Below are 144,179 nucleotides of genomic sequence, written 5' to 3'. Positions count from 1 at the left end.
AATCAAACAGTAAGTGAGCATTCAAATCTTAAAATGACATGCCTGAAATCGTACTCGGAAATATGATATTAAATAGAAGACGGTATACTGAGCGAGAAAAGGCTAATAGATTGTAAAGGTGACGTCACAGTCCTATAAATCAATCCAATTCATTGACACCCAGCACACTCCAAACGGCCGGATCCAAATGTCAAGAGGACCGAGATGTGTGTCACAGTGTGTGAATATCACACAAAATCAGGATGTGCTCTTTATCTCCAAACATCACAATGTTGTAAATAATATTCATATTATTTTTTTTTACATTAAAGGGATACTGCGAGATTTGGCAATTAAGCAGTATTATAGTAAAAAAAATGAAGCCATTTTCTAGTTAGCATTGGTTTGCGAATAGACCTCTTATTTCCTTCCTACAGCACGCATAGACATAAAAATGAGTTCATCCCAAATGCCAGAATATCCTTTGAAGAACTGTTTGTCTTAGACTTCATGCTCAACCCAATGTCTCACCCTACCTCATAGAAATACTATTGCCACCATTAAACATCATTTTGGTACATTTACATAGGAGGTCATCAAACGCCACCAGATGAAGTGACGAAGACCCCAAAGCAGTCTGGGAATATGCCTCCTCACGTCTAGTTTAATTCCGCTAACTAGAAATGTCTTTTGATAGATTTACTCTGACAGGCTAAATGTGTCTCTGAGTTTATAACACATACACACACACACACACACACGCATACACATACACTCACACGGTTTATTTTACACAACACCTAATGTAGAAATAGTCCCAAGCCAGTTACCATGGGGGCCCCTCGGTGAACGGCCCCCAGAATCGTAAATGAGACTAGTGACGTTTTCATATGGCCCTAAATCACTACGCCATATGTCAAGTTCATTGACCGGGACCTGTCTGCTGGTCGGTCTGCCGTGTTGACACGTAAACACAATAATCAGAGCCATTACAGACAGTGAAGGGGTCAGTTTTCTGGTTAATTATCTGCCATGTATATTTTGACCCTTGAGGTGTATTGTAACGGGCGAAATGAGGTGTTCCGAAAATGTACTTTTACTGTATTGTCAGATGTGACTGGATATATGTCTGAAGGTTTTAGATCCTCTACAGACAGGCTGAACAGAACCAGTACATACAAGTAGTTATTCCCTCTCGCTTCCATTTAGCTGATAATGCAACAGATGTTCCAGCCATTCCCCTGATGATTCAAGAGAACCTGGACCGGAGTTCAATAAACCTGTGGTCAGCTCCATTGACCTCCCCCACACATGACGGGGGCTTATGCTAGTGTCCCCGCTTGGTCAATGCCCGAACAACACCTCTCCTTCCTACCGGGAGCACAGATTCAACTCATACTCTGCGTGTGTGTTCAGTAACAGGGAGGTAAAGGAGCTTTTCTTTTAATAAACCAGACCAAAGATACAATCCTGAATCTCAGCGGGAAAGAAAGAAAGACAGGAAAGAAAGAAAAAAAAAACAGAAAAGAGAAAGATATAAGTGTTGACTCACCCGGTCTTTTTTCTAATTTTCGGCCTCGATTGCCACATAGTCGGACTTTTGAAATGAGTAATAATATCTGTTTCTGGCACAGGGACTTGTTGGCCTTGGGGCACGGCTTCCTCTTGTTGGCCACCTGCCGGTTGGCCTGGGGGTCCTTCACTTCCCGCCGCTGGCGGATCAACGAGCTGGCGAGAGCCGCCATCTTGCTGCCCGCGCCCGCTCTTCACCCGGTTGTGGTCGGGGGGAACCGTGGGCCGCCCCCCTGCCCTTTCACCCAGGGCGATGGAGCACCGCCCGGGGTGATTACCCAGAATCCTTTGAGCAAACTAGCCTAGATTGACATATAAATGTCAATATAATGTCAACAATATCTGGATAAATATAGTAGCAGAGTGGGGTCACTAGGGGATTCTCGCTGGACGATGAAGGGAGAAGGACACCACAGCAGGGAGAGAGGGGGATGGAGGGGTGGAGTCCTTGTCAAAGGCCCACCCAAAGTTATCTGGTGTTGGCTGATTGAGGTTTGGTTAGATGCAGTGCATTGTTGCTGTCACTGGTGGTTTACCTGTTGTTGTCTTTTAGATATGGCTGTTGCCTGTCCTTGCTGTTACCGCTGTTGTTGTTCAGGTGTTGCCCTGGTATGTCACTGTCCCTCCGTCAACATGGCAACAGGACAATAGAAAACTACTGTTGTCATGTTCCTGTACACAGAAAACAGTGGGTGAGAAGAACCACTATGCCAGTGTCCCTCTCTGCATGTGTCCTAATGCGGGTGCTCTGTCGTGGGCCCCAGGCCCTCCCCACGGCCCCCTCCTCTCCCTTGAGCTCCAGCTAACTTTGATACAGCTCCGTCAGGATAGGAAAGAATTTGCCTGACGACCGGATCATATCAAAACAGATGAGTCTCAAAGTCCTCATCGGCTCCAATCCTGCGTCTCACACACACTCTTCAATTCAGTCAGGAGGAGGACAAATGAGGGATCGTTGAAAAAACAACAAACAAAAAATGTATAAACGACATGACCTGGCAGACGTCCCGAATGCAGCTCCTCCTTTCTTCACCTGATCATTAACATCCCCACCATCAAAACAAGAGAATGACAAGAGAAAAGGAAGAATTCAAAATGGGACAGTCCGACCTGAGATACCGGCTCCGAAAAAAAGGGGGTTGAGGATGAAGAGGCGGACGGACAGATGGACGGACGGAGAGCTGGATCTTCCCTTCCTTTCAAGCTCTCCTGGCATAACCCCTTTTATCACCTACCCCCCCCCCCACCCCCAAGAGTGACAGAGAGAGAGAGAGGAAGAGGGAGAGAGAAAGAAACATTTGTAAATACCAGCAGTTCCCACAGACAGAGGTGACATTCATGAATGAGGGAGCGAGAGAGATGAAGAACGAGAGCAGAGAGAGAGGGGGAACACATTCAGTACGCCTGCTGCCTATCCTCCCCTCAGATCTCCAACTCTGCAAGACGCGCTAACTACAGAACCACTACAGCCGAGTGCCCTTCACACAGACACTGATGAGTTGAGGGGGAGAGAGGGATGGATGAAGGGATGGAGGTGACAGGTAGCTGTAGTCTCTTACGGTGCTGTGGCAGTGGCTGTGGCTCATCGGCTGGGGGCTGGTAGGTAGGTGACGGTCCGTTCAAGCTTAAGAGTCGTCTGTCCTCTGTACTGGCTAGTCCTCTCTCTTACTCTCACTGCTGCTTCAAAACGCAGCGGAGCCTGCCTTCACCACTCCCCCTGTGTGTGTGTGTGTGCATGTGTGAGAGAGTGAGAGTGTGTGCATGTGTCTCTCAATCTCCCAAGCAAGACACTTCTCAGTTTCTGTGTGTGTGCGTGCAAGAGACAGGGTGTGTGTGTGTGTGACTCCCTCTCTCCCTCTTCCTTTCTCGTCCTCTGCTCACAGTGCATTACAGAGCCAGCAGCAGCAACATGCTTCACACGCTCTCTCGCTCAATCACACGCTCTCTATTTCCCTAAGCCCTCCCCTTTGCTCTCATTCTCCCTCCTCTTTGATTCGAAATCCCTCCTCACTCCTTGTATCTCTCCCATCCTCTCCTCCCCTCTCTCCCCCCTTTCCTATTCTCTCTCTCTCGATCGCCCCCCCCCCCCACCCCCCCTCTGTGATGTTGGTGTAAAGAGACAAACAGAGAGTGGATGTCAGTGGCTGTAGTCCCTCTCCACACTGCTCTATATGACAAGGACATGGACAGTCAGACAGACAGACAGACACACTGAGTCAGGCAGGACAGCGTCATCGGTACAACGTCACTTATCGAACGTCTTAGACGGACGTATGAAGACACCCGCGCCAACTTATTTGCTCTTCTCCACCTGGAGAGAGAAAGGGATGAAACTTGCATGGCAAATGGTCCAAGACAATGCTCAAGAACCAGTTAGCCCTTCCCCCCTGTTTACTCCATGTGTAACTCTGTGTTGTCTGTTCACACTGCTATGCTTTATCTTGGCAAGGTCGCAGTTGCAAATGAGAACTTGTTCTCAACTAGCCTACCTGGTTAAATAAAGGTGAAATAAAAAATAAAATTAAAAAAGAGGACAAAATGCCTCGATAGAAATGTGTGTTAGAATAATGCTATTGTAGCCATGTTTGGTATTCGTCTGAAACTTGTCCTCTGGAGAATTATTTTCTGCCATCTATATTGATGTATGATCTCTGTGGTAACTTGAGATAAGGGTGAACTTGAAAGTACTGCATGCAAAAGGCTTTTATTCTGCATTGGCCTCATCCCCCACACAAGGCTTTGGATGCTGTGACATGCTGTGGAGATTGGGCCAGATTGATCAAGCTACCGTAGTTTGGTGGGTCTGATTGGTCAATGGTGAATGGTTATGGTTTGAAAAGTTAGACCTTCAAAAGGTATTGTGTTCGATCTCTTGCCCTACGGAAACGGTTGTATGTAAACGCTCTTCTCTAGACTGCTTGGCCTTTGGCCTGAGTAGGCATGTTTTGTTCACGCTTAAATCTTTAGGCATAGAATAAGGCCTGTTTTAATGCCAGTGATGCTTTGTAACTTGTGATTTTGCCTTATATTATGGAACTTGTACACGCTACTATGTTAATGAAATACTTGCTTTGTTCTTCGCCTCTCATTACCATTCCTTGATCTTAGTCAGCTAATCTCGACATACTCGATTGCATATTGTTTAAGTATTATCAATGTGCATTATTAAACAATATGCACTATATGGCCAAAAGTATGTGGACACCCCTTCAAATGTTTGGATTTTGTTATTTCAGCCACACCAGTTTCTGACAGGTGTATAACATCAAGCGCACAGCCATGCAATCACCATAGACAAACATTGGCAGTCTGCCCTGCTGGAGTTGCCCCGGTCAACTGTAAGTGCTATTATTGTGAAGTGGAAACGTTTAGGAGCAACAACAGCTCAGCCTCGATGTGGTAGGCCACACAAGCTCACAGAACGGCACCGCCGAGTGCTGAAGCGTGTAACAATCGTCTGTCCTCGGTTGCAACACTCACTACCGAGTTCCAAACTGTCTCTGGAAGCAAAATAACTGTTCATCGGGAGCTTCATGAATTGGGCTTCCATGGCTGAGTAGCCGCACACAAGCCTAAGATCACCATGCAGAATGCCAAGCGTCGGCTGGAGTGGTTTAAAGCTCGCCGCCATAGGACTCTGGAGCAGTGGAAGCGCGTTCTCTGGAGTGATAAATAACGCTAAACCATCTGGCAGTCTGACTGATTAATCTATGTTTGGCGGATGCCAGAAGAACCCTGCCCGAATGCACAGTTCCAACTGTAAAGATTGGTGGAGGAGGAATAATGGTCTGGGGATGTTTTTCATGTTTCGGCTAGGACCCTTAGTTCCAGTGAAGGAAAATCTTAACTCTACGGCATACAATGACATTCTAGATGATTTTTTGCTTCCAACTTTGTGGCAACAGAATGGGGAAGGCCTTTTCCTGTTTCAGCATGACAAGGCCTGTGCACAAAGTGAGGTCCATACATAAATGGTTTGACGAGATCTGTGTGGAAGAACTTGACTGTCCTGCACAGAGCCCTGACCTCAACCCCATCAAACACCTTTGGGATGAACGACTGCGAGCCAGGCCTAATCGCCCAACATCAGTGCCCGACCTCACAGATGCTCCTGTGGCTGAATGGAAGCAAGTCCCCGCAGCAATGTTCCAAAATCGTGTGGGAAGCAGTCTTCCCAGAAGAGTGGAGGCTGTTATAGCAGCAAAGGGGGGACCAACTCCATATTAATGCCCATAATTTTGGAATTAGATGTTCGACGAGCAGGTGCCCACCCTTCTAGGTGGATATGCCTGGCTGCCAAGTGGGTTGGTCTATGCCCTCCAAGGCCCACACAAGGCTGCACCCCTGCCCAGTCATGTGAAATCCATAGATTAGAGCTTAATGAATTCATTTAAATTGACTGATTTCCTTCTATAAACTGTAACTCAGTAAAATCTTCAAAATTGTTGCATGTTCCATTTAATATTTTTCTTCAGTATAGTAATAGCAGTTTAACAGTGCTTATATTATATGGATATAAGCCCTGGATTGGATTCTCACCTGCTGGGTTTTCTCTCCTTGTAAGATTCTCCCTCTCCTGGGAACTTACACACACATGTATTCCAGTTTTCTCTGCATATCCCTACTGCACCTCTCTCTCTCTCTCTCTCTCTCCCATCCTCTTACCCTCTTATTCTCTCTCTCTCTCTCTCTCTCTCTCTCTCTCTCTCTCTCTCTCTCTCTCTCTCTCTCTCTCTCTCTAGCTCTCCTCACACCACAGAACTCCAGCGGATCAGAAGGACCCCGTTTCTCACAGCTCCACATTGATCCCTTTAGACACTTAAAACTGGAAAGAGCCACAGACACAGGAGATTTGTGATGAAGACATCACTCAGTCCAAACAAGCCAAGACCTGCTAGAGAGTGCCAGGAGAAAGAGAGAAGAGGAGGGAGGGAGAGGAGAGATAACAGACAAAGGAGATTAAGAGAGAGAGAGAGAGAGAGAGAGAGAGAGAGAGAGAGAGAGAGAGAGAGAGAGAGAGAGAGAGAGAGAGAGAGAGAGAGAGAGAGAGAGAGAGAGAGAGAGAGAGAGAGAGAGAGAGATAATGAGAGGAGAGAGAGACATAATGAGAGAAAGGAGAGAGAGAGAGAGAGAGAGAGAGAGACATAATGAGAGAGAGAGAGAGAGAGAGAGAGAGAGAGAGTTTGAGAGAAGAGATGAGAGAGAGAGAGAGAGAGAGAGAGAGACATAATGAGAGAGGGAGAGAGAGAGAGAGAGAGAGAGAGAGATAAGAAGAGAGAGAGAGAGAGAGAGAGAGAGAGAGAGACATAATGAGAGAAGGGAGAGAGAGAGAGAGAGAGAGAGAGAGAGAGACATAATGAGAGAAGGGAGAGAGAGAGAGAGAGAGAGAGAGAGAGAGACATAATGAGAGAAGAGAGAGAGAGAGAGAGAGAGAGAGAGAGAGAGACATAATGAGAGAAGGGAGAGAGAAAAAGAGGAGGGGAGATGAGAATATAAGGAGTTAATGAGTCCATGTGTTTTGGTGTGTGTCGGTTTCAGTACTGTCAAAAACCTGAGCTTGACACAATCAGATAGCTCTGACCAGAGATCACACATCAGATTATCTCCTCTCCAGTGTCTCCAGTGTTTTAAATTAACACTTTGCCCAGTGTAAAGATCTATTTGCATATTTCCCAGTGTGCCTTGCCTTTTTTGAGTGAATCGTAGAGAGTTACTACCCATGACTGTATTTGTTAGTGATATGGTTGTTGGATTAATTTTCAGTCATGTGGCTTTCACCAAGTGAGATCCTAAGCAAATATGTTATCATTAAAATGTTATCATTTAAGAAAAAACAATACATATTTCATATTTCATAGTTTTACCCGAATGTAGTTGCCTGACACTCAGGCCTGTAAAGTCACATTAGGCTGGCTTGCTATCGGAATCCAGCCAGAGTGGGGATATCCAACATTTGAATTTTCTTTTTATCAACTGCAAACCCCCACAATCCAGTGTTAACTCTGTTACTGTTAGCCCAAATGGGAAGTTTCAATTTATGGATTAAATTGAAGCCATGGCGGGGAGGAAACTCCATCTGTAGCTCATTTATGAGCTGAATTGCACAGGTGCAGAGTGAAAACTGTGGTTGAAGCCTTAGCTGGGGAATTGTCGCATTTCCATTTCCATCCGTTTTCATTGTACTTGCGTTCAGCAACATCTATGAATCACATTATTATTATGAATAGTATTGACGTCAAACGGGAGAACCAAGGACACGGCGGTTCCCAATGTTGTGAGATTCTCACAAGTTTTTACAGAACAACTGGTTCTGAGAGATAAGGATCAGGACGTGCAATTGGAACAGTAAGCAACTAAGACAAAATGGATGACTGCAGTGTAGCCGTTATTATGATTATGAAAGTGTATTCTTATTTTAAATTGATATAATTCTGTACCTGTCTATTAATGTTATTTATTATGCCACCAGATGTGTACCAAACTCACTAAAAGTGGCAGTAATAAAGCCTCTCTTGAAAAAGTCAAACCGTGACCCAGAAAATCTAAAATACTAATCGGCCTATATCGAATCTCCCATTCCTCTCAAAAAGTTTAGAAAAAGCAACTCAGGGCCTTCCTGAAGACAAATAATGTATATGAAATTCTGTAGTCTTGTAGATTACATTTATTTATTTCCAAATCTACACAAATACCCCATAATGACAAAGCAAAAACATTTTGCAAACATTTCTCAAAATGTTTGCAATTTATTCAAAATAAAAAACTGAAGTACCTTATTTACTCAAAATTGAGCTCAGGTGTTTCCATTGATCATCCTTGAGATGTTTCTACAACTTGGAGTCCACCTGTGATAAAATCAATTGATTGGACATGATTTGGAAAGGCACACACCTGTCTATATATGGTCCCACATTTGACAGTGCATTTCAGAGCAAAAACCAAGCCATGAAGTTGAAGGAATTGTCCATAGAGCTCAGAGAAAGGATTGCGTCGCGGCACAGATCTGGGGAAGGGTATTATAAATGCCTGCAGCAATCTTTTTTTTTTTTTTTAGGAGTAGATAAGCTTTAATATTGCAGATACATTGTAGCTTCCATGAATCTAATTGTCTGCATCATTTTCAATCCCCCATATATTTTGTAAAGATACACACACACACACACACACACACACACACACACACACACACACACACACACACACACACACACACACACACACACACACACACACACACACACACACACACACACACACACACACACACACACACACAGTACATACATACCAACACACACATATATAAATATACATACATAAATACAGCGGAAACCCTTCATTCAAGACCGGTGTCTCACCCACAATAACATCTGCTAAACATGTGTATGTGACCAATAAAATGGTATTTGATTTGATTAGTAAGATTTTAGTAGCCCATGTGGCTCACCTGAATAATTTGCTCTATTTACCCCTCTTAATTTCACCTACTGTTCTGACTTGGTGGTGCAAAGTAGCCGATAACCTGTTTTAGAGAAATGTAATCATCAAATTTTGCAAAAGCTTTCATTGTCTGCTTATATGCCCCCTTTATTTATCCTACGGTTCGCACTTGGTGTACAGGGAGAACACTGTAAGAATTGCCCATGATCTGAATTCTGTCACTGTACATTTCAAATGTGCTACGCAAATAGTTACAGTTGAAGTCTGAGGTTCTGGCCCACTGGAATTGTGACACAGTGAATTATAAGTGAAATAATCTTTCTGTAAACAATTGTTGGAAAAATGACTTATGTCGTGCACAAAGTAGATGTTCTAACCGTCTTGCCAAAACTATAGTTTGTTGGCAAGAAATTTGTGGAATGGTTGAAAAACGAGATTTAATGACTCCAACCTAAGTGTATGTAAACTTCCCACTTCAGCTGTATATGGACTACGTCCATCCTAGCTCGCTCATTAATGTCTTAATCAAAATTACGGATTGCCTCTTATCCCCATGTCATCAACTTATGCCATAGTTTGTACATCTCAATTGTCATTAGAGACCACATCTGTTTAAGCAAGTCAGCCATATCAGCTATGTTTTTTTAAAGGCAGTAAATGAGGCAGAATTAACTGTTTTGCTGCCTGAAAAGGCTCCGCTGTTAGCCAGGTGTAGTGGTGGTGTCACGCCCTGACCGTAGAGATCTTTTTATTCTCTATGTTTGGTTGGTCAGTGTGTGACTCGGGTGGGAAACTCTATGTTCTTTATTTCTATGTTTTAGCCGGGTATGGTTCTCAATCAGGGACAGCTGTCTATCGTTGTCTCTGATTGGGAATCATACTTAGCTAGCCTGTTTTGCCACCTTAGCTTTTGTACAGCTCTGTGTAGCCTACCTAACATTACGTTCGTTTTCCTTTTGTTGTTTTTTAGGTGCTCATTTTTAATAAAGACAAAATGTACGCCTACCACGCTGCACCTTGGTCCGATCATTTCGACAAGCGTGACAGGTGGTAAGATGTTGGGACTGCTATTGGGACAGCATTATGTAGGCCCTAACCGTTTCTGGGCACTGTTTGAAACCGTTATAGTGCAATTAATGTGTTGTTTAGTGGTGTGTAGTGGGTTTGCTGGCATGCATCCCACTTGTTCTTCTTTTCCCTCACCAAGATGGACATGCTGAAATTGCCACTTCATACATACATGTGTATATACACAAAAACTATTTTTTCCTTTATTTTCCATTAACCCTACCACCCCTCCCCGAATTGGAGTAAACTAATGAACAGCAAAACTTAGGCTTCTACTTCCAGCTTAAATATACTACATACATTTTAAAGACAATCTATTTTACAATAGTTATATTTGGTTTGTTTTTAGTCCTGGCCTTCCTTATTTCTGACGTCCATCCAGTTTGATTTGTATTTGCCATATATTTTTAGCTGTGCTGTTTCACAAAAGTTCTGAACCAATGTACATTTTACGGACAATCTTGTTGTTATTAGTCCCACCCTTCAGCTCCATTCAACCACTGCCATCTATATCTTAATGCCATCCATCTTGGATTTCTATTTGTCATATATTTTTCAACTGTGCTGTGATGTTTCACAAAAGTTCTGAACCTTTCTATTTTCATTAAAGATATAACATTTTTGCAAAAAGTATTATATTATTGATTGATTGACTATGATTTTTCAAATCAAACAGTAGTGCTATCTGCAGAATTGGCTCCAGGTACGTGTTGCAATTCTTCTGCCAATCCTGGACTTGTGAACAAAAACAAGATACATATATACAGTACCAAAATAAATGATTGAATTACTCTGTCTCTTAGTGGCAAAATCTGCAGAGCTGAGAAGGTTGTGTCCCCCAAATACAGTTGAGGTCGGAAGTTTACATACACCTTAGCCAAATACATTTAAACGCAGTTTTTCACCAATCCTAGTGAAAATTCCCTGTCGTAGGTCAGTTAAGATCACCACTTTATTTTAAGAATGTGAAATGTCAGAATAATAGTAGAGAATGATTTATTTCAGCTTTTATTTTGTTCATCACATTCCCAGTGGGTCAGAGGTTTACATAAACTCAATTAGTATTTGGTAGCATTGCCTTTAAATTGTTTAACTTGGGTCAAATGTTTTTGGTAGCCTTCCACAAGATTCCCACAATAAGTTGGTTGAATTTTGGCCCCATTCCTCCTGACAGAGCTGGTGTAACTGAGTCAGGTTTGCAGGCATCCTTGCTCGCACACAATTTTTCAGTTCTGCCCAAAAATTATCTATAGGATTGAGGTCAGGCCACTCCAATAACTTGACGTTGTTGTCTTCAAGCCATTTTGCCACAAAATATGCTTGGGGTCATTGTCCATTTGGAAGACCCTTTTGCGATCAAGCTTTAACTTCCTGACTGATGTCTTGAGATGTTGCTTCAATATATCCACATTTTCCTCCCTCATGACGCCATCTATTTTATGGAGTGCACCAGTTCCTCCTGCAGCAAAGCACCACAACAACATGATGCTGCCACACCCGTGCTTCACGGTTGGGATGGTGTTCTTTGGCTTGCAAGCCTCCCCCTTTTTCCTCCAAACATAACGATGGTCATTATGGCCAAACAGTTCTATTTTTGTTTCATCAGACCAGAGGACATTTCTCCAAAAAGTTTGACATTAGTCTCCATGTGTAGTTGCAAACCGTAGTCTGGCTTTTTTATGGCGGTTTTGGAGCAGTGGCTTCTTCCTTGCTAAGATGCCTTTCAGGTTATGTCGATATAAGACTTGTTTTACTCTGGATATAGATACTTTTGTACCTGTTTCCTCCAGCATCTTTACAAGGTTCTTTGCTGCTGTTCTAAGATTGATCTGCACTTTTCGCACCAAAGTACATTCATCTCTAGGAGACAGAATGCGTCTCCTTGCTGAGCGGTATGATGGCTGCGTGGTCCCATGGTGTTTATACTTGCATGCTATTGTTTAATGCAGGGCCTACAGACATGTTCCTTACTTTTCTCCCTTCCCTTCCACTTGCCTCTTCCATTTTTGCAGTAATGTTGCAATTATTTGTTTGTAATTTTGGGTAGAGCAAACATTTTCATCTATTTTTGTTAGCTGCATGTGTGACATAACTCCACCAGTTCTATTTACGATATAATTTACAAAGATTATACCTTTTATAATTTAATTGTATTGAAAATAGTTTTTGTTATCAAATTCATATATTTGAGTTTAACCACTATTTGTTTTATTATTTGTTCTGTCTTTTGTGGATTAAACTGAAATTGCAACTAACCCATTGCTTGTTTTAAAAATAGCGATATTTTGTAGAATTTTCAAGAATTTTCAAGTAACTGAAAGTGAGAGGCTGTAATCTGAATAAAGGGATAAAGGCCATTCTTGAACATGGGGTGAGACATGCTTACTAATTTGCAAAATGTGGAAAAAGGTCAAGAGGTCTCAATACTTGTGTGCCTGGGAGGGCATAGATCCAGCCACTTGGGATCCATGCCCACTGACTGGGGAGCCAGGCCCAGCAAATCAGAATGAGTTTTTACCACAAAGGGGCTTTATTACAGACAGAAATACTCCTCAGTTTCGTCAGTTGTCCGGATGGCGGGTCTCAAACGATCCCGCTGGTTAAGAAGCCAGGTGTGAAGGTCCTGGGCTGGCGTGGTTACACGTGGTCTGCGGTTGTGAGGCCGGTTGGACGTATTGCCAAATTCTCTAAAGCGACGTTGGAGAAATTAACATTAAATTCACTGGCAACAGCTCTGGTGGACATTCCAGCAGTCAGCATGCTATTTGCACGTTCCCTCAACATGAGACATCTGTGCCATTATGTTGTGTGACAAAACTGCACATTTTAGAATGTCCTTTTATTGTCCCCAGCACAAGATGCAACTGTGTAGGTGGATGGATTATCTTGGTAAAGGAGAAATGCTCACTAACAGGGATGAAAATAAATGTATGCACAAAATTGGAGAGAAATAAGATTTTTGTGCGTATGGAACATTTCTGGGATCTTAAATTTCAGGTCGTAGTGTAGATTGAGACACCCCTGCCTCAGAACAATTTAAGAATATTCAACTGATTTCAAAGCCCACTCAGCTTGTCACACCCTGATTTCACCTGCCCTTGTGATTGTCTCCACCCCACTCCAGGTGTCACCCATCTTCCCCATTATACGCTTTGTATTTATACCTGTGTTGCCTGTTTGTCCATTGCTAGTTCGTCTTGTTTGTCAGGTTAACCAGCGTGTTTGTTCTCAGCGCCTGCTTTTCCCAGTCTCTCTTTTCTCGCCCTCCTGGTTTTGACCCTTGCCTGTCTGGACTCTGAACCCACCTGCCTGACCACTCTGCCTGACCCTGAGCCTGGCTGCCGACCTGTGCTTTGGCCCCACCTCTGGATTGTTGACCTCTGTCTACCCTGAGCCGCCCTGCCGTCTGGTACCGCTGCCCCACCTCTGGTTTACTGACCCCTGCCTGTCTTGACCTGTCTATTGCCTGTTCCCTGTTGGAATATTAAACCATTGTCAATTTGATGTGTCTGCATCTGGGTCTTACCTTGATTCCTGATACAGCTCAATGTGGAAAATCCTGCTAACTCCTCACTGATTGATTTCATTCTGACTAATAGCCCCCACAAGTATTTGTGGCAAATTATCTCAGCGATCACTGTCATATTGCATGTATTAGAGATACCAAACAGAAATACCGATCCTCATTTAATTATGAAGACATACTGTATCTAGTCTTTTTACTTTTCTCCTGGGATTCTTCATTTTTTTATTACTGAGCTTTCCTTTATCAGCTGTATACCTGACCATGAAATGTAGAACATTTGTTATCTATTTTTATCTCTCTTGCAGACAAACTTGCCCCCTTTAAACACCTTTGAGTAAAAAAACATGGCAAATCCTTAATTCTCTATAGAACTTTCAGATCTCATTATGAGGAGACTCTGCTGATGATCCGTCAACATTTTGGGAAATGGTTAATGCACCGAAGTGTGATAATGAATCTCTATCCTCGCCTAAGCAAGATGTCAGACTCTAGCATCATTACAGAGAAAAATGAGATAAATTATGCTTTTAAATCAGCATTTTATACCCGAGGGCTTTTTATTTTAAATAAATGGTGGTTTAATTGACCCTGGTCAGTCGACTGCTTTTCCCTCTCCTAGCCTCTAATTGACATGATGGAAGATCCATCAACTTCTAGTGAATCTTTGTTTTCATTTCAACAACTTTCTACTTGTGATGTGCTAGACACCTTGCTTAAGATTGATGTTTAAAAAATCCACTGGGCTGATTTTCTTGATCCTTTCTTGGTGCAGATTTCTGCTCCACTGATTGTGGAATCATTGACACATTTTTTTACTTTCTCAGTTGCTATCCCATTGGATGGCTGTCCATGTGCTCCTTCTCCACAAATGAGGTGACCCCACTGGCATGAATAATTAATCGCTTGATCTCTGAACTGTTTTGCCTCGTGAAAATCTTAGAATCTTTAATCAACAAGATGTATTCTCAGTGCTTATCAATCGGGTTTCAGGCCAGATCATAGCATATTACTGCTGCTTCATTTGTTATAAATGATCAAGTAAACTGTATGGACAGAAGGCAGCATTGTGCTGCCCTTTTCATTGACCTTTCGATAATGTTGACCACTCATTATTTCATAGGTTATCTGAAATTGGCCTGGATCAGGCGGCATGCATTTGGTTTGAAAATTATCTGACAGACAGGACACAATGTGTATCTTCTGATGGTGTTAAGTCAGGGTTCCTTAATATTACTAAAGCTGTCCCACAAAGGTCGATGTTGGGCCCTGTACTTTTTACTATCTATGTAAACAATATTGGTTTGTCTGTAAGTAATTGTAAACTCCACTTGTCTGTAGACGATACTGTTGTGTATACCGTTGCCCCTTCTGTTGACAAGGCTCTTTCGGAGCTACAATCTGCCTTTATTGCTTTGTAGAAACCTTTTGTTGAACTGAAATGGGTACTTAATGCAGGTAAAAACGAAGTACGTGTTATTTTCCAAAACTCTTAAAAATGTATCTGATTTATGCATGGATGGTGCTCAAATTGATCATGTCACACTTCTCTCCCCTCTGTTCCTACATTCGTCCTCTCCTCCATCTCTTCCCTCCTCTCCCTAGTGCTTAGAGCGTTGGGCCAGTAACCGAAAGGTTGCTGGATCGAATTCCCGAGCTGACAAAGTAAAAATCTGTCGTTCTGCCCCTGAGCAAGGCAGTTATTCCACTGTTACCCGGGCGCCGAAGACTTGGATTTCGATTAAGGCAGCCGCCCACACCTCTGATTCAGAGGGGTTGGGTTAAATGCGGGAGACACATTTCAGTTGAATGCATTCAGTTGTACAAATGACCTGGTATCCCCCTTTCCTTCTCTCACTCCCCCCATCTCCCCCTATCTCTGACTCAACAGAGGTGACTGGTCTCATTTTCTCTCTCTAATCCTCCACATCATTATGTAAGGATGGAGGGATAGAGGGATGGTGTGGCTTGGTTGTCATTTTTGGCTGACCTAATATGAACTCCGTAATTCCATATTTCCATCCCTCAATCCCTCATCCTTCCATCTTTCCATCAAAGTCACACTGAGGCATTCAGGAAGTCTCTAGTTATTACCTCTCGACTGCAAACATGTCACTGTCAGCCCAGTCCTCAATCATCAACCACATGCTATACTAGAGTTGGAACACTGTGTTTTCAGTTGCTCATTGGGATAGAGAGATGACGTCCCAACCTTGGTCAGATGATGTAACATCATCGTGCTGCTGTCCATGGCTCCGCTTATGAAGTCCACTTCCTCTTTTAATCTGTCAAGTACAAAATCCCAAACACATGTTTTATATGAGCACACAGATTAGCACTAAAACACACTCTTTAGTCCCTGAATATCACATCTCATCAGACTCTCTGATGAGGGGGGTTCAAGCAGACTGGATTGTGGGATTTGGAGTCCAGACACAGTGTCCGTGTGAGAGATTAGTAGTCTGAGGCCCCAGAGACCTCTCCAGAGGAAATCCCATTTAGACACACAGTGGGGAAACACATCATCATCGCCACAAACACACAAAGTGCTCGACACACATTTACACACACTCTCCCCATAAAGAATCATCTTCTCTCACACAGAAACATCCTCAGTTACATGTAACATCTAGTCTCTTACTTGGGCTGTGAAAGGAGGGAGCAGAGCAGTGGACTCGTTTTGATGTTTAATGTCCGAACCCTCCATTGGAGAGGGAAGGGGAGGGGACTGTTAAAGATTAGCATAGCACTAAGGGCTCTATTCAATCTGTAAAGCTGTACTGTTACAGATTCCGCAATAGAAATGTCAAGGTCATTTCCCATTGAGCCGACATATGCAACGTTTACCGTGAATGCAGTCCCCGCTAAAGCGGAACATTGCCTTTAAATGTCAATCACGCTGTAAAGCAGCTGAATTTCCACGATGCGGATTGAATAGAGCCCTTAATCTTTGCAGATCTGAAGGAACGAGTGCATTGCCTCCTCTCAGCCCTGTGTGTGTGTGAGAGTGAGTGAGCGAGAGAGAAACACAGAGGCCGAAACAGAGGCCGAAGGCTACCTCCACAACTTTCAATTATAGATGGAGAGAGGAGTGTAGAGGGAGGGAAACAGGAAAGGAAGGAGGGATCACAGAGAATGACTAGAGGGGAAAGGAAAGGAAGGAGAGAGTGGAGATGAAGTGGGCAATAGCCTGCATAATTCCAGCTTCCTCTGTAATCCTTAGGAAACAGTTCCTACCATGCCGACATAAACTGTGGTAACACGGCACCATATTCCCTATATAGTGCAGTCACTTTGACCAGTGCCAATCAAAACTAGTGCACTACACAGGGAATAGGGTGCCATTTGAGACGCAGACATGCATATAGACAAACACAGACACATTCGCATACAGATAGAATAACAATAGCCAGCTTTAGTTTATCAACTAAACACACTGGCACACATGCGTAGTACGCATAGTCCCTTATATAGATATATAAATATATACCACAATGTGTGGAGGCTACGTGTTTTCATTTTGTGTAGTCTGCAACACTGTGCTGAGACATGGGAGTCACAGATGAATATACCCAATGAAACTCAGATGTACACAACCACGGGGCTATAAAAACCACAAATGCAGAGATGTGATAGCAATATAGGCCTATGGTGTGTGTGTTTGTGTGCCTGCTTTGCGAAACCACGACGGCTACAATTGAAAGGACCCAACTACTATAAATCCACAGATACAGCCGTCGATAAGGCCTCTGGGTAAATTATAACCTTTCGCCAAGCAACGCAGTAATACACGAGTGCCTGTGTCAGTCAGTGGTTGTTAGCCTGGTGTCGCTCTGAGATGAATAACCCCTCAAAACAAGGATTGATATTGAAACGCGTCCTACAGGGAACGTTTAATAAATGTATCATCTCTCTCTCTCCACAGACACATAAACCTCAGGTGACAGAGTTCCTGCTCTGAGACGAGGGTTGTTAACGTCTTTGTTAGACTGTGATGCATTTGGCCATCAGCCTGCAGTTACCTCATATCCTGCCAACCGAGGTACTGATGAAACACACACATGTTATACCTTACTCTATACAGACACATCTTATAACAGGGTTTCCCAACTGGCGGCTTGTTCCAAAGTATTCCCACGCATAATAGTATTCCCACGCATAATAGTATTCCCTCGCATAATAATATTCCCACCCATAATAGTATTCCCACGCATAATAATATTCCTTTGCATAATAGTATTCCCACGCATAATAGCATTCCCACGCATAATAGCATTCCCACCCATAATAGTATTCCCACGCATAATAGCATTCCCACGCATAATAGTATTCCCACGCATAATAGTATTCCCACGCATAATAGTATTCCCACGCATAATAGTATTCCCACGCATAATAGTATTCCCACCCATAATAGTATTCCCACGCATAATAGTGTTCCCTCGCATAATAGCATTCCCACGCATAATAGCATTCCCACGCATAATAGTATTCCCACACATAATAGTATCCCCACGCATAATAGCATTCCTACGCATAGTATTCCCAAGCATAATAATATTCCCATTCCCTCGCACAATAGCATTCCCACGCATAATAGTATTCCCACGCATAATAGCATTCCCGCACATAATAGCATTTCCACGCATAATAGCATTCCCACGCATAATACTGTGTATGTGATCATATACAAATTTAACAAAGGTTTCAAATAATTATGTTTTTGTCAAATGTTATATTTATTTGGGCTTCTTGCAATCAATTTGCAGTCTACAAATGATTTGTATTTATGTTCCGGCCCCTTGACCATCCGCTGAAGAAAAGAAGTGCACTAATGGCAGTAATTGAAGTCCGCTGCACTACTCTCTGACAAAGATACCTGGCAAATGTATCTGCCTCTCAAAGTCACACAGGGAAAAAAGCGAGTGAGTGTGTAGCACGTTTGTGTGTACCATGGTTTCATACCCCTTGACTTTTTCCACATTTTGTTGTGTTACAGCCTGAATTCAAAATGGATTAAACAGATGTATTTTTCTCACCCATCTACACACCATTAAGAAAAAGTGAGAACATGTTTTAGAAATGTTTGCCAATGTATTGAAAATGTAATACAGATATATTGAATTTACATACATATTCACACCCCTGAGTCAATACTTTGTAGAAACACCTTTGGCAGCCATTACAGCTGTGGGTCTTTCTTGGTAAATCTCTAAGACGTGTGTCACGTTCTGACCTTAGTTCCTTTGTTTTTGTCTGTGTTTTAGTATGGTCAGGGCTTGAGTTGCGGTGGGCAGTCTGTTTGTTTTTCTACATTGGGTTTTGAGTTCAGCCTCGTATGGTTCTCAATTAGAGGCAGCTGTCAATTGTTGTCCCTGATTGAGAATCATACTTAGTGTCACGTTCTGACCTCTATTTCCTGTGTTTTGTATTTAGTTAGTATGGTCAGGGCGTGAGTTGGGTGGGCAGTCTGTTTGTTTTTCTATGATTTGGGTATTTCTATGTTTCGGCCTAGTATGGTTCTCAATCAGAGGCAGGTGTTATTAGTTGTCTCTGATTGAGAATCATACTTAGGTAGCCTGGGTTTCACTGTGTGTTTGTGGGTGATTGTTCCTGTCTCTGTCTCTGCACCAGATAGGACTGTTTTGAGTTTTCACATTTCTTGTTTTTTGTAGTCAGTTGTTCATGTGTACCTTAACGTATTAAAAAGAACCATGGACACTTACCACGCTGCGTATTGGTCCTCTGATCCGTTCCGCCTCTCCTCTTCGGAAGAAGAGGAGGAAATTCATTACACTTAGGTAGCCTGGGTTTCACTTTTGGTTTGTGGGTGTTTGTTTCCGAGTGTTTGGGCCACACGGTACTGTTTCGTTTTGTTCACATCGTTTATTGTTTTGTTCCAGTGTTAAGTTTGTTTCTTAAAAAGACATTAACACTTACCACGCTGCACCTTGGTCCTCCTCTCTATCTCCAGACGACATCCGTTACAACGTGTTGATCATTGCCATATATTTTCAAGTAGATTTAAGTCAAAACTGTAACTTGGTCACTCAGTAACATTCACTGTCTTCTTGGTAAGCAATTTCAGTGTAGATTTGGCCTTGTGTTTTCCATTCCGTTTCTTTTTTATCCTGAAAAACCACTCAGTCCTTAACAATTACAAGCACACCCATAACATGATGCAGCCAATATGCTTAAAAATATGAAGCGGGGTACTCAGTAATGTGTTGAATTGGATTTGCCCCAAACATAACACTTTATTTTCAGGACAAAAAGTTAATTGCTTTGCCACATTTTTCGCAATATTACTTTAGTGCCTTGTTGCAAACAGGATGCATGTTTTGGAATATTTGTATTTTGTACAGGCTTCCTTCTTTTCACTATCAATTAGGTTAGTATTGGGGAGTAACTACACTGTTGACGATCCATCCTCAGTTATCTCCTATCACAGCCATTAAACCCTGTAACTTGTTTTGGTCGCTTGGTGAAATCCCTGAGCAGTTTCCTTCCTCTCCGGCAACTTTGTAGTGACAGGGTGTATTGATACACCATCCAAAGTGTAATGAATAACTTCACCATGCTCAAAGGGATATTCAATGTCTGTTTTTTTTCCATCTACCAAAAGGTGCCCTTCTTTGCCAGCATTGGAAAAACTCCCTGGTCTTTGTGGTTGAATCTGTGTTTAAAATTCACTGCTCGACTAAGGGACCTTACAGATAATTAATTGTATGTGTGGGGTACAGAGATGAAGTGGTCATTCAAAAATAATTTTATACACTATTATTGCAGTTCATGCAACTTATTATGTGACTTGTAAAGCACATTTTCAACCCTGAACTTTAGGCTTGCCATAACATTCTTATTGACTCAATATTTTTCAGCTGTTCTTTTTGTATGAATTTGTTTGTTTTTAAATTCAACATAATTCAACTTTGACCTTAGGAGGTATTGTGTGAAGGCCAGTGACCAAAAATCAACATGTAATCAATTTTAAATTCAGGCTCTAACAAAACAAAATGTAGAATAAGTCTTAGAGGTATAAATACTTTCTGAAAGCACTGCAATTGATGATCCCTACCTTATACTTTACTTAACCCTAAAACCTAACATTAACCCTAAACATAACCCTAGCTACTGAACCCTAAAACTAATTCTAACCTTAACCCTAAACCCACTAGAAATAGCATTTGACCTTGTGGGGACTAACAAAATATCCCCAGTTGGTCAACTTTTTGTTAATTTACTACTCTTGTTGGGATTTCTGGTCCCCACAAGTATAGTTAAACATGCACACACACACACACACACACACCTGATACCCTACTCTACAAACACACATACCGTATACCCTATTCTACTCTACAGCGCTGATATTCACACACAAGCACACACAAACACACCATATAGGTTGCATACACTTGCAACATGTTTTTCTCTCACACAATGATTATCTGTGGATCATTTTTCTCTCACACTACAAGGCCTGCAACAAGGCCCAACCTACAGAACAGTACAGGAATGATTCAATACAACTAAACCATATTCTGTCCCAACAGCACCCAGAGCTGTATCTGCTACTGTAGTCTGGAACCAAAAGGACTGGGATTAAACCTGTCCAACTGCTGACAGAATATAATATAGAGGAGGAGAGGAATGGGGAAGGAGGAGGAGGAACCAGGGAGGAATAGGAAGGAGAACTAGATGGGAGGGAGACAGGGGAAGAGAAAAATAGTCTGAAAAAAACTCCTCACCGATCTTCAGTTGAGTGTGGTGTGCAGAGACATCGGAGACACCGCAAACAGTCGAACCACAGCCATGAATAGATCTGTGTGTGGTCTAAACCTCTCTAGAGATCTATATGTGGAATCAGTTCAACCACTCTCCAAAACTCTCCCTCTGTCAAACAAACCAGTCAACAACCAGAGCTGATGGATAGAAATATCATAGCCACTACGTCCCTTCCCTCAAGTTCCCAGTACAGACATGAAGGGCTTGAGTGCTGTTGGGATTTAGTGATGCATTACAAGAATTCTCCAAATGCCAGCCAGCCAAGCCAACCAAAGACAATAGGCAGCCTAACCTCCCTGCAACCCATCTCCACTTCTCTCTTCAGATAACTAGAGAACAGTACTTGTGAAAGAGAGGTTCTCTTGCAACACTGAAACAATGCACGGGTCATGGAGCAGCCCTTTCTTTGTGTGTCTAAGAGAGGCAGGCAATGGAGATGAGAGGGGAGGAGAGGAAACTAATGGAAAGGAGAGGAGAGGGGAGGAGAGGAGAGGAAGAGCGGGTTAAAATGACAAGATGATGAAGAGAGAAAAAGAACAAGAGAGCGGGAAAGAGACAATTAAATGTGAATATGAAGTAGAAATGATAAATGTGCTGATGAGAGGAGAGAAAGTGAGAGGAAGTGAGGAAGTGGACAGGTCGACAAGGGACGCAGCCTTAGCCCCACTCAAAACAGACTGAGGACAGGAGAGAGAAAAAGCTTGGCTGGTAGCTTTAAATACTTAAAGAGCCAGAGAGTGAGTCAGAGAGGGAGCCAGAGAGAGAGTCAGAGAGAGAGTCAGAGAGAGAGCCAGAGAGAGAGCCAGAGAGAGAGCCAGAGAGAGAGCCAGAGAGAGCCAGAGAGAGAGCCAGAGAGAGAGTCAGAGAGAGAGTCAGAGAGAGATTCAGAGAGAGAGCCAGAGAGTGAGTCAGAGAGAGAGCCAGAGAGTGAGTCAGAGAGAGAGAGAGCCAGAGAGAGAGCCAGAGAGAGAGTCAGAGAGAGAGTCAGAGAGAGAGCCAGAGAGAGAGTCAGAGAGAGAGCCAGAGAGTGAGTCAGAGAGAGAGTCAGAGAGAGAGCCAGAGAGAGAGTCAGAGAGAGAGTCAGAGAGTGAGTCAGAGAGAGAGTCAGAGAGAGAGCCAGAGAGAGAGTCAGAGAGAGAGCCAGAGAGAGAGTCAGAGAGAGAGACAGAGAGAGAGCCAGAGAGTGAGTCAGAGAGAGAGTCAGAGAGAGAGCCAGAGAGAGAGCCAGAGAGTGAGTCAGAGAGGGAGCCAGAGAGGGAGCCAGAGAGAGAGCCAGAGAGAGAGTCAGAGAGAGAGACAGAGAGAGAGCCAGAGAGTGAGTCAGAGAGGGAGCCAGAGAGATAGTCAGAGAGAGAGACAGAGAGAGAGCCAGAGAGTGAGTCAGAGAGGGAGCCAGAGAGTGAGTCAGAGAGGGAGCCAGAGAGAGAGTCAGAGAGAGAGCCAGAGAGAGAGCCAGAGAAGGAGAGAGACAGAAGGAGAAAAATACAAACCATGGGAGAGAGAGAGAAACAAAGAGAGAGAAATAGAGAGAGAAACGAGAGAGAGAGAGAGAGAGAGAGAGATGCAAACTGTGGCATTGTCTTTAAAACACAATCCTCTTTCCAGTCTCAGTAACATAACACACACACTCTCATCTCAGAGGAAGTATCAAAGTGTGTGTGTGTGTGTGTGTGTGTGTGTGTGTGTGTGTGTGTGTGTGTGTGTGTGTGTGTGTGTGTGTGTGTGTGTGTGTGTGTGTGTGTGTGTGTGTGTGTGTGTGTGTGTGTGTGTGTGTGTGTGTGTGTGTGTGTGTGTGTGTGTGTGTGTGTGTGTGTGTGTGTGTGTGTGTGTGTGGCGTAGAGTTCTCAAGAGTGTATGTACTGCTGCGTCTGACGTGTTGGTTTGTGAGTTGTTTCTCCATCAGAGTGGTTAAATGGGAGGTATATAGAGTGCATCGTTTGAGGAAGTTTGGATGGGAGTGTCTGTCTTCTGCTGCTAGAGTGACAGGAAACGCGACTACCCTGAGATAAAGCATTATGAATACTGTAGACTCCCTCTCTCTCCTCTCCTCCCCCTTTCCTCTCCTCTCTCTCCTCTCTTCCCCCTCTCCTCTCCTCTCCCTCCTCTCTTCCCCCTTTCCTCTCCTCTCTCTCTCTCCCTCCCTCCCTTTCTAATCATCCCGTGCCATCTTGTCATTTGTTTTGTTTTTCTAAAGCCGCCGATGCGAGTGCTGATCTGCTAAGTAGGAAAGCATTTTGAAATGAGCTTTATTTCTTTCTTTTTAATTAAAGCATTCTGAACAGGCGTTATGTAATGGTATTATGACATGTCTATGGGGTTTGGTGCGACAGGGCTTTTGGGGGAGGATTAACTGGGTGATGCTAAGTACACTGATGATATCACAGTAGGAATGTTTGTATAATCATGCAGACAGCTTGGGATAGATATTAAACACTGATTTTGAAATGACATGCAGGCAAACTGCAGGCAACGGGTGAGTTAGGTCACTGATTGAGTATTCAGATTGTGGTGTTGCAGATACACTCTCAGGTAAAAGAGTAAAACTGGGGTAATAACAACATGCAGCCGCGGGACAAGTTTTTTTTCTTGAGCGGATGGTCAGGGGGTCGGAGCATAATTACAAATAATATGTAGACTGCAAATTGACTAAAACATAATCATTTCAAACCTTACTTACATTTGTAAACGGACACATATACAGTTGAAGTGGGAAGTTTACATACATATAGGTTGGAGTCATTAAAACTCGTTTTTCAACCACTCCACAAATTTCTTGTTAACAAACTATAGTTTTGACAAGTTGGTTAGGACATCTACTTTGTGCATGACGCAAGTAATTCTTCCAGCAATTGTTTATAGACAGATTATTTCACTTATAATTCACTGTATCACAATTCCAGTGGGTCATAAGTTTACATACACTAAGTTGACTGTGCCTTTAAACAGCTTGGAAAATTCCAGAAAATTATGTCATGGTTTTAGAAGCTTCTGATAGGCTAATTGACATAATTTGAGTCAATTGGAGGTGTACCTTTGGATGCATTTCCATGCCGAGCTTCAACTCAGTGCCTCTTTGCTTGACATCATGGGAAAATCGAAAGAAATGAGCCAAGATTTCAGAAAAAAAATGTAGACCTCCACACATCTGGTTCATCCTTGGGAGCAATTTCCAAATGCCTGAAGGTACCACGTTCATCTGTAAAAACAATAGTACGCAAGTATAAACACCATGGGACCACGCAGCTGTCATATCGCTCAGGAAGGAGACGCAATCTGTCTTCTTGAGATGAACGTACGTTGGTGCGAAAAGTGCAGATCAATTCCAGAACAACAGCAAAGCATCCTGTGAAGATGCTGGAGAAAACAGGTACAAAAGTATCTATATCCACAGTAAAATGAGTCCTATAATCGACATAACCTGAAAGGCCCCTCAGCAAGGAAGATGCCACTACATCAAAACCGCCATAAAAAAAGCCAGACTACGGTTTGCAACTGCACATGGGGACAAAGAGTTATTTTTGGAGAAATGTCCTCTGGTATGATATAGAAAAATAGAACTGTTTGGCCATAATGACCATTGTTATGTTTGGAGGAAAAATGGGGAGGCTTGCAACCTGAAGAACACCATCCCATCCGTGAAGCACAGGGGTGGCAGCATCATGTTGTGGGGGTGCTTTTCTGCAGGATGGACTGGTGCACTTCACAAAATAGATGGCATCATGAGGGAGGAAAAGTTTGTGGATATATTGAAGCAACATCTCAAGACATCAGTCAGGAAGTTTTGCTTGGTCGCAAAAGGGTCTTCCAAATGGACAATGATCCCAAGCATACTTCCAAAGTTGTGGCAAAATGGCTTAAGGACAACAAAGTCAAGGTATTGGAGTGGCCATCACAAAGCATTGACCTCAATCCTATGGAACATTGTGGGCAGAATTGAAAAATCATGTGTGAGCAAGGAGGCCTACAAACCTGACTCAGTTACACCAGCTCTGTCAGGAGGAACGGGACAAAATTCACCCAACTTATTGTGGGAAGGTTGTTATAAGACTTCCTGAAACGTTTGACCCAAGTTAAACTTTTTAAAGGCAATGCTACCAAATACTAATTGAGTATATGTAAACTTCTGACCCACTGGGAATGTGATGAAAGAAATAAAAGCTGAAATAAATAATTTTCTCTAATATTATTCTGACATTTCACATTCTTAAAATAAAGTGGTAACTGACCTAAGACAGGAAATATTCACTAGGATTAAATGTCAGGAATTGTGAAGAACTGAGTTTAAATTTATTTGGCTAAGGTGTATGTAAACTTCCGACTTCAACTGTACCTCCCTACTATGTGTGGGGATACTTTGGAATAGATTTCCAAACTAAAATCACTCGGAGCTGATTTGCTGGCGTTTCATCCCAGTCCTCTTGGTTCCAGACTACAGTAGCAGACACAGCTCTGGGTGCTGTTGGGACAGAATATGGTTTAGTTGTATTGAATCATTCCTGTACCAACACTTTAAAAAAAATATATATGCAAATGTAATTGTTTTGTTGAGAAAACTTGGGGGGGCCAAATAAAATCACACTTGGGCCGCCAGTTGGGCAACCCTGCTATAAAGGTTATATAGACATAGTCATAATTGTGTACTCATCTTTGAAGAGGTGTAAAGACCAAGAACAAATGCTTTAACAGCAAAGTCCCTTCATGGTGATTAACTAACGATACAGTAGTTTGACTGGGTTGACATTTAACCAGCACTTACAAGAAATCTAAAAAGCGTGAAATAATAGAAGAGATTGTCGGTGTGTCGGTACTGGACAGAGCTGTGGATGGATGGGATGGATGGGGTCCTGGAAACCTCCTAAAGCAATTAGTTGGCATCAGGGCTGCAGCGACGCTGGGTTGTGCCCAAATCTTTGTGTGTGGGTGTATATGTGTTGGGTTGGCACGGGCTGGGACTGCACTGTGATCGGCTGCCCAATAGACTGGATGGAATTACATTGACAATAGAGCCGTTGTGATATCACACTGAAACAGATTGTGATTAGCCCTGAATGATCCAGACGTGGGGAAAAGAGAGCGGGGAGAGGGAGGGTGGGAGGAGAGAGGGAGAAAGAGAGAGAGTTGGAGGCTCGATCCAGAGGGGAAGATAGAGAGATGGGGAGAGGGAGGAGAGAGGGAGAAATAGAGAGAGTTGGAGGCTCGATCCAGAGGGGAAAATGGAGAGACGGAGAGAGGGAGGGTAGAAGGAGAAATAGAGAGAGTTGGAGGGTAAAGCTTTGATGCTTTGGGGGGTTTCTCTAGTAGAGGCATCAGAGAGAAATGGATGGATGGTGTCAGTCCTGAGGGAGGAGAGGAGAGAGAAGAGGCTGTTTCTCTCCCAGTCTCCCATGCCCCTCGCCTATTTAATTTACCCTTCCTTTTCTTCCGTGTCATTTTCCATCTCCTTCCTTCTTTGCCTCAGGCTTTCCCTGCATCCACTGACCCCCACACTACCTGAACATGAGGAGCCACTTCACCAAAGCTGCTTAGAAATACATTACAAACCGTTGGTGCGTTCCTCTAACCAATTATCTGCTTCCCGTCTTTCTTTCCTGTCAATTATGACATCTCCTGATGTGAAACCTTTCTTCCTCCGTTTCTCCACTCCTTCCTTGTCGCTTAGCTTCTATTTCTACGGGAAGCACACGCATGACAGACAGCTGATTGGTTAATTAGCTTCATAACTAACACGTGATTGGTGAAGTGTTCCCATGATGACACAACTGAGAGTAATTGTCCCAGAAGAGTCCCTTGCCAAAATAATGGCTCTCGGTGTGAAAGAAGAGAAGGGAACGAGAGAGCAAATAAATTAAAGGGATGAAATTAACAAAGAGCAGGTAACAAGGGAGTGAATAAAGGGTTAAGATGGCGGATGAATCTGACCTTGTCAATCCAGCAGGCTGTTAAATATGGATGATTAGCGAGAGGGTCACGGGAGGTCCTTAGTCAACACTAACTGAACGCTGTCACATTAACGCTGTCGTAACGGCGTCGGATGTGTTGAACGGGTATGTGTGTGTGTACTCTGGAGTCAGGCATGGTTAAGCGGGGCAGGATGGTTAAACGGGGCAGGCATGGTTAAACGGGGCAGGCATGGTTAAACGGGGCAGGCATGGTTAAACGGGGCAGGCATGGTTAAACGAGTCAGGCATGGTTAAACGGGGCAGGCATGGGCGTTTTAGAGAACAGATAGAGAGGGGAGTCTTAAATCATTCAGCTCTGGGTTGTCATCACCATTGCTCTACCCAGGTGTGTGTGTGTGTGTGTGTGTGTGTGTGTGTGTGTGTGTGTGTGTGTGTGTGTGTGTGTGTGTGTGTGTGTGTGTGTGTGTGTGTGTGTGTGTGTGTGTGTGTGTGTGTGTGTGTGTGTGTGTGTGTGTGTGTGTGTGTGTGTGTGTGTGTGTGTGTGTGTGTGTGTGTGTGTGTGCTCTTTCACCTGGTAGGAATAAATACTGTGGTCCTGTCGAGAGGAGAGCGAGAGAGAGAGAGAGAGAGAGAGAGAGAGAAGAAAGAGGACCTTGTGAGGTGTTTTCCATGTGGCTATTACCTCTCATTGGTACAACCAGCACTACTCAGTCAAGTCATTGACCTGACACACTCCTAAACGTACACACTCTCCTATAAAGGCATACACACACTTCCCCTTTGGGCCCTTGCATCCCAACAAGTCTCAGGTAATTACAGATGGACCAAAATAGGGTCTATGTCACCTCAGAAGAAGGTCAACCTTTTGACTTCTCTAGTCATATTACTGGTTATCAGTGGATGGACTGGAAAAGCAGTAGGACACGAGTCCTTTCTCTGCACCTACCTGTGAAAGTCCTTCTGATCCAAATGAAAGGTGACTGAGCTGGCATTGATGGATGACGCATCACTTAACGCCATCACACAATACTGAACAACTCTTAGATGCTGAGAATATGTCTCCTCTTGTTATGAACAGGGAACAATTCAGATAGAAACCGGAATATCTATCAGCTTATAACAGAGATATTAGAGTAAGAACGAGAAGGGAGAGATACAACTTGAGTGTCTTGAGCTTTAGCCCAGATGAAATGTTCATTGGACTTTTGCTAGTGTTTCGCCATACTAGATGTCTTCAGAGGGGCTGTGGAAGGAGAGGAAACCCGACTGAAAAAACGCTGTTGTTCTCACCTTTCAACTAGCTCCTGGATCTCCTTCACCCTACACACACACACACACACACACACACACACACACACACACACACACACACACACACACACACACACACACACACACACACACACACACACACACACACACACACACACACACACACACACACACACACACACACACACACACACACACACACACACACACACACACACACACACAAGTATCAAATACCCTTCAGTGATCAGCTTTATAAATATTCATATAATCCCATGATTGCAGGAATGTAAATAAGTCAACAGACGTGAAATTAACAGCATCTGGTCATTAGGGGACGTGTGTGTTTGTAGAGAGAGAGAAAGCACTAACCCTGAAAATTGCTTAGATCATGTTTTCCTCATCTCCACGGTGGCTCTTGCTAGACTACAATTCCCCAGTGATTGTTGCGTAATAAACGTTCCTAAACTAAATCATCACCTCTTTTTCCCCCTTTCGGTAAAAAAAGGGAACGTCTTTGAAAGATGGAAAACATCAGTCTCTGGACACCAACTGATCACACTACACTTTGGCAGCTTCATTAAATAGTACCCAGTCTCAACGTCAACAGTGAAGAGGTGACTCCGGGATGCTGGCCTTCTAGGCAGAGTTGCAAAGAAAAAGCCATATCTCTGACTGGCCAATAAAAATAAAAGATTAAAAATATGGGCAAAAGAACACAAACACTGGACAGAGGAACTACCTAGAAGGCCAGCATCCCAGAGTCGCCTCTTCACTGTTGACGTTGAGCCTGGTACTATTTAATGAAGCTGCCAGTTGAGAACTTGTGAGGTGTCTGTTTCTCAAATTAGACACTAATGAACTTGTCCTCTTGCTCAGTTGTGCACCGGGGCCTCCCACTCCTCTTTCTATTCTGGTTAGGGCCACTTTGCGCTGTTCTGTGAAGGGAGTAGTACACAGCATTGTACGAGATCTTCAGTTTCTTATCAATTTCTCGCATGGAATAGCCTTCATTTCTCAGAACAAGAATAGACTGACAAGTTTCAGAAGAGACTTTTGTTTCTGGCCATTTTGAGCCTGTAATCCAACCCACAAATGCTGATGCTCCAGATACTCAACTAGTCTAAAGAAGGCCAGTTTTATTGCTTATTTAATCAGCACTACAGTTTTCAGGTGTGCTAACATAATTGCAAAAGGGTTTCTAATGATCAATTAGCCTTTTAAAATGATAAATTTGGATTAGTTAACACAATGGTTGCTGATAATGGAACTCTGTACGCCTATGTAGATATGCCATGAAATAATCTGTTGTTTACAGCTACAGTAGACATTTACAACTTTAACAATGTCTACACTGTATTTTTGATGTTATTTTAATGGACAAACAAACAAGGACATTTCTAAATTACCCCAAACTTTTGAATGGTAGTGTGTGTATGTGTATATATATTTATATACATATATATATATATATATATATATATATATATATATATATATATATATATATATATATATATATTTTTTGTTGCAAAAAATGTGTAAAATCCTGTTTTAACTTGGGAGGACACCACGGAAGAAGCCACTGAAGTCCCCAAAAAACATTGCTGCACGTCTGAAGTTTGCAAAAGTGCACCCGGATGTTCCACAGCGCTACTGGCAAAATATTCTGTGTACAGATGAAACTACAGTTGAGTTGTTTGCAAAGAACACACAACACTATGTGTGGAGAAAAAAACGCACAGCACACCAACATCAAAACCTCATCCCAACTGTAAAGTATGGTGGAGGGAGCATCACGGTTTGGGGCTGCTTTGCTGCCTCAGGGCCTGGACAACTTGCTATCATCAACGGAAAAATGAATTCCCAAGTTTATCAAGACATTTTGCGGGAGAATGTTAGGCTGTCCGCCAATTGAAGTTCAAGAGAAGTTGGGTGATGCAACAGGACAACTACCCAAAACACAGAAGTAAATCAACAACAGAATGACTTCAACAGAAGAAAATATGCCTTCTGTAGTGGCCAAGACAGAGTCCTGACCTCAACCTGATTGAGATGCTGTGGCATGACCTCAAGAGAGCAGATCACACCAGACATCACAAGAATATTGCTGAACTGAAAGAGTTTTGTAAAGAGGAATCGTCCAAAATTCCTCCTGACCGTTGTGCAGGTCTGATCCACAACTACAGAAAACGTTTGGTTGAGGTTATTGCTGCCAAAGGAGGGTCAACCAGTTATTCAATCCAAGGGTTCACATACTTTTCCCACCCTGCACTGTGGAAGTTTATACGGTCTGTTCAAAAAAAGACATGAAAACGTATAATTGTTTGTGTGTTATTAGTTTAAGCAGACTGTGTTTGTCTGTTGTTGTGACCTAGATGAAGATCAGATCCAATTTTATGACCAATTTATGCAGAAATCCAGGTATTTCCAAAGGGTTCACATACAGTGGCAAGACAAAGTATGTTCACACGGGCCCAGCATCGTCCAGGTTAGGGGAGGGTTTGACAAGCCGTGATTTCGTTGTCCCTTCACGCTCTAGTGACTCCTTGTGGTGGGCCAGGCGCCTGCAAGCTGACCTCGGTCGCCAGCTGGATAGTGTTTCCTCCAACACATTGGTGCGGCTGGCTTCCAGGTTAAGCGAGCAGTGTGTCAAGAAGCAGTGCTCTTGGCAGGGTCGTGTTTCGGAGGATGCATGACTCTCGACTTTCGCCTCTCCCGAGTCCATCAGGGAGTCGCAGCGATGGGACAAGACTTTAACTAGCAATTGTATATCACGAAAGTAAAATTAACACGTATATGTTCGCACACGCACTTTCAAATACACACACACACACGCACTTATCCATGGAGTCCCCCCTCTTTCTCTTGTGAAGAGTACTAATGACTTATATCTCCAGATTACAAAAAAAAAAACTTCTCCCTGTGATGTAATTCTTACCCAATCATACTAATATAGTCCTTGCACTTCCCTTGAGTGTTTGGCTCTATGATAGACACATTCACATAAATAACGCTTCCAATACCGTCAACACACAGAAACACACACACATACGTATATACCCGCACATCCGACAGCCGTCCCCAAGGTCACCCTGGCTGTATGATAGAAGATAACTTCATAAGTTGTGAGTGTGACATCTGCCACCGCAGTGTGAGCATCCATTACACCAGTGAGCACGTTTCTCTCTCTCTCTCTCTCTCTCTCTCTCTCTCTCTCTCTCTCTCTCTCTCTCTCTCTCTCTCTCTCTCTCTCTCTCTCTCTCTCTCTCTCTCTCTCTCCCTCTCTCTCTCTCTCACTCTCACACACACACACACACACACACACACACACACACACACACACACACACACACACACACACACACACACACACACACACACACACACACACACACACACACACACACACACACACACACACACACACACCTGGGTAGAGCTCCTAAATCTCCATCAGTACTACCAGCCCACCTGAGGATCTGAACAGAAAAAAAAACTGATAAATGACTCAATTATGTCTGTGTATTTGCGTGTGGACACAGAACACCGCCCACAATCAGCTACAGAGCCACTAGGAGTAGTATAGTGGTGCCAGCTCCTGAGGGCGTAGAGGATTCACCAAGATTAGATTACCAGGCCAACAGTGATTAGAGAGACCAGGGGTCACATAATACATTGGCCCCTAAGGGACCAAACTACTACAACAGTTGTCATTACACCAAAGCTACTCAATACTACAGTACAGTTGTCCCTGTTCTGTTCTGTTTTGTTTCATCTTTCGTCTTTGTCTCTCTGAGCAGATGCTGTTATTGATGTTCGGCTATAGGCTAAATCCATTTGAATTCAATAACTTTTAATAGACACCTTTTCATGTGAATGAAGCCTTCCATATGTATTTACCCATTGTAGAAGTGCTTAGATATTTTGGGGATCTGAATGCCAAAATATTCAATAGTTAAAAGTGGACCCCTTTTGCATACCCCACCATACCACGAGGCATACCCCACCATACCACGAGGCATACCCCACCATACCACGAGGCATGCCCTACCATACCACGAGGCATACCCCACCATACCACGAGGCATCCATGTCTTCACCACTGTAAAAGATAAATGGTTGAGATGTATATAATCTTTAAACTTACTACAAACAGGGTTGTCAAACTGTTTTCATACAAATTAAGTCATTTTTTAGCTTTAAAGTCAATTGTCAGAAAACACTCATAAACGTTGCAGGTTAGACACAATTTTGTATATTTTTTGTGTTGTGCCTGCCATAGGTTGACACAACATTCTTTTGAATGCAGGGTGGGTGTCATGTTTTGGCTGATAAATGTACTATGGGAATAAAATACAAATTTCGACTTTCAAATGGTACCACAAAGATGTTTGGAGGTCTACACATCAGAGAAGGTTGAGCTTGAATGGGAATATCTGCTGTTTTAAATTAAACTGTTAATCCTCCATAGAAACCTGTGGAAATCCTAGAAAATACAGATAATAGAATGGACATGACCATTTAAGACGGTGGGTGGACCGGCGGCCATCTTTCTGGTAGTAATTATACATTTCCATTTCAATTCAATTTACATTTCAATGGTGTGTCAGCCAAATTTCAGTGGTCTGAAGGGATAGGTCCAATCTATGAATTATATTTCTATGACTGAAATGATACCCACCCTGTATCCCAGGAAATGTTGTGTCTCAACTGATGGCGGTCGCAACACAAGAACCTCAGATGGTGTAAAGTCGGGTCTAAGCTACAACATATGCAAATATGAAAAAAAAGTTCAATTTTGGTGAAGAGACTGGGACGGAGATTTGTCTTCCAACAAGACAATGATCCAAAACATAAAGCAAAATCTACAATGGAATGGTTCAAAAATAAACATATCCAGGTGTTAGAATGGCCAAGTCAAAGTCCAAACCTGAATCCAATCGAGAATCTGTGGAAAGAACTGAAAACTGCTGTTCACAAATGCTCTCCATCCAACCTCACTGAGCTCGAGCTGTTTTGCAAGGAATGGGAAAAAATTTCAGTCTCTCGATGTGCAAAACTGATAGAGACATACCCCAAGCGACTTACAGCTGTAATCACAGCAAAAGGTGGCGCTACATAGTATTAACTTAAGGGGGCTGAATAATTTTGCACGGCCAATTTTTCAGTTATTGATTTGTTAAAAAAGTTTAAAATATCCAATAAATGTCGTTCCACTTCATGATTGTGTCCCACTTGTTGTTGATTCTTCACAAAAAAATACAGTTTTATATCTTTATGTTTGAAGCCTGAAATGTGGCAAAAGGTCGCAAAGTTCAAGGGGGCCGAATACTTTCGCAAGGCACTGTAGTTTAACAGCCCTGTTTGTAAGTTTTTAAATGATATCAAACTAAACCGTTAATCTTCACCAGTGATGAAGATATGGATGTCTAACTGTATGGTGGGGTATGCAAAATTGGTCAACTTTGAGCACATTTATCTCTGGAATGTTTTGCCGTTCAGGTCCAAAAGGTCACTTTCTGACCCCTTCTTCCATGGTCAAACATGTACGGAAAGTGTTGTTTCAATCCAAATGGATGCTGTCAAAAAGTCTTTGAACTCATCTGGATTTACCCTGTAACAATGTGTCACGAATCAATAGTAATGTTGTTTTTTTACACAAAGTGTCCGTTATGACACAGGTGCTGAAGGACTATAGACTGTGACAATTGACTTTGGGATTAATTGATGGACTGATTGACTAGTTAATTGACCTCTGTCATACACGTGTGTTACACACCAAGTCCAAATCCTCGACTTTGGACCTGGAACTCTAATGCTCTAGTGAATGGAGGTTATTGGAGATGTGACCTTTTATTTGGCCAGACGATACGAGATATGGGCCAACAATCTGTCCCTATTCAAACTGTCTGAACATGAGTGATTCCCTCCTCCCCTTGTTCTGTTAACCTGGATTATTTTACCAGGTTAGTTGACTGACAACACATTGTCATTTACAGTAACTGGATCTACAACAATATAGTGTAACGAGTGAAGTTATATTTAAAGACGAGCTTCTCAATACGCTACAGTAGTCCTCAGCCTGTGATCTGAAAGCAAAAGGCCAGCTCCCGGGGGGATAGTGGAACAGTGTGTGTGTGTGTGTGTGTGTGTGTGTGTGTGTGTGTGTGTGTGTGTGTGTGTGTGTGTGTGTGTGTGTGTGTGTGTGTGTGTGTGTGTGTGTGTGTGTGTGTGTGTGTGTGTGTGTGTGTGTGTGTGTGTGTGTGTGTGTGGAGGGGGATGGGGGAGAGAGGGGGAGATGTATGTCTGAGGGAATGGCGAGTGACAGGCACCATTCACCTCCTGCCCCCCTACTGGCTCGGACAGTCTTCCAGCTACGCCTCCACTGTCACATGGAGTATAGAGATGGAAGGATGGAGGAGACATAACAAAGGTCTACCATTACAACAGAGACATGACAGGACTGGTTTCATAGACTGTGTCATGTGTTCTCTCTCTCACTCAGTCACACAAATACATGCCCACATTACAGCTTGTCTCTGTAACTCAGTCTGTGTTGTAATAGGTGACCTCATATTATATTTGAGAGCTATAGTCTGTTACAGTAGAGTGGAATACTCTCTTTCATTCTACCTCTTGATTCTCCCTGGTCACCCCCCCCCCCTTCCTGCAGGTGTCTCCATCTCCTTGTGTCAGTACATCCATACTGCATGTCAGTGTTCATCAGTCTCTATTGAAAAAGGAGATGTGTGGCTCAGAGCACCACGGACAGACAGAGGGATGGATAGTGAGGGCTGGAATGAAGACTGGAGAAGGACACAGGGAGAGAGAGAGGGTTGAGATGACTCATCCTGCCGTGTGAAAGAGAAGAAACACCAGCCGGCCGCTCTGCCCGGCACCCCGCCCTCCATTCTGCCATCCCTCCCTCGCTCCACCCCTCCCAAGACACATCAGCCCGGGGCTCTGCCCGGCACCCCGCCCTCCATTCTGCCATGCCATCCCTCCCTCGCTACACCCCTCCCAAGACACACCAGCCGGCCGCTCTGCCCGGCACCCCGCCCTCCATTCTGCCATCCCTCCCTCGCTCCACCCCTCCCAAGACACACCAGCCAGGGGCTCTGCCCGGCGGCACCACTCTCTCTCTCCCTGTGTCCTTCCCCAGTCTTCATTCCAGCCCTCGCTATCCATCCCTCTGTCTATCCGTGGTGCTCTGAGCCACACATCTCCTTTTCCAATAGAGACTGGAATATGGAGGTACATCTGGTGTCAGAAACATTCACCGACACAGCATGTAGCCATGAATATGATTCCTTGCAGTATGTGAACAATATGCATGGTTCCTGGTTACGGGTATGTGTGTGTTTGACTGTGTTTGCGTGGTGCAGGGTTATACTCCTGTGGAGAGTTCATACTAACGTGTGTGTGTGTGTGTGTGTGTGTGTGTGTGTGTGTGTGTGTGTGTGTGTGTGTGTGTGTGTGTGTGTGTGTGTGTGTGTGTGTGTGTGTGTGTGTGTGTGTGTGTGTGTGTGTGTGTGTGTGTGTGTGTGTGTGTGTGTGTGTGTGTGTGTGTGTGTGTGTGTGTGTGTGTGTGTGTGTGTGTGTGTGTGTGTGTGTGTGAGAGAGAGAGACAGAGAGAGTGTGTATGTGCACACAAGGACTCAAGGGTGGCTTAAGTGCAGAACCATGTTCTCACAAGGGTTCTATGTGTGTGTATGTACTCCGAACATACAGAACCCTTGTGAGTACAATATTCTGCACTTAAGCCACCCTTGAGTCCTTGCATGTCCAGTCTTCTCTCTGTATTTATTTCATGTATTCCCACGATAAGCTTGTTCTTCTCTTCCGGCAAACACATGCAAGAGGCATGAAGACCAACACACACAAACACACCTATTTCTGGGTTGCTGTTGTACTAGTATATCCACACCAGTTCCCTGACACAACAGCAATATCAGAAACATAGCGTGCCCACATGCTTCTACATCTCCCGTTCCCCTGTTCCGCCCCAATCCACTGTCTGTTCTACCTTTCCTGCAATCCACTGTCTGTTCTACCTTTCCTGCACTCCACTGTCTGTTCTACCTTTCCTGCACTCCACTGTCTGTTCTACCTTTCCTCCAATCCACTGTCTGTTCTACCTTTCCTCCAATCCACTGTCTGTTCTACCTTTCCTCCAATCCACTGTCTGTTCTACCTTTCCTCCAATCCACTGTCTGTTCTACCTTTCCTCCAATCCACTGTCTGTTCTACCTTTCCTCCAATCCACTGTCTGTTCTACCTTTCATCCAATCCCAGAAGAAAACAGGTGTGCACAATTGGATTACACTTTTTCCCCAAGATTTATTTCCATGAGCTTTTCAGTCACTTATTGTTATGGGTCGAAAAGCAGCCAGGATAATAGATGATAGTGTTGGAGGTATGTGTCGTGTGAGTCAAGTGGACGTGTGTGTGTGTGCGCGTTAATTACTGTATATTACTGACAATTTTACCACCCTTCCAGTCGAATGTGGGGCCAGTGGAAATCTCTCCTCTCCAGTGTTCAGATATCTACATATTCTACACAGAATATACAGGCGGATTGGACGTCCCATTAGGAATTCCATTTTCCATCGACACGCACCTCATTTGAATTTCCCTCAGCAGTGTGTGCGTAAGCTCTATGTTCCTACGTGTGTATGCGTCCATGCATTTGTGCGCACGTGTGTGTGTGTGCTTACGTAGGCAGGTCGTGGTTTGCATTTGTATCGCTTTCAATGAGTTGGCATTCTTAGAATCAATTATTCTAGTCGACTGGGAGAGTGCTTTCGGTGGGCGAACGAGGGATGGAGGAGGGGATAAGTGATATCCCATCATCTCCCAACTGTGGCCGTCTGGCGACTGAAGCTCCACACACACACACACGCACGCACGAACACACACACACACACACACACAGTCTTCACTCCCTTTATAAAGCTGATCCTATTAAACTAAGTGCTATAATAAATACAGGTCTGCTTCCGAATTATTCAACATTACCCAGACTGGACCTACTCATCAGGAGGAAGAGAGGGATGAAGGGGAGAGAAAGAAAGAGAGAGAGAGAGAGAGAGAGAGAGAGAGAGAGAGAGAGAGAGAGAGAGAGAGAGAGAGAGAGAGAGAGAGAGAGAGAGAGAGAGAGAGAGAGAGAGAGAGAGAGAGAGAGAGAGAGAGAGAGAAAGATAAGGGGTGGAAAATCTGTTCAGCATACATTTTTTTCTACGTGTATCTGAATGCATGCATGTGTCTGCGTGTGGAGAGTTCAAGTTCAAAGCCAATTGGGCCCCCTCTTGTAGAATTGCTGCTCCTCTAACAGGAGAATCGATGTAAGCATCTGCTGTAATGGCCACGGTAATAACAGGTAAATAAACACCATAACAGAGGGATCAATAACAGGTCGTAGGGTAATCACTGCCCTCTAAGAGGCTAATATCCGAGGCGTAACAATAACCCATAAATTATACTGCATGTTATTTCCCCAGTCATACTGTATTGATGTGTATTCCTGCCAGACCTGGGTTCACATACGATTTGAAGTATTTCAAATAGCCTAAACTCTAGCCTGCCTGAATTGCAAGATGGATGGGTTTTCCCATTTTGGGACTGTTCTATTGGTCAATTAAGCAGGCAAGCTCAAGTATATACAGTACATTCGGAAGGTATTCAACCTTTTTGTTACGTTACAGCCTTGTTCACCAGCAGCATACCACCCTGCATACCACTGCTGGCTTGCTTCTGAAGCTAAGCAGGGTCGGTCCTGGTCAGTTCCTGGATGGGACACCAGATGCTGCTGGAAGTGGTGTTGTTGGGCCAGTAGGAAGCACTCTTTCCTCTGGTCTAAAAAAATATCCCAATGCCCCAGGGCAGTGATTGGGGACACTGCCCTGTGTAGGGTACCGTCTTTCGGATGGGATGTTAAATGGGTATCCTGACTCTCTGAGGTCATTAAAGATCCCATGGCACTTATTGTAAGAGTAGGGGTGTTAACCCTGGTGTCCTGGCTCACCTAATAATCCCCAGTTTACAATTGGCTCATTCATCCCCCTCCTCTCCCCTGTAACTATTCCCCAGGTTATTGCTGCAAATGAGAATGTGTTCTCAGTCACTTTTGGCAGTGATTACGGCCTCGAGTCTTCTTGGGTGTGATGCTACAAGCTTTGCCCACCTGTATTTGGGGAGTTACGGACAATTCCTTCGACATCATGGCTTGTTTTTTACCCTGACATGCACTGTCAACTGTGGGACCTTATATAGACAGGTGTGTGCCTTTCCAAATCATGTCCAATAAATGTAATTTACCCCAGGTGGACTCAATCATCTCTAGCATGATCAATGGAAACAGGATGCACCAAAGGTCAATTTTGAGTCTCATAGCAAAAGGTCTGAATACTTATGTAAATAAGGTATTTCAGTTTTTTATTTTTTATTCATTTGCAAACATTTATAAAAACTTGTTTTCGCTTTGTCATTGTGAGGTATTGTGTGTAAAAACCTGAATATTTTACGAATGCACTGTGGAGTACATTAAGTCTTAACACATTATCTTCATAGTTTCATCATTTCATTTATTCCAGTGATTTATTTCAGTGAAAAACTGAGTTTAAATGTATTTGGCTAATGTGTATGTAAACTTCCGATTTCAACTGTATATATAGTTATCATTATTTTAGTTTATCATTATTTTAGAGCGCCTAGTCCCACATGCCTCAGATAGGTTCTTTGTCCCACTTCCCACACGTGGTGACCTCACCAAGCATAACTAGTACGTTCAGAGATGCAACCTCTCTTATCGCATCGCAGACATGTTACAAAGTGATATTTATAGTTAGATCAGTTCAGCACCTTTCACAGCAGTCCAGGTGGATGACATCACAGACCTATCCTGCAAATGTCAGTTGACAATCATAGCACGCTATGTCAATGATAAGGGTGTTATGTGGAAGAGATTCCTGTTAGTTTTTTTTTTTAGCTTGGCTGGGATAAAGATTAAATTGCCCAGAGCAATGCTCTGAAACAGAAACTGAAGGAGTTCATGTCCATTTTTTTACTTGATGTTTTAAAGGCCATTTTTGCTCACAGAACTAACTGTTTCAGGCCCTGGAAGGGATGCAAAGTTTCAAGGGATATATGAGAACTCTGTCCGGATGGTTGGAATGGAAGGTGAAAGACGCAAAAGATGCTGTCGTGGCTTGCATCAATGTGAGCAGGGAGTCAACCACTGGGACGACTCTGACAATGACCCAAGCTCCCTGGACAGACACTGATGAATGCACTTTCAAATTCTCAATGGAATTAACCTACACATGACCCAGAGGTTTGTTGACATGAAGAGCCTCGACTCCTTCCTTGTACTTGATCATGGGTCATTTCCTGAGTACTCAAAGGAAGAGGGGTTTCCTGAGAGTACTCACACAACCGTTCCAGAAGTAGCCTTTCTTTGACAACCAGAGGTTGAGAAAATGAGCTGCATCTAATCTATGCTGATGCCTCCTTCCACAAACCACCAGGTGAGGCTGCTGCAATCACTCGTGAAAAATGACCTGACCACCAATTTACCCGAGGTATGCAAGCTCCTGAAACTGATGCTCACCATCCCGGTTACAAGTATATGAGCTGAAAGGTCATTTTCCTGTCTGAAAAGGATTCAAACCGACCTACGCAACGGCTGTGGACAAGAGAGACTAGTTTTCATTTATCATTGAAAACACAACTGATTGTTTCATTGTCCGTTTTTATTACAATTTGATTGATTGAAATGTCTTACTGATGGTGTGAGTGTCGATTGTCATCATTCAGTACTGCAGGGTAGGACTTGAGTCATACGGGGACACCAGCTGTTATTGTTTATTTACGTCTGTGTTTCTTCACCTTAGGGTCAACGTTCCTTTAATTTCTCCTTTCCCTAATCTATCCATCCTTCATCCTTGTCCCCATTTCCCCTCCAAATCCAACCCCCTTCCTCCTTGCTCTCTCTATTTCCCTCAGCATTGCACCTATGCAATAAACAAGCGTTAAGGCGAAGGCGAAGGCTGGAAAATGCCTGTACGTGAGTTTTTACATGATGAAATTGAGCCAACTTAGCGCCAGCTGAAAATAAAGCCCAATGTCTCATAATTTCTTGTGTTTCTTATCAAATTAAACGAAATAGGGGGAAAACAAATGTTTTTTTAATGTTTCTAAATACGAGATTCACCGGCACATCTCTCCTTCCATGGGCACTGTGCGTCACGTCTGGGCTGGGCTTCCTCTGTCAAAAGCATGCCATTATCATCAACTGTTACCTTTAAGACCTGCTTTTTGTGGGTCTTAAAACTTCCCATTAGCACTGCATGAAATTGTGACTTTTTTAAGGACACACCTCAAATATTGCCATGCTATTGTTTGAGGTGAGTGCACCATTTTGAACATGAAAATGTATTAATAAACAAATTAGGCACATTTGGGCAGTCTTGATCCAAAACTTTGAACAGAAATTAAATGGTTCATTGGATCAGTGTAAAACTCTGCACATACACGGATGCCATCTAGTGGGCAAGATCTAAATTGCACCTGGGCTGGAATAATATATTTTAACATGGGGGGAGGTCTGGCCTTTTTTGCATGTTATTTTGTTATTAATACGTGTCACATATCAGTTTGCAAACAATGTAAAAAAATATATATCATTGAGTTAATAAAGCTGCATACAAACATGCTCTTTTTTGTTTTCTTGAGTAAGGCAGTTCCAAAATGCAGGTGTTTCAGCCCAGCTCAGTGCTTTCTGTGGTGGTGGGGCAAGCCAGCAGAAAATATGGAGCGTTGCGCCGTGATTGGCTCAGTGTTCTGTCACTCATGGGGACACTACGTCACCGCCAAGTGTAAGGGTAGAGCTTGAAAATTCTGGCCCCTTGGGTGCTGCCATAGAGTTACATTAGAAGTGCCCATCCAAGAAGGCTCAAGGTCATTGGACACAGATAAAATGATGTCAAATCACGTTATATGTACAGTAGCTTTGATTGGACTGATCATGGTCCTTCTGTAGCTCAGTTGGTAGAGCATGGCGCTTGTAACGCCAGGGTAGTGGGTTCGATTCCCGGGACCACCCATACGCAGAATGTATGCACACATGACTGTAAGTCGCTTTGGATAAAAGCGTCTGCTAAATGGCATATATTATTATTATTATATATTATCATGTCAACATAATTTCAAATTCTTAGCTTGCAGTCATCATCATGAATCAAGTCGACAATCTACTGGCAAATCCACTTTAATCCTTGTTGTATGAAGAGAAATAATGAAGAGAAATTATAGATAAAATGTATCGGTGCTCATCGGCCATTGGACATAAACATTACACTACAAGTTGGAAATCGCACATTCAACAATGAGTGGTTTGGAAGGAATCAGCGACAGTGGCTAACTGCAAGCATTGCAAAGAAATCACTAGCCTGCTATTCATTGGAGTGGCTGTGTGGTACCAAATCTAGGATTTTCAAGTTTAAAATGATAAACATTCAATATTGGCCATGCTGTCAATGAAGCATGATTTGTGCAGTGCTCAAAATAACTGTTAACTCGGAACTACAAAAACTTGACCTTAGTGAGTTCAAGACAACTGGGAAGTCGGGAATAAACAAGCTCCGACTAGGAAAATACGTTTTGAACGATCATCCAACTCAGAATTGTAAATCCAGCCTCTTTCTAGAGCTACGACCTGAAGATCAATGATGTCATCATGATCTGACCTTGTTTTTGTCCGAGTTCCCAGTTGTCTTGAAGCACCATATATCCAGAGAATACCAGACTTTGATGACAAAATTTGCCTACGAAGGACCACCACACAACCTTCCTGTTCAAATGAGCACAGCACAACAAGGTAAGTCCTAAAATGTATTGTATGATGCTGCATGATGTAATATGCCAGGGAGATATGTATACTATAGCTAAGAAAGTAGTACTAAGTGTATGCTTTTTAGTAAGACGTTAGTAGCTGATGTGCATCACCCTAATAATTTGGTCTATTTACTCCTCTTAATTTTGCCTACTGTTCTGACTTGGTGGTGTACATGTAGCCTATATTAGCTGTTTTAAAGAAATGTAATCCTTGAATACTGTAAGAGCTTTCATTGTCTGCTTATATGCCCCCTGTATTTATCCTACGGTTCGGACTTGGTGTACAGGGAGAACACTAAGAATTGCCCATGTTCTGAATTCTGTCTCTGTACATTTCAAAAGTGCTAAACAAAGTGTTATATTGACTACATCTGTCCTAGCTCGTTCATTAATGTCTTTATCGAAATTACAGATGACCTCTTATCAGCTTGTTGTCCCCTTATGCCATAGTTTGTACATCTCAATTGTCAGTAGAGACCACATCTGTTTAAGCAAGTCAGGCATATCAGCTGTTTTTTTAAAGGAAGTAAATGAGGCTGAATGAACTGTTTTGCTGCCAGCCAAGGCTCCGCTGATAGCCAGGTGTAGCAGTGGTAAGGTGTTGGGACAGCTTTATGTAGGCCGTGTGTGGGCACCGTTTGTCACCATTATAGTGCAATTAATTTAGTGTTGTGTAGTGTTGCCACACCAAGATATGTTTGTTTTTTCTATGTATTATCATCTTTTACCAGATCTATTGTGTTATATTCTACTACATTTCATTCACATTTCCATAAACTTCAAAGTGTTTCCTTTCAAATGGTACCAAGAATATGCAGATCCTTGCTTCAGGGCCTGAGCTACAGGAAGTTAGATTTGGGTATGTCATTTTAGGCGAAAATTGAAAAAAAGGGGCTAATCCTTACATAGTTACATAGGGCTCTGAGCTTATGTTTGGCACAGATTTATAATTTTAGGTTTATTTCACAGCACAACTGTTTCATTTTGTGTTTTTGATTGAATGAAATGTATTACCAATGGTGTTTTGAGTGTGTATTTTGTCTGTGTTGAGATTGTCACCACTCAGTACTGCAGGGTAGTTCTAGAGTCATACGGGGACACCAGCACTTCCATAATCGCTCTGTTTTTGTTATTTATTGTTGTTTATTTACATCGGCTTCTTCACCTGAGGGTGAACACTCCTTTCATTTCTCCTTTCCCTAATTGTATCCATGCTTCTCCTTCAAATATCCCCCTCCCTCCTTTCTCTCTCCCTCCCTCCATCGTTCAGTGAGAACCTGTTCCTTTGCCAGTATACATTCATCTCCATTATAGGATCCTATGTATTAAGAGATTCTGGGGCGAGACAGAGCAGATTGCTGCTACTGCTGCGACATTCCATAGGCACGCCTCACATCAGAGCTGGGTTAGCCTGGTCCCAGATCCGTTTGGGCTGTCTTGCCATGGCAACGACTGGGAAGGAGTTGGAAATACAGTACAAACAGATCTGGCACCAAGCTAGGCTTGGGTGTCTTCCCACCTTTGGTCTTATTTATTTCCCCCTCGGTTTCCTCTGGTCTGACCTCATAATACTGGAGGTGACCTCAGGGTCCTATTCCTTAGTGCACACCGTAGCGGAACGTTTTTGCAACAGGAAGTGAAAACCAACATCTCTTAGTGGACTATTTCAGGAAGTCCCTCCCTGTTTGTGTTTTCTTCTGTTTGGTGTCTAATGAATATGACTCTGTGCCTGTTTGACACCAGCACCTTTTCCACTGTTTGGTATGTTTTTTTTCACAGCTTCTTTCAATATTAAGTATCAACCTCTACCTTATTATATGGCTTGACATTTAAATGTTGACTATGCTGCTGCTCAGTATGGAGTATCTCAGCCACTGTTGTACTGTCCCACCTGACATTGGAACCACCTGCAAGCAATTTCTCTGTCCACTTCCCTAACCAATGAACATCCCCTTCCATCCCCCTTCCCTCATTACTCCGTTCCTCAGTGATGAATTATCCCTAAATTGTGTTATTCCCTGGAGGGGGGCGGGCGGGCGTGCTGACGCAGATTGAAAAGTTGTCTTCTGCCTTCTCCCTCCTGTTTCCACAGAGAGAGAGAGAGAGAGATACAGAGAGATTGATAATACAGTGGTAAGTTGAAGCCCGTTTGATCACAAACAACTTCTCTTCTTCCTCTCTATTCCTCCCTTTCTGTTACAGCATCTCTGAAAACAGGGACAGATCAAAGATTCCATCTCCCCGTCCAAGCTCCGGCGAGCTCCATGCTCGCCCCATATGAATTAAATCTCCCAGTAATTACAGACTTTCGTGAGGGGAATCGGAGAGTCGAGCAGGAATATGGTCATGCCTTCAAATATTCCGAAGTGTAATTGTTTCTTTAACATTTCCTTCCTAAAGAAGAGCTACTAAAGTGCAGTACACACAAACAGTGGGTGGTAGTAGTCTACATCATGACTGATTAGGGATGTCTATGCCTGTGTTCATTCCATATCCCCTCTCCTGGCTTTAGGTAGTGTTGTACAGTAGGCCTGTGTCCATTCCCTATAGTGTATGTTTGAAATAGTAATGGTGAGCTTCACATGCTCACTAGGCAGAACAGAGACCATTTACCATCAGATCCGGTTTGACCTCGAGACCATTTACCATCAGATCCGGTTTGACCTCGAGACCATTTACCATCAGATCCGGTTTGACCTCGAGACCATTTACCATCAGATCCGGTTTGACCTCTAGAGACCATTTACCATCAGATCCGGTTTGACCTCGAGACCATTTACCACCAGATCCGGTTTGACCTCGAGACCATTTACCACCAGATCCGGTTTGACCTCGAGACCATTTACCACCAGATCCGGTTTGACCTCGAGACCATTTACCACCAGATCCGGTTTGACCTCGAGACCATTTACCACCAGATCCGGTTTGACCTCGAGACCATTTACCACCAGATCCGGTTTGACCTCGAGACCATTTACCACCAGATCCGGTTTGACCTCGAGACCATTTACCACCAGATCCGGTTTGACCTCGAGACCATTTACCACCAGATCCTGTTTGACCTCGAGACCATTTACCACCAGATCCGGTTTGACCTCGAGACCATTTACCACCAGATCCTGTTTGACCTCGAGACCATTTACCACCAGATCCGGTTTGACCTCGAGACCATTTACCACCAGATCCTGTTTGACCTCGAGACCATTTACCACCAGATCCGGTTTGACCTCGAGACCATTTACCATCAGATCCGGTTTGTCCTCGAGACCATTTACCATCAGATCCGGTTTGACCTCGAGACCATTTACCATCAGATCCGGTTTGACCTCGAGACCATTTACCATCAGATCCGGTTTGACCTCGAGACCATTTACCATCAGATCCGGTTTGACCTCTAGAGACTGTTACATCTCACACTAGGACTATGACCAATGTTTATTGAGTGATCAAGTGTCCTACTGTCCAGATCTACTTTACATGTCTGTCTGGATGTCTGTCTTAGATAGGGTTCCCACCTGGCCTCATTCACTAGCATCCTAACCGTGAGGTTTCAATGGAGACTAGACTAGTGACACCATTCAAGGACAAACATGCAAATAGATACAGCAAGTTTGTGCACATTAACCAAACAACTTAAAATATAAGTCTATATCAAATTATAGAACAGATACAAGTTAAAACACATTACAGCAGCATTTCCCAAACTAGGGGTCTGAAAGTGGGGTCGCGAGAGAAACTGTAAATCGCGCTTGGTTCATAGTACTGGGTTACGTCAGTAACATCTAGTAGCCACTAGATGCGGTTGTAGTAAATAGAGCAGTTTCAGTTTTCTTCCCACAAATGTGACTATCTTAAGAATGGTTTAAAAGACAAAATATTATGTCCCCATCACTGAAGGATAATACTCTCAGGAACACGTACACTGAGTGTACAAAATATCAGGAAAACCTGCTTTTTCCATGACAGACTGACCAGGTGAATCCGGGTGAACACTGATCCCTTATTGATATTAACTTTAATCAGTGTAGATGAAAGGGAGGAAACAGGTTCAAGAAGGATTTTTAAGCCTTAAGACAACAGACATGGATTGTGTGTGTGCCATTCAGAGGGTAAATGGCAAGAATAAAGATGTGAAGTGCCTTTGAACGGGGTATGGTAGTAGGTGCCAGGCGCACTGAGTTTGTGTCAAGAACTGCAACGCTGTATCAAGAATGGTCCACCGCCCAAATGACATCCAGCCAACTTGACACAACTGTGGGAAGCATTGGAGTCAACATGGGCCAGCATCCCTGTGCAATGCTTTCGACACCTTGCCCGACGAATTGAGGCTGTTGAGGGCAAAAGCGGGTGCAACTCTAAACATTGGCCACTGATTTCATCATTACATTTTTTTTTTAACATGGTGGGATCTGGGAAAAGTTTTGAAATCAAAATTGGTCACAGGCCAAAAAAGTTTGTGAATCCCTGCAGTGCAGTCTCTGCAGATATACTGGTAGCTGTGTTCTGCTAATGAAGATAATTATACCCAGACTGGGGTGGATATCCTGAGCGTTCAGTCACTAGTCGGTCTTATACGGCAGCAGCCCAGCACACTGACAGAGGGGGAACGGAAAAGAGCGCTCTCTCTCCCTCTACCACTATACACCTAAAGGATCTAGGATTGCCTGCATCCACTACATCCTTCCCTCATCTCCTCTGTGCTTCAGTGACCCAGGAAGACCCCTGCTGTCTCCTCCTCAGCCATGGACCAGCCAATCTGGCAACAGCCAGGCCTCGAGGGCTGATCTAGGGTGATATAACTGGTAGTGAGGTCATTGCCGTGCCAGGCCAGTCACACAATCCTGAAAGACCCTGGCCTTGTAATCTTCTTAATAGACCAGCAGATTGCTACTGTGGTCGTCAGGGTGTGTGTGTGTGTGTGTGTGTGTGTGTGTGTGTGTGTGTGTGTGTGTGTGTGTGTGTGTGTGTGTGTGTGTGTGTGTGTGTGTGTGTGTGTGTGTGTGTGTGTGTGTGTGTGTGTGTGTGTGTGTAAGCAACTCTGAGAGTGTATGTTTCGGAGTCACTTTTGACCAGGGCAAATTGTCCAGATTAGTGTGGGTTTGCGAGTGTGTACCGGGGCCACAGACACATGCCTTTTCTCCCCCCTCTGGAATCTCTCCTGATGTTCTTATCCCAGTGTGACTATCAGAGAGGAGCAGAGCTGCACAGACAGTACATGGTGCTATATTTAGGCAGAAGTGCTGTCTCCTAGCACCCTCTGTTGGAACTGCACTGTATTGCTCCCCAGACCGGAAGGAAGGAAACTCAATTCCAAACTGATAGGATTTTTACTTAATGTCCTAATGCGATAAACGGAGCAGATTATTTCATCCAAAGTTACTTCAAATTAATGCATTATTATACAGCAAATTGTTGAGTCCCGGGGGGAAAAAAAACATGGTTGGCAAAAAATGTTGACTTGAATTTATCTTCAGATCTGCAGCCATGGATTAATGGACGTTCACAAGGCATTTTGAATGACTTAGTTGTATTACAGTACTACTAGTCATAAAACACTCACCCCCCTCCATGTTGAGTACTTTCAGTTGATACCAGATTTTCCCCCAGCACACCAACGATATGTAGCCCATGTAGCCCATGTAGGGAACAAACAACAAACCCCAAGCCTGGTCCCAGATCTGTTCATGCCAACCTTAAGCACGTACGGATAACTGCAAATGTGAAGTGTGTCTGAAAGTGGGCGTGGCGAAATAAGTGGGTGGATCATCAGCGATGGGTGGAAGTAACATCAGCGCTGTTTCATTTGTTGGAAAGTTTTGATTTGAGTTGTGTTTTGTTTCTTAACAGATTTTCATTGGTCAGTTCCTCTGTGGTATTACTGATGCTTTGTTTACTTAGCAGGTTAGGATAATTAAAGTAGCAGGTTAGGATAAATAAAGTAGCAGGTTAGGATAAATAAAGTAGAAGATTAGGATAAATAAAGTAGAAGATTAGGATAATTAAAGTAGCAGGTTAGGATAATTAAAGTAGCAGGTTAGGATAATTAAAGTAGCAGGTTAGGATAAATAGAGTAGCAGGTTAGGATAAATAGAGTAGCAGGTTAGGATAAATAGAGTAGCAGGTTAGGATAAATAGAGTAGCAGGTTAGGATAAATAGAGTAGCAGGTTAGGATAAATAGAGTAGCAGGTTAGGATAAATAGAGTAGCAGGTTAGGATAAATAGAGTAGCAGGTTAGGATAAATAAAGTAGCAGGTTAGGATAAATAAAGTAGCAGGTTAGGATAAATAAAGTAGCAGGTTAGGATAAATAAAGTAGAGGTTAGGGTAATTAAAGTAGAAGGTTAGGATAATTAAAGTAGCAGGTTAGGATAATTAAAGTAGAGTTTAGGATAATTAAAGTAGCAGGTTAGGATAATTAAAGTAGCAGGTTAGGATAATTAAAGTAGCAGGTTATGATAATTAAAGTAGAGGTTAGGATAATTAAAGTAGAGGTTAGGATAATTAAAGTAGAGGTTAGGATAATTAAAGTAGAGGTTAGAAGAATGAGGTTACGGTCAGGAAAAGGGTTAGCTAAATGCTCAGAGATGCAGCCATACAAAACAGACTTAAGCGGCAACAAATCTGCCCAGTTCGCTTTCCATCCATCCACTTGTGTTGATAAGGCCGTTTATGTTGACACCCCAGTGTTTTAACACCGGCAGCCACGTTGAGGTAGTTACCCATGACTCCCCTTAGGAGTTGGCTGTTACAGCACAACTAGATCTGGGGCCAGGCTAACATTATTCCACAAATAAGTTATACAGTCAAAATGTTAGGACTGAGATGTCGAGATGTATTTCATGCTCCGGCAGAGTACCATTCAAGATCATCATTCAAAGCATCCCAAATGAAATAACACCACAGTAACAGTCACATGATAACAGAACATCAACTTCATTTGCACTTTATGGAGGAAGAGGAACGTTTTAAAAGTGCAAATACTTCCAGACATGGAGTGGAGTCGTTGATACTGCAGCTCTTGTATTCCGTAATTAGGCCGGATATCTTTGATGAACTATATTTTGAATTGATTGAGTGATTCCAGTGGGATAAATGTGTTACAATCATGGTTTATTTTCAATCAAAAACAATTAGCAGTAGTTTAAGCACCAAATAATATAACGTTTAGTAGTTTAAGCAGTACAGTGACCTCACATTGCCTCGACGTTATCAATGCATGACCTAGTTGCCTCCGACACTTACGTGATATCAGATTTCAAACAGCAAAGCAAATGGGAGAAGGATGTCTGAATGGTTGATAATGTCATATCATCGAACACACATTTCGTATTCAATAGGTATAGAAACCCTGGGCAGAACTAATTGATTTCTACGTAGACTTTTAAACTTCACAATAAACATGATCATCCCTGTAGATGAAAAGGGCACAACAGCTCAATCTACGGCAGACAGTCCAAGTGAGATTGGCTCCAGAATTGCATAGAACTGCTGCCATTAACTTTTTATATTGATATTCTGCACCAGGATCAAAGTGTGTTTACATTTTTCACAGAAAGAGGCTAAATATTGATTCAAGCTTCATACTACTTTCTATGCCCACAAACCAGGCAGATTAAGGTATAACGTGAGAGATACTCTTGACAGTGCATGTTTCAAACTTCAAACAGCACTGGATTTAAAACTTTAGAGAGGAACCGTCAAACAGCTTCACCACGTTCAAACAACCTCACCACAACGTTGGGACTGTTGGTGTGTTTTAAAACGTAGGAGAGCATTTCAGGAAGGAGAAAAAAAACTCTAAAGGACGCCTCAAAAACGTCCTGACAACGTTGATAGGTTTGCTTGCAACGTTCACGAACATTCTTACAACATCGGGCTGTGGTGTGTCGAAGACCCCCCCCCCCCCACAATGAAAGTGCTAGGACCACACACACCTGATACTTGGCGGTTTACATACCCACACTTAACTATCGTCTGGGTCTACATTCTTCTGTATAGTAACCGTCACTACATGCTTTGGTTTGTCAAGGTGTCCATATTCACACTCACCTGTACCAAGGCTATACGGAACAGAAGTGACAACACAATTCACTAGTAGCTCCTAAATCGCTCCACTGATGCTGTTCAAATACCAATACCAATGTATACAAGTAGTACCAATACCAATGTATACAAGTAGTACCAATACCAATGTATACAAGTAGTACCAATACCAACGTATACAAGTAGTACCAATACCAACGTATACAAGTAGTACCAATACCAACGTATACAAGTAGTACCAATACCAATGTATACAAGTAGTACCAATACCAATGTATACAAGTAGTACCAATACCAATGTATACAAGTAGTACCAATACCAATGTATACAAGTAGTACCAATACCAATGTATACAAGTAGTACCAATACCAATGTATACAAGTAGTACCAATACCAATGTATACAAGTAGTACCAATACAGGAGTACGGTGATTCTACCACATTCTAGAGAACGTAGAATTCTAGAGAATCCTAAATAACAGTTCTCTTTGACCTCCAGTGTTCTGATATTGTGTGAATGAACATTCATGTCCACCATGATATTTCATTAACGGTATTCAACCAGCGGGGGAGAGAAACATATACATTATATAGAGAGATAGGAGCAGTACGGAGAGCGGAGAGGGGGATGAAGAGAGAGAGGAAAACATATACATTATATAGAGAGATAGGAGCAGTACGGAGAGCAGAGAGGGGGATGAAGAGAGAGAGAGAGAAACATATACATTATAGAGAGATAGGAGCAGTACGGAGAGCGGGATGAAGAGAGAGAGAAATATATACATTATATAGAGATAGGAGCAGTACGGAGAGCGGAGAGGGGGATGAAGAGAGAGAGAAACATATACATTATATAGAGAGATAGGAGCAGTACGGAGAGCGGAATGAAGAGAGAGAGAGAGAAACATATACATTATATAGAGAGATAGGAGCAGTACGGAGAGCAGAGAGGGGGATGAAGAGAGAGAAACATATACATTATATAGAGAGATAGGAGCAGTACGGAGAGCAGAGAGGGGGATGAAGGTGAGAGGGAGAGAAACATATACATTATATAGAGAGATAGGAGCAGTACGGAGAGCAGAGAGGGGGATGAAGAGAGAGAGAGAGAAACATATACATTATATAGAGAGATAGGAGCAGTACGGAGAGCGGAGAGGGGGATGAAGAGAGAGAGGAAAACATACATTATATAGAGAGATAGGAGCAGTACGGAGAGCAGAGAGGGGGATGAAGAGAGAGAGAGAGAAACATATACATTATAGAGAGATAGAGAGCAGAGATGGGGATACGGAGAGCAGAGAGTACGGAGGGGATGAAGAGAGAGAGAGAAACATATACATTATATAGAGAGATAGGAGCAGTACGGAGAGCAGAGAGGGGGATGAAGAGAGAGAAACATATACATTATATAGAGAGATAGGAGCAGTACGGAGAGCAGAGAGGGGGATGAAGGTGAGAGGGAGAGAAACATATACATTATATAGAGAGATAGGAGCAGTACGGAGAGCAGAGAGGGGGATGAAGAGAGAGAGAGAGAAACATATACATTATATAGAGAGATAGGAGCAGTACGGAGAGCAGAGATGGGGATGAAGAGAGAGAGAGAGAAACATATACATTATATAGAGAGATAGGAGCAGTACAGAGAGCGGAGAGAGGGATGAAGAGAGAGAGAGAAACATGTACATTATATAGAGAGATAGGAGCAGTACGGAGAGCAGAGAGGGGGATGAAGAGAGAGAGAGAAACATATACATTATATAGAGAGATAGGAGCAGTACGGAGAGGAGAGAGAGAGAGAGAGAGAGAGAGAGAGAGAGAGAGAGAGAGAGAGAGAGAGAGAGAGAGAGAGAGAGAGAAGCAGCTGTCCCAGGTCCCAGGGGCACCTTCCTTTAGGGCTCATCTCTACAAAGGGCCAGGGGCTGGCCTGTCTCCCCATCCATCCCCCTGCTTACAGCACACATCTGGGTGGACAAGATAGGGCCCCCAAGACCCCCACACACAGAAAGAGATGAAGGTAGATGGGTAGCTGGCACATTTGCGTGCTTGAGTCCTGCTGCGCATTTGTTCCCGTTCCATCCCTCATTATATCAGCACATTTAAAGACCTCGATCAGTCGTCCAATGATCACACACACACCTTATTAAAACAGGCCTGCTCGGCAGGAGGAGGGACCATCACAAAAACCAGTCAAGTCTCTCACAATTATAAATCTGAGAACACAATACAAAATACTTTTTTGGGGGGTTTCAAACAAAAACCTTAACCTCCCCATCTTAACACACACACACACACACACACACACACACACACACACACACACACACACACACACACACACACACACACACACACACACACACACACACACACACACACACAGACAGAATAAATAAAAAAGTAGAACAAAGCAAATAGCCCTTACACCAGCCTCAGGGGGATTACATGGTGTAGCTAGCCATGCCATGGCTGTACTGTAATGCTGTAACGTAGAGATTAGAATACAATCAAGCATTGGGCCAACCGTGTTAGCGGCTAACCCTGCCTCACACCTCTCCTCCCCAACCGGTCTCCTTATAGGTAGTCGGTCTATGTCATACAACCTTTAAATGACCACATCTCACCGTTTAAGATACTTTCAAAGGGGACTGTAATAAAAAGGAACTGAATTAAGCTAATAGCCCCTATGATATGACCCTTATCTGATGAAACTTCTTCAAGCGTTCAGGGGATAAAAGGCTAATTGATAAGGTGATCTCTCATCTGCATGTTGGTCAGGATTGTAAAGGTGGGGAATATGAGTGTTAACAGTACAGACTGACTCTGGGTCAGTGAATACAGATACATTTTGTTATGGGGTGGAGCCAAAGGCTCCTCGAAAAACACCCCTCCAGCGTGGCTCTTTGGTGCCTTCCGCCACATAGTGAGAGTTGAAATGGAAGGACCGCCCTGGGTTATACCATTCAGGTAGATATGGGGGACCGTAACCCTACCAGAGGGAGTCTGGAGTCACATAGAAAACAAACATTCAAAATACCTGAGAGATAGCGAACGAGCGAGATAGGGAGTTAAAGAGAGTGGGGCAGAGGGTCGAGAGAACGAGGGATAAAAAGAAATATAGAAAGAGGGAAGAAAGAAAACACTCTGTTCAAAGACATTTCCCCACACCAAATTACATTCAGTTACATCATAGTTCCTTGGTACCCCTTTTCTTATTCAGCTATCATCCACTCTGATTGGGCAGAAAAGGGGGGGAATACAGTATTCTCAGCAGTGTGCAGAGACGAGAAGAGCATAAACCCTTAAGAGAATGAAACGGTGTACCCTTTTGTAAGCAGCAGCTCCTTTCTTTATTCTAAAACGATTCTCTTTTCTTTGTAGCACCAGCTAAAAAAAACATCTCGTTAGGGCAAGCTTCATAAAGAGCAGTGGTCTCCGTGGTGACCACTTGACAAGCCTTTTTCTGTCACGGTGTCTCTAAATCGATAGAAGTGTGTTGGTTTCTCTAGAGCTAGCATCTTCTTGGGAGCGTGCAGTATGGATTTTTTTGGTACAGTGTCTTATAGTTACAACAGAGTCAGAGTTAACGCTTATTAGATAGCGTCGTTATCATTCGCCGCCAAGAGGGGGCAGTATAGGGAGCAGCGATCGGCAGTGTTTCGCGCCTCGAGCCATCCTGGTTGACTCGCCAACATTTGGCCCGCTATTTAACTTGTGTGTGTGTGTGTGTGGCTACCACAACACTAGAGTCTCAGGTCAATAGAATTTGTCATCGATGCGGAAGTGTGGCCTCGTGACATCATCTGGGTTGAGAAACACAGAAATCGACTTCCCTGGGTTCTCTGTCACCAGCTGCTGCAGCCTGGCAGCCAGCTTGTCGTCCGAGGGTGAGATGATGCCACTGGCCGGGTACCTGTGGCCAGGTGACCCGCCATGCCCGTTGGTGGCGCCCGCCGCCTTCCTCTTGAGCTGGCCTGCCTGCTGTGCCTGGTCCAGGGCCACCCGGAGGTGCTCGGTGGGGTCTGAGCGGACGTGAGCCAGCTTCCGGGCCACCAGCAGGGCTTGGCTGTCCGACAGGTGCTCCAGCATGTTGCACTGGGGCAGGAAGTAGTTGGGACAGTTCTTACCCAAGATGCAGTGGGCCAGGTCATCCAGGAGGCCCAGGAGGAGACGGGCGGGAGTGTCGGAGTCAGGGGAAGACAGGTAGGAGGGGGGCAGGCGGTCACAGGCCCAGAAGAGGATGGTGCGGAGGTGGTAGGGGCTGAGGCCAGTGCGGGGGCGAGCCAGGAGGCGGGAGAGGACAGCCTTGGCTGCCTGGAAGGCCTGGGCCATGGGGAACGGGATGCACTTCTTCAGCTGAACCTGGAGACAGACAATGATATGGCAGCCAGTGGTTCAGATTGAATTGAATTCAAATAAACTTTATTAAACCAACAAGGGGAAATTGGATGTCACCTAATGGATGTTATACTGAAGCTAAATGTTACAGTTTATTCATTTTCAACTGTATTTAGAGTTCAACCTGAACATATTTAACAGATTTAAAGTTGAACTTGTACTTCCACTATATATACACACACACATTCTGCTATTTCAGTCCCACCCGTTGCTGACAGGTGTATAATATAGAACAGACAGCCATGCAATCTCCATAGACAAACATTGGCAGTCGAATGGCCCGTACTGTAGAACTCAGTGACTTTCAACATGACACCTTTTCAACAAGCCAGTTTGTCAAATTTCTGCCCTGCTAGTGCTGTTATTGTGAAGTGGAAACATCTAAGAGCAACAACGGCAAAGCTGCAAAGTGGTAGGCCACACAAGCTCACAGAACGGGAGTGAAGTGTGTAAAAAAAAATGTTCTAAAGAAGTTGAAATTCCTGTCCTCAGTTGCAACACTCAGTACCGAGTTCCAAAATCACCCTGGAAGCAACGTCAGCACAAGAACTGTTCGTGAAGAGCTTCATGAAATGGGTTTCCATGGCCGAGCAGCCGCCCACAAGCATAAGATTGTCGGCTGGAGTGGTGTAAAGCCACCCGCCATTGGACTCTGGAGCAGTGGACGCGCGTTCTTTGGAGTGATAAATCACAATTCACCGTCTGGTTTTGGCAGATGCCAGGAGAACGACACCTGCCAGAATGCATAGTGCCAACTGTAAAGATTATTGGAGGAATAATGGTCTGGGGCTGTTTTTCATGGTTTGGGCTTTTCCCCTTAGTTCCAGTGAAGGGAAATCTTAACGCTACAGCATATGACATTCTAGACGATTCTGTGCTACATTTTGGGGAAGGCCTTTTCCTGTTTCAGCATGACAATGCCCCCGTGCACAAAGCGAGGTCCATAAAGAAATGGTTTTGTCGGTGTGAAAGAACGTGACTGGCCTGCACAGAGCCCTGACCTCAACCCCATCGAACACCTTTGAGGATGAATTGGAACGCCGACTGCGAGCCAGGCCTAATCGCCCAACATCAGTGCCTGACCTCACTAATGCTCGTGTCTGAATGGAAGAAAGTCCATGCAGCAATGTTCCAACATCTATTGGAAAGACTTCCCAGAAGAGTGGAGGCTGTTGTAGCAGCAAAGATGGATCCAACTCCATATTAATGCCCATGATTTTGGAATGAGATGTTTGACAGCCAGGTGTCCACAGACTTTTGATCGTGTCATGCGCTTTAGCTTCAGCTAACATTTACAAGGTAGAATTGGCAATGCACAAAATAAATAGTAGGGCAATTCCACAGCAACAGAATGACGTTGAGACTTTAAAATGCATGCATGTCAAACAAAAACTAATGATTGCAAAGTCAAACCATACAACTCTATGCACAAGGACAACTTTTAACGATTTCCACTGAACATTTTGACAAAAAAAGATTTACTTGAAAAACAGTGCAGGTGCAAAGTTTGGTAACAGAATGACAGCACAAACAGCAACCCGTAATTGCGTTACCGTGGAATTGCCCAGCAGTATCGGGCAGACTTCCGAAACAACTAAGAGTATGAAGTAGAAGGCTAACCTTCTCTGCTGTTTTGGTCCCGCAGCGATCACGTTGCAGCAGCATGAAGAGTACCCGTGCACATGGCCATATACTCTGTGTGAGTGCATCGTCTTGCCTAACGCTCATCTGCAATATCTGCGGTTCATCCTGCTGCTTGTGACAATGTCATATCACTGAGTCGCAATTGAACACATCTAGCTAGATAACCATTCTGGCCAAGTAAGGGAGGAAGGAGGCCCAATCTATTGAACTCGCTAATTACTCAAAAAGAAGAGCTAACTTAACCAACTACCCACCTCGCTGCGTGAGAAGGCCAGCCTCCACTCCCGGTCAGGCCTCCCCCCCAGCGGGGCCGGGCAGGGCAGCAGGTAGAACCCAGAGATGGCCTCCTCCTCCGTGATCTTCCCGTCCCAGAAGTGGTTGGCCGTCAGCCAGCTCTGGGCCACGGCGGGCCAGCCCCGGAAGGACACCACGGGCAGGAGGTCATAGAGCACTCGGCTGGACCCCGCCTGGAGGTAGGAACGATTTATTGTGAAACACAACTATTTAAAAGAGATGTCCTGAATTACTTATCCGGTTAAACAAAGGCTTCGTAAATACATTTGTTCAACACAAGTTCTTCCAGAATAGCTGAGATGGTTGCTAGTGCCAATTAATCAGATTCTGGAATTGATACAGATGCCAACTACGGCCTCCTATTCCCTATATAGACACTACTATTAGCACTATAGAGGGGGACATTTGGGACGTACACCAACTCCCTACCTGAAGAATGAGGGTGGTCAGGGGCCCGTTGCGCTCCAGCCTCTCCGGGATGGGGATGCCTCTCTGTGGTGAACGTCTCAGCTCGTCCACCGCCTCCCCCACCACCCCCCAGAACCAGTCAGCCACCAGCGCGGGAGAGAAGTAGCACCCGTCCAGAGACTGGTGGGGGGACTGGGATCAAATCATGACCCAACTTTAGTTCAAGTGCAATTAAAGGGTAACTTTGGCATTAGCTTAGTGCAAAGACTTCCAATCTTTGCGCTAAGATAGTTAGCATTGGCTCGCAGAACTACCTCGTACTGGACACAAAGACATAAAAATGGTATCCACAAGTTCATCTGACTCCAAGGAAGTACATAAAACCCCTTCCTTGCCAATACCTGAACTATCCCTTTAAAATTATTTCAACACACTTTACAGTAAAACACAATAAAAAGACTAAGCTAAAAGCAACACACATTTGATTAACTTTCAAAAAACTAAAAGCAAAAAAAAGAATAATAATAAGATAAGTTAGAAAACGCATTTACATGGAGGGAGGGGGGAACAGCACCAGAGACTTGGTGACCCATTCCCCTGTCCTCTTCATCCTCCTCCTCATCGGGGGGTAATCCGTTCTCCTCCTGGCAGCAGATGCTCCACCTGGCCAGAGTGGTGGGGTCACACAGACGCAGGGACAGCCAGGAGTGGCAGGGGGCCGACTGCCGCATGTCTAGGGTGACGGGCTGGTTGACATGAGATGACGCTGCATTAAGCTATACTTGTTTTCCTGAGGCAACACTCGTGATTAGCCTGGCATCAAAATCACCACGTCAGAAAGTATACAGTAAAAACATCCCATAAGACACATCACAGCTTCTCATCAATAAACGTGGACACATTCAAGCAGTACGTTTCACATCCCCGTGCCTGCTGCACCAACCTGGTTGCGGTCGTGGAGCTTGAGCGCCGGCACCAGGAGGGTGAAGTCCAGGTCGAAGTCGGCCCCCTTGGCGTAGTCCCCCAGCTCCTCTGGGTTGAGGTCCAGGACCCCCTCCCTGGCCCCCCCGGACAGGAGCAGGTACTCATTGGCCACTGGGAGACGCTGGTCCACCTTCTGTACTAGACCTAGAGGAAGAACACACACACACACACAAAGGATGAGTGTAATATGACATTAAAAACAAATACAATACTTGAGCCGTTCCACTTCTTCTGAAGGCAAAGCATACATTCATGAAATACAGCAGTAGCGATATTGACATAAAAATATATGAGGTCTACACAGCTCCCTCGGTGAGCGCAGTGCGTGGTTTTATGTTATTCTCCACGCTAGCTGCTCGTCCTCAACCAACCCTGGCTTTATCCTCCTAGGGGGAGTCTTTACTGAACACAGCCAAAATGACTGGGCAAACTGCAATAACTCCGACAGAGGGGGGAGAGAGTGGGAGAGGAGGAAGGGATAGCGTGAGAGGGAATGAGTAAGAGAGGGAGAGGAAGGAAAAGAGAATGTGAGAGTGCGTGAGAGAAAAAAAATAAAGAAAAGTCTAAACTAACAGCTTTCGAATAGTCATAACATCCTATCAATCTAGCTTCTGGCAAACAACTTCCCCACCCAGCCCAAACCAAAACTCTCCTCTTTGCCAAAGAGTTGATGAAAAATACTGAACCCAATCAAATCCCTTTATTGTGCTCTCAACTATGGTGTTCCAGTCAAGCAAGATTAGAGCCGGACAGGCTTAAAAGGTCACTCTCAACACATGATACCATGCATCTTCACCGTGCGCACACACACACACACTCAAGTGTGCATGTACGCACGCACACACACACAGGGCTAAGACCCAGTGATGCCTTCCAGGCTGTCAACTTTGACCTGAAGAACACCCATATACCCATCCCCTCAGGGAGGCTCTGAGGTCGATATGAAGGCAGTGGTGGGGGGGGGGTGCAACTGCCAACTGCAGACACTGAGACTGCAGCCTGGAGCCTAAAGCTCCTAACGCGATTTCTCTCATCCAATTACAGGCCCTGTGTCGATGTGTGTGTGTGAGAGAGAGAGCTATTTCAAAGACAGTGTCGATCTAGTGTGTGTTATACTGACAGTAAAAGGAAAGCAGAGAAATAATCAGATATAGAAATCAAAATCTGTCAGTTCTTCCCAAGCATTGAGAGAAGCTGAGAAGAGCTGAGGGAGAGAAAATATCTTCCAGGCAGACAGACAAAGGGCAGAGTCGGCAAGCAGAAACATCCTCTGATTTGTTTTGGGTCTCTAGAGTTGATCAATTGGGTCAAATGGGAAGCAGGAGAACATACTATAGCATGCAGAGGAACATGAGAGAGAGAGGGGGGGGGGTACAAAACCCACACCAGGTCGTGACTAGACGCAAAGTCTAGACACAAAGGCCGTGGACACCAGCTTAGCGTAGGTGAGGCTCCAATAAAGCCTTGAAGCTGGGCTGAGAAAAACTAAAGTGCATGGACTTGAACGTTTTCAAACCAGGACTTAACTCACTGTGTTTGAGTACTATAATTAATTCATCTGTTTCCCATTCAAAACAGCCACAGTGTTATGCATCCACCAGTAGGTCTCTGGGAGGTCAAGCATAGCAGATCTCATTTCCATTGAGCCACTCCGGGAATCGTAACACACAAACGTATAAGAGGAATGCTTGTGGTGTGGATGCCAGTACTACACAAAGAGATAATTAAAAATAATAATGATATCTTTTTCCCCCTTTCTGTGCCTGTGATGTGGTTGTCCAACCTAGCTATATTAAGATTAAAAGCACTAACACTAAGTCGCTCTGGATAAATGACTCAAATGTAAATACAGGCGCCAAAAATAGTGAAAAGATGAGAGAAGGGATGTACCGTAAGAGAGAGACAGGGTAAGAGTAGCTGTGTAAACACGTCGACTCACAATGGGAAAGGTTGGGATGTCAGACAGGAGGCCTTCTCTATAACAAAGACGTAGGGTCAAACTATCCAATGAATCGTAACACAGGTCCTTCCAGCAGAGACCGTTTTAGCCATTCAATTGCCATTGAACACTCTCGCTCGGCTTCAAACCCGGAGTCTTTTCAAACGTAAACGATTAGCCTCTAAATCGAGCCCTTGCTCCTTTTAAAATACAGAGCTTTCATACTCTGAGACTCAAGAGAGACGGATTAACACACACAAAAGAGTCAGTGTGTCCTGCTACCCCCCCCCCCCCCCCCGACGGTGTTTATGCGTTCACATCAAGCCCGGAGATTAGCCTAGCTTTCATTTCCAGATCTTAAAAATAGGCCTCGCTCATTCTCAAAAATTAAACAGAGGGAGACTTTGTTCTCATCTAATCCAATTTGGTGTCGATGCGAGAAACCTTCTTTTGAAGCTGAAGAGGGTCAGGGGCTATCTATCAAACACCAGGCCGCAAAACGAAGGTGATCGAAACATTAAAATGTGTTTGTGTTCAAATGCTGTAGTACAGAGTTTAATGGAGCGATGGACTGTGTTCGGGGATCGATGTATGCTTAAAAATAAAGAAATAAAACACATTGTGTTATGACTATGATACATCCGTTTGGGTTTTCACATGAAGTAAATGTCAAATTGCTTTTTTATGTACATTAAAAGTGATTCAGTAAATGGAGGGAGAGAGAGCGAGCGACACAGAGCCCAAAGAGAGAGAGAGAGAGATCTCTTCCCTGTAGTAGTTCATACAACAGCACTCGCCTGGTTAATTATCAGTCTGAGTTGTAATGTTCCTGCTGCCTGTTAAGAAACCATCTCCTCCTACACTAGAGGGGGGAGCGTACAGACTCTGGGGGCACAGCAAACACACGCAGAGCTGTTCGTCGCCGTGAGACTTGGTGTGTGTTATCGAACGTCGGAGGAGACTATAAAAATATAGGACGTTGTTTATAAGGTTTTATACAATCAGTATGTGTATATATACACAGTACCAGTCAAAAGTTGACACACCTACTCATTCAACAGTTTTCTATATTTTTACTCTTTTCTACATTGTAGAATAGTGAATACAAACTATGAAATAACACATATGGAATCATGTAGTAACCAAAAAACACAAAAACATAGTTAGCCACCTTTTCAAAGTAGCCACCTTTTGCCTTGATGACAGCTTTGCACACTTTTGGCATTCTCTCAACTAGCTTCACCTGGAATGATTTTCCAACAATCTTGAGAGTTCCCACATATGCTGAGCACTTGTTGGCTGCTTTTCCTTCACTCTGCAGTCAAAATCATCCCAAACAAACTCAAATCGGGTTGAGGTCAGGTGATTGTGGAGGCAAGATCCTCTGCTGCAGCACTCCATCACTCTCCTTTTTGGTCAAATAGCCCTTAGAGCCTGGAGGTGTGTTGGGTCATTGTCCGGTTGAAAAACAAATGATAGTGGGACTAAGCACAAACCAGATGGGATGACGTTTTGCTGCAGAATGCTGTGGTAGTCATGCTGGTTAAGTGTGCCTTGATTTCTAAATAAATCACAGACAGTGTCACCAGGAAAGCACCCCTACACCACCTACTCCATGTTTCACGGTGGGAACCACACATGCAGAGATCATCAGTTCACCTACTCTCACCTACTAACCAAAAATCTCACATTTGGACTCAGAACAAAGGACAAATTTCCACCAGTCTAATGTCCATTGCTCGTGTTTCTTGGCCCAAGCAAGTCTCTTCTTCTTAATGGTGTCCTTTAGTACTGGTTTCTTTGCAGCAATTTGACTGTGAAGGCCTGATTCACGCAGTCTCCTCTGAACAGTTGATGTTGAGATGTGTCTGTTACTTGAACTCCGTGAAGCATTTATTTGGGCTGCAATCTGAGGCGCAGTTAATTGCCGATTTCTGAGGCTGGTAACTCAAACTTATCTTCTGCAGGAGAGGTAACTCTGGGTCATCCTTTCCTGTGGCGGTCCTCATGAGAGCCAGTTTCATCATAGCGCTTGATGGTTTTTGCGACGGCACTTGAAGAAACTTTCATAGTTCTTGAAATTTTCCGGATTGACTGACCTAAAGTGGCCTTAACCGACATCATCGGTGCCTGGGGAACAGTGGGATAACTGCCTTGCGCAGGGGCAGAAGACCGATTTTGACCATGTCAGCTCAGGGATTCGATCCAGCAACCTTTCGTACTGGACTGTCAGTTGACAAACTATAGCACATCTGTTGCTATGTACAATTTGTGTTAGCCTTCTTATGCTCTTTAATCAATTAACCATTTTCGAGTACTGGCCTGTCGTTGGCTGGATGTCCTTTGGGTGGTGGTCCATTCTTGATACACATAGGAAACAGTTAAGCGTGAAAAACCCACAAGCATTGTAGTTCTTGACACACTCAAACTGGTGCGCCTGGCACCTACTAGCATACCCTGTTCAAAAGACACGGTCTTGCCCATTCTCCCTCTGAATGGCACACACAATCATAGCTTTCACCTGGATTCACCTGGTCAGTCTGTCATGGAAAGAGCAGGTGTTCCTAATGTTTTGTACACTGTGTATATGAGCGAGAGAGAGAGAGAGAGAGGAAGAGAGAAAACTGCTGCCTGAGAGCTAAAGTGGACCGTAGGTGGCATTAATCAAAAAGTGTGTGTGTGACGCACTGAGGACATGAGCCCAACGGGAGAGTTGAACGCGGTCAACAACCATTGCACAACCGATCATTACCTGAACACAGGCGGAACAACTTAGCTGCTACAGCCCAGCCACACAATCAAACAACGGGCAATTTACATTCAGATTCAGTCGTGTTGACGTGGCTGCCAAAATACACACACATAGACTTTCAATTAATCTAGCTTGATCTCAGTGAAGGCTAAGGGAGGTACATAGAATACAAAAACAGTATTCAATATGTCCTTAAAATAGGCGATGACCTTGAAAACCAAAACGTTTTGCATATCTGTCACTTTTGAGTAAGATAATCGTAAGTGGATTTTGATCCTGTAGGACAGTGTAGGTGAAGGTTAACACAGAGATATTTTCCCACCTACGGAAGCCCAACATGTGGGCCCATCTGTCCAGAAGAGTTCCCTTCCGAATACGCTTTTCTCTGATTGGTCGTTGCATACAGGGGGGTGATCCCACTGTGGGGGGGGGGGGGGGCAAGCCGACACACAGACAACAACAAACAAGCACGGCGAGAAGAGACAAAACAACAGCTGGTTTGGGTTGTTTTGTCTTTACGTCTCAACTCGAGGCGACCTCCTGACTTTGCACGCCTGGACGTGTTCCAGACAATGCCTGACTTGTGCCTCATTCTTTTGTTATTGTGCCTCGGTGAGTCGGCCGAATCTGAAATGGAGCTCCCCCTTCTTTCTCCCCGCTCTCCTCTCTAGCCTTCTTTGTGTTTGAATTAATACGGCTATAGAGCGGTATAAAACAAATACTTTTTTAATGAGATCTGTGGGGGGGAAGGGGGTCACCAGTAGTCTGGTGTTCAAAGGCACATGAAAAAGGGTGTGTTTGTAAAACAAAAAAACTAGCCTAAGAAGTGGGGGCTGAAGATGGGGAGAGAACCCATGGCGATAACAGGATTCTGTTTTTAGTTTGATAGGAGTGGGCGTCATTCCTCTCCTTTTTTATCTCCAAGTCAATTTTTCTGTCTTTGAAGGGAAGTGAAAAATGAAACATGGAGGATTACTCGGTGTATACAGAGCAGAAAGCACTAGAATCGAGTTGTTGTTTACTTACTGGTTCAGCAAAGACTTGTAGCATTTTATCTGACAGACTTGAACCTACAACCTTACAAGACGATATCTCACTTCTTACTGTAAATAAGAACAATCACTTGTTACAGTGCATTCGGAAAGTAGTCAGCCCACTTGACTCTTTCCACTTTGTTACAGCCTTATTCTAAAATGGATGAAATAGTCCCCCCCCCTCATCAATCCACACAATACCCCATAATGACAAAGCAAAAACAGGTTTAGATTTTTGCAATGTACTAAAAATAAACTGAAATATCACATTTACATAAGTACTCAGACCTTTTACTCAGAACTTTGTTGAAGCACCTTTGGCAGCGATTACAGCCTCAAGTCTTCTTGGGTGTGATGCTACAAAGCTTGGCACACCTGAATTTGGGGAGCTTCTCCCATTCTTCTCTGCAGATCCTCTTAAGCTCTGTCAGGTTGGATGGGGAGCGTCACTGCACAGCTATTTTCTCCGTTCATCTTTCCCTCGATCCTGACTAGTCTCCCAGTCCCTGCCGCTGAAGAACATTCCCACAGCATGATGCTGCCACCACCATGCTTCACCTTAGAGATGGTGCCAGGTTTCCTCCAGATGTGACGCTTGGCATTCAGGCCAAAGAGTTCAATCTGGGTTTCATCAGACCAGAGAATCTTGTTTCTCATGGTCTGAGAGTCTTTGGGTGACTTTTAACAAACTCCAAGCAGGCTGTCATGTGCTTTTTACTGAGGAGTGGCGTCCATCTGGTCACTATACCATAAAGGCCTGATTGGTGGAGTGCTGAAGAGATGGTTGTCCTTCTAGAGCTCGGTCAGAGTGACTATCGGGTTCCCTTCTCCCCCGATTGCTCAGTTCGGCCAGGCGGCCAGCTCTAGGAAGAGTCTTGGTGGTTCCAAACTTCTTCTATTTAAGAATGATGGAGGCCACTTGTGTTCTCTGGGAGCTTAAATACTGCAGAATTGTTTTGGTAGCCTTCCCCAGATCTGTGCCGACGCAATCCTGTCTCGGAGTTATAAGGACAATTCCTTCGATGGTTTGGTTTTTGTTCTGACATGAACTGTCAACTGTGGGACCTTATATAGACAGGTGTATGCCTTTCCAAATCATGTCCAATCAATTGAATTGTAGGACCATCTGAAGGATGTTCAACGAAAACAAGATGAACCTGAATACTTATGTAAATGGTGGGGGTTTTTCTCCATTTTTAATACATTTGCAAAAGAATATAAAAACCTGTTATCGCTTTGTCATTATGGGGTATTGTGTACACAAAATACATCATATATTTGATAATAAGGCTGTAACGTAACAAAATGTGGAAAAAAGGCAGGGGTCTGAATATATCCCGAATGAACTGTTTGTCATTATTCTACATTTCTGCATTCCCACCAACCCATATAGTCCTGTGGGAGTACTGGAGGCATTTTCTTTCCAAAGGCATGCTACAGGCTAGCCTAAAACAGTTAACTAAGGAGCTACTGGGCAAAGAAAGTGTTTTTTCCTTCCTTGGATCTGTGCAGCTGCTTCCCTGTGTGGTGCAATCTCTCTACTCTCCCTCTCCATCTCTGTCAGCTCTTAATGGCCAGTGGGGAGCCACCTGCTGCTTAAACTAGGCTAGAGAAATCTTTATAAAACAGACCCAACTAGAAAGGATGTCAAACACATTATATGCACAGACACACACACTACTGTTGCCACCTAACTGAGGATCTCAATTTAACCTTGCGCAATAACCTAGATGCAGTTGCACCCCTAAAAACTAAAAAAATGTCTCATAAGAAACTAGCTCCTGGTACACAGAAAATACCCGAGCTCTGAAGCAAGCTTCCAGAAAATTGGAACGGAAATGGCGCCACACCAAACTGGAAGTCTTCCGACTAGCTTGGAAGGATGGTACCGTGCAGTACCGAAGAGCCCTTACTGCTGCTCGATCGTCCTATTTTTCTAACTTAATTGAGGAAAATAAGAACAATCCGAAATTCCTTTTTGATACTGTGGCAAAGCTAACTAAAAAGCAGCATTCCCCAAGAGAGGATGACTTGCACTTTAGCAGTGATAAATTCATGAACTTCTTTGAGGAAAAGATTATGATTATTAGAAAGCAAATTACGGACTCCTCTTTAAACCTGCGTATTCCTCCAAACCTCAGTTGTCCTGAGTCTGCACAACTCTGCCAGGACCTAGGATCAAGAGAGACGCTCAAGTGTTTTAGTACTATATCTCTTGACACAATGATGAAAATAATCATGGCCTCTAAACCTTCAAGCTGTATACTGGACCCTATTCCAACTAAACTACTGAAAGAGCTGCTTCCTGTGCTTGGCCCTCCTATGTTGAACATAATAAACGGCTCTCTATCCACTGGATGTGTACCAAACTCACTAAAAGTGGCAGTAATAAAGCCTCTCTTGAAAAAGCCAAACCTTGACCCAGAAAATATAAAAAACTATCGGCCTATATCGAATCTTCCATTCCTCTCAAAGATTTTAGAGAAGGCTGTTGCGCAGCAACTCACTGCCTTCCTGAAGACAAACAATGTATACGAAATGCTTCAGTCTGGTTTTAGACCCCATCATAGCACTGAGACGGCACTTGTGAAGGTGGTAAATGACATTTTGATGGCATCGGACCGAGGCTCTGCATCTGTCCTCGTGCTCCTAGACCTTAGTGCTGCTTTTGATACCATCGATCACCACATTCTTTTGGAGAGATTGGAAACCCAAATTGGTCTACACGGACATGTTCTGGCCTGGTTTAGGTCTTATCTGTCGGAAAGATATCAGTTTGTCTCTGTGAATGGTTTGTCCTCTGACAAATCAACTGTACATTTCGGTGTTCCTCAAGGTTCTGTTTTAGGACCACTATTGTTTTCACTATATATTTTACCTCTTGGGGATGTTATTCGAAAACATAATGTAAACTTTCACTGCTATGCGGATGACACACAGCTGTACATTTCAATGAAACATGGTGAAGCACCAAAATTGCCCTCGCTAGAAGCATGTGTTTCAGACATAAGGAAGTGGATGGCTGCAAACTTTCTACTATTAAACTCGGACAAAACAGAGATGCTTGTTCTAGGTCCCAAGAAACAAAGAGATCTTCTGTTGAATCTGACAATTAATCTTAATGGTTGTACAGTCGTCTCAAATAAAACTGTGAAGGACCTCGGCGTTACTCTGGACCCTGATCTCTCTTTTGAAGAACATATCAAGACCATTTCGAGGACAGCTTTTTTCCATCTACGTAACATTGCAAAAATCAGAAACTTTCTGTCCAAAAATAATGCAGAAAAATTAATCCATGCTTTTGTCACTTCTAGGTTAGACTACTGCAATGCTCTATTTTCCGGCTACCCGGATAAAGCACTAAATAAACTTCAGTTAGTGCTAAATACGGCTGCTAGAATCCTGACTAGAACCAAAAAATTTGATCATATTACTCCAGTGCTAGCCTCTCTACACTGGCTTCCTGTCAAAGCAAGGGCTGATTTCAAGGTTTTACTGCTAACCTACAAAGCATTACATGGGCTTGCTCCTACCTACCTCTCTGATTTGGTCCTGCCGTACATACCTATACGTACGCTACGGTCACAAGACGCAGGCCTCCTAATTGTCCCTAGAATTTCTAAGCAAACAGCTGGAGGCAGGGCTTTCTCCTATAGAGCTCCATTTTTATGGAACGGTCTGCCTACCCATGTCAGAGACGCAAACTCGGTCTCAACCTTTAAGTCTTTACTGAAGACTCATCTCTTCAGTGGGTCATATGATTGAGTGTAGTCTGGCCCAGGAGTGGGAAGGTGAACGGAAAGGCTCTGGAGCAACGAACCGCCCTTGCTGTCTCTGCCTGGCCGGTTCCCCTTTTCCACTGGGATTCTCTGCCTCTAACCCTGTTACGGGGCTGAGTCACTGGCTTGCTGGGGCTCTCTCGTGCCGTCCCTGGGGGGGTGCGTCACCTGGGTGGGTTGATTCACTGTTGTGGTCGGCCTGTCTGGGTTCCCCCCTTGGGTTGTACCGTGTCGGAGATCTTTGTGGGCTATACTCGGCCTTGTCTCAGGATGGTAAGTTGGTGGTTGAAGATTTCCCTCTAGTGGTGTGGGGGCTGTGCTTTGGCAAAGTGGGTGGGGTTATATCCTTCCTGTTTGGCCCTGTCTGGGGTGTCCTCGGATGGGGCCACAGTGTCTCCTGACCCCTCCTGTCTCAGCCTCCAGTATTTATGCTGCAGTAGTTTATGTGTCGGGGGGCTAGGGTCAGTTTGTTTATCTGGAGTACTTCTCCTGTCCTATTCGGTGTCCTGTGTAAATCTAAGTGTGCGTTCTCTAATTCTCTCCTTCTCTCTTTCTTTCTCTCTCTCGGAGGACCTGAGCCCTAGAACCATGCCCCAGGACTACCTGACATGATGACTCCTTGCTGTCCCCAGTCCACCTGGCCATGCTGCTGCTCCAGTTTCAACTGGCCTGGGCCCTAGGACCATGTCCCAGGACTACCTGACATGAGGACTCCTTGCTGTCCCCAGTCCACCTGGCCATGCTCCTGCTCCAGTTTCAACTGTTCTGCCTTACTATTATTCAACCATGCTGGTCATTTATGAACATTTGAACATCTTGGCCACGTTCTGTTATAATCTCCACCCGGCACAGCCAGAAGAGGACTGGCCACCCCACATATGCTCTCTCTAATTCTCTCTTTCTTTCTCTCTCTCGGAGGACCTGAGCCCTAGGACCATCTGACATGATGGCTCCTTGCTGTCCCCAGTCCACCTGACTGTGCTGCTGCTCCAGTTTCAACTGTTCTGCCTTATTATTATTTGACCATGCTGGTCATTTATGAACATTTGAACATCTTGGTCATGTTCTGTTATAATCTCTACCCGGCACAGCCAGAAGAGGACTGGCCACCCCACATAGCCCGGTTCCTCTCTAGGTTTCTTCCTAGGTTTTGGCCTTTCTAGGGAGTTTTTCCTAGCCACCGTGCTTTTACACCTGCATTGTTTGCTGTTTGGGGTTTTAGGCTGGGTTTCTGTACAGCACTTTGAGATATCAGCTGATGTACGAAGGGCTATATAAATAAATTTGATTTGATTTGATTTGTTGCACGGTGTTTCGGAAACTCTAGTATTTCCAATACTAGAACATGAGAAACGGTTCGGTACTAGAATTTTTCTAACTTTCGGTACTTCTGTCAAATGTGTCTCACCTCAAATATGGATTGAGAGGACCAAGTCTCTCTAGTAATTTGTCTAAATCTTCAAGGGGGCAGTAGCTATCCAGGCTGCCCGTGCAGCTGACACAGTGCAAAACACTTTAGAGAGACAATATCGACAGCGTGACTTCTTGAAACCAAAACATCGCATCTCTTCGCCTGCAGCTTGTTGACAAAACTGGCTGCAGAAGCAAACTATGGGAATACTTTGATTACAGAGCAGAAGAGGGCAGATGAGCAATTAAGCAAAACATGATACAAAGCAGTGCAATGGAAGGGAGGTTCAGTTCCAAGCTAAACTAAATAAAGCAAACTATTTTATACAACATTTGCATTTACGTTGTTATTGCAGTTACGTTATTCTAGTAAATTGGAATTATTTTGGAGTGACAATGACATGAACATATATTCAGCATGACATTCATTTGGGTATTATAATGGGATTCATTTGGGTATTATTAATGGGATTCATTTGGGTATTATAATGGGATTCATTTGGGTATTATAATGGGATTCATTTGGGTATTATAATGGGATTCATTTGGGTATTATAATGGGATTCATTTGGGTATTATAATGGGATTCATTTGGGTATTATAATGGGATTCATTTGGGTATTATAATGGGATTCATTTGGGTATTATAATGGGATTCATTTGGGTATTATAATGGGATTCATTTGGGTATTATAATGGGATTCATTTGGGTATTATAATGGGATTCATTTGGGTATTATAATGGGATTCATTTGGGTATTATAATGGGATTCATTTGGGTATTATTAATGGGATTCATTTGGGGTTAAAATAATAATATATGCCATTTAGCAGACGCTTTTATCCAAAGCGACTTACAGTCATGTGTGCATACATTCTACGTATGGGTTGATCAATGTGAAATGCACTCATAACTTGACAATATATTTTGACTACTTAGCATTTGTCTAGGCTTACAAGCAGTAGCCACGAGCCAGCCAGCAGCCCTGGGCGGAGCATTGCACCCTGGGACTCGTAGTATGCTGGGTAAATTCAATTGTATTTCTATGGCGTCTAGACTATTTCAACATAAAAGTTTCAGAAATGAGCATCAGTGGGGTTTTTTTATGTTGTTTTGGAACTAAACTATTCATTTAATACATTCAATTATTTAGCTGTAATGAAACAATTGCAGGTCTAATGAATGTAATTTGACCCAATATTATGGCCATAGATGAGAAAATCAACCCTGATATGTATCAAATGACTTTTTAAAACATATGGTTTTGCATAAGGGAAAATTGAGGTAATTCTTCTGTTATTTAACATGGTGTTTTATTTTGGGAAGACATTTAATATAGTAGATATTCTGTTCTACCAGTTATCAACATTGTTCAGCGTTTTTTGCCACGGTATCGTTTCGGTATCGAGTATTGCTTCGGTATCCTAAACCTGGTATCGAAGTCAGAAATTGGGTATCGTGACAACACTTATACACATAGAGATGCACAAACACACAGATGCACAAACACACAGAGACACACACACTCCAAGTGTTCCATATAAAGGGCCCATTTCAACATTCTTAGTAGCTGGGCAGATATTCCCTTTTAACTGCCTAGGCTCCATCCTCTTCAGGGTCCTTAAAAATAATACAAGTGGCAGTGCTACTACCGTAGCTAATGAACACAGTGCATTAACACAATCACACAACCGACACTCACATTATCTCTGTTCTCTAGCTGAAACAGCAGAGAGATAGAGAGATAGAGAGAGAGAGGGGGGTGATGGGAGAAATAGATTGCATCCTTTGGCTGCCATACAAGGAGCTAGACTGTAGGAAAACCCCCCACTGCGAAGTGTTTAAGAGCAGCTTTTAGCTGTCAGTCTGACTGTCAATGGAGACAGCGAGTGGGAGAAGAAGAAGAAAAGGAACCAGGAAATGAAGCAAAAAAATGTGGCGGTGTGAGAACACATGAGGCAAGAAAGAATGTGGAGCAGTGGTAGGAAAAGATTTGGTTACACAGTGAGGGCAGGGAGAGTCACTAAATTGGGGTAGAGGGTCAAGTGTTTGTGAGAGAGAGAGAGAGAGAGAGAGAGAGAGAGAGAGAGAGAGAGAGAGAGAGAGAGAGAGAGAGAGAGAGAGAGAGAGAGAGGGCAAGAAAGAGATTGAGAAAGAGAGCAAGAGACAAAGAGACAAAAAGAGAGAGAGAGAGAGAGAAAGAGAGTGAGAGGAGAAAAGAGGATGCTAGACTAGCAAGCACAGAACCAAAGTAGGAGGAGCAGAGACCTTATCCAATATCTGACTTGATTAGCAGAAGATACAGAGAGTCACAGGAGGAGGGTTGGCTGTCAGCTATGATATTTTTGGGCAAACAATACACCCATGCCAATAGTGGCTCCTATTCACAGCTATTGTTACATGGGGATGAACAGGGAGAGTGGATTTAGAGATGGACGGGGAGAGTGGATTTAGAGATGGATGGGGAAAGTGAACTTACAGCCAGTTAGACTGTTTGCATTGTGCTTCACTCTCAAGCTGCACATGATCCACAAACAAGCCACGAGAGAGAGAAGGAAAGAAAGAGCAAAGTGAGGGACATGCAGGGAGGGATACAGGCCAAAGAGGCTTGGTTCCAGTTGCACTGGGACCGGCAGGGAGAGAGGAGAAAAAAAGGAGAGAGCTTAGGGGCGGGCAGTAGCAGTGAAGAGAGGGAAGAGTGCCACCTATTGGACAAACAACCACACTTCACCTGGCTGAAAAGTACTGTAGATCAGGGGTATGACACACAACATAAACACAGCCAACACCTTTCTTCGATCTGTCCTTCTCATGAATAGGCTATACACCAGTGGAGGCTGCTGATGGGAGGACAGGTAATAATAATGGCTGAAATGGAGTGTAATGGCTGGAATCAAACATCATTCCTTTGATACCATTCGGCCCTTATGAGACTTCCTCCCCTCAGAAGCCTCCACTGCTACACACTACAATCACATAACTTAAAAGTGTTCACCAAACACACAATATATAAAATAAATGTGAATCATAAATGTATACCATACATATTTTACCATCTAATGGTTTCAGAATGTTAACCTCAGTGTGTCACAACACATTCTCTGTTACTATGAGCTTTACCCAGCATGTTGAAGATAAAGTCTTTGGCCGTGTGGACCTCCAGGGCCAGTTGGTCCCCGAAGTCCCCCTGCTCCAGGGTGACCAGCTCAGACACCTGAGACGACAGCTGCTCCAGCATGGCCCCCGACCGGAAATCCACCTCCGAGGCTTTCTTCACCGGCGCTGGGGACCGAGGGGCCACCGCACTTATCAAGGTCTCCATGGTTATTCACACCCTATGGTTGGGTATACAGGTCTTGTCAATCATTTTTATAAAGGGGAGAAGACTCATTGCATGCTAGTTTGTATACCTTGTGTGTTATTGGCAATCAAAGTGAATTGCAAACTTTGCTATTGTACTCTCAGTCCTAGCACTGACTATGAATTTCGTATCAAATAGGGCGTGATACCAGGGATTTGTAGGATTATAAATCACACGCATTAAATGGCATATCCCCCAACTAGCTATGTTCATGTTTTGAATTGTTAATCCACAGTAAACGCAGATACAGATATACTCAAATGAATAACAAAATTCACATTAAACTGAAAGCCACCTGGTGTTTTTGAAATGCAAGCTACTTAGTCAGTGACAGCATGGGTGCTGTCCTCAAAACTAGATCAATTACCTAGCTATCGAGCAGGCTAATTAACGTTAGCTGGCTAATTTGAGTCTCGCCAGTTAGCCAACTGTTAGCAAATTTGCTTGCTACAACAGAACAAGCAGTCATTGTTATATCCATAAAAATGTAGACTTGCTATCTAGCTCGGATTATTTGGTGAAGACACTAGAATCGATTTTCGATTAACTAACTAGTTAGTTTGTTAGCCAGCTGCTAGTCGGAGAGGTGGGGATAAGTGCACCAACACAACTGAGTTAGCTAGCAAGCTGGACAGCGAATCTTTCACACACCGCAACGATGCATTGTTTGAATGCATGAATATACATTTGAACGAGCACACACCCTTAGCACGCAGGTCTGGTGACGTTTCTTTGCTATATTCCAGGCGTAACTGTTTTGCTCTTTATATTGAAATCGGATTTCTTCTCCCGTCATTTCCAACAGGTCCCCAGCACCACCTTCCCTTCCCCCTAGCAACACAGACCTCGGAAATCACGCCCTCCACTGAGGATCTTGGGATTAGTAGTGTGTACCGGTAATATAGCTCTCCTAAAAACTACAAAGCAGATTTGTTCTCTATGATTACATTTGTGACCCACTGTAGCCTGCTATAAGTACATCAGTTGAGATAAGGACAGTGGGGCCCAGCCCTGGTCAGAGATTGGATAGGTTGCTATGATTTTTACATCGAATCGATCACAGCAGTTAGGCCAGGGATGGGCAACTTTGATGGAGATGGGGGCCACAAAAAATCATGAGGGTCCCCAGCTGCTCACGGGTCTTCATACCCTCATCCAGGGTAATTTTGCACGCCTAATTTTTCAGTTTTTGATTTGTTAAAAAAGTTTGAAATATCCAATAAATGTCGTTCCACTTCATGATTGTGTCCCACTTGTTGTTGATTCTTCACAAAAAAATACAGTTTTATATCTTTATGTTTGAAGCCTGAGATGTGGCAAAAGGTCGCAAAGTTCAAGGGGGCCGAATACTTTCGCAAAGCACTGTATATATATATACACACACACTACCGTTCAAAGGTTTGGGGTCACTTAGAAATGTCCTTGTTTTGAAAGAAAAGCACATTTTTTTATCCATTAAAATAACATCAAATTAATCAGAAATACAGTGTAGACATTGTTAATGTTGTAAATTGTAGCTGGAAATGGCAGATTTTTTATGAAATATCTACATAGGCGTACAGAGACCCATTATCAGCAACCATCACTCCTGTGTTCCAATGGCACATTGTGTTAGCCTATCCAAGTTTATCATTTTAAAAGGCTAATTGATCATTAGAATGTTAGCACAGCTGAAAAATGTTGATGAAAGAAGCAATAAAACTGGCCTTTTTTCGACTAGTTTAGTACCTGGAGCATCAGCATTTGTGGGTTTGATTACAGGCTCAAAATGGCCAGAAACAAAGAACTCTCTTCTGAGAGTGCGAGAAATTGCCAAGATATTGAAGATCTCATACAACGCTGTGTACTACTCCCTTCACAGAACAGCACAAAGTGGTTCTAACCAGAATAGAAAGAGGAGTGGGAGGCCCCGGTGCACAACTGAGCAAGTGGACAAGTACATTGGAGCGTCTAGTTTGAGAAACAGACACCTCACAAGTCCTCAACTGGCAGCTTCATGAAATAGAAACCACAAAACACCCGTCTCAACGTCAACAGTGAAGAGGCGACTCCAGGATGCTGACCTTCTTGGCAGAATTGTAAAGAAAAAGCCATATCTCTGTCCAGTGTCTGTTTACATAAACAAAGCATGTCTAACTTTTGTTAATAACCTCTACGGGATCGGTGCCCCCCCCCCCCGCGAGACGGTTGAGCTAACGTGATTAGCATGATGTAAGTAACAAGAACATTTCCCAGGACTTAGACATGTCTTATATGGGCAGAAAGCTTCAATTCTAACTGCGCTGTCCAATTTACAGTAGCTATTACAGTGAACAATACCATGCTATTGTTTGAGGAGAGTGGACAACAATAAAACACTTGTATCACTGCAACTGGTTTGATACGTTCACCTCTGAAGGTAAATAATGTACTTACATTCAGTAATCTCGCTCTGATTTGTGACGCATGTTTGTTTCTTTTGTATTATCTTTTACCAGATGTAGTGTGTCATATTCTTCTACATGTATTTCACATTTACACAACCTTCAAAGTGTTTCCTTTCAAATGGTATCAAGAATATGCATATCCTTGTTTCAGGTCCTGAGCTACAGGCATTTAGATTTGGGTATGTCATTTTAGGGGGAAATTTGAAAGAAAGGTCCAATCCTTTTAATAGGAAGGAAATTGTCCAGACCCCTTTTATGTCTATTTTAGATTATGGGGGTATAATCTATATATAATCTATATGAATGTAGCAGCATCTACACTTTGCCTTTGGGTTTCATACTGGTGATGGTTATAGCAACCAGCAATGTGTTTTGTATCAAAAAGTGGGTTGAGCCTCTTTGTATATAACTCTACAAAGCAGTCATGCAGAAACGTCCTATGTATCTATCATCATTCATTCAATTTACACTTACAAATTACCAAACGATTCTTTTTTTGGTGCCTTTTATGAGGAACAACCTACAGAGCTCTCTGAAATTAGATGTTCTGGTCCCCCTTGGTTAGTTCAGAGTAATGATCGGAGACCTCCATGTTGATAAACTTGTCTGTTTTTCTTAATATGTTTTGAATTGTGTATATTTATGCAGGGCTTATCTGTAAAGATAACCTAGTCTCAGTATGACTTCCCTGTCAACATAAAGGTTCAGTAAACAAAGTTTTAGAGTTAATTTCCTGAAAGTCTACACATTTTGCCATGGGGTGTAGAGAAAATACTGCAGTTTTAAAGCAAGTTTTCTGCGATTCTACACATATTGCCATTTAGCAATTTTAGAAGAGATTTCATGACATTCTACTAATTTTTCTATGGCACAGAGAGGAAAATTAGCTGTTAAATAGCTGATTTACTGCAATTTTACACATTTTGCCATAGGGTGGAGAGAAATGTTTGCAGTGTTTAATATGATAATTGAGTGAAACTGACTAACAAAATCAATGGGGTCCCCCAGCCAGTAATTTGACCATGATAACAAACTTAGATAGCTGGCCACTAAACGAACTTAGCAGTCTAAAGGTTTTTAGCTGACATAGGCTAATTGATTGACTATCAGTGACTGACGTAACAAGAGGAAAACTGCTGATGCACAACCACATTTCGAAATTGCACCCCATGTATTCCACTATTCTGAACTCGCAACAGTAAGTTGAGACTCCGATCCGAAGGCCTTCAAAAGGAAGTTTCCAGTTGTCCATCCCTGAATTAGGCCTACTATTAGCCTACAATTTAATGTTTTTTTCCCAATAGAACATTGGGACAATCATGATTGTGAAGCTTTTGCTTGCATCCTCTAAACTCCTCTGCAGAACAAGGGGGCGAGATGGAGCCTGAGCCAGCCCTCTGCTTTTAGTAGACAAAGTGCAACACAGGCTCCTCTGCAGAACAAGGTGGCGAGATGGAGCCTGAGCCAGCCCTCTGCTTTTAGTAGACAAAGTGACAACACAGGCTCCTCTGCAGAACAAGGGGGCGAGATGGAGCCTGAGCCAGCCCTCTGCTTTTAGTAGACAAAGTGACAACACAGGCTCCTCTGCAGAACAAGGGGGCGAGATGGAGCCTGAGCCAGCCCTCTGCTTTTGGTAGACAAAGTGACAACACAGGCTCCTCTGCAGAACGAGAGGGAGCCTGAGCCAGCCCTCTGCTTTTAGTAGACAAAGTGACAACACATGGAGCCTGAGCCAGCCCTCTGCTTTTAGTAGACAAAGTGACAACACAGGCTCCTCTGCAGAATGAGCTGCTCTGTCTCTGACACCTCTATCCTTTCCTCCCCTGCCCTTTTTCTTCAGGATGGGAGCAATCCGCGACGTGATCAAAAGATCTTCATACCATTTCCAGCCCACCATATCAGCCCCTCTTCACTGGTGTCACCTTGAAATACCTCCCCCTTTGAAGCCATATCAGAGATGAGCTGACAGTGCAGGTAATTGGCCCGGTGGAGGTAATGATAGGGAGACCCGAGAGAGAGGACCTAGTACAGAGAGCCAGCCAGGAGTTGGAATCTGTTGAACCACTTCTTCAATTCTTCTATCCATCAGCAAATTTATCAAAGACAAAGTGAGATAAGTGGTGGAAGGAGGTAGAGAGAGAGAGAGAGAGATACAGAGAGATACCGAGAGAGAGATACAGAGAGAGAGAGAGAGTGAGAGATACAGAGAGATACAGAGAGAGAGAGAGAGAGAGAGAGAGAGATACAGAGAGATACAGAGAGAGAGAGAGAGAGAGAGAGAGCGAGAGATACAGAGAGATACAGAGAGATAGAGAGCGAGAGATACAGAGAGATAGAGAGAGAGAGATAGAGAGCGAGAGATACAGAGAGAGAGAGAGCGAGAGAGAGAGAGCGAGAGATAGAGAGCGAGAGATACAGAGAGAGATACAGAGAAAGATACAGAGAGAGATACAGAGAGAGAGAGAGAAGAGCAAGAAGACACTTATAGGTATTAAAGCACACAGTTTATGTATATGACACATTTCTGTGTGAATGTGGCCTATTTTTTTGTGTCAACATTACTCTCCAACCTCAATGATTCCCTCAGAGGTAGCAATTACTGGGTGGTTGCTGGGTAACTTTTCATATGGATTTTTATATCCTAACCTTGGCCTGACTAATGCATGCACCAAAGCCCCATTTGCAGTGAAACAGAGGGAAATAGAGGAAGGGGTAGTAAACTGCGTCCCAAATGGCATGCTATACCCCATCAAGTGAATTACCATAGGGCTCTGGACAACATTAGTGCACTGTGTTAACAGCGGAGGCTCCACTGCCCATGGAAGTGACGGGATGATGATCTACCTGAAGTGGGATAGTGCTGACCATCCTATAAGGGTCGAATGTCAGGAGGGAGCAGGCGGTGTGAGAGCTCTGGAAAATACATTACATTTAATTCCGCTTCAATGTGTGGGCGGCTGGTCTGCTGATTGATGCTTCAGAGAGAGGATTTGTTGCTGCTGTGCTCTCTCAATAGTATAAGAGAGAGAGCTGGTGTGTGAGTGTGTGTTCAATGTATTAGAGAGAGACAGAGAGAGAGAGAGAGAGAGAGAGAGAGAGAGAGAGAGAGAGAGAGAGAGAGAGAGAGAGAGACAGAGAGGCTTTGGGTAATCATGTCAGGTTTCATAGGCGTGGAGATTTATTTCATGCTTTTATTCCGAGGAAAATATTATGAGAAGCACATCCTCCCACCCAGTCAGTCAGCTAGTCCTCTCTCCTCCCAGTCCTGCCACCATCCAGACTCCGAGACAGACTGTATTTGTGTGAGTGATTGTCTTTCACCAGCCAAGCTTCACACTCATCCTGACCACAACCAAGAAATCAATTGGCTGCAGAGCGCTCCCAAAACAAGCTTGGCTTCCATCCCAAATGTCACCCTATTCCCTAAATAGTGCACTACTTTTGACCAGAGCCATTTGTGACCTGATGGAAAGTAACGCACTATGTTAAGGAATATGGTGCAATTTGGGACACAGCCTCGTACTGCGGTAATTATCTAACCAACCAGTCTGGTGGTGAGAGAGAGGAGGAAGGAAAGGAATTTCTTACAGTCCAAAAAAATACACAGAATGAAAAAAATAAGACATGTAGAGACTTGTGAGGCAAAACTCTCTTGAGATAACCTGCTTTACAGTCTGCACCTGGGACGCACACAACTTAGGATAATACAACCCGAAGCAAGGACACACAGAAATAATGGCAGACAAACTCAATGCTGAGGGGTTGTAAGCTCACAAAGTGAATCGTCATTATCCATGTATTATTTTGGCCTGCAAAAAACAAAGATGGGGGATAGAGAAAGAGATGAGATAACACGAGTGAAGAACAGCCCCTGAGAGAGAAAGAGATGAGATAACACGAGTGAAGAACAGCCCCTGAGAGAGAAAGAGATGAGATAACACGAGTGAAGAACAGCCCCTGAGAGAGAAAGAGATGAGATAACACGAGTGAAGAACAGCCCCTGAGAGAGAAAGAGATGAGATAACACGAGTGAAGAACAGCCCCTGAGAGAGAAAGAGATGAGATAACACGAGTGAAGAACAAAGAGATGAGATAAGAACAGCCCCTGAGAGAGAAAGAGATGAAGAAGAACAGCCCCTGAGAGAGAAAGAGATGAGATAACACGAGTGAAGAACAGCCCCTGAGAGAGAAAGAGATGAGATAACACGAGTGAAGAACAGTGAAGAATGAGATAACACGAGTGAAGAACCCCTGAGAGAGAAAGAGATGAGATAACACGAGTGAAGAACAGCCCTGAGAGAAAGAAAGAGATGAGATAACACGAGTGAAGAACAGCCCCTGAGAGAGAAAGAGATGAGGGAACAGTCAGAGAAAGAGATGAGAAGTGAAGAACAGCCCCTGAGAGAGAATGAGAGAGAGACGAGTGAAGAACAGCCCCTTTTAAACGAGTGAAGAACAGCCCCTGAGAGAGAAAGGTGGAGCAGAATGTTGATGAGATCAGGTGAAGAACAGCCCCTGAGAGAGAAAGAGATGAGATGGATTGAGAGAGAAAGAGAGGGACAGTCAGAGAGAGAACGAGAGAGAGATACTTTTAACACAGCCTGGTGGAGCAGAATGTTGTGATCAGGTCTATGGATTCTAAACGAGGGTATGCTGCGCTACTTTCACTAATGACTGACTGTCTGGGAGGAGAGTCCCAGCGTGTGGTTATGTGTGCGTGTCGGGGAGGGGAGTCCCAACACTGCACGCCGTTGGGTGGGGTGTCTAACAACTGAATACATCATGAATCTGCAGATTTCTCTCTTCTGTCAGCATATTTCACTTCAATTTCACTTCAATTTGCAGCAGGATGGTGCTTTTATGTGCCTCAAGTCTTTCTCCCACACCAAAACACCACGTATATTTCCTCACTCCTCTCCTTATATAGTCTCGGGAGCCCAAATTCAGCAACTCATGTAGCCGCCAAGTTTCCATTCCAGAGATTACAAATCACAGTCTGATAGCCTGACCCCGACTTGCCCATTGCCCATTAATAGGCCTTCTAATGAGTGTTTTATGAGTTGTGATCAGAGTTAATTGGGACATGCTTTAGTCGATAAGATTCCTGCTGATTTCAATGCAGTCAGAGTCAGTCGGCTGGTTTACATGCTCGAGCCGCCCCTGCAAATTGACTTGGAGATTGTAAGCAAATTTCAAAGGTCCCTGCGCAGACGGCCTAGACACACAAACACACACAAACCCTAGCCTACAGTCAGGACAACGGAAGGCATTAGCACTTTCACTTTCACTTTGAATACAGATGGAGTGCATTTGGAAAAAATATTCAGACCTCTTGAATTTTTCCACATTTTGTTACGTTACAACCTTATTCTAAGATTGAGGAGTAAAAAAATACAATTGAATCAATTGACACAAAATACCCCGTAATGACAAAGATTAAACAAGCTGAGATTTTTTGGGGGCAAATTTTAATATTACATTTACATAAGTACTCAGACTTTTTACTCAGAACTTTGTTGAAGCACCTTTGGCAGCGATTACAGCCTTAAGTCTTCTTGGGTATGACGTTACAAGGTTGGGACAGCTGTATTTGGGGAGTTTCTCCCATTCTTCTCTGCAGATCCTCTCAAGCTCTGTCAGGTTGGATGGGGAGCGTCGCTGCACAGCTATTTTCAGGTCTCTCCAGAGATGTTTGATCGGGCTCTGACTGGGCCATTCATGGACATTCAGAGACCTGTCCCAAAGCCAGTCCTGTGTTGTCTTGGCTGTGTGCTTAGGGTTGTTGTCCTGTTGGAAGGTGAACCTTCACCCCAGTCTGAGATCCTGAGCACTCTGGAGCAGGTTTTCATCAAGAATCTCTGTGCTTTGATCCTTTAATCTTTCCCTCAATCCTGACTAGTCTCCCACGCCCTGCCGCTGAAAAACATCCCCACAGCAGGATGCTGCCACCACCATAATTCACCGTAGGGATGCTTGGCATTCAGGCCAAAGAGTTCAATCTTGGTTTCATCACACCAAATAATCTTGTTTCTCATGGTCTGGGAGTCCTTTACGTGCCTTTTGGCAAACTCTAAGCGGGCTGTTATGTGCCTTTTACTGAAGAGTGACTTCCGTCTGGCCACTGTGTTCTTGGGGACCTTCAATGCTGCAGAAAATGTTTTGATTCCCTTCCCCAGATCTGTGCCTCGACACAATCCTGACTTAGAGCTCTATGGACAATTACATCGTCCTCATGGCTCGTTTTTTGCTCTGACACGCACTGTCAACTGTGGGACCTTATATGGAAAGATGTGTGCCTTTCCAAATCATGTCCAATCAATTGAATTTACCCCAGGTGGACTCCAATCAAGTTGTAGAAATATCTCAAGGATGATCAATGGAAACAGGATGCACCTGCGCTCAATTTCGCGTCTCACAGCAAAGGGTCTGAATGCTTATGTAAATAAGGAATTTCTGTTTTTTATTTTTAATAATTGTGCAAAATTTTCTAAAAACCTGTTTTCACTTTGTCATTATGGGGTATTGTGTGTAGATTGATGATTTTATTTAATCCATTTTTATTTTGCTCCTTTGCACCCCATTATTTATATTTCTACTTTGCACATTCTTCCACTGCAAATCTACCATTCCAGTGTTTTACTTGCTATATTGTATTTACTTTGCCACCATGGCCTTTTTTTGCCTTTACCTCCCTTATCTCACCTCATTTGCTCACATCGTATATAGACTTGTTTCTACTGTATTATTGACTGTATGTTTTGTTTTACTCCATGTGTAACTCTGTGTTGTTGTATGTGTCGAACTGCTTTGCTTTGTCTTGGCCAAGTCGTAGTTGTAAATGAGAACTTGTTCTCAACTTGCCTACCTGGTTAAATAAAGGTGAAATAAAATAAATAAATACATTTTTAGAACAAGCCTGTTTACGTAACAAAATGTGCAAAAGGGGAAGGGGTCTGAATACTTCCCAGAATGCTCTGTTGGTTGGAACGAACATAGCCCCAGCTAAAGCGAGAGAGAGCAAGAGAGAGAAAGACTTGTATGTACTTTTATGATGTCAAAGCAAGCTATGACACATTGACTCTGCTGTGTATGTATTAATGTATTGCATGCTTTTGAGGTCAAAGATGTTGGGAATTGTCGGAACACCAAGTCTATTTTGCGTGAAGTGTATGTAACCCCCAGGTTACTTTTAGCTCATTCTTGCACAGAATAATTTAGTTACATTGTTGCATCCCCGGCCACCATTTGGACGGTGTTGGATTTGCTTCTGGTTCAACTGGCATAAGAAGTTCCTCTGCTTTTTTCTGTCATCAGTGCTATCTGGGATCCTTGGGAAGTTCCTAGCCTAAACCTAAACCTGAACCCTTAACCATTTTACATTTCAACTTCAATGGGGCAAGGGAGGTCCGAAGGATCCAATGATAGCACAGACCTTTTTCTCTCCTCCCACTCTGAGACTCGACCGTTGGAGATGCTGCGAGAGCCTGAGCTCTGGGTCAGGTGTTTTCAAACTTTTCTTGCCCAGGGACCCCTGTCCAGGCAAGCCGGCGACTATATATTAGCAAAACATCTAAGTCATGTCTTGTCTTATCAGGTGAATGATAATGGCAAGAATGAAGTAATCAACATTTTAAAATGAATAGATTTGGTAGACATTGTTTTGACCTCCCCTTACTTCATTGGAAGAGGAAGTGTAAACTCTAACATAGTCTATTTGCTAGCTTGAAGGTAGCTAAAGTCATCTTAGCAGTGTAAGGAAAACGTTGCTGTTGTAAAGCGCATTTTCTGCAATTCTACAAATTCTTTCATTGAGCTGAAAGACAATTTTGCAGTTTTAAAGCAAATTTACTGGCTAGCTCTGTGATCCTCTGCTCAAACATTATACCAAAATCAATGGGCATGTGTTCTGAATACCCAGTTCTGGGAATTTTATATTAGAGATGGGCTGTTCTGCTTTTTTTACTGACTGATCTTTTCAACTCGTTCAGTAAAATGAACAAATCTTTCGACTAGTGTGATTCAGATTTGATTAGATTTGACTCTAGATTTGATTCAGTAATGCCCAGGGAACGCAGGACCCCCTAACAGCGAACAATGAACTGAATTCTCCACCCGGCTCCTCCGCACACTGGATTCCAGTCAAAGATCGCATTCACTACAAGACCATGATATTTGCCTACAGAGCAGCAAGAGGAACTGCTACTCCCTACCTTCAGGCTATGCTCAAACCCTACACCCCAACACAAGTACCTAGTTCTGCCACCTCTGGTCTATTGGCCCTCCCACCCCTACAGGAGGGCAGCTCCCGCTCAGCCCAGTCAAAGCTCTTCTCTATCCTGGCACCCTAATGGTGGAACCAGATTTCTCCTGATGCTAAGACAGCAGAGTCCCTGCCCATCTTCCAAAAACATCTGAAACCCTACATCTTCAAAGAGTATCTTAAATAATCCCACAGCACCCCACCCCCAAAAAACAAACACTCACTCAACTCCCCCCTACCAGCACTGACTTTGCTGATAGCTACTTCACTGAAGAAAAATGTATTACTTAAGTAAAATGTGATCTCAGGTTTTTTTTTAAATACATTTGCAAAAAATTCAAAAAACCTGTTTTTGCTCTGTCATTATGGCGTATTGTGTGTAGATTGAACGATTTTTAATACATTTTAGAATATAGCGTAACAAAATGTGGAAAAGGTAAAGGGGTCTGAATACTTTCCCGAATGTACTGTACACTGTATTCAACTGACCGGATGTATATGCCTCTAGAGGTTACTTAAGTATGTATGTTTCACAGTGGTGTATGTACGACCTGATGAAGATCAAACTTCGGATCGAAACGTTGTGTTCATTGTGCGTCTGATTAAATCACCATGGGAGCATTTCAGAGTTGTGTACATTCCATTTCTCTTTGATACATTCTTCTGTCCTGCACCTGACATGGTGAATGTGCGTATTTTTCCATTTTTTTTCTATAGACCCACACATACATTTTCACATGCTGGCTGCTTACAGACCACATAGTTTATTATTGCCACACACCTCTTACTAGGCCCAACTTGATAGGAACTCAGGTCCCTCAGAAGAGAGGACTGCAATTTGGTAATTGCAATTTGGTAACTTCAAACTTCAATGTTACCAATTGATAAATAGACATATCAATGTAGCACCACACCTTGTCAAAATCAAAGAAATCAAACAAAGGAAGACATTAACAATGTACAGACTCAGTGACTACAGACCAAGACTATGTAAGCACTGTGGGTCCGGTGAACTAAAGAATGAGCAGCAATTCCTACCCCACTGTGAGTGAGTGAGTGGTTTCAGAAAGCTTCAGAAGGGAGGGATGAAAAAGTGGTCATCAACTCTTTTCAACATGTTTATTTGTGATAAAGGATAAATGTACATTCGTATTTTGGATCGACACAAACTCAAGCACACAAAACACACACACACAAATTTAAGTCACAGGGTACGTGGTAGCCTGTGATGACGGAAGATTAAAAACTGTTCCCTCACAACCTTATCTTCCCTTTAACACCCACAGAAAAAGAGGAGGGTTTAGACAGGTGACATTTTACCAACGCCCCTTCCCTCCATCCACCTATCATGACATTTCCACTTCTCTGTCCTCTGAACTTAACAGTCAGTTTGTGTCCCATAGCAAGGTCATCCTGCACCTGTAGGGGTCAAAGGTTCAAGGGCCCGAGGTTAATGGTCAGGTCAGATAGCTATCGCCAGCCAGCCAGCGATCAGGAACATGCCCCCATAAGGAGCCAATTTCCTCAGCACGGGGTCCTCCGTCAGGGCCTGGTGGTACAAGGACCCACAGAACGCCCCTGTGCCCAATACCAGGAGGGTGCCCGCCTGCAGAGAGAAGACAGGGGAAAAGAGTGTGTGCTTATCTGCTTATTGTCAAGACCAATATGTACAGTTTTTGGCACAAACAGCATTCAAAGTGTCATACAGCATCTGTAAAGACATGTACTTGGTCCACAAATCGCGAATACAAAACAAAACAGAGAATACGTGCAGACGGAGGTGTATTTTCTATTACAACAATATAGTGTTCCATTGAATTATATTATTATAATGATGGGAGGGAAGCATACAGTACATACCACAGCAGGTTTCCTACAGCGAGAGGCACCCAGCAGAGCTATGCTGTGGTAGAAGTGGTACTTGTTGGCCGTCTCATAAAGCTGGGGAGGACAGTTTAACCAGGCAAGTCAGTTAAGAACAAATTCTTACTTACAATGACAGCCTACCAGAAGGCAGAAAGGCCTCCTGCGGGGACGGGGGCTGGGATTAAAGTAAAAAATGAAAGAAAAATATAGGGCAAAAGACACATCACGACCAGAGAGAGACACCACAACACTACATAAAGAGATACCCAAGACAACATCATAGCATGGCAGCAACACATGCCAACACAGCATGGTAGCATCACCACATGGCAGCAGCACAAAACATGGTCCAAACATGATTGGGAACAGACAACAGCACAAAGGGCAAGAAGGCAGAGATAACAATACATCACGCGAATCAGGATAGAGAGAAACATGTTACATTAGAAATCAGCATTGTTAGTGAAGATAGCACCCTGGAGAAGAAGGCTGACGTTTTACGTGTCCCTAACCGATTGTGTTTTTCTGTGCGTATCTTTGTGTTGTTTGGAAATAATTGTTTTACTTATTTTGTAAATAATGTTTCTGCTACCGTATCTTGTGACCGAAAATATTTTCTGGACATCAGAACTGCGATTACTCAGCACAAACTGACAGAATCCTTGTTTACCTTTAACGAGACTAACGAGCCCGACGTGAATGACATATTGCTTTCTTGGGGCCCAGATCCCCGTCATATGTGTGAAGAGAAAGCAGAGAAAAAGGGGCCAGAGGGCGGGCTGCCTTCTGAGAATTCGTAGGCGATTGAATAAACTCCCACTGTCTTCCATTCTGCCTGCAAACGTGCAATCTTTGTCAAATAAAATCGATGACCTACGTGGAAGATTAAAACAACCAACGGGACATTCAAAACTGCTTCACGGAGTCGTGGCTGAACGACGACATTATCAACATACAGCTGGCTGGTTATAGGCTGCATCGGCAGGACAGAACAGTGGCGTCTGGGAAGACAAGGGGCGGTGGACTACGTATTTTTGTAAATAACAGCTGGTGCACGATATCTAAGGAAGTCTCAAGGTTTTGCTCGCTGAGGTAGAGTATCTCATGATAATCTGTAAACCACACAAACTACCTTTTTTTTACCTTTATTTAACTAGGTAAGTCAGTTAAGAACAAATTCTTATTTAACAATTGACGGCCTACCCCGGCAAAACCAGGACGTGTACTGCGAGCATGCGCTGACCAACTGGTAAGTGTCTTCACTGACATTTTCAACCTCTCCTGTCCGAGTCTGTAATACCGACGGGTTTTAAGCAGACCACCATAGTCCCTGTGCCCAAGAACACTAAGATAACCTGCCTAAATGATTACCGACCTGAAACACTCATGTCTGAAGTCATGAAGTGCTTTGAAAGGCTGGTCATGGCTCACATCAACACCATTATCCCAGAAACCCTAGACCCACTCCAAAACCACCCTAACAGATTCACAGATGATGCAATCTCTATTGCACTCCACACTGCCCTTTCCCACCTGGACAAAAGGAACATCTAAGTGAGAATGCTGTTCATTGACTACAGCTCAGCGTTCAACACCATAGTGCCCTCAAAGCTCATCCAGCTTTGGACCCTGGGACTAAACACCTCCCTCTGCAACTGGATCCTGGACTTCCTGACAGACCGCCCCACAGGTGGTAAGGGTAGGTAACAACACATCCGCTGATCCTCAAGACAGAGGTCCCTCAGGGGTGCGTGCTCAGTCCCCAGGCACGACTGCATGGCCACGGCACGACTCCGACACCATCATTAAGTTTACAGATGACACAATATTGGTTGTCCTGATCACCGACAAGACAGCCTATAAGGAGGATGTCACAGGCCTGGCCGTGTTGTGCCAAGACAACAACCTCTCCCTCAACGTGATCAAGAGAACGGAGATGATTGTGGACTACAGGAAAAAGAGGACCGAGCATGCTCCCATTCTCATCGAAGGAGCTGTAGTGGAGCAGGTTGAGAGCTTCAAGTTCCTTGGTGTCCACATCACCAACAAACTAACATGGTCCAAGCACACCAAGACAGTTGTGAAGAGGGCACGACAAAACCTATTCCCCCTCAGGAGACTGAAAAGATTTGGCATGGGTCCTCAGATCCTCAAAAGGTTCAACTGCTGCACCATTGAGAGCATCCTGACTGGTTGCATCACTGCCTGGTATGGCAACTACTCGGCCACTGATCGCAAGGCACTGCAGAGGGTAGTACGTATGGCCAGGTACATCACTGGGGCCAAGCTTCCTGCCATCCAGGACCTCTATACCAGGCGGTGTCAGAGGAAGGCCATAAAAATTGTCAAAGACTCCAGCCACCCTAGTCATAGACTGTTCTCTCTGCTACTGCACGGCAAGCGGTACCGGAGGGCCAAGTCTAGGTCCAAGAGGCATCTAAACAGTTTATACCCCCAAAGCCATAAGACTGCTGAACAACTAAATTAATCAAATGGGCATCCGGACTGCTGCTGCTCTTTAATTACTTGTTACTCTTTATCTCTTATTCTTTTTCATATTTAAAAAAAAACTGCATTGTTGGTTAGGGGCTCGTAAAGTAAGCATTTCACCTGTCATATATGGCTCATGTGACTAATAAAGTTGTATTTGATTTGATTTTGAAGTTGACAAGGAGGAAGGAGGTGGTATAACAGTCCCATATATTAATTAAACAGTATCAAAACAGTGTATTAGTGTATTGGTAGTGGGCGCAATTTATAATATAAATAATGCACTTATTAACAAATTAAATACCAGCCCACTCTCCAACTTTGGGCTAAATACTCTAGCCATACCATACGAAAACAATAACACTTACCACTCTCGAGTAGTCTTCTGGATCTTTGTTTTTGAAACCTGAATAAAACAAATAGGAGGTAGTGTAAAGGGTCATGGCAGCTGAACAGTAAGGGTAGGGCCACATAAAATACAGTGTGTTGTATCCTATGTGTGTGTCACTTGATCATAAAGTGTTTAGCCTACAGCCTACATATCCTTCAGAGCGCAGTTTTTATTAGGCTCGGTTTCATTTACAGTAGTAAATTACAGCCGGAAAGCACAGATACATTGTTATTATGCATTTCTACACCATGCTGTCTGGACAGAACTATCCCATCCCCATGGCCAAATGAGTGACGTGAGCAGCGATAGCCTATCCTGCAGCGTTTACAAAACAGCAGACTGCTTTTAACGTTAACAATACAATTATGCAATCTGTTTGTCATGCAGCGCGCAATGATAAAATGTGGATTCTTACCATGCGCCCCGTATGCCCCCGCTGCGACAGCGAGCGCCCCCGACACTCCTGCTAACCTCTGCACAACCAAAGTGGCCATTGCTGTGTATCACAAGCCGTCGAATGACGTGAAAGATGAAGGAAACTGCGTGCGGTAGGGACTCGTTAGTGAGAGCACATCCTCCTGCAGAGTTGTTTCCTGAGCCAAAATGGCGCCCGCTGTGTTACAGTTTCAGTGTCTGGGATAGATTTCATAACTCTGAATTGCAACCAAATGTTAAAAGTTTTCCCTTTCATCTGTGTAATGCAGTGGCAACCCGTCGTTTTGATCCCACCATGTTTTTGTTGGCTGTTTTGAATGTTATTTTGGCATTAATACATATCCGTGTTCAAACAATGTACAAAAATAAAATCATGGCGTTAATAAAGTCGTATTTTTTGCTTTCTTGAGTAAGGCAGCTCCAACATGCAGGTTTTTCAGCCTAACTCAGTGCTTTCTGTGGTAGTGGGGCAGCCAGCGGAAAATATGTAGCGTAGAGCTTCCTAATGATCTCTAGTTGCGCTGTGATTAGCTTAGTGTTGTGTCACTTATGGGGACACAACGTCACCAAAGAATCTACGGGGAGAGATGGGGAATTGTAGCCTCCTCGATGGGGAATTGTAGCCTCCTCGATGGGGAATTGTAGCCTCCTCGATGGGGAATTGTAGCCTCCTCGATGGGGAATTGTAGCCTGCATGCTTGTCCCAACCAAGCACCCAAGCTAACTGACTAAAGTTAGCTTGCTTGCAAGCTAGTTATTTCCAGACACAAATAAGAGAATACCTCACTCTGTTCATTTTGAACATTGAGTCAAATATAATTTGTTATATAAAGTAGATTTTGTAGCATAAACTGGGAATTTGATATTTTTGACTGATATTATGATTGTCTGTTTGTTTCATATCTGCAAAGTAGTTAAAACGCTGTAAGTTCCACTTTAAACTTTAGGTCACCGTTTACTTTGTGTGCTAAATGTGAAAAGAAATTGCAATGGGAAGTAATTTCTCTATTGTACTACATCATTGATAAGTCGTATACCTCCACTACACTACTTTGATATGCATCAGTAGGGATCAGTGGCAAATTTAGCATGTAAATGTTGGTGGGGCAACCCCCCCCCCCCACAAATGTTAGATGCATGGCAACAAAGCCACTACACAACACAACACAATTCATTAATTGCACTGTAATGGTGACAAACGGTGCCCACAAACTGTTAGGGCCTACATAACAGCCTTCTTTTCAGCACCATGGAGTGAATCCTTACCACCGCTACACCTGGGTATCAGCGGAGCCTTGTCTGGCAGCGAAACAATTCATTCAGCCTCATTTACTGCCTTAAAAAAACCATAGCTGGTATGGCTGACCTCCTTAAACAAATGTGGTTTCCACTGACAATTGAGATGTACAAACTATGGCATAAGGGGACCACATGCGGACAAGAGGCCAATGTACAGGGACAGTTTCCAGTTGTTTTGAATGCGGCAGAAGTCATGCTGGATTGACAGCGGTCTAAGGCACTGAATCTCTGTGCTAGAGGCGTCACCTCGGACACCCTGGTTCGAATCCAGGCTGTATCACAACCGCCATGTTTGGGAGTCCCATGGGGCGGTGCACAATTGGCCCAGCGTCGTCCGGGTTTGGGTTACATTAAATGTAAAAAAATATATATATATTAAGACACTTAAACCCAGACTTGGACCACACACCCACTCCACTGAATAGTGATTGCTTTGCAATGCTTGCAGTTAGCCATGGATTCCTTCCAAACCAGTCATTGTTGAATTTGCGATTTCCAGCTTGTTGTGTAATGTTTATGTCCGATGAACAACAATATGTTTTATCCATAATTACGTCATAATTTCTCTTCTTTATGACAAGGATTGAAAAGCTTTTGCCAGTAGATTATCGACGTGATTCATGATGATGACTGCTAGCATGCTAGCTAAGATTGTGAAAGTATGATGTTGACATGATCAGTCCAATCAAAACTACAGTAGATATAACGTGATTTAACATCATTTTATCTGTGGCCAATGACCTTGAGCCTTCTTGGATGGGCACTTCTAATGTAACTCTATGGCAGCACCCAGGGGGCTTGAATTTTTGAGCTCTCCCTGTTGATTTTTCGGTGACGTAGTGTCCCCATGAGTGACAGAACACTGAGCCAATCACGGCGCAACTTGAGAACATTTGCAAGCCCTACATTCTGTATTTTCCACTGGCTGACCCACCACCACAGAAAGCACTGAGCTTGGCTGAAACACCTGCATTTTGGAATTGCCTTACTCAAGAAAGAAAAAAAAAGACTGTTTGTATGTGGCTTTATTAACACATTTTGTTTTGTTTGTTTACATTGTTTGCAAACTGATATGTGACATATTAATGCCAAAATATACATATATATATATTTTTTTTTTAGCTAAACAGGTGGGGCTCAAAACAGGTGGGGCTTTGCCACTGTGCAAACATGTCTATAATAGATAAAGCTGTTAAGATATTCATGTTTCAAGAAAGGAGTGTATATATTTACCTGGCAAATCGGTTTCATGCACTGACTGAATGGAAGCTGATAATTATTCATTTTTTACTCCACTGGTCTTTGCTGGTCTGGGGAAGAAATTAGGAGTCCTCACTAGGTGTCACGTTCTGACCTTTATTTCCTTTGTTTTGTCGTTATTTAGTATGGTCAGGGCATGAGTTGGGGTGGGCAGTCTATGTTTGTTTTTCTATGATTTGGGGATATCTATGTTTCGGCCTAGTATGGTTCTCAATCAGAGGCAGGTGTCGTTAGTTGTCTCTGATTGAGAATCATACTTAGGTAGCCTGGGTTTCACTGTTGGTTTGTGGGTGTTTGTTTCCGTGTCTGTGTTTTTCACCATACGGTACTGTTTCGATTTTGTCATTTCACGTATTCGTTTATTGTTTTTGTATTTCATAGTGTTCAGTGCTCTTGCTATTAAAAACGATATGGACACTTACCACGCTGCCTTTTGGTCCGATCCCTTCAGATGAAGAGGAAATCAGCCGTTACACTAGGGCTGTTGCTGTGACTGTGTTATCACCACACCAGCGGTCACGGGTCATGAAGGCAGTCAAATTCCATATGACCGTTTTGTCAGGTAATTAGGCTTCTCCAACATCTGATGCTGCTGCTGGTCATTATTAGCCTACCAAACTTGCTAACTGCCTGGTACTCAGCACTCTATCATCTCTCTAATCACTCTGACTTCAATGCAAATGTTTTCGAAAATATAATCAAACACTTCATGAGAGCCCATGAGCTCATGTTGCGCAACAAAATTTGCTATGCAATTGCGAGAGAAAAGTGTTTCGATTCAGGGGCATGAATCAAAACAAATGTAGTATATGTAAAGACAAGATTAAATCAAGAATAGTCTGATGGGTGACAGTGTTAGCCTATCACTTGGGAATTATATATTATAATTTGTGAATGATGCCCATTTGAAGAAATGTATATATTATAATTTGTTCAAATCATAGATGCCCATTTGAAGCCCAACCTCATGTCTTTTAGCCTAGCCCACACCTCATGTAGTAGCCCAAATCATGTAGCCTAGCCCACACCTCATGTAGCCTAGCCCACACCTCATGTAGCCTAGCCCACACCTCATGTAGCCTAGCCCACACCTCATGTAGCCTAGCCCACATCATGTAGCCTAGCCCACACCTCATGTAGCCTAGCCCACACCTCATGTAGCCTAGCACACCTCATGTAGCCTAGCCCACACCTCATGTAGCCTAGCCCACACTCTCATGTAGCCTAGCCCACACCTCATGTAGCCTAGCCCACACCTCATGTAGCCTAGCCTCAGCCCACACCTCATGCCTAGCCACACCTCATGTAGCCTAGCCCACACCTCATGTAGCCTAGCCCACACCTCATGTAGCCTAGCCCACACCTCATGTAGCCTAGCCCACACCTCATGTAGCCTAGCCCACACCTCATGTAGCCTAGCCCACACCTCATGTAGCCTAGCCCACACCTCATGTAGCCTAGCCCACACCTCATGTAGCCTAGCCCACACCTCATGTTTTGATCAGGGTTGTATCAAAACTAAAGTGGCCAAATAACTTCTTAATATTAAGCACATTAATCCATTACAAGGGGTGTAGAGCCTAACTGGCTCTATAAGAAGCGAGTGCGTTTCAAGTTTGGGGAAGATACTTTTCTCCATAGAAATGCACTTTTATAATAAAAGCATTACATGCATTTGCAGTTACTTTTGATAATTGTGTTTTCTTAATGGAACATTTGGGTTTATAGCCTACTACCATGTGCGCATTGCTGCACTTATGTGAAGAAATAGCAAATAGTTTATCAACATTTTAAACTAAATGTTCTGATCTGTTGCGTCAGCCACATTGCATTAAAAAAAATATTTTTGATGCTAGTGGTGGTGTTCATTTGAGATCTATTGCATCCAACAACTGTCCCAGATTTTGGAATATTTATTTATAGCACAGAACCTAATAGGTCAACTTTTGTACTATGGGGATAGTAGATTGACAAAGGCTAGTGCTTTGCTGTTCGTTAGACCCACTCATCTTGTTGGCTGACAAAAAGTAATATGCACCTCGGAATTGGATAAGGCACCTGCAGTTGCGTCCCGGATATGTCTGTCAATTTGTGGCCTGTGAGAAAGACCGGATCACGTGACAGAGAGCAGAGCGAGTGGGAGACGCTTCGGATTGCGCAGCACATCCGCGAGAAAGAAGGGCACAACGCAGCACTCCGGGCAACTGCTTGTCAAATTGGGAATGAGAGACTATTGGAGTGTGTACAGCCTGCGCAAAAAAAAACAGAGCTCATGCTTTTCAAGCGACTTTTTTTTCAAATCATTAGTGTCTCATCATCATTAGTCTTATCATGCAGCCTTAGAATGTATTAAAAATCAAAACATATATCCCAACATGTGTTCTTTTGTGAGTGCAGGAACCGTGGGCGGGTGGCATACAGGAGCGCGTTTTTAACGTAGTTGTTTGACGATCAGGTGAAAAATCATCATGACTGGTTGTGTTTACGCCACATTTAAACTGCATAGGCGGCGTGTCCATAAGGCTAGGAGAAGCGAAGCTTTCCCTAATGTGTAAATATAATTAAATTGCCAAAATTAAAATAGTTTACTCCTGCCGATACATACATACATAAAAACCATTCAAAATACTACACTAGAAAGCATGATTTGGCCACAGGATCATTAGCTTCTTAAAAACCAAAAAAAGCTGTGTATTGTTTAAATAACATAGACTTTAGTCGGAAGGGTCCGCCGTTGGGGCAGCGAGCAAGGCAAACACCAAATGGAAGATAGTTGAGTTGCGACTGTCAGTGAAAAGCAGAGACCCAGCCAGGCAATTCGCAATATTTAAAAATACAATAATGCATAGTAGAATTGCATGAAATGTGTTTATAAAAGGCCAGCAGAAGATGAAACGTATTTGATATAGCCTATGCCTACTCAACACCACTACGTGCTGCATAGAGCACTCTTTTTGCTAGCAGTGATTTATTTATATTATCAGGCAAAATTATGACTATCCAAGTTAATAATCACATTAGAAATAGTAGGTTATTTTACATAAATCTGCAAAGGATGCATGTCCCAAACTTGAAACCCACCCGCCGCCTATGTTCAAATGTATTGCATGTTAACAGTGATATGACAAATCTTTACTCGAACTAGGCTACTAGGGCCACAGATATCATATTTAAAATGAATAAGGCCTGTGTATTTCTTGGATTATGCCTAGGCTATAACATTTTTTTTCTTTCTCTACAAATTAAGTGTGAGCGAGTTTGGGTGTCTCGTATCGGTAAGAAAATATACTTTCATCCCTAAATGTAGATTATCAATAAATAATCTTATTTGTATGCCTAGCAATAAACAAATCTATGCTACATTGTTTAAAGCACACTTAGTGCTTAGTCGGAAATGACAGCTCCAATAAACCCCCTATGGTGAACGAGATCATTTGAATGAGAGGCTTGTAGAAAATGACTCTTTTGAGTTTTCAGTGAATCGTTCGCTGGTATTGGGTCTTGTATGCCCTGGGCATTACCGACTCAAATTAATGAAACGAGTCGAAAGATTCGTTATTTTGATTGAACGAGTCGAAAAGATCAGTCAGTAAAAAGTGCTGAACTTTTCTTGGACATAATGAGCGAGTTCCTTTTGCATGGCCTGGGTGGGTGGAGATGCACTGAAGGCCCAATGGAATGGTCTAAAATGTGCAAAACTGGGTCGTGCAAAACTGGGTCATGCAAAACGAACTCACCCATTGCAATTCCTGATTTGGTGCCTAACAAAGATTGCAAATGTTTGCCAATGTTGATATTTCATTGGCTGCTGATTTCATGCGCATTCATACTGCTAAACACGTCCCACATTATTATATAAAAGGTCACACGCGATTATAAATTACATTTCTGAAATTGTAACACTTGTTTCAGTGGTGGAAAAAGTACCCAATTGTAATACTTGAGTAAAAGTAAATAAACCTTATTATAAACTGGGTGGTTTGAGCCCTGAATGCTGATTGGCTGCCTGACGGTATTTCAAACCGCATTCCACCGGTATGACAAAACACTTATTTTTACTGCTCTAATTCCGTTGGTAAACAGTTTTTAATAGCATTAAGGCACCTAGAGGGTTTGTGTTATATTGGCCATATACCACACCCCTCGGGCCTTATTGCTTAAATAGAAAATTACAAGTAAAAGTGTCACCCAGTGAAATATTATGTGAGTAAAATGCAAAAAAATATTTGGTTTCAAAAATACATTAGTATTAAAAGTTAAGAGTAAAGTATAAATCCTTTCAAATTAATGATTTGTACACTGATATGAAGTTACTGACTGATCTTTTCAACTTGTTCAGTCAAAATAACGAATCCTTCGAGTCATTTCGTTCATTTGAGTCAGTAATGCCCAGAGCACGCAGGACCCCCTACCGGCGAAATTAAAACTCGAAAACGTCGTGTTTCTTTAAGCCCTTTCGTTCACCATAAGAGGCTTATTGGAGATTTGGACCAAGACTTGTAAAATGTGTGCTTTAGACCATGTATTTCGCTGATTGCTAGGCATACACATAAGACTATTTCTTGATATATTGAAACAAGGTCAAGTTGTGGCCGCAACGGGAGTAGATTGGGAACCGCTCATGGCGGAATGCATTTCTAGACTGCCATGTGGTTGATCAGCACAATATCGTTTGCGAACGGCAGCCCCCCAAAACCGATTCGTTCTAGAGTTCGAGTTTGTTGAGATTTTCCTCCTCTATGCTGCCTGCACCATAATCGTTTTTCCTGCGCGAATATACAGTAACAGTCAAAAGTTTTGACACGCCTACTTATTCAAGGATTTTTCTTTATTTTTACTATTTTCTACATTGTAGAATAATAGTGAAGACATCAAAACTATGAAATAACACCTATGGAATCATGTAATAACAAAACAAGTGTTCAAGAAATCAAAATATATTTTATAATATATTTTATATTTGAGATTCTTCAAAGTAGGCACCCTTGCCTTGATGACAGCATTGCATACTCTTGGCATTCTCTCAACCTGCTTCACCTGGAATGCTTTTCCAACAGTCTTGAAGGAGTTCCCGCATATGCTGAGCACTGAGTTCCCACACATCCCATCTCAATTGGGTTGAGGTCAGGTGATTGTGGAGGCAAGGCCATCTGATGCAGCACACCATCACAGCCTCGTCTAGGTCAAATTGCCCCTACACAGCTTGGAGGTGTGTTGGGTCATTGTCCTGTTGAAATACAAATGATAGTCCCACTAAGCGCAAACAAGATGGGATGGTATATCGCTGCAGAATGTTGTGGTAGCATTGCTGGTTAAGTGTGCCTTGAATTCTAAATAAATCACAGACAGTGTCACCAGCAAAGCACCCCCACACATCACACCTCCTCCATGCATCATGGTGGGACCTACAGATACAGAGACCATCAGTTCAGCTACTCTGAGTCTCACAAATACTCATCAAACCAAAGGACAGATTTTCACCGGTCTAATGTCCATTGCTTGTATTTCTTGGCCCAAGCAAGTCTCTTCTTATTATCGGTGACCTTTATTTGTGCCTTCTTCGCAGCAATCCGACCATGAAGGCCTGATTCACGCATTCTCCCCTGAACAGTTGATGTTGAGATTTGTCAGTTACTTGAACTCTGTAAAGCATTTATTTGGGTTGCGATATCTGAGGCTATTAACTCTAATGAACTTATCCTCTGCAGCCGAGGTTAACTCTGGGTTTTCCTTTCCTGTGTTTGTCCTCATGAGAGCTAGTTTCATCATAGCACTTGATGGTTTTTGCGACTGTACTTGAAGAAACTTTCAAAGTTCTTGACATTTTCGGAATTGACTGACGTTCATATCTTAAAGTAATGATGGACTCTTGTTTCTCTTTGCTTATTTGAGCTGTTCTTGACATAATATGGACTTGTTATTTGACCAAATAAGGCTATATTCTGTATACCACACCTACTGTACCTTGTCACAACACAACTGATTGGCTCAAATGCATTAAGAAGGAAAGAAATTCCACAAATGAACTTTAATTGAAATTCATTCCAGGTGACTACCTCATGAAGCTGGTTGAGAGAATGCCAAGATTGTGCAAAGCTGTCATCAAGGCAAAGGGTGCCTACTTTGAAGAATGTAAATTATAAAAATATATTTATATTTGTTTAACACTTTTTTGATTCCATATGTGTTATTTCATTAAAAAAATAGTAAAAATAAAAAAAAAACGTTGAAAAGAGTTGGTGTGCCGGAGCATGTCTCTGAGTCGCTAAGCCGGAGAAGCGTGTATAAATCGTGCTGTAGGACTCATTGCGGCCAGCAGGTCAAATGAACGAGTCACTCAGAAAAACGAATCATGACTCTCGAGTCAGTTAAAAGAGTTGTTCAAAAAGAACGAATCGTTTGCGAACTGCGCAGTTCGCTAAAAGTCAGCGGTGGTGAATACGCCTACACGTTGGCGATACAATGTAACTTTAAACTCTTAAAAACAATGTTACAATTTCTTCTGGCATGTTATCTTTTATAAGAATATGGGACATTTTGTAGTAATTGCCTAGCCACATAAATCAATATTAGCAAACTATATGCAATTATATTTTGCAATTGTAGCCAAAAGAGGAAATGCAATTTGGCCTAGTGAAATGTCATGAACTCTCCAGTGTGCATCACAAATAGCATAACTTTATAACACTGGAGATGACAGAACTGCTGTTAAGCTTATCAGTGCAAATCAGTGTTGTGCATGTGGATGAATTAGAATGATAACTTTGCCAGGCAGAGAGTGGCCACGTTGTTTTAAAAGCTCTTACACTCTTGTCGATGACCCCTTGACCTCAAATTCACAGCTGAAAAAAAATGAAACAAGCTTTTTACTTTGACTGTTTAAGACCTACATTTGAAATACATAATTCAATGGACTGCTTGATTTATAGCAATGTGATTCGCATAATTTATTTATAGCCCTACTCTCCCATTTTTCATTTTCACTCTAATAAGTTCCACAGCTTTAGAGGAGGCTTAGTGTGTCTCACCCTCCATTATGGTCTACAGACAATATTCTAAAACGTAACCCATAATGAAGAGAGTGTGCATTAGTGTTCACTTCATGGATCATGTAATTACAATTCAAAATTATTCTGTTTCAGAAGCATTGAGTTTCCTTCCTTGGTTACAATATTTTTTAACCGTAGCCTATTTTCCCTCTCAACAGGAAATGTTGAAAATATAATGTTTGCTTTTCCTCATATTGCCATACATGTCATTTCCTCATTGAAAAGTGGACCAATTCTATAATGTGTTGACCAGCTGGGGGTGCTATTTTCCTGTCTCTACCACTTTGTGTAGATGTGCCCAGGAAGCTTACATTAATGCCAATTAACAATTTGATGTCAGGGAGGGTCACAGCACACAGCGGAGAACTCTAAAAAATCCAGTCAGCCGCATATAGTATTATCAAGTCCTTGGGTGACAGCGAAGTAAGTGTACGGAATGTTAATACAATGTTTGTAATTACGACTTTTTAATTACTATTTCATTAAAAGCAAGCCTTATGGCTTTCCGTCCTCCCTCATCTGTGAGATAGGCCTACTCTCTCCCTCTCTCCGTTTCAACCATATCGCTCTCTCTCTCTCTCTCCCTCTCTCTCTCTCAACCATATTGCTCTCTCTCTCTCACCCCACCCCCACCTCTCTCTTTCTCTCTCTCTCTCTCTCTCCGTTTCAACCATATTGCTCTCTCTCTCACCCCACCCCCACCTCTCTCTTTCTCTCTTTCTCTCTTCTTTCTCTCTTTCTCTCTTCTCTTTCTCTCTTCTCTCTTCTCTCTCTCCTCTCTCTCTTCCCTTCTCTCTTCTCTCTTCTCTCTTTTCTCTCTTTTCTCTCCTCTCTTCTCTCTTCTCATACCTGTCTGAGTGCCTGTCAGTGTTGGAGTATGTATCGTACTCATCTCAAGGTTAGGGTAAATGTGTTCATATGTCATCTTGATTAGTATGTGCTGGTTGTAATGGTTATGATTTGATTGATACCCCGTATGTGCACATACCATTATTCAACTTTTCTAAAGTGCACTTTTAGCTCATTAGTTTAAGTGTGCATGCATGCGTGGGTAGCTGTGTGGGTGTGTACGTGCATCCATTTAATGTGTGTTTGTGCACGTGTGTGTGTATGCCTGCCAGTGCCTGTGTGTGTAGGCAATACATGTCCCCCGTTTATAAACAGTTACACCAAGAGATGCTCTCCTTTTTCATTACAGTCCACAGGTTCTTTTCAATTTGGCCCGTGCCAGCCAGACACAGACGGGGAGGCAAGGACAACAGAAAAGCAATGCTTTACATCTTGTTTTCCCTGACAAGCAGGAAATGACCTGTAAGTCACAGCACCAGTCTCCTGTAAGGTTCCCCAAAAGCAAACATCCATCTTACTTCAGAGAGCTTCTCCTCTCCCGTCTCCGGGCTGTTCAGTTCAGTGCCAAATCTCTTCAGACAATTTCCCCTGTGTGTGTGTGTGTGTGTGTGTGTGTGTGTGCACCCGTGTTGTTGTGATGGAGCTCCCATCCAAGGAGCCATTCAACGCTTGTGAAGCTGACAACACAGAACATTGCTTATATAGAACTACCAGTGGATGAGCTGAACAGTGAGCTAAGAAATGCATTGGCAATGATAGGACAGCTAACACTTTTATAATGTTTCATAGGGGGTAGACCTCTCTCTCCTGTCATAATTTTATTTTTCTCTCAATAAGATGCCGATAAATGTTTTTTTATGTTTCAGAGCAGGGATGGGCCAGCAGATCAATTTCTTTAACAACAAAAAATGACTCAGTTGGGATCTCATCTTACTGTTGAGAGTTAGAATAGTAGACAACGTAAGGTGCAATTTAGACATGTGGTTGTGCATCAGCATTTTTTCTCTTATGTCAGTCACTGAGAGTCATCAATTAGCCCAAGTCAGCTAATATTTTTAGATTGGTAAGTAAGGTTAGGCAGCTGTCTAAAGCTGTAGTAATCATGGTCAAATTACCGACTAGGGTTTTAGTTAGTCACTCTCACTCCAAAATCATATATAAAACGGCAAACATTTCTCTACACCCTTTGGCAACGTGTAGAATTGCAGGAAATTAGCTGTAAAACCGCTAATTTTTCTCTCCGTCCCAAGGCAAAATCAGCAGAACTGCGGAAACCTTGCTTTAAAACTGAAACATTTTCTTTATACCCATGGCAAAATGTGTTGAATTGCAGGAAATTAACTTTAAAACTTAAATGTGTGTGTGGGGGGGGGGCAAGGGCCCCAAAAGGCTAGGGCCAGCTCTGACTGTATGTGTAGGTCTGGATGTGGGTAAGCAGACCGGTGAGCCACTGTGTCCCCTCATGATGAGTTCAGATTCTTTTGTGGCCCCAATCAAGGTTTCCCACCTATCTTAGAGGGTAGATGGCATCCTATATTGAGAAGACAGCGCTAACAATATAATGATCACATTTACATCTTCCAGGGGGGGGTTAACATCTCACAGTTGTTCTCCTAGTACCTCAGTAGAAGCCTGCCACCACACTGCTTGTTCTACACTCACTCACTGCTCCACTATACATCACACACACAAGCCCAATGCACAGCGGAGAGAGTGGTGTGTGTGTGTGTGTGTGTGTGTGTGTGTGTGTGTGTGTGTGTGTGTGTGTGTGTGTGTTAACCACAGTGGACAGTGGAGACAGGCCTGTCGGTTTGCATTACTCTTCATGTGCTGGAGGAGACAACGGCAGCCAACCAGCCTCAACCATTAGAGGGCCGGGACACAACCAGCACATCACGCACCCTGGCCCAATGAGTGTAGTGGAAATGCCATGGGGTATAGTTGTGCGTGTCCATCTGCATAGTTTAACTGGACTGGAGCTTCTTGTTTGGTTTGATTTGATGGCTTCATGGCTAAAACAACATTGTTTTAAAGCTCAGTCATGATAATTCAATCCCCAATAGGTGATTTAGTTGAGTATAGTCCTGGTACCTACTGAGGGTGTTGGTATGGGACTGGACATGCAATGTTTTGTACTCAGGGCCGGATTACCGAACAGGCACGCAGGGCACCTGCACCCTTCCTGCCTGTCATGACAAATGATGTCCCCCAGCCAAAAAGTGTCCCACTCTGTGTCACAATGGGATTTGATAAACTATTACCGTCCGTTGCTATATCAACCGTGTGATGACCTAATGATTCAAATTTTGGAGATCATTACAGCCTAAATTACGTTATTTTCATCATTGCTATGCAAACAAGGCTGATTTCCATGACAATTTTTGTTAAGCTAATAAAATAAAAAATATTACTTCAAACTACTTTTGGGTACCTTGTTAACATTACAACATTAAATCCATGTCTTAAACGTTGCTATGTTTCGGAAACGGCAAAGAAAACGTGTAATCTGCTTGACACATTAATTAAAGTGATTTACCTTACAGATCACGAAGTCAGCTAATTTCCACTCCGTTCATATGCAAATCCATTTGATTCATACACTGGCTTGTCTGGCTGTCATGTTTTCATTTTAACCTGACCTTCCCGTGTCCTCTATGATTCATTAGCACCCCCTTGTGGTGGAATATATATGTGTATTTTGTCAGTCCTAAGATACAACAATGAATCATGTGGAACAAATAAATACCATTCAAAGGGTACCTTACAACTTACAATAATTAACAACTTGTGAAACAGCTGTGAAAACCAACCTAGCAATATTTAAGATTTGAATACATAAACTTTGATCTTTTTGGTACAGTTTTGTCATTAATATATTCAGATTTTTTTGTACACCCACATGCCAATCATAGAGTAAAATACTGAATTGTGTTGTGTGGAATATTGTGGAGGTGGTTGCTGTGTGGGTGGGAGGTTCTACCTGTCATTTGTTCTCAACAGGCAGCCAGTCTCAGAAGGTGGACTTGAAGAGGGAGACAGCAAAGTCCAAGCACTGCTGCTCTCTTTGTTTGCAGTGCTCGTGTTTTTAGTTAATTTGTGTATCTCACATATTACGTGCCCAGTATGACAGAGCAAGAAAACTTTCTCAGCAGATAATGACAACATGACAATAACAGTAGCTGTAGATGATGTGATGAAAAGATGGTTGGTAATGGAGGACATCTGGTGGATCCACATCTGGGTGTTGGGCAGAACCACTAGGTCCTGGAGAACAGGAGCAGAGTTTATGGGAACAGGGTAGGAGACAGAGACGTAAACAAGCAAACACACAGGTTACACCTTACCATGAGAAGATTTGAAGGATTTACCGATCAAACGTTGGGTCACTTAGAAATGTCCTTTGATTTTGAAAGAGAAGCACATTTTTGGTACATTAAAATAACATAAAATTGATCAGAAATACAGTGTAGACATTGTTAATGTTGTAAATGACGATTGGACCTGGAAACAGAAGGTTTTTATTGCAATATCTACATAGGAGTACAGAGGACAGCTGCCTCTGATTGAGAACCATACCAGGCCAAACACAGAAATAGCAAATCATAGAAAAACTAACATAGACAACCCACCCAACTCGTGCCCTGACCATACTAAAACAAAGACATAACAAAAGAACTAAGGTCAGAACGTGACAAACTGGCCGTCTTTAGACTAGTTGAGTATCTGGAGCATCGGCTTTTGTGGGTTCGATTACAGCCTCAAAATGGCCAGAAACAAAGAAGTCTCTTCTGAAACTCGTCAGTCTATTCTTGTTCTGTGAAATGAAGGCTATTCCATGCGAGAAATTGCCAAGAAACTGAAGATCTTGTACAATGCTGGGTATTACTCCCTTCACAGAACAGCGCAAAGTGGCCCTAACCAGAATAGAAAGAGGAGTGGGAGGCCCCGGTGCACAACTGAGCACGAGGACAAGTTCATTAGTGTCTAGTTTGAGAAACAGATGCCTCACAAGTCCTCAACTGGCAGCTTCATTAAATTAGTACCCACAAAACACCAGTCTCAACGTCAACAGTGAAGAGGCGATTACGGGATACTGGCCTTCTTAGGCAGAGTTCCTCTGTCCAGTGTCTGTGTTCTTTTGCCCATCTTAATCGTTTATTTTTACTGGCCAGTCTGAGATATGGCTTTTTCTTTGCAACTCTGCCTAGAAGTCCAGCATCCCGGAGTCGCCTCTTCACTGTTGACGTTGAGACTGGTAGCACAGTTTTCATCTGTGCTAACATAATTGCAAAAGGGTTTTCTAATGATCAATTAGCCTTTTAAAAAGGACAAACTTGGATCAGCTAACACATTATTTTTATGTCCCAAAAATGTGGTTCTCTTTCAAAATCAAGGACGTTTCTAAGTGACCCAACTTTTGATCGGTAGTGTATCTCCCATTTATAACACTACACTAATTAACCCCAATAGACGATGCAATCGCCATCACACTGCACACTGCCCTATCCCATCTGGCCAAGAGGTTTACCTATGTAAGAATGCTGTTCATTGACTATAGCTCAGCATTCAACACCATAGTACCCTCCAAGCTAATCATTAAGTTTGAGGCCTTGGGTCTGAACCCCGCCCTGTGCAATGGGGTCCTGGACTTCCTGGGCCGCCCCCAGGTGGTGAAGGTACGAAACAACACCTCCACCACTGGGTCCCCACAAGGGTGTGTGCTCAGCCCCCTCCTGTACTCCCTGTTCACCCATGACTGTATGGCCAAGCAAACCTCCAACTCAATCAAGTTTGCAGACGGCACAACAGTAGTAGGCTTGATTACCAACAATGACGAGACAGCCTACAAGGAGGAAGGGAGGGCTCTGGGAGTGTGGTGCCAGGAAAATAACCTCTCGTCAACAAAACAAAGGAGATGATCTTGGACTTCAGGAAACTGCAGAGGGAGCACCCCCCATCCACATCGACAGGACCGCAGTGGAGAAGGTGAAAAGCTTCCTCGACGTACACATCACTGAGAAACTGAAATTGTCCACCCACACAGACAGTGTGGCGAAGAAGGTGCAATAGCGCCTCTTCAACCTCAAAGTCTGAAGAAATTTGGCTTGGCACCTAAAACTCAAACCTTTACAGGTGCACAATTGAGAGTAATCCTATCGGACTGTATCACCGCTTGGTACGGCAACTGCACCACCCACAACCACAGGACTCTCCAGAGGGTGGTGTGGTCTTCCCAAACGCATCACCGGGGGCAAACTACCTGCCCTCCAGGACACCTACAGCACCCGATGTCACAGGAAGGCCAAAAAGATAATCAAGGACAACAACCACCCAAGCCACAGCCTGTTCACTCTGTTATCATCCAGAAGGCGAGGTCAGTACAGGTGCATCAAAGCTGGGACTGAGAGACTGAAAAACAGCTTCTACCTCAAGGCCATCAGACTGTTAAACAGACATCAATAGCACATAGAGGTTACTGTTTATATACATAGACTTGAAATCATTAGCCACTTGAATAAACGGAACACTAGTCACTTTAAAAATGTTTACATATCTTGCATTACTCATCTCATATGTATATACTGTATTCTATACTATCCTATTGTATCTTAGTCTATGCTGCTCTGACATTGCTCGTCCATATATTTATGTATTCTTAATTACATAATTTTTACTTCGATTTGTGTTTATTGGACATATGTTGTGAAATTGTTAGATATTAGTTGCTAGATATTATTGCACTGTCGGAGCTAGAAACACAAGCGTTTCGCTACACCGCAATAACATCGGCTAAACACGTGTATGTACATTTACATTTACATTTAAGTCATTTAAACGCTCTTATCCACGTACAAATGTGACCAATGTGGGACAGTTTAACAATGTTTTGTGGGGTGGGAGGGGGGATTTGATGGTGAAACCACTTTGATGGGCTAGTACTCCAGCACCAAAGTCTTTGCCCTCTCAGACTTCTGGCCTGCTAGACAGGGTACTGACCTTTAAGCAAAAAGTGACAAATTGAACATTGTGTGCTCTCTGATATGACATTCATTGAGATCATAATCATTTCAGATATAATAGAATGTGATTGATAAACAAAAGGTTATTTCACTTACTCAGCTGTCCACATCCTTGACAATTCCCGGTCAGAAGAAGCGTAGATACAGTTATATGTCTGTCATATTGAGGTATCAGTGAAGGCTGCTGAAGGGGGAATGACTCTTAACAATCGCTAGAATGGAGTCAATGGAATGGTATCAGCCACATGGAAACCACATGTTTGATACCATTCCATTTACTACATTCTAGACAATATTATGAGCCATCCTGTCACGCTGGCATAAATGGTCGGGAGACAGGCATAGGAATGCGTAATAGTTTTTAAAATGTCTTTACCAAAATTACAGAGTGCCGTGTACAGGACGAAGACCAAACAAACACGTTACAAAACACAGGATTGAGATCCAAACAAAAGAGCGAGGAGTACCTCAAATAAATAAACCATCGCACAATGATTATCACATGGGACGAGACCCGTAATCATTTGCACAATACACGTGGCACAAAAGCCAAAACAACACAGCACAGGTACCCACACGACCAATGGATATTGTACCAATAATCGACAAGACATTGGTGAACCAAGGGCACACTTATACAATTACTAATCAAGGAAATGAGGACCAGGTGCGCCTATTGTCGAGATCAGTGGTTCCTTCATAGTACTTCGCCTGGTTGCTTTTGAAGTGCAAGCTTCATAGAAACAGAAAGCTACAACAACAGTTACAGTAGCTAGCTAGCTAGCTAACATGAGCTAAATAAAACTGTCTGGCTAAGCTACTGCAGCTGGCTAGCTGACTAGGCAGGCTGAGGTAAATAAGTACAGTAGCTAGCAACATCAATCTAAAAACAGCTTAAATGATTTCTTCCTATTTAACAATATTTTCTTATACAAAGACAAATATATGGTAAAGAAATACTGTTCTCTTTCCAGTATTTTCGGTCCTTTGAAGCAGCAGGTTGTGTCGTGCAGGTTGTCACTGTCAAAAATATTGTCCTTGGAGAGCAATTCTGATGTAATAATTTTGCGTGGACTGAGCGAGCGTTTATGAGGTGAAATGGAACTAGAACCGCCTGAGTCCTCCTTCCTTCACGAGGTAAAATGGAGCCAAGCAACCAGCGTAGCAACAGCCGCTTAGGTTCATTACATAATCCGATCAGAATTTTTCAAGTTCTAGCAACAGCCCAAGCAACAGAAGCTGGAAGTCATCAAAATCCTATTGTGACACACTGTGACACATTTTAGTAGGGGGACAGTATTTGGCATGACAGGCCCCCTCGAAAGCATATGATAGCAAAATGTGTAAAATTGCAGGAAATTTGCTTTAAAACGGCTAAACTCTCGCTCAGCGTTATTAAGACAAAATGTGACACACAAACACACACACACACACTCTCTCCCTCTCTTTGTCACATACGCCGAATACAACAGGTATTCGAGGTAATTTGTAAAGTGACTATTGTTGTGACGTTGCTACCATTAATGCGATGACGGCTATTCATCGAATAATTACATACCACGTTCAATTATTACACGATTAAATAAATCATAACAATTAATTAAGTAGTAATCTGGGGTACCATGGGAAAAGTTTATTTAATGAGCTACCGTTTCCCGAATTAACAAAAAGAAAATCTGAAAATGTCGATATACTATCCGTCATCTATCAATCATTTGTTTCTATTTCAGTCTCATTCTGTACGTCATAATATCCTATAAATCTGCACAAAACCTAGTCTCCATGATGAATCAGCAATACACAAATTGACTTAAATATTTATTTACTAACTAACTAAATAATCACACAGAAATACATAAACAAACACACAAATAGATTATACATTGATTAGTACATAATGCAATGAAAAGTCCCTAGTGGACTAACCTGATATGATGGGAGAGACAAAAGAATTCAACTATCGTGCATACAGCTGAATAATACGCTCATCATAAATATGGATATGTAGCACCCTAACAACCATTCATTTGGATTTAGAAATGCAATGTACATATTTACGCTTGTATGTCTTTGTTGTCCACCAGAGGTCACCATGTCCTTTGTAGTCATAGCTTCTTGGTCTCGGAGTGTCTGTTAGAATGGGTCTCCAGAAGTGTACCACGCAGTGTTCAGCGGGCCTTGTCCTTTACTCTGTTTGGTTAGAATAGATACCCTAGAAATACCTATAGTGGTGAAAGGAAATGGGTCTTTCTCTCTCATCTTCGGTCGAGTTTCCTAGGCTAACAGTGCATAACTGAATGTTCCTGTGTAGTCTTCCTCTTCATCGAGAGAGAGTTTCAGAAAGTCTTACCATTTTCTGGGATTGCAGTTTTTAAACCATTTCGTAACGTATTCAGCTCGCGCTGCATGTATACTGGTCTTTAGTTTTAAACCTTTTCTCAGCCATGTAGCCACCACTCCACCACACTGTCTGGTCTAAATGGTTGATTATTCAGTGTACAGCTAAGACTACTGTTCACACCGGCAGCAACCTGGAATGTTATGGTCTGTAGATATTCCAACCATTTCAACATGTTGATGATCCTCACATTCTCTGATCTAAGTGGTTTTTGTTAGGAGTCTTTTTATAAAAACTTGGGGGAAAAGGGTGTTCCTTCCTTTTGCCATAATGTCTGTGTTCATGTGTACATGGTTACTGACTGGGTAAAACTTTACATGAAAGACAATTCTCATTTATAAGGCTAAAATCACATTTCATCTTCTCAAAAATAGTTTCATATTTAGTCACATAAGTTCCACAACATTTAGATGTAAATCTGATAACTCGTATCTATACATTTGTAGAATTACCGTTATTTGGTTATACTGTCCTTAACTTCTTGCGTCGAGCCATCCCGGATCCGGGATCGTGACTACAGCCTCAAGCTCATTACCATAACGCAACGTTAACTATTCATGAAAATCGCAAATGAAATGAAATCAATATGCTAGCTCTCAAGCTTAGCCTTTTGTTAACAACAGTGTCATCTCAGATTTTCAAAAATATGCTTCTCAACCATAGCAAAACAAGCATTTGTGTAACAGTATTGATAGCTATTGATAGCTAGCGTAGCATTAAGCAGGCAACATTTTCACAAAAACCAGAAAAGCATTCAAATAAAATCATTTACCTTTGAAGAAGTTCAGATGTTTTCAATGAGGAGACTCTCAGTTAGATAGCAAATGTTCAGTTTTTACAAAAAGATTATTTGTGTTGACAAATCGCTCAGTTTTCTTCATCACGTTTGGGTAAGAAAAAAAGTCATTAAAACGCGAACTTTTTTCCAAATTAACTCCATAATATCGACAGAAACATGGCAAACGATGTTTAGAATCAATCCTCAAGGTGTTTTTCACATATCTATCGATGATAAATCCTTCGTGGCAGTTGACTTTCTCTTCTGAAGAAATGGAACGCGCATGGACCTAGAGATTACGCAATAATTTCGACACAGGACACCGGGCGGACACCGGGCGGACACCTGGTAAATGTAGTCTCTTATGGTCAATCTTCCAATGATATGCCTAGACTTGGTGCTTTGGTACCGCTTGCCGTGTGGTAGCAGAGAGAACAGTCTATGACTTAGGTGACTGGGTCTTTGAACATTTTTAAGGCCTGACCGCCTAGTATATAGGTCCTGGATGTCAGGAAGCTTTGCCCCAGTGATTTACTGGGCCATACGCATTACCCACTGTAGCGCCTTCCGGCCACACTGCCAGGTCTCTGACCTCCTCCCTATAGGCTGTCTCATTGTTGTCTGTGATCAAGCCTACCACTGTTTTGTCGTCAGCAAACTTAATGATGGTGTTGGAGTCATGCTCGGCCACGCAGTCGTGGGTGAACAGGGAGCACAGGAGGAGACTAAGCACTCATCACTGAGGGCCCCCAGTGTTGATGAGCAGCGTGGCAGATGTGTTGTTGCCTACCCTTACCACCTGGGGGCGGCTCGTCAGGAAGTCCAGGATCCAGTTTCAGAGGAACGTGTTTAGTCCCAGGGTCCTTGGCTTAGTGATGAGCTTTGTGGGCACTATAGGGTTGAACCCTGAGCTGTAGTCAATCAACAGCATTCTCACATAGGTGTTCCTTTTGTCCAGGTGGGACAGGGCAGTGTGGAGTGAGATTGAGATTGCTTCATCTGTGGCTCTGTTGGGGCGGTATGTGAACTGGAGTGGGCCTAGGATTTCTGGCATGATGTTGTTGATGTGAGTCATGACCAGCCTTTTAAAGCACTTCATGGCTACCGACGTGAGTGCTAGGGGGCGGTAATCACTGGTACTTCCTGCTTTAGTTTTTGCTTGTAAGCAGGAATCAGGGGGATAGAATTATGGTCAGATTTGCCGAATGGAGGGCGAGGGAGAGCTAGGTATGCTTCTCTGTGTGTGGAGTAAAGGTGATCTAAAGTTTTTGTTGTTTGCACATGTGACATGCTGGTAGAAATTAGGTAAAACATATTTAAGTTTGCCTGCATTAAAGTCCTCGGTGCTTCTGGATGAGCATTTTCTTGAATGCCAGCATCGGTTTGTGAACTCTCTTGGTAGATAATGTGGTCTACACCCCTCAGGGCAGCAGTACCTCGAGACTTCAATAGAGTTGATCAGGCTGTTGATTGTGGCCTGTGGAATGTTGTCCCACTCCTCTTCAATGGCTTTGTGAAGTTGTTAGATATTGGCGTGAACTGGAACACGCTGTCGTACACGTCGATCCAGAGCATCCCAAACATGCTCAAGCGGTGACATATCTGGCGAGTACGCAGTCCAAGGAAGAACTGGGACATTTTCAGCTTCCATGAACTGTATATAGATCCTTGAGACACGGGGCCGTGTATTACCTCATGCTGAAACATGACGTAATGGCGACGGATGAATGGCACAACAATGGGCCACAGAATCTCGTCACGGTATCTCTGTGCATTCAAATTGCTATCGATAAAATGCAATTGTGTTTGTTGTCCGTAGCTTATGCCTGCCCATACCATAACCCCACTGCCACCATGGGGTACTCTGTTCACAATGTTGACATCAGCAAACCACACTACGCCATACACGCTGTCTGCTATCTGTCTGGTACAGTTGAAACCCGGGATTCATCTGCAAAGAGCACACTTCTCCAGCATGCCAGTGGCCATCGAAGTTGAGCATTTGCCCACTGAAGTCGGTTACAATGCCTAACTGCAGTCAGGTCAAGACCCTGTTGAGGACGATGAGCACGCAGATGAGCTACCCTGACAGCTTATGCAGAAATTATTTGCTTGTACAAACCCACACTTTCATCAGCTGTCCAGGTGGCTTGTCTCAAACGATCCTGCAGGTGAAGAAGCCGGTTGTGGAGGTCCTGGGCTGGCGTGGTTACACGTGGTCTGCGGTTGTGAGGCCGGTTGGACGTACTGCCAAATTCTATAAAAGGACATTCGAGGAGGCTTATGGTAGAGAAATTTACATTACATTTTCTGGCAATAGCTCTGGTGGACATTCCTGCAGTCAGCATACCAATTGAGAGTTCCCTCAAAACTTAAGATATCTGTGGCATTGTGTTGTGTGACAAAACGGCACATTTTAGAGTGGCCTATACTTGTCCCCAACTCAAGGTGCACCTGTTTAATGATTATCCTGTTTAACCTCTCTAGGGTATGTGGGACGCTAGCGCAGAGCGCCAAATTCAAATACAGAAATACTCATTCTAAAAATTCAGAAAAAATACAACTATCTTACATAGGTTTAAAGATTAACTTCTTGTGAATCCAACCACGGTGTCAGATTTCAAAAATGCTTTACAGCGAAAGCAAACCTTACAATTATTTGAGAACATAGCCCAGCAGACAAATCATTACAAACAGTAACCAGCCAAGTAGAAGAGTTACACAAGTCAGAAATAGAGATAAAATGAATCACTTACCTTTGATAATCTTCATCTGATTGCGCTCAGAAGACATTAATTTATTCAATAAATGTTCCCTTTGTTCGATAAAGTCTCTCTTTTTTATCGAAAACCTCCGTTTTGTTCAGGCGTTTTCTTCAGTAATCCACAGGCTCAAACGCAGTCACAACAGGCAGACAAAAAAATCCAAATTGTATCCGTAAAGTTCATAGAAACATGTCAAACGATGTTTATATTCAATCCTCAGGTTGTTTTTAGCCTAAATTATCGATAATATATCACCCGGACAATAACTTCGTCAATATAAAATGTAAACAGGAAAGGCACTCTCTCGGTCTCGGTCGCACGCTTGTAAAAGCTCTGTGACACGGCAGGGTCCACTCATTCAGGCTGCTCTTACTCCCTCATTTTTCAGAATAGAAGCCTGAAACCTTTTCTAAAGACTGTTGACATCCAGTGGAAGGCATAGGAACTGCAATTTGAGTCCTAAATCAATGGATACTGTAATGGCATTGAATAGAAAAATAAAATAAAATAAAAATCCAACATCGAAATCTACTAATTATATGCATATCCTATCTTCTGGGCCTGAGTAGAAGGCAGTTTAATTTGGGCACGCTTTTCTTCCAAAATTCCAAATGTTGCCCCTTGCCCTAGAGAAGTTAATCAACTTCTTGATATGGCACATATGTCAGGAGGATGGATTATCCTGACAAAGGAGAAATACTCACTAACAGGGATGTAAACAAATTTGTGCACAACATTTGAGAGAAATTTATTTGATTTCAGCTGATGAAACATGGGACCAACATTTTACATGTTGCATTTATATTTTTGTTCAGCACACATACACACGCACACACGCACGCACGAACGCAGGAACGCACGCACGCACACACGCATGCACACACACATACACACACACTTCATTACGGTCAGAGCACACACTCCGCAGCATACTCCGCTCCGGCATAATTAACAAACTCGTTAGGCTCATCTGCATCCCTCTTCAAAGGAGATTGATGCAAATGGGTAGAATTTAGCCACTGGCACCAATTTGAAAAAACGCAGCGTAGCCCAGCTACTCTGTTACAGGCTGAGTAAATGTTATTGCGGAAAATTAATAAATTTTCGCCTCTTCACTCAGCAGCATCCCTCCTGCATCATCCTTAACATAAACCTAAACCTAATCATCTCATGCTTAGTCAACATTTAACTGGCTATGAAACTTCATTTTCGTGTGTTTGTTTGTACCTCGATGAAGCTTGTGTCTAGCTGTACATTTGAGTTGTGTGGAAGAGAGATGAAGTCATGCTGTAGCTTATTGATGGGCCGTTGCTATGGTCCTTCTCCTTTTATATAGGGCTCTGCCTTGCCTGACCCTTATCAATGAACTGTATGAAGGAGCACCTTGAGCTAATGTTAATCCATGCGTCTGTCTATCGGTGTCCTTTGGTGTTTCTATCGGTGGTTGAAATTGTTCCCTGGCTTCTACACTTAGCACAGGGGGCCGGTGCACCTTAATTGGGGAGGACGGGCTCATAGTAATGGCCGGAACGGAATAAATGGAACGGTATCGGACACATCAAACACGTTTTCCATGCTCTTGATACCATTCCATCGACTCCATTCCAGCCATTATTATGAGCTGTCCTCCCCTCAGCAGCCTCCTGTGGTGCTTAGTGTGTTAGTGTGTTGGTGGTTACAGGCTACATCTCTAGTCAGCCAAGGAGGTCTAATCAAGTCTGACCTGACCTGACCAGACATTCCTTCTCCTTGTTTAACGGTCCAGTGACGTCCTGTCTTACAGCTGGATGTTAAAAGGTTCATCCACCATCTCAGACACTTTACCTGGCCTATCTTCTGTTCCCTTCTTTCTCACTAATGAAACACCATCTGAATCACTGGTTTCTTATCAGACCATCTGAATATCTAATTCTGTGCACTGTGATGTTGACGGACAACTGGGTGCCTTGAGGTGTGTGTGTGTGGTGTGTGGTGTGTGTGGTGTGTGGTGTGTGTGTGCGCACACGTGTGTGTGTGTTCGTGTGCCTGTCTCAAAGTTCAATTACAGGTTCATATTATTATAACGAACTAGCCAGATAATAGTTAAAAAGAGAGATTATTGTCCCTCTCTCATCCATAGAATCACTTCCATTTGAGAAGTTAATTAGAATAGTAGCAGGATTTTCATTATGTTTCCTCCAGGGTGTCAGGTAGAGGAGACATACAGGTTATCAGATGAGGGGGTAAGCCGAGCCCACTGCTGTCTGCCACACACACACACACACACACACACACACACACACACACACACACACACACACACACACACACACACACACACACACACACACACACACACACACACACACACACACACACACACACACACACACACACACACACACACACACACACACACACACACACACACACACACACACACACACACACACTACCATCTGCTGCCCTAAGCCAGGCATTCAGCATTCAGAGAAAAAAAAGACAGTGTGATTCTGAAACACTTCTGGGTGACTCTCACAGGCAGCAGCAATCACCACCTTGTTTATTTTGGTGGAGAGAGAGAAAAAAAATGACAAGCTCATTTCTGGGATGACTGAGCCTCCCTCAGGGCTGATTCTCGGCTGTTTTATCCCTGTCATGTTACATGTTTGAATTTGACAAGAATAAGAGAGCAGTGTGTAGAAGAATAGGAGCCAGTGGAGCTTTTCTAGTTTGGCTAAGAAATGTCAGAACAGAATAGTAACTGACTCTGGATCACTTAGTTTCACACACATGGTGAACTGCTGGCATCAGTGGAGTAGAGCTGATCCAAGATTACCATATTTGTATCGGTATTTTATTAGGATCCTCATTAGCTGTTGCAAAAGCAGCAGCTCCTCTTCCTGGGGTCCACATGAAACATGACACAATACAGTACATTATTAGACAACAGCTCAAGGACAGAACTACATCGAATTAAAATTAAAAAAATTAAACAAAAGGCACACGTAGCCTACATCAATAAATGCACACAAACTATCTAGGTCAAATAGGGGAGAGGCTTTGTGGCGGGAGATGTTGCTTTATCTGTTTCATGAAACCAGGTTTGCTGTTCACTTGAGCAATATGAGATGGAACGGAATGTGTAATGGGTTTGAAAACAAAGTCACTAAAAACAGACACCTCTTTCTAAAAAAATGTTTTATCCAATTTATTTATGTCTTTGTCTTAATTCATCTAAATTGTTTATTCTATATGCTTTAGCATTAGTAGTCCATCAAGCCTATAGATGGCGCTGTTGCACTGTGGTAGTAGGAGAAACAGCTAGTTTTGGCCAAGCGCGCATATTCTTTATAATAAAGAAAGCGGCAAAATTTGGCAGATGTAAAATTGTGTCCATTCTTTTTACTATTACAGGCCACTTCAGCTACAGACTGAGGCCGGTAAGCATTTTAGGGGCTCGTCCGGTATAGCGCCACCATCTGGTGAATTACTGATCCTACAACTGGGTGATACGGACATCAGAGCTGCGGAGAAGGCTGCAAGAGTTATCCAGAGAGCTGAGGCTACAGGGACGACTTCGAGAGTCACCAGAGAGCGGATTGAGACATCCAGACTTTACTTACAGTAGTATACAATTGAAGTCAGAAGTTTACATACACTTAGGTTGGAGTCATTAAAACTCGTTTTTCAACCACTCCACAAATTTCTTATTAATAAACTATAGTTTTGGCAAGTTGTTTAGGACATCTACTTCGTGCATGACACAAGTCATTTTTCCAACAATTGTTTACAGACAGATTATTTCACTTATAATCAGAGGTGTGGACTCGAGTCACATGACTTGGACTCGAGTCACAAATATATGATGACTTGCAACTCGACTTTGACTTCAACACCAATGACTGTTGACTTGACTTGGACTTGAGCCTTTTGACTCGAACTGACTGGATTCCCTCCCCAAGCTCAAATATTAAAAATGATGAAGAAGCAAGGAAGAAGTCACTGCTCCAAAACCACCTTTAAAAAGCCAGACTATGGTTTGCAACTGCACATGGGGACAAAGATCATAATTTTGGGAGAAATGTCCTCTGGTCGGATGAAACTAAAATGGAACTGTTTGGCCATAATGACCATCGTTATGTTTGGAGGGAAAAGGGGGAAGCTTGCAAACCGAAGAACACCATTCCAACCGTGAAGCACGGGGGTGGTAGCATCATGTTGTGGTGTGCTTTGCTGCAGGAGGGACTGGTGCATAGATTAAATAGATTAAATCATGAGGGAGGAAAATGATGTGGATATTCTGAAGCAACATCTCAAGACATCAGTCAGGAAGTTAAAGCTAGGTCGCAAATGGGTCTTCCAAATGGACAATGACCCCAAGCATATTTCCAAAAGTTGTAGCAAAATGGCTTAAGGACAACAAAGTTAAGGTATTGGAGTGGTCATCACAAAGCCCTGACCTCAATCCTATAGAAAATGTGTGGGCAGAACTGAAAAAGCATGTGCAAGCAAGGAGGTCTACAAACCTGACTCAGTTACACCAGCTCTGTCAGGAGGAATGGGCCAAAATTCACACAACTTATTGTGGGAAGCTTGTGGAAGGCTACCAGAAACATTTGACCCAAGTTAAACAATTTAAAGGAGATGCTACCAAATCCTAATTGAGTGTACATGTATGTAAACTTCTGACCCACTGGGAATGTGATGAAATAAATAAAAGCTTAATAAATAAATAATTCTCTCTACTATTATTCCGACATTTCACATTCTTAAAATGAAGTGGTAAGCCTAATTGACCTAAGACAGGGAATTTTTACTCAGATTAAATGTCAGGAATTGTGAAAAACTAAGTTTAAATGTATTTGACTAAGGTGTATGTAAACTTCTGATTTCAACTGTGTGTAAACAAATTGATGGGTCTGAGGTGGTCAGAAATTGTAAGAGTAGTTGTAAGAGTAATCAAGCCAGGAACATTCATGGACATTTCGACAAACAAAGAGGGTCTTACTGTAGCGGAGCTGAAGAGCTTCTTTAGGTCTCATCTCAGAGACAAAAGTAGCACGGAGTTCTTTCAGGAGCTGAGTAACGCTAAACAGCAGGACAGGGAAATGCCTCAGCAGTTTGCATATAGGTAAATTGGGCTCAAACAGCGTGTACTGTTCGCATCACAGCAGAGTGGTGATGAGTTTGACTATGACGGGAAGCTGGTACAGGGTGTGTTCCTTCACACGCTTTACCAAGGGCTCAGTGAAAAATACACTAAAATCAGAGACGACTTCAAGAAATCTCTGATTGTAGTGTGACTGACTTAATCCTCGAGCAGATAACACAATCAACCAGTGAGGAAGCAGATAGACAGAAACGTCTAGGTCGCAGTGCTATACACAGACCAGTAAATGTCAACTCAGCAAACCAACAAGGGGACAGTAAATATTGTAACCAGTCTTCCCCCTTGATGGTAAAGTGAAGGCCAATCGCACAGCCATCCAGGAGATAACCGCAACAGTGTCTGCACTGACTAAAAGCCTGGAGAAAATGATGAAACCTGCTGCAGGTGAGGCCCAGGGGTACACACATCCCCCACCCTACGGAGGTCAGATGAGAGGTGAGGCTCAGGGATATGCCCATCACCTATCCTCCAGAGCACCGACAAGAGAGGCACCGAGATATGCCTCTTCACCACCATTCAGAGCAACGAAGACAGACAGGGCCTACAGTAAGGGTAAAGACTGTATCAAGACTGTGTCCAGCAGGAAATTGAAAGCTGCCCTCACTGCTTCCGTTGTGGACAAGAAGGACACAGAGCTGTCGGCTGCCTAACGAGACAGACGTCGGGAAACGGGTACATGTTGCTGGCGAGAGACAGACAGTGACCACTGCAAATAAAACGTCACCACACCAAATCAACTGTGTGAAGACAGAGAAACCAGCTACACCTTCACACACAGCAACAACAACACACACACTCAGCTTAAGACACACAATGTGAAATGCGTCACACAGCTTATTGGCAATATATGCTTTGTGTGTTGAGATCCAACCCCTTGAGATTTTGTTAACTTAAGGCCAGCTCCACGTGACTGCAGCAAACGGACCTACTGTCCCCTTTGATGGACGGATTGAAGTGTCCCTAGAATTCTCAGTAGTAAACATGGGAAAATGCCCATACATGCCAACTGTATGTTTTGACTATGACAGTTTACAATCTAAGGTAATGCCAAGTAATTTAGTCTCCTCAACTTGTTCAACAGCCACACCATTCATTACCAGATTCAGCTGAGGTCTAGAACTTAGGAAATGATTTGTACCAAATACAATGCTCTTAGTTTAAGAGATGTTCAGGACCAGTTTATTACTGGCCACCCATTCCAAAACAGACTAACTCCTTGTTAAGTGTTTCAGTGACTTCATTAGCCGTGGTTGCTGATGCGCATATAGTTGAATCATCAACATACACATACACATACTTTGCTTAATGCCAGCGGCAGGTCATTGGTAAAAAAAGAAACGAGTAGAGGGCCTAGAGACGCCCTGCGGTACACCACCCTTTACATGCTTGAAACTTCAGTTAACCTCTCTAGGGTACGTGGGACACTAGCGTCCCATCTGGCCAACATCCAGTGAGATTGCAGAGCGCCAAATTCAAATACAGAAATGCTCATTATAAAAATTCAGAAAACAAAACATATTTTACATAGGTTTAAAGATGAACTTCTTGTTAAACCAACCACGGTGTCATATTTCTAAAATGCTTTTCGGCGAAAGCATACCTAGTGCAGAACATATCTAGCCCAGAACATAGCCCAGTTGACAAATTATTACAAACAGTAACCAGCCAAGCAAAAGCGTTACAAAACTCAGAAATAGAGAGAAAATGAATCCCTTACCTTTGATGATCTTCATATGGTGGCAATCAGAAGACATGAATTTACTCAATAAATGTTCCTTTTGTTCTATGAAGTCTCCTTATATCCAAAAACCTTGTTAGCGTATTTTCGTCAGTAATCCACAGGCTCAAACGCAGTCAAAACAATCAGACAAAAAAATCCAAATTGCATCCGTAAAGTTCATAGAAACATGTCAAACGATGTTTATATTCAATCCTCAGGTTGTTTTTTTAGCCTAAACGATCTATAATATTTCAACCGGACAATAACATTGTCAATATAAAAGGTAAACAAGAAATGCACATTCACCTGAAAAAGCTCTGGGACACGGTAGGATCCACTCGTTCAGATTGGTTTTACTCCCTCATAAGAATACAAGCCTGAAACGATTTCTAAAGACTGTTGACATCTAGTGGAAGGCATTGTAAGTGCAAATGGAGTCCTAAGTCAATGGATACTGTAATGGCATTGATTAGAATACTACAAAACCCCAAAACAAACTACTTCCTGAATGGATTTTTCTCAGGTTTTTGCCCGCTAAATCAGTTCTGTTATACTCACAGACACTATCTTAACAGTTTTGGAAACTTTAGAGTGTTTTCCATCCAAATCTACCAGTTATATGCATATCATATCTTCTGGGATCGAGTAGCAGGCTGTTTAATTTGGGCATGCTTTCCATCCAATATTCCGCCAAAATTTCTTCCCCCTACCCTAGAGAAGTTAAAGAAAACCATTTGAGTTCTATTAGATAGATAGCTCTGAATCCACTATATGGCAGACGTTGAAAAGCCATAACACATACAGTGGGGAGAACAAGTATTTGATACACTGCCGATTTTCCAGGTTTTTCCTACTTACAAAGCATGTAGAGGTCTGTCATTTTTATCATAGCTACACTTCAACTGTGAGAGACGAAATCTAAAACAAAAATCCAGAAAATCACATTGTATGACTTTTAAGTAATTAATTTTCATTTTATTGCATGCAATAAGTATTTGATACATCAGAAAAGCAGAACTTAATATTTGGTATAGAAACCTTTGTTTGTAATTACAGAGATCATATGTTTCCTGTAGTTTTTGACCAGGTTTGCACACACTGCAGCAGGGATTTTGGCCCACTCCTCCATACAGACCTTCTCCAGATCCTTCAGGTTTCGGGTCTGTCACTGGGCAATATATGGACTTTCAGGTCCCTCCAAAGATGTTCTATTGGGTACAGGTCTGGAGACTGGCTAGGCCACTCCAGGACCTTGAGATGCTTCTTAACCTCTTAAGACTAGGCCTCAATACTGCCCCCTTTGGAGGAAGTGCGTGCCCATAGTAAACTGAAAATATTTTTTCCCAAAATTGCTAATATATGCATATAATAATTATTATTGAATAGAAAACACTCTAAAGTTTCTAAAACCGTTTAAATTATGTCTGTATGTAAAGCAGAACTCTCAGGGCAGCCTTTCTCCCAAACTCTCTCTTGTCAAGAGAAAAGTTGGGTCAACTTTGACGTCATCGCCCCCACCCTTCCCAGGCAGCTACCGATCTGGGAACAGTATGTATGTGTTCAGCGCGATGCCTGCTTTCAAATGGCACGTTCATTGTGAGAATCCCGCGAGCCCTCGTCGTTTGGCGGGCGAAAATGTTGGTGTCACACTCAAATACATGCACTCTATTGCGCGCGGCCGATTTGGGGCACGTTCTTTTCCAAGTAACAGCAATTGAAGGCAGTTTGTCTGTTCGCGCTGATCATTGTTTTACATGTTAAAAACATCATAAAGCTCGATTCTGCACATAGTTTGACCAGTTTAGTCGACATATAATATGTAAATTTGAAGTTTTGATGCGCAAGAGTGCGGGACCAGAAGTCATTTTGGGTGCATTTCAGCTGAAGCTGTTAGCATATGCTAATACAGAGACACACAACGTGAAACCAAACGATGTATTGGGTAAGTATGACTCCTTCTACGTCTTCTGATCGAAGAACATCAAAGGTAAGGGAATATTTATGTGGTTATTTTGGGTTTCTGTGGACTCCAAACGTAGAGGAGACATACTGCTAATATCTGAGCGCCGTCTCATTGTATAGCCAGTGACCGAATTCTGTAACGTTAAAAAATGTACTACACTTCTTCTTAATGCAACCGCTGTATCTTTGTCACTATATGTAGAACATGTATATTTAGTCATGTTTATTGCTTGTTATCTGACGTTATCTGTCAGAGCTATCATCATTTCTCCGGACATTTGAGTAGCATTTTTTGAAATGTCGTCATTGTAAACAGAGATTTATGGATATAAATGGCATATTATTGAAAAAAAATGTATTGTGTAACATGTACTATTACTGTCATCTGATGAAGATTTTCAAAAGGTTAGTGAATGATTTATTTTTTAATCCTGCTTTTATAATTTTATATTTTCTGGGACAAAATGGCTGCCTCTTGTCTTTTGTTTCGGTGGTGGTCTAATATAAATATGTGCTATGTTTTCGTCGTAAAACATTTTAGAAATCTGACTTGCTGGGTAGATGAACAAGGTGTTTATCTTTCATTTGAGCTATTGGACTTGTTAATGTGTGGAGGTTAAATATTTCTAAGAATATTTTTTTGCATTTTGCGTTATGGTAATGAGCTTGAGCCGTAGTCACGATCCCGGATCCGGGATGGGTCGCCACTCCTTAGTAGCCCTGGCTGTGTGTTTCGGGTCGTTGTCATGCTGGAAGACCCAGCCATGACCCATCTTCAATGCTCTAACTGAGGGAAGGAGGTTATTGGCCAAGATCTTGCGATACATGGCCCCATCCATCCTCCCCTCAATACGGTGCAGTCGTCCTGTCCCCTTTGCAAAAACTCTATTTTTGTCTCATCAGACCACATGACCTTCTCCCATTCCTCCTCTGGATCATCCAGATGGTCATTGGCAAACTTCAGACGGACCTGGACATGCGCTGGCTTGAGCAGGGGAACCTTGCGTGCTCTGCAGGATTTTAATCCATGACGGCGTAGTGTGTTACTAATGACTTTCTTTAAGACTGTGGTCCCAGCTCTCTTCAGGTCATTGACCAGGTCCTGCCGTGTAGTTCTGGGCTGATCCCTCACCTTCCTCATGATCATTGATGCCCCACGAGGTGAGATCTTGCATGGAGCCCCAGACCGAGGTGATTGACCGTCATCTTGAATTTCTTCCATTTTCTAATAATTGCACCAACAGTTGTTGCCTTCTCACCAAGCTGCTTGCCTATTGTCCTGTAGCCCATCCAGCCTTGTGCATGTCTACAATTGTATCCCTGATGTCCTTACACAGCTATCTGGTCTTGGCCATTGTGGAGAGGTTGGAGTCTGTTTGATTGAGTGTGTGGACAGGTGTCTTTTATACAGGTAATGAGTTCAAACAGGTGCAGTTAATACAGGTAATGAGTGGAGAACAGGAGGGCTTCTTAAAGAAAAACTAACAGGTCTGTGAGGGCCGGAATTCTTACTGGTTGGTAGGTGATCATACTTATTGCATGCAATAAAATGCAAATTAATTACTTAAAAATTATACAATGTGATTTTCTAGATTTTTGTTTTATATTCCGTCTCTCACAGTTGAAGTGTACCTATGATAAAAATTACAGACCTCTACATGCTTTGTAAGTAGGGAAAACCTGCAAAATCGTCAGTTTATCAAATAATTGTTCTCCCCACTGTAAGTTTTTTCAACAGGTTATGGTCAATAATATCAAAGACTGCACTGAAATCTAACAGTACACCTCCCACAATCTTCTTATTATCAATTTCTTTGATCAGCCTTTTGTTTAAGTGCAGTACATGTTGAGTGCCTTTCTCTATAAGCATGCTGAAAGTTTGTTGTTAATTTGTTTACAGAGAAATAGCATCTTCGTGCATCAGCAGGACAGAGCAGCTGCATCTGGTAAGACGAGGGGCGGGGGTATGTGTCTTTTTGTCAATAACTGCTGGTTCACGATGTCTAATATTAAAGAAGTCTTGAGGTATTGCTCGCCTGAGGTAGAATAAGCTGTAGACCACACTATCTACCATGAGAGTTTTCATCTATATTATGTATAGCTAATAAGCAAAAACTAAAGCAGGAAGTACCAGCGACTCACTCAATACAAAAGTGGTCAGATGATGCTACACTACAGGACTAATTCTGGAATTTTTATTTTATTACCTTTATTTAACTAGGCAAGTCAGTTATGAACAAATTCTTATTTTCAATGAATCCCTAGGAACAGTGGGTTAACTGCCTGTTCAGGGGCAGAACAACAGATTTGTACCTTGTCAGCTCAGGGGTTTGAACTTGCAAACTTCCGGTTACTAGTCCAACACTCTAACCACTAGGCTACCCTGCCGGCCCCAATTCATCCAATGGCATTGAGGAGTATACCACCTCAATCACCGGCTTCATCAATAAGTGCCTTGACGTCATCCCCACAATGACTGTACGTACATTTCCCAACCAGAAGCCATGGATTACAGGAAACTAGAGCTACCGCTTTCAAGCAGCGGGACACTAATCCGGACACTTATAAGGAATCCCTCTATGCCCTCAGACGAACCATCAAACATGCAAAGCGTCAATACAAGACTAAGATTGAGTCCTACTACACATGGCTCTGACACTCGTCAGATGTGGCAGGGATTGAAAAAAATGACGGACTACAAAGGGAAACCCAGCAGCGAGCTGCCCAGTGACGCGAGCCTCACAGATGAGCGAAATGCCTTTTATGCTCGCTTTGAGGCAAACACTGAAGCATGCATGAGAGCACCAGCTGATCCAGACGACTATGTGATCACGCTCTCCGTAGATGATGTGAGCAAGACCTTAAACAGGTCAACAATCACAAAGCCAAGCGGCCAGACAGAGTACGTATACTGAAAGCATGCAAGGACCAATTGGTAAGTGTCTTACCTGACATTTTCAACCTCTCCCTGACCAAGTATGTAAACCTACATGTTTCAAACAGACCACCATAGTCCCTGGCCCAAGAAATTGAAGGTAACCTGCCTAAATTATTACCGCCCCGTAGCACTCAGGTCGGAACAGTTGGTCATGGCTCACATCAACACCATAATGCCTGTCAACCCTAGACCCACTTCAATTTGCGTACCACCCCAACATATCTATTTTACACTGCCCTTTCCCATCTATACTAAAGGAACACCTATGTGAGAATTCTGTTAATTGACTACAGCTCAGCGTTTAACAGCATAGTGCCCACAAAGCTCATCACTAAGCTAAGGACCCTGGGACTAAACACCTCTCTCTGCAACTGGATCCTGGTGGTAAGGTTAGGCAACAATACATCTGCCACGTTGATCCTCAACACCGGAGACCCTCATGGGTGGGTGCTTAGTCCCCTCCTGTACTCCCTGTTCACCCTTGACTGCATGACCAAGCACGACTCCAAAACCATCATTAAGTTTGCAGATGACACAACTATGGTAGGCATGATCACCGACAACGATGAGCAAGTCCTCAAGCTGTCAGTTGAGGACTTGTGAGGCATCTGTTTCTCAAACTAGACACTCTAATGTACTTGTCCTCTTGCTCAGTTGTGCCCCCGGGGCCTCCCACTCCTCTTTCCATTCTGGTTAGAGCCACTTTGCGCTGTTCTGTGAAGGGAGTTAGTATACAGCGTTGTACGAGATCTTCAGTTTCTTGGCAATTTCTTGCATGAAATTGCTTTCATTTCTCAGAACAAGAATAGACTGATGAGTTTCAGAATTAAGTGATTTGTTTCTGGCCATTTTGAGCTTGTTATCGAACCCATAAATACTGACACTCCAGATACTCAACTATTCTAAAGAAGGCCAGTTGTATTGCTGCTTTAATTAGCATAACAGTTTTCAGCTCTGCTAACATAACAGCAAAGGGGTTTTCTAATGATCAATTAGCCTTTTAAAATTAGAAATTTGGATTAGCTAACACAATGTGCCATTGGAACACAGGAGTGATGGTTGCTGATAATGGGCCTCTGTACGCCTATGTAGATATTGCATGAAAAATCTGCCGTTTCCAGCTACAATAGTCATTTACAACATTAACAATGTCTACACTGTATTTCTGATAAATGTTATTTTAATGGACAAAAAAATAGCTTTTCTTTCAAAAACAAGGAAGTTTTGAAGTGACCCCAAACTTTTGAACGATAGTGTATATGCTAGGCAGTTTCAGAGGAAGGCCCAAAAAATTATCAAAGACTCCAGTCACTCAAGACATAGACTGTTCTCTCTGCTACCGCACGGCAAGCGGTACCAGAGCGCCAAGTCTAGGACCAAAAGGCTCCTTAACAGCTTCTACCTGAACAATTAATTAAATGTCCACCCGGACTATTTACATTGACACACCCCTTTGTTTTTACACTGCTGCTACTCGCTGTTTATTGTCTATGCATAGTCATTTTACAAATGACCTCGACTAACCCCCGCACATTGAGTCGATACCGTTACCCCCCGTATATTGAGTCGATACCGTTACCCCCCGTATATTGCCTCGTTATTGTTATGTCATTTTCTTGTTTTACCTTTATATATATTTTAGTTTATATGAATATTATCATTTTGTCTTTCTTGAACTGCATGGTCGGTTAATGGCTTGTTAGTAAGCATTTAATACCTGTTGTATTCAGCGCATGTGACATTTGTTTTGATTTGTATTTGCTCAACCACCATTTTTCCCCCAACAGTTTGCTAAGTGCTGGCAGGAAGCTTCTAGGTCTGCTGTTAAAACCAGTAAAGGCAGCCACTCTTGGGTAGCGGAATTACTTCGTCTGCCTTCCAGGCCTGAGGACAAAGACTTTCCTCCAGGATCAGAATAAAGATATGACAGATAAGAGTGGCTATAGAGTCAGTTACCATCCTCAGTAGCTTTCCATATAAGTTCTCAATGCGAGGACGTTTGTCATTATTGATTGATAACAATATTGTTTTCCACTTCTCCCACACTAACACAATTTTAAACTTGCATTGCTTTTCTTTCATTATTTAGCTTTTTTAATGCATGAATACGATGGCTCACTGTTCATTGTTGGCATGTCCTGCCTAAGATTCCCCACTTTGCCAATGAAGTTATCATTAAAATGATTGGCAACATCAAATGGTTTTGTGATGAATAAGCCATCTGATTTGATGAAAGGTGGAGTTGAATGTGTCTTTCTGACAATAATTTCATTTAAAGTACTCCAAAGTTTTTTTCCATCATTCTTTTTATCATCAATCTTGGCTTCATAATACAGTTTCTTCTTCTTTTTGTTGATGTCACACCCTGATCATAGTTTGCTTTGTATGTTTCTATGTTTTGTTTGGTCAGGGTGTGATCTGAGTGGGTATTCTATGTTGTGTGTCTAGTTTGTCTATTTCTATGTTTGGCCTGATATGGTTCTCAATCAGAGACAGGTGTTAGTCATTGTCTCTGATTGGGAACCATATTTAGGTAGCCTGTTTTGTGTTTGGTTTTTGTGGGTGGTTGTCCCCTGTGTTTTGTAGTTTATTCATATATAGTTTAATTATTGAAGAACCATGAATTATAACCACACTGCATTTTGGTCCCTCTCTCCTTCCCAGGAAGAATCCCGTTACAGTTGAGTTTAGTCACATCCTTTCTCAATTTTCAGTAAGTCAGCCAGTCAAATGTGCAGCCAGACTTTTTCAACCATACAGTTTTTCAATTCCTCATCAATCCATGGAGCCTTAAAACTTCTTAAGGATGACGCAGAATACAGTTCCCATGCAGGAACATCACTCAGCGGAATTTCAGAGCGCCACCTATAGTTTTTGATAAAACTCAAACTTTCATTAAACTTTCATTTAAAATACACATTCAAGGTAGTGAATTAAAGCTACTCTCGTTGTGAATCTATCAACCAAGTCAGATTTGTAAAATGCTTTTCGGCGAAAGCATGAGAAGCTATTATCTGATAGCATGTACCCCCAAAATACTGCAACGTCACCTAACACGACAGATTTTGCGTTAGCCGGCTCTACCCAAAACGCAGAAATAAAATATAAAACATTCATTACCTTTGACGAGCTTCTTTCTTGGCACTCCTAGATGTCCCATAAACATTTATTTGGGTCTTTTTTTCCGATTAAATCGGTCCATATATAGCCTAGATATCGATCTATGAAGACTGTGTAATCAAGGAAAAAAAACTGTGTTTGATAACGCAACGTCATTTAAAAAAATAAAAAATGTTGACGATAAACTTTCACAAAACACTTCGAAATACTTTTGTAATGCAACTTTAGGTGTTAGTAAACGTTAATAATCTATCAAAATGATCACGGGGCGATTTTTATTCTTTAGCTCCACGTCTTGAAATCATGTTCGGATATTTCTCAACCAAAACATCCTGTCGGAGACCGGAAGAAATCGGCTCCCTTGTTTCGGTTTGACCAAGAAACAAATCCGAGACAAATGACAAGACTGTTGACATCGTGTGGAAGCTGTAGGTATTGTAACCTCGGCCCCATTTAATGTGGGTCACTTTTAACAATTGGTTGAAGTTGCGCATGGATATATTTTCCCATTTTCAGTGATCAGATTTTCCTGCACTTTTCAATGAAACGCACGTTCTGTTATAGTCACAGCTGTGATTTAATCGGTTTTAGAAACATCTGAGTGTTCTCTATCCACACATACTAATCATATGCATATACTATATTCCTGGCATGAATAGCAGGGCGCTGAAATGTTGTGCGATTTTTAACAAAAAGCTGCGAAAATTCGCATCCTCCCTAAGAGGTTTTAACAGTTCTAACAGTCAGGTGCATGTTTATCAATAATTGAAAGAAGCAAAAACATACATTCATCAAGTGCATCATCTGGATGCTCCTTGTTAATCACATCAGACCAACAACAAATATTATTAACATCATCCACATAAGAGTCACAGCAAAATATTTTCTATGATCTCTTATACTGTACACTATTTTTGTCCCATCTTTTGGAACTTTGGCTTTCCTGGATATAACCGTTATATTTTGAGCACTGCTCCAATGGGTATGTTTACAGCTTTAGAACAAAGTTCTACAGTATTAGTAAAATTTGTGATCGATACACGTGGATGATCTTGTTCCTGTAGTGTTTGTAAACACGCAGTTAGGTTGATGAATGACCTGGACCAGATTACAGGCACTGGTTAGAGTGAGAAGCTTCCTCTTGAGCGGACAGCTTGATGAAAACCAGTCAATATTCAGGTCCCCAAGAAAGTAGACCTCTCTACTGTTTACATCACATACACTATCAAGCATTTCACACATTATTTAGATACTGACTGTTAGCACTTGGTGGCCTATAGCAACACCCCAAAAGAAAATGATTTAGAAGTGACAAGTGAACCTGCAACTACAACTCTTCAATAACACTTGACATAAGATCTTCTCTAAGCTTTACAGGGATATGGCTCTGAACATATATGGCAACACCTCCTCATAAGCATTCCTGTCTCTTCTATAGATGTTATATCCTTGTATTGATACTGCTGTATCATCAAACAGATTATCTAAGTGAGTCTCAGAAATGGCTAATATATGAGTGTTATCTGATGTTAGCAAGTAATTGATTTCACAAACTTTATTTCTACATATATTAATATGGGCTATTTTCAGCGCTTTCCTGGGTAGCTTATCAGAGAAAAACATAATGTGGAAAACAAAGCAAGAGAGAAAATATATACATTCAGCATTCCATTAATCAGTGTGTGTGTGTGTGTGTGTGTGTGTGTGTGTGTGTGCTACGGGGTTGAAGCTACAAACCCGTAGGCTTGGCTCTCTCATCCCTTCCAGGCTTCTGGGAGGGAGGGTGGACAATGAGCCTGTCATAGCGGACATAAGCAATGTCCCCACGCGCTCTGGCAGCTTTCCTGGCTGGGATCTTTTTTCCTCTTCTGGCGCTGAGCTTCAGGATAGTACTCGTTGAGGAAGATATACATTCCTCTCAAGTTCTTGGCTCTTTCCAGAACAGCTACCGTGTCCTTGAACCTTAGGTACTTGACCACTATCAGCCTGGGCCTGTCACCTGGGTGGGTTTTCCAGTCCTGTGGGCGCACTCCACCTCAATCTTCCTGTGGTCCATCTTCAATTTCTCAGGGATCATTTCCCTCATTTTGTCCTCAGATTCCATCCAGGCCTCATGTGGAGATTCTGAAATTCCGTACACAACCATGTTATTCCGCCTTGATTGTCCCTCAAGATTGACACACAGAACTGATATCCTCTCTCAGTGACTTACAGATTGCTGTCACCTTTCCGTTCTGCTGTTTCAACTCATCGAGATGACCCTGGGAGAACTTCGAACTGTTCTTCAGGTCCTGGACCTCTCTGCTCAGTTTGTCCATTCTTTTATTCATTATTGAATCCACCAGTATTTGGACGAAACACTTGAAGCAATTTTCTTGTTGTTGTGACAACTGCTTGTAGAACTCTTTTGTTTGTTTACATGTGATGGAGAGACAGCACTGTCCTCAACGGTACTCCCACTGGCTTTGGTCTTTGACATGGTAGCTAGCAACTTAGGTTACGCTGTTACTCCTCACAGTTCCAGACATGGCAGGTCAAAGGGTAGATTTAAAAGAATAAATAGCAGTTATCTAGACAGCTACAAACCCGGGACAGTCCGCGGGCCCAGCCACAAAGGCTAACCGCGTCGCGGGCTGCGTTCAAGCCCTCAAGGAATCCTGCTAACTTGATAGGCAGCTAACTAGCAGCTAGGCTAGCTGCTATGCCAAATAGCTCCTCAGACCTGACCTTGGTCGGCAGGATCACTGGACACAGAGTAGCAATCCCAGAAACTGACGGCAATTGCGTCGTGCGATCCAAACTAAAAATTTGGCAAGCTTACTAAGAAACTTCCCAATACACTTTTAAAACAACAAACTTTCCTAAACAACAAACCAAGCTCTCCTTGTCAGGGTGTGTATAAAGGTGAAGTCGGGTGCAGGAGAGCAGAGTATGATAAATAAAGCGCACTTTATTATAGTTCCAAACCGGGAGCACAACAAAACAAACTCGCTCAAAAAAACGGAACAATAAAGTAAAGCGCTAAAGAACATCGCTTGACATGAAAACGATTACACACAAAACATGATGGGGAACAGAGGGTCAACTACAATTAGATTGATTGGGGAAATGGCTAGAAAGCCGGTGGCGCCGAACGCCGCGGACAAGGAGAAGAGCCGACTTCGGTGGAAGTCGTGACACTCCTTCGTTTACGCATTTAATGGGAAGTGACAGGAAGTGATGACGGTTGTGCTCGCTCTAGATCCTCATGAATGGAACTCACCAGTGTGTTCACTGTTCATTTCTTGTTCATCCAAGGCAATAATGTCATATAATATCACCCATGATAGTACAAATAGCCCAGCTCATTTGGACCCCTTCATTACTTTCATAGAAGATAACAATTTCACTGGTTGCCAAACATCGATTTAGGTAGCTACAAATTTAACCTCAGTTTTTCACATTCCTAATACTCTGTGTTTACAGGGCAGTAAAAGTGCAACAAAACGGTATAGGAATGAAATAAATAAGTCAAAACAATGACCATCATCAGCACTATAGGCTGGATAAGTCTGTTTAATAACCAGTGAAATTGTCCTATTTACTATTCAAAAAAGCGCTTAATACACACACACACACACACACACACACACACACACACACACACACACACACACACACACACACACACACACACACACACACACACACACACACACACACACACACACACACACACACACACACACACACACACACACACACACACACACACACACACACACACACACACTGTATAGAGTTTATGATCAAACAACATATATTTTCAGCTGGTTATAGAATGGAACATTAAAAAGGGGATATGAGCCGATCAAAACAATTACAGTTATCCAGTTGGGAAGCTCATCAGTACAGTTATCCAGTTGGGAAGCTCATCAGTACAGTTATCCAGTTGGGAAGCTCATCAGTACAGTCATCCAGTTGGGAAGCTCATCAGTACAGTTATCCAGTTGGGAAGCTCATCAGTACAGTTATCCAGTTGGGAAGCTCATCAGTACAGTTATCCAGTTGAGAAGCTCATCAGTACAGTCATCCAGTTGAGAAGCTCATCAATACAGTCAGCCAGTTGGAAAGCTCATCAGTACAGTCATCCAGTTGGGAAGCTCATCAGTACAGTCAGCCAGTTGGAAAGCTCATCAGTACAGTTATCCAGTTGGAAAGCTCATCAGTACAGTTATCCAGTTGGGAACACATCAAAACAGTCAGCCAGTTGGGAAGCTCATCAGTACAGTTATCCAGTTGGGAACACATCAATACAGTCAGCCAGTTGGGAAGCTCATCAGTACAGTTATCCAGTTGAGAAGCTCATCAATACAGTCAGCCAGTTGGGAAGCTCATCAGTACAGTTATCCAGTTGGGAAGCTCATCAGTACAGTCATCCAGTACAGTCAGCCAGTTGGGAAGCTCATCAGTACAGTCATCCAGTTGGGAAGCTCATCAGTACAGTCATCCAGTTGGGAACTCATCAATACAGTCAGCAAGTTGGGAAGCTCATCAGTACAGTTATCCAGTTGAGAAGCTCATCAATACAGTCAGCCAGTTGGGAAGCTCATCAGTACAGTCATCCAGTTGGGAACACATCAATACAGTCAGCCAGTTGGAAAGCTCATCAGTACAGTTATCCAGTTGGGAAGCTCATCAGTACAGTTATCCAGTTGGGAAGCTCATCAGTACAGTCAGCCAGTTGGGAAGCTCATCAGTACAGTCAGCCAGTTGGGAAGCTCATCAGTACAGTCAGCCAGTTGGGAAGCTCATCAGTACAGTCATCCAGTTGGGAACACATCAATACAGTCAGCCAGTTGGGAAGCTCATCAGTACAGTCAGTCAGTTGGGAAGCTCATCAGTACAGTCAGCCAGTTGGGAAGCTCATCAGTACAGTAAGCCCCCTAAAGTCATCCAATCCAGTAGTGTGTGTTAACATTTCACTTGGACCTTGTCTGTTGCTCTCAGCCACTCACTGAGAGAGGAGGTCCCATCATGGAAGTATCAAACAAGCACATGTTCCCAGCGCATTATTTTTTGTGTGAGTTTGTGTGTGTGTGTGTGTGTGTGGGGGGGGGGTGATTTTACGATCTTCAAGTCATGAACGAAAGATCAACCTCAAGCTCTTCAGATAACACTCCGCAGATAACACGTAGGATGCACACACACACACACACACACACACACACACACACACACACACACACACACACACACACACACACACACACACACACACACACACACACACACACACACACACACACACACACACACACACACACACACACACACACACACACACACACACACACACACACACACACACACACACACACACACACACACACACTCTAGAGACGGCACATGCTAATTATAATAATACATGATAATACATTTAGACACATACAGTACTCTTTCTCTTTCTTTGTCCTTCTCTCTTTTCTTTTTGTCGTTCTGTCTGTCTCTGCGTGGCAGAACACAGCAAGGGGTGAGGAGGGTGGCACATCCACAAATGGGCCAATTAGCCCTTGGCCCATTCATGGATGTGAGAACCATACAAGTGCTCAGATGGGCCCAATTAGGAGCAGATGCCACTTGAACGAGGGAACGAATCAGAGACAGAGAAAAAGACAGTGAGAGGTGCGTGTGCGTACGGGCACTGCCACGCTGCACTCCATTACCACCGTATGTTAATCTGACTCCCAGTCCTCTGGGTCAGATGAGAGGCAAGCATGCCAGTCAGCGCCCAACTGACCAGGGCCTACTGGTGGTGAGGGAGGAGTGAGGAGGTAGTGAGGAGAGAGGGATGGGGTGAAGAGAGAAGTAGGAGTTCCTTCATGTGACTAAGTCCATGCGTTTGTGAGTGTTGATGTTTTAGAGACACACACTTAGACATTTTTCCAATGTAACACCGCATGATGTCTATAAATGGACGAGATAGTTGTATGCAGTGCAAGTAAGTACAGCATGATAGACCAACATCATGTGCGTGGAGTGATGCTATGCCTGTCTATGAGCATTTAATACAAATGCAGAGTGGGGGGAGAGGTCAAAGTTGACCATAAAATAAGAAAATTGGTATCTATGGTTTTAGAGGCTATTCTTGAGATGACATGGAAGAAAAAAGGAATGGAGTCTGTGCAGTAAACTTAGGAGGGAGTTCTAGGCATGCTCAGTAAGCCACCATGAAAGAAAGGTAAATTAAAGAGAGAAATGTGTTTATTTTTACAGACTCAGGGCAGCTTAGACGGAAAGGTTAATAGCTTTATTAATGTCATTACTCTATACACACCTCTGAGCAAACACACACTGTAAGGCTGTAGACAGTATTATTATTAAATGTGTATGTTGTTTTTTTATGGGCTGGGTGAGCCTGTATGGTGGATAGGCTCTATGCTGGGGTCGTGTGCACATAAATATGAATGTGTGTGCGCGTGTGTGTGCGCACGTGTGCATTCATATGTGCGTGTGTGTGTGTGTGTATTTGTTTGTACCGCTGTGTGCAAACCTTCCAACCTGCTCATACACACACTACCACACCGGTACATACACAAAATACACACACACACACACACACACACACACACACACACACACACACACACACACACACACACACACACACACACACACACACACACACACACACACACATACACAAAATACATAGAGACACGGTACACACAAAATACATAGAGACACACACACACACACAGGGACACACACAATCACACAGGGACACACACAATCACACAGGAGCGTCAGATACACATACACACCCAGTGATAGACCCAGGGCAGCCATCAGAGTTAATGGACCACCGGAGATAGCTGAATAGCTAACATCTGAGCCCACCGCAGGTTAAAACTCCTTCCCCACTCCCCTCACAACATTGATTGACACACACACGCACCTAATGAACGTACACACACACACACACACACACACACACACACACACACACACACACACACACACACACACACACACACACACACACACACACACACACACACACACACACACACACACACACACACACACACACAGAAACTGTAATATTCTATGTTTCTCGGAGTCCTGGCTGAACGAGGACATGGACATATGCATCAGTAAGATTGAACAGCAGACTTGAGTAAGTTGAGAGGTGGAGGCGACAAAACTCTTGATCACCTTTACTCCACAGACAGAAATGCATACAATGCTCGCCCTCGCTTTGGCAAATAGGACAATAACTCTATGCTCCTGATTCCTGCTTATAAGCAAAAAGTCAAAAAAGTACCAGTGACCCACTCAATACAGAATTGGTCCGATGAGGCGGGATGCTAATCTGCAGGACTGTTTCACTAGCACATACTCGAATATGTTCCGGGATTCATCCGATAACATTGAGGAGTTTACCACCTCAGTTACCAGCTTCATTAATAAGTGCATCAATGACGTTGTCCCCACAGTGACCGTACGTACAGTACATATCCAAACCAGAAGCCATGGATTTACAGGCAACATCCGCACTGAGCTAAAGTCTAGAGCTGCCGCTTTCAAGGAGTAGGACACTAATCTGGCCACTTATTTAAAAAATCCCTCTATGAGCCATCAAACAGGTAAAGCGCCAATACAGGACTAAATTCGACTTCTACTATGTCGGCGCTTGTTTGATGTGGAAGGGCTCGTAAATGATCCCGGAAGACAAAGGGAAACCCATCCCCAGGCTGCCCAGTGACGCGAGCCTAACAGATGAGCTAAATGCCTTCTATGTTTCGCTTCGAAGCAAGAAACACTGAACCATGCATGAGAGCACCAACTGTTCCAGGTGACTGTGTGATCTTGCTCTCCATAGCCGATGTGAATAAGACCTTTAAACAGGTTAACATTCACAAGGCTGCAGGGCCAGAGGGATTACCAAGACGCATACTCAGAGCATGTGCTGATCAGCTGGATCAAGTGTTTTCGCTGACATTTTCAATCTATCCGACCCATGTTTGTGATACCTACATGTTTCAAGCAGACCACCCATAGTCCCTGTGCCCAGGAACACCAAGGTAACCTGTCTAAATTACTATCACCCCGTAGCACTCACATCTGTAACCATGAAATGCTTTGAAAGGCTGATCATGGCTCACATCAACACCATCATCCCAGACACCCTGGACCCACTCCAATTTCTATTCCACCCCAATAGATTAACAAATTAAAGCTCAAAAAGCTCATCACTAAGCTTAGAACCATGGGACTGAAACCTCCCATCTGCAATTGGATCCTGGACTTCTTGACAGGCCACTCCCAGGGGGAGAGGGTAGTCAACAACACATCCGCCACACTGACCCTCAACAGTGGGGCCCCTCAGGGATGTGTGTTTAGTACTCTCTGTTCACTCACCGTGAACGACTCCATCAACACCATCATTAAGATGCCTTGACGGTGGTTGGCCTGATCACCAACGATGATGGGACAGCCTATAGGGAGGAGGTCAGTGACCTTGCAGTGTGGTGCCAGGACAACAACCTTTCCCTCAACGTCAGCAAGACAAAGTGTCAGGATTTGGCCAGGGTTGTTCCGGTTTTTGGTCACTAGATGCCCCCATTGTGCCTTTTGACCTTTTGTTTTCCCTTTATCCCCATTATTATTTGCACCTGTGCCTCGTTTCCCCTGATTGTATTTAAACCCTTTGTTTTACTCAGTTCTTTGCTCTGTGTTTGTATGTTAGCACCCAGCCCTAGTACTCTGTGAGCTCTTGTTGATCGCGGTGGACTCTCTTGTGGAGTTCTGTTTTTTGTTCTTGTTTGTTTGTTTTTGAGTATCTTTTGATGCTTTTTGTGCTGTGCCTTCCACCTTGTGGATTTGCCTTTTTGTCTTGGAGGATTGCCTTTGTTCTTGTGGAATTCCTTTTGAGGTTGTGGAGTTACATGTTTTCCTGAAGAACTTCACTTTTTACTTCATTAAATACACCGTCTCAAGTACTGCTGTGTCTGCCTCATCTTCTGGGTTCTGCTGACTATTCGTGGCTCAGTTGGTTTAGTGACTGTTTCTCACTCCGGAGACCCGGGTTCGTAACCGGGTCCTGACACAAAGGACTTCCACTTCCTCTGTGTCCACATCACTAAGGAATTAATATGGCCCATACACACCAACACAGTCAGGAAGAAGGCACGACAACTCCTCTTCCCCCTCAGGAGGCTGAAAAGATTTGGCATGGGCCCTCAGATCTTCAAAACGTTATACAGCTGCACCATTGAGAGCATCTAGACTGTCTGCATCATCGCTTGTTATTGCATCTGCTCGACAACCGACCACAAGGCACTACAGTGGGCAGTGGATACTGTACTTTTTACTCCATAAATTTCCCCTGACACCCAAAAGTACTCATTACATTTTGAATGCTTAACAGGACATGAAAATTGTCTAATTCACATACTAGTCAAGAGAACATCCCTGGTCATCCGTACTGCCTCTTATCTGGCGGACTAACAAAACACAAATTACTAGTTTGTAAATGATATCTGAGTGTTGGCGTGTACCCCTAGTTATTATCCATAAATTTAAAAAAAGTAAAATTGTGCAGTCTGGTTTGCTTAGTATAAGGAATTTGAAATTATGTATACTTTTGCTTGTAATACTTTATCTTTTAGCAAGTATATTTACTTTTGATACTTAAGTGTAAAATCAAATTATTTTCCTCAAGTAGTATTTTACTGGGTGACATTCACTTTACTTTTACTCAAGTATGACAATTGGGCACTTTTTCCACCACTGCTATCTTTCCTTTAGTTTATTTAGCACACTTTTCTTAGTTACTTTTTAAAAACTCTATTGTTGGTTAAGGTAAGTAAGCATTTTACGGTAAGGTCTACTCTACACCTGTTGAATTCGACATGTGACAAATACAATTTGATATAGTGTTCTCTCTGCTACCACCAGAAAGCAGTATCGATGCACCAAGTCTGGAACCAACAGGACACTGAACAACTTCTATCCCTGTGCCATAAGAATGCTAAATTAATTGACCACAATTTGCACTAACTCTTTTGACTCATCACATACGCTGCTGCTACTGCTTATTATCTATCCTGTTAACAAGTCACTTTACCCCTAATTACAGTAACAGTGTTAAACAAATACAAATATATTTCAGATTTTAGAATCATTAAAGTAGCCACCCTTTGTCTTAATGACAGCTTTGCATTCTCTCAACCAGCTTCCCCTGGAATGCTTTTCCAACCGTCTGGAAGGAGTTCCCACATAAGCTGAGCACTTGTTGACTGCTTTTCCTTCACTCTGCAGTCCAACTTATCCCAAACCATCTCAAATGGGTTGAGGTCGGGTGATTATGGAGGCCAGGTCATCTGATGCAGCACTCCATCACTCTCCTTCTTGGTCAAATAGCCCTTACACAGCCTGGAGTCCCACTAAGCAGAAACCAGGTGGGATGGCGTATCGCTGCAGAATGCTGTGGTAGCCATGCTGGTTAAGTGTGCCTTGAATTCTAAATAAATCACTGACAGTGTCACCAGCAAAGCACCCCCACACCATCACACTTCCTCCTCCATGCTTCACGGTGGGAACAACACATGTAGAGATCATCCGTTCACCTACTCAGCGTCTCACAAAGACAGTCCAAATCTCAAAGTTGGACTGATCAGACCAAAGGACAGATTTCCACCAGTCTAATGTCCATTGCTCATGTTGCTTGGCTCAAGCAAGTCTCTTCTTATTATTGCTGTCCTTTAGTAGTGGTTTCTAATGAACTTATCCTCTACAGCAAAGGTAACTCTGGGTCTTCCTTTCCTGTGGCCGTCCTCATGAGAGCCAGTTTCATCATAGCACTTTATGGTTTTTGCATCTGCACTTGAAGAAACTTTCGAAGTTATGTCTTAAAGTAATGATGGACTGTCATTTCTCTTTGCTTATTTGAGCTTATTTGAGCACATTAACTTTTAACAAGGCACACCTGTTAATTGAAACGCATTCCATGTGACTACCTCATGAAGCTGGTTGAGAGAATGCCAAGAGTGTGCAAAGCTGTCATCAAGGCAAAGGGTGGCTACTTTGAAGAATATAAAATATAAAATCAATTTTGATTTGTTTAAAACTTTTTGGGTTACTACATGATTCCATATGTGTTATTTCATAGTTTTGATGTCTTCACTATTATTCTACAATTTAGAAAATAATGAAAATAAAGCAAAAATCTTGAACGAGTAGGTGTGTCCAAACTTTTGACTGGTACTGTGTATGTACATACTGTATATGTATTACCTCGTACACCTGCACATCGACTCCTTTCCGGTACAATTTGTACAGTTGAAGTCGGAAGTTTACATACACCTTAGCCAACTACATTTAAATTCATTTTTCACAATTTCTGACATTTAATCCAAGTACAAATTCCCTGTCTTTGTAACCATTGTCTTCCTCTTCTGATGAGGAATAGGATGGTTCGGACCAAGGTAAGTGTTCATGTTAATTTATTAAACCGAAACACAAAAATAATAAAGGAGAAAACATGACAAAAACCAAACAGTTTTGTAAGGTGCAACAACAACACTAAACAGAAAATAACTACCCACAAATGGGAACACAGGCTGCCTAAGTATGGTTCTCAATCAGAGACAACGATTGACCACTGCCTCTGATTGGAAACCATACCAGGCCAAAAGCAGAAATAGAAAACATAGAACAAAAACATAGAATGCCCACCCCACTCACCCCCTGACCAAACCAAAATAGAGACATAAAAAAAGAACTAAGGTCAGGACATGACATGTCTTAGGTCAGTTAGGATCTCCACTTTATTTTAAGATGTCAGAATAATAGTAAAGAGAGGATGATTTATTTCAGCTTTTAATTATTTCATCACATTCCCAGTGGGTCAGAAGTTTACATACACTCAATTAAAATTTGGTAGTATTGCCTTTAAATTGTTTAAACTGGGTCAAACATTGCAGGTAGCCTTCCACAAGCTTCTCACAACAAGTTGATTGAATTTTGGCCCATTCCTCCTGACAGAGCTTGTGAAACTGAGTCAGGTTTGCAGGACTCTTTGCTTGCACACGCTTTTTCAGTTCTGCCCACACATTTTCTATGGGATTGAGGTCAGGGCTTTGTGATGGCCAGTCCAATTCTTTGACTTGGTCTTTAAGCCATTTTGCCACAACTTTGGAAGTATGCTTGGGATCATTGTTTATTTGGAAGACCCATTTGCGACCAAGCTTTAACTTCCTGACTGATATCTTGAGATGTTGCTTCAATATCTCCACATAATTTTCCTACCTCATGATAGCATTTATTTTGTGAAGTGCACCAGTCCCTCCTGCAGCAAAGCACCCCCACAACATGATGCTGCCACCCCTGTGTTTCACGGTTGCGATGGTGTTCTTCAGCTTGCAAGCATCCCCCTTTTTCCTCCAAACATAACGATGGTCATTATGGCCAAACAGTTCTATTTTTGTTTCATCAGACCAGAGGACATTTCTCCAAAAAGTACCATCCTTGTTCCCATGTGCAGTTGCAAACCGTAGTCTGGCTTTTTCATGGCTTCTTCCTTGCTGAGCGGCCTTTCAGGTGATGTCGATACAGGACTCATTTTACTGTGGATATAGATACTTTTGTACCTGTTTCCTCCAGCATCTTCACAAGGTCCTTTGCTGTTGTTCTGGGATGGATTTGCACTTTTTGCACCAAAGTACGTTCATCTCTAGGAGACAGAACGTGTCTCCTTCCTGAGCGGTATGAGAGCTGTGTGGTCCCATGGTGTTTATACTTGTGGACTATTGTTTGTACAGATAAACGTGGTACCTTCAGGCATTTGGAAATTTAAAAAAACATTTTCTGAGGTCTTTCTTTTGATTTCCCCATGATATCAAGCAAAGAGGCAGTGAGTTTGAAGATAGGTCCACCTCCAATTGACTCAAATGATGTCAATTAGTCTATCAGAAGCTTATAAAGCCATGACATAATTTTCTGGAATTTTCCAAGCTCTTTAAACGCACAGTCAATTTAGTGTATGTTAACTTCTGACCCATTGGAATTGTGATACGGTGAATTATAAGTGAAATAATCTGTCTATGAACAATTGTTGGAAAAATGACTTGTGTCATGCACAAAGTAGATTTCCTAACCGACTTGCCAAAACTATAGTTTGTTTCCAAGATATTTGTGGAGTGGTTGAAAAACTAGTTTTAATGACTCTAACCTAAGTGTATGTAAACTTCCGACTTCAACTGTATATACAGTGCTTCAGAAGGTATTCACAGCCTGAATTTAAAATGTATTAAATTGAGATTGTGTTGTCACAATACCCGATCATATTAAAGCAGAATTATGTCTTGAGTCAATAAGTATTCAACCCATTTCTTATGGCAAGCCTTAATAAGTTCGGGAGAAGAAATATGCTTAGCAGGTCATATAATATGTTTAATGTGTAATAATCGTAATTAACATGATTTTTGAATGACTACTTCATACTCTGTACTCCACACACACAATTATCTGTAAAGTTACACAGTCGAGCAGTGAATTTCGAACACAGATGCAACCACAAAGAACAGGTTGGTTTTCCAATGCCTCGCAAAGAGGACACCTATTGGTAGAGGGGTAAAAAAAGCATACACCGAATATCCCTTTGAGCATGGTGAAGTTATTTATTACACTTTGGATGGTGTATCAATACACCCAGTCACTATAAAGATACAGGTGTCTTTCCTATCTCAGTTGCCGTAGATTAAGGAAACAGCTCATGGATTTCACCATCAGGCCAATGATGACTTGTTTTATTTTTTTAACTAGAGTCTATTGGCACTCTAAGTAAAATAATTTAAAAATCCCCATCAAGATCTGTCAATTTAAGCTACAGATATCTATTTTTTGCATGGACTGTGTTCCACTCTATGGACTGATGAGACTCTCACGAAAATGATGGTGTTCTCTGTTTTGCTTATTATGTTCTAGATACAGGACAGAAACTTAAACATCAGAACAACGATTACTTACCTCGAATTGGACAAAGGTTTTTCTTGAACGAGTTTGATGCGAAGGACTGCTTTCTTGTGAATAGACCCAAATCCCAGTCATTTGCGTGAACAAACGGTTGGTGTCGGGCTGCCTTCTGAGAATTTGTAGGTGATTGAGTAAACCCCCTCTACCATCAGTAATATTAGCCAATGCGCATCCATTGGATAACAAAATCAAGGACATCCTACCAACGGGACATTAAAAGCTGTAATGTCTTATGTTTCACCTAGTCGTGGCTGAACGACAAGATGGATAACATACAGGTGGTGGGCAAGCTAGAACAGCTTTATCCGGTAAGACAATGGGTGGCGGCTGTGTATTTGTAAATATCAGCTGGTGCATGAAATCTAATAGCTTAAGGAAGTCTCAAGGTTTTGCTCACCTGACGTAGAGTATCTCATGAGAAGCTGTAGACTACACTATTTACCAAGTTTTCATCTATATTTTTTGTAACTGTCTATTTACCACCACAAACCGATGCTGGCATAAAGATGGCACTCAACGAGCTGTATTGGACCATAAGTAAACAGGAAAATGCTCATCCAGAGGCAGCGCTCCTAGTGCCTGGGACTTTAATGCAGGGAAACTTAAATCTCTTTAACCTTATTTCTAACTGTATGTTTAACCTTTCTAGGGCAGGCCTTTCTAGGGCAACCTTTCTAGGGCAGGTTCCGCTAGCGGAACCCCTCTACAACATTCCGCTGAAAAGGCAGCAAGCGAAATTCAAAAATATATTTTTTAAATATGTAACTTTCACACATTAACAAGTCCAATACAGCAAATGAAAAATAAACGTATTGTTAATCTAACCATCGTGTCCGATTTCAAAAAGGCTTTACAGCGAAAGCAAAACATATGATTATGGTAGGTCAGAGCCAAGTCAAAAAAACAGTCATTTTTCCAGCCAAAGATAGGAGTCACAAAACGCAGAAATATGAATCAAATGAATCACCAACCTTTGATGATCTTCATCAGATGACACTCATAGGACATCATGTTACACAATACATGTATGTTTTGTTCAATAATGTGCATATTTATATCCAAAAATCTCAGTTTACATTGGCGCGTTACGAGCAGTAATGTTTTGATTCCAAAACATCCGGTGATTTTGCATATAGCCACATCAAATCCCAGAAATACTCATAATAAACATTGATAAAAGATACAAGTGTTATTCACAGAAAAAAGATAGACTTCTCCTTAATGCAACCGCTGTGTCAGATTGCAAAATAACTTTACGGGAAAAAGCATAATCTGAGTACGGCGCTCAGAGCCCTGTTGGAGTCAACAGAAGTTATAAATAACATTATAAATATTCACTTACCTTTGATCATCTTCATCAGAATGCACTCCCAGGAATCCCAGTTCGACAATAAATTACTGATTTTTTCATAAAGTTCCATGAAGTCCATCATTTATGTCCAAATAGCAACTTATTGTTAGCGTGTTCAGCCCAGTAATCCATCTTCATGAGGCGTGAGCACTTCATCCAGACAAAACCTCAAAGTTCTGTTACATGTCGTAGAAACATTCAAACGATGTATGGAATCAATCTTTAGGATGTGTTTAACATAAATCATCAATAAGGTTCCAACCAGAGAATTCCATTGTCTGTAGAAAAGCACTGGAATGAGAGCTAACTCTGTCGGGACCGTGCGTCACGAGCCTGAGACACTCTGCCAGACCCATTCATTCAGCTCCCATTCCCCCCTCCTTTATAGCAGAAGCCTGAAACAAGTTTCTAAAGATGGTTGACATCTTGTGGAAGCCTTAGGAAGTGCAACTTGACCCCATAGACACTGTGTATTCGGTAGGCCAAGCTTTGAAAAACTACAAACCTCAGATTTCCCACTTCCTGGTTAAATTTGTCTCAGTTTTTTGCTTGCCATATGAGTTCTGTTATACTCACAGACATCATTCAAACAGTTTTAAAAACTATCTAATACTAATAATAATATGCATATATTAGCATCTGGGACTGAGTAGGAGGCAGTTCACTATGGGCATGATATTCATCCAAATGTGAAAATGTTGCCCCCTATCCCAAACAGGTTTTAATATGCAACCAGAGAGAAAAACTCAAGACCACCTTTACTCCAGACACAGAGATGTGTACAAAGCTCTCCCTCACCCTCCATTTGGCAAATCTGATCATAATCTTATCCTCCTGCAATTATATGATGCATGCTTACAAGCAAAAACTAAAGCAGGAAGTACCAGTGACTTGCTCTATAAGGAAGTGGTCAGAGGACGCAGATGCTAAGCTACAGGACTGTTTTGCTAGCACAGACGGGAACATGTTCCATGATTCTTCCGAGGGCATTGAGGAGTACACCACATCAGTTACTGGCTTCATTAATAAGTGCATCAATGACGTCGTCCACACGTACCCCAATCAAAAGCCATGGATTACAGGCAACATCTGCACCGAGCTGCCGCGTTCAAGGAGCGGGACTCTAACCCGGATGCTTAAAATAAATCCTGCTAGAATCCTGCTCGAAATCCTGGCAAAGCGCTAATACAGGACTAAGATTTGATTGTACTACACAGGCTCCAACGCTCGTCAGATGTGGCAGGGCTTGCAAACTATTACGGACTACAAAGGGTAGCAGAGCTGCCTAATGACACGAGCCTACCAGACAAGTTAAATAACTTCTTTGCTCGCTTCGAGGCAAGCAACACTGAAGCTTGCATGAGAGCATCAGCTGTTTCGGACCACTGTGTGATCACGCTCTCCATAGCCGTTGTGAATAAGCCCTTTAAACAGGTCAACATTCACAAGGCCGCAGGGCCAGATGGATTACTAGGATATGTACTCCGAGCATGCGCTGACCAACAAGTTTCTTCACTGACATTTTCAACCTGTCCCTGACCGAGTCTGTATTACCACCATAGTCCCTGTGCCCAAGAACACCAAGGTAACCTGCCTAAATGACTACCAACCCGTAGCACTCGTGTCTGTAGCCGACTGTAAGTCGCTTTGGATAAAAGCGTCTGCTAAATGGCATATATTATTATTATTATTATTATTATAAGTGCTTTGAAAGGCTGGTCATCAACCCCATTATCCCAGAAACAATAAACCCATTCCAATTTGCATAACACCCCAACAGATCCACAGATGATGCAATCTCTATTGCATTCCACACTGCCCTTTCCCACCTGGACAAAAGAAACACCTACGTAAGAATGCTATTCATTGACTACAGCTCAGCGTTCAACACCATAGTGCCCTCAAAGCTCATCACTAAGCTAAGGCCCTTGGTCTAAACACAGCCCTCTGCAACTGGATCCTGGACTTCTTGACTGGCCGCCCCCAGGTGGTAAGGGTAGGTGACAACACGCTGATCCTCAACAGCACCCCTCAGGGGTGCGTGCTCAGTCCCCTCCTGTACTCCCTGTTCACCCATGACTGCATGACCAAGCACAACTCCAACACCATCATTAAGTTTGCAGACGACACAAAAGTGGTAGGCCTGATCATTGACAACGATGAGACAGCCTATAGGGAGGAGATCAGAGACCTGGCTGTGTGGTGCCAGGATTATAACCTCTCCCTCAATGTGATCAAGACAAAGGAGATGACTGTGGACTCCAGAAAAAGGAAGACTGAGCATGCCCCCATTCTCATCAATGGGGCCGTAGTGGAGCAGGTTGAGAGCTTCAAGTTCCTTGGTGTCCACATCACCAACAAACTATCATAGTCCAAACACACCAAGACAGCCGTGAAGAGGGCACGGCAACGCCTACTCCCCTTCAGGAGAAGAACAATTTAATCAATTTTAGAATAAGGCTGTAACGTAACAACATGGAAAAAGTCAAGGGGTCTGAATACTTTCCTAATGCACTGTATTAGCAAAAACCTCTAAAGACATGTTTTCACTTTGTCGTTATGGGGGTATTGTTTGAAGATGGGTGAGCAAAAACTAGATTTATTCCATTTTGAATTCAGCTCTAACACTACCAAATGTTTTAATAAATCAAGGGGTATTAATATTTTTTAATGGCACCGTAGCCAAGTTACTGTATCATTACTCATTGTGCATTTATTCCTTGTTATCTTTCTATTATTTTTCTCTGCATTTTTGGGAAAGGCCTGTAAGCAGGCATTTCACATTTAGTCTACACCTGTTAAGACTAACAGTTATTTGACACACACACACACACACACACACACACACACACACACACACACACACACACACACACACACACACACACACACACACACACACACACACACACACACACACACACACACACACACACACACACACACACACACACACACACACACACACACACACATATAACTCCCACTCCTCTCTCTCACTCTCTCTCTCTCCCTGTGTGCGTGAGGTAGCTAGGCCAACCCTTGCCTGTGCAGGCCCCAGGGGAGCTATCTGGTCGCTCTGTGGAGAATTACTCCATGGCGCTTATCCTTTTTAGCTCCTGTGCTGTAAAGGCCTGTTTGA

General features: G+C 43.0%; 3 protein-coding genes across 4 annotated transcripts in view; all 3 read right to left on the bottom strand.

Annotated features, from left to right (window-relative positions):
- The window catches only part of LOC124013604 (fibroblast growth factor 11-like), a 128,279-nt gene extending 124,867 nt beyond the window's left edge, over positions 1 to 3,412 (bottom strand). The window contains exons 1-2 of the mRNA XM_046327921.1: positions 3,111 to 3,412; positions 1,532 to 2,782 (exon numbers count right to left, since the gene is read on the bottom strand). Coding sequence (XP_046183877.1) covers positions 1,532 to 1,724 — 193 coding nt within the window. The 5' untranslated portion in view covers positions 1,725 to 2,782; positions 3,111 to 3,412. The remainder of the gene's footprint in view (positions 1 to 1,531; positions 2,783 to 3,110) is intronic.
- A 50,033-nt stretch (positions 3,413 to 53,445) lies between these two features.
- tmem102 (transmembrane protein 102) lies at positions 53,446 to 73,342 on the bottom strand. Of its 2 annotated transcripts, none has more exons than XM_046329584.1 (7): positions 73,193 to 73,342; positions 72,249 to 72,463; positions 58,173 to 58,357; positions 57,781 to 57,975; positions 57,251 to 57,421; positions 56,782 to 56,994; positions 53,446 to 54,847 (listed from the first exon to the last, which is right to left on the bottom strand). In XM_046329584.1, exons 2-7 carry the CDS (start codon positions 72,448 to 72,450, stop codon positions 54,242 to 54,244), a joined length of 1,572 nt encoding a protein of 523 aa, XP_046185540.1. In that variant the 5' UTR covers positions 72,451 to 72,463; positions 73,193 to 73,342; the 3' UTR covers positions 53,446 to 54,241. The 2 variants fall into 2 exon arrangements, with proteins under 2 accessions (XP_046185540.1, XP_046185541.1); XM_046329585.1 differs by having other exon boundaries at positions 57,251 to 57,409.
- Positions 73,343 to 84,280: 10,938 nt separating this feature from the next.
- tmem256 (transmembrane protein 256) lies at positions 84,281 to 88,572 on the bottom strand. The gene is made up of 4 exons (XM_046329069.1): positions 88,338 to 88,572; positions 87,900 to 87,937; positions 85,036 to 85,116; positions 84,281 to 84,781 (listed from the first exon to the last, which is right to left on the bottom strand). The coding sequence occupies exons 1-4, from the start codon at positions 88,414 to 88,416 to the stop codon at positions 84,638 to 84,640; spliced, it is 342 nt and encodes a 113-aa protein (XP_046185025.1). The 5' UTR covers positions 88,417 to 88,572; the 3' UTR covers positions 84,281 to 84,637.
- Between the last annotated feature and the right edge of the window lie 55,607 nt (positions 88,573 to 144,179).

Source organism: Oncorhynchus gorbuscha, linkage group LG25 (genome assembly GCF_021184085.1).
Source record: "Oncorhynchus gorbuscha isolate QuinsamMale2020 ecotype Even-year linkage group LG25, OgorEven_v1.0, whole genome shotgun sequence".
In the NCBI taxonomy this organism is placed as follows: domain Eukaryota; kingdom Metazoa; phylum Chordata; class Actinopteri; order Salmoniformes; family Salmonidae; genus Oncorhynchus; species Oncorhynchus gorbuscha.
Note: the sequence above shows the minus strand (reverse complement) of the source record. Positions and strands in the feature narration are given on the sequence as shown.

What these genes read in the sequence shown, in the direction of transcription:
- tmem102 (XM_046329584.1), bottom strand. Translation starts at nt 72,450, where the DNA reads ATGGAGACCTTGATAAGTGCGGTGGCCCCTCGGTCCCCAGCGCCGGTG. An exon ending in AGCTCCACGACCGCAACCAG is followed by an intron (nt 57,976 to 58,172) that starts GTTGGTGCAGCA and finishes CATGTCAACCAG; the next exon opens with CCCGTCACCCTAGACATGCG. An exon ending in CTGTTCCCCCCTCCCTCCAT is followed by an intron (nt 57,422 to 57,780) that starts GTAAATGCGTTT and finishes ATTTGATCCCAG; the next exon opens with TCCCCCCACCAGTCTCTGGA.
- tmem256 (XM_046329069.1), bottom strand. Translation starts at nt 88,416, where the DNA reads ATGGCCACTTTGGTTGTGCAGAGGTTAGCAGGAGTGTCGGGGGCGCTC. An exon ending in CAGAAGACTACTCGAGAGTG is followed by an intron (nt 85,117 to 87,899) that starts GTAAGTGTTATT and finishes TGTCCTCCCCAG; the next exon opens with CTTTATGAGACGGCCAACAA. An exon ending in GCTGTAGGAAACCTGCTGTG is followed by an intron (nt 84,782 to 85,035) that starts GTATGTACTGTA and finishes TTCTCTCTGCAG; the next exon opens with GCGGGCACCCTCCTGGTATT.